The sequence below is a fragment of the Thalia democratica genome, chromosome 6 (genome assembly GCF_965202585.1).
Source record: "Thalia democratica chromosome 6, ktThaDemo2.hap1.1, whole genome shotgun sequence".
Lineage (NCBI taxonomy): Eukaryota > Metazoa > Chordata > Thaliacea > Salpida > Salpidae > Thalia > Thalia democratica.
The window spans coordinates 45518013-45662191 of NC_139170.1; the positions used below are offsets into that span (position 1 = coordinate 45518013).

Here is a 144179-nt window from a genome sequence, read left to right on the forward strand (position 1 = left end):
CTTATCATTTAAAGCTGTTGGAAAGTTGGAAAACCTTGATTTGTAAGTTTTTTCTCATTTAAATTTTCTAGATTAGTATCAATTTAGTACAGTAGACTACCGCTTAAGTACGCACTTTTTTGGTACGCATCTCGCCTTAAGTACGCACTAACCTAGAAGGACAAAAAAAATTCAAAACTTTCTTAGACTTAGATTTTTTCTAAAGACTTGTTCCATAGAGTCGTTTTCTGACGCTTTCCATCCGTTTTTATAAATTTCTTTAAAATTAAAAAAAAAAATATTCAAAAACTTTCAGAAAATCTGCAAAATAAAGGATAATTTTAATGTGACATAATACAAAACTAGTTAACCACAAAAACTAGTTACAATTTTTTAAATTCAAAATAAACATATAAAAAGATGCAACAACAACAAAAAACTAAAGTTAAAAAAAATTTATGAGCATCTTATCATTGTGCACTTATACTCTAAATGTTTCTACTGATATAAACTTTCTTACAAAAACAGTCCTGAAACGCTTTTCTTTCAAATAAAAAAATCAAACACTTTTTAGCTAATGGAAAATTATAATAAATGTATTAACTAAACTAAACTTAGCCTGAATAACATTTTATAGAAACTTTTTATAGAAAAAATAAATTATTTTAAAACCTATTAAACATTTTTGCAGATTAGAATTATATATCAAATGATATTTAAAATAAATAGACTTGTTTATTTGGCTTAATTATTTGGTGGCTAGTTGTAAGAGAAGAAAAAAATCAACTAAATTTCATGTTATACTATGTCGTCAAAAAGTACGCACTACCCGTGCTAAGTACGCACTTTTTGGTCGGGTTCAGTTTGCGTACTTAAGCGGTAGTCTACTGTAATATATAGTGTTTATAAGTACCTGGACAGGACTTTAAATTTAAAAGGTACCCGTGGTGTGCGACTTGATAACTGAAAGGTTCTTCGTGCACCAGGTCCAAGGACCAAATAATCTGAGCGTCGTATTTTGTCGTTCAATAAACTTTATAAATTTGTCCATAAGATTTAAGTTAAATCGTTGCATTTTAAAGTAGTTATATTTAAATTATTCTCATAATTATTAATTCAGTAAAAAATAGTGCTTAGAAAATTGTCCATAAGTTATAAAATAAATACTAAAGTTATAAAGTAGTTGTATTTAAAGCAATCTTATAGTTACTAACTAATTAACAAATAGTATTTATAAAGTTGTCCCTAAGATTTAAATTAAATCGTTAAGTTGTTAAATAGTTGTATTTATATCAATTTCATAGTTATTAACTAAGTTATAAAAAAATATTTAAAATTTACTAATAAGACTTAAATCAAATATCGAAAATTTCTTAAGTGGCGTGTTGTTGTTATTAAGATTTAATTTGATCAAGTAAAAGTTTATATGTGGGTACATTCAAAAGTATACTTGTAAAATTGAGTTGTTGTAATATATATTGAGTCACATTAAGTTAAGTTTAGCAGTTAGTTTAAATAAGTTTCTAAGCGTAACCTTCTGATAAATAAATTAAGTCAACTGAACTCATAATAAACGAAGTAGCAACCAACCTTAACGATACTTGAGGGACTGTAGTAAGGTAAGTACTGTTTTTTAAACTTATCCTATTAACTGTCCCAACCTTGCAGCTTAAAGTGTTAGCTTTAAATAATTTGAATTGTTGTGCTTTTGTTTTATATCTTGTTTAAAAAAAAAGCTATTTATCATATATAAGTACTGTAAAAGACTTAAATTAATGGTAAATTTTTAAACTTTAAACATAGTTTCCACACACTATAGATACCTAAGAAAGCTGAGTTAAGCTAAAAAAGTTCTAGAAGTAGTTTTTTTGAAAGGTGTTTGAAAACGAAATTGTCGTATTAAAAACACCTCCTAGTTGAAGAGTTTAAACGGAGTACCTTAAATTTTATTAAACATAATGCTAGTAGTGTGTTCTTTAAACAAAAAGAACCAAGAGAACCTATTAGATCAAGTTTAAACTTTTTTTTAATTCGAGAACAACACATTTTGAAATATTTATTGTTATCATAATAATAGATCAGTTAATTTGTTTCTCTACAAATTTGTTAATACACTTGTAATTTGTTCGGCAAAGTTACGGTACGTACTAAGTGAAAACAAAATGTTGTACGATAGAACATTCTATGATTTTATAACAGAAAAAACTAAAGAAGTAGCTTTTAGTTTTAAGGTTGCTTCCATCAGTCGTTCTAACGAAAACCAGCGTTTTGTTGTGAGTGCTCTAAAAGTTATCTAAAAAATAAATTATTTTCTCTAGACACTTTTGACAAAACAAGTTTGGAAAAGTTTTTTCGATAAAGAAAGTTGTAAATTATTATCGAAAGTTTATTGTCCATATGATGGACCTAGACATCAAAGTCTGACCACTGAAACAAAAAGACACATAACGAAATAATAATAGAGCAAAAGGTAATTAACAATGCATTAGTACTTCTTATTACAATACAACTAATAATAAATAAAACATACGTAACAAATTAAAAAAAAATTATAAAAACAAAGAAATAGTATAATCAAAGTCTTTATGTCTACACAATTTAGGTTTTTTTATTAAAATACATTTAGTTTTAGCCTCAAGTTTGTTTAAATCAAAAATGTTCAACAATTTTCATAATTTCAAATTTTTTCAAGTTATAAATACTTGCAAAGTCAAGGTTATTAAATAGGTTTTCTGCAATAGCAGATCTTTTTGAAGCATTTACTACTCTGATAGATTTACGTTCCTTATTACTCTACTTAAACTTTTTTAATGAGTTTTTTTTTTAATTCTCAAACTCAATTTATATATAGTGTTTTTCAAGTTAGGTTATTTTTTAAATAAGCTTGTTTAATTTGTAAATTTATTCAAGTTGAGATTTAAGAGACAAGCTACAGAAGCAAATACTTATTTCATGGTAAAGGAATTACATTCTATTTTGTAATCTATTACATTCTGCTTGAATAAGAATCACAGATTGAAAATTATTACGTTTTTCGGTGAAACTAAGTAACTATAAATAATATTTTTTGAGAGAGCACTGGTCTCAATCTCTTCTTCTGCTACAATTGTAGATTCTTGTTGTAGTTTTTCTGCTTTAAAAATTTATTCGGTTTACTGGTTTATTTTAAGACTTACAAGTTCTCATTTAACAGTTCATTGAAAACATACTATGTTGTTTCAACTATTAACAATCTATCATAACATTACTATAATGACTTTCTAAATTTTACTTTTAACAGGGAATTTAGCTAATAGTGTGCTGACAATGTCTTCATAAGCTACCAACATAGTAACATGATTATTAGATTACACTTGTTAATAAGGAATTGTTTAAAGTTGATAAATATTTATGCTAATAAACTTTTTATTAACAATTCAAAAAAAGAATTTTGCTTTTCAATAATTTTTTTTTTAATTGTGAATTTAGTGTTAAGATTAATGCTTTTCTTATTAAGCAGATTGATAGTATAGAATACTAAGGTGTGGTTTTGGATCTTATTTCATACTGTTTTTATTAAGCTACAAGATGCTTTTTACAGATTTAAAAAATTCAAAATAATTTTTGAGATATATTCAGTCAAAGTCGGAGACAACAATAGGTTTCTTATGGGAGGTGCAAACTAAAATTGCAAATATAGACTATTTCACTATAAATATATTATTTTCTACGTTTTTTTGAGATAACTACTTCAAAATTTAAGGAAGTGTTCTTTGATAGATTTAAAAATTGTGTCGGAAAAAATTTTTGGTTTTACACACGAATCGGGGCACACGCTTTTTAGCATTATTTGCAGGAACTTTTTTTTCTATTTTATAAGATATGCAATATACATTTACTAACAGGTCCAAATTTCTGTGATTTCAAAAAGTAAAGACGTCGTAAGGTACGCACTTTGAGAAGTACGCAGTACGCACCCGCGTAAGGTACCCATTATTAAAAAAAAATTTTAACTCTTCATAATTGGTTAGAGATACTTATTAAAACTTAACATTTAAAACTTTTTGCAGGTATTATCATAGACGAAGACAAGCTCTTTAAAGCAAAGATAGAAAACTGTAACTACTACTAGTGACATTTCAACTACGTTTGACATTTTTACTACATCAAAACTTTATCGTCAAATAAATATTTTTTTTTTTACTTTCTTTAAACATGTATTTTATTTAAAGCAAATAAAATAAAAAAAAAACAATAATAAGTTTAAATTAGTTTAATATAAGATTTTTTATTTATTTATTAGTAGACAAAAATGCGAATGCTTAAAGATATGAAACTCAAAAATTTATCAAACTTAAATAAAATATAATAACTTTTTAAGTTTAAACTACAGACCGTTTTTTAAATAAATAAACAACTTGAATTTAATTTTCAAATTTGGTTCATCAGTTTTTGACAGAAAAATCCTTGATTAAAGCGTTACAAGTTTAATTAAACAACTATAATACAACAACTGATCTAATATATAAACATACGTTTATTTAACATAAGTAGTTTAAAAATTAACACAAAATGAGTTTATTTGTTGTTTTTTGTTTTTACACAGTTGAGGTTTTACAATTTTAACCACTGAATCGTAAAACAAGTGAAATTAAACAATAATATATAGCGTAAATTGTTTAGAATTATTTTAATAGGTTTAACATATGTTTTAGACCAGTAAACTTAAACATATTTAACTGTACATATGTATCAAGACTTCAGTCGGGACTCGGGGTACACATACTTAACTGTAATCAAACAATATATGCACCTATTTGGGTACGACTGTTTTTTTAACTCTTATTTTGATTTCAATGTTGTTAGAAAAATTTTCGTATACATTTTGTTTGTAATTTACTTAGTAAATATAGTTTTCAGAATTTTCGTTTGTGTTATCCCTTAAAGATAAAAAAATATATTTTATTATATTGTAATATAGGGGTGGGCAACGTACGGCCAGCGGGCTGGATCCGGCCCGCAGAGTGAAAATGACCGGCCCCCGACCGTTTTTTAAACTTAATTGGAGTCCGGCACCAAATGAAAATGACCGACCCGCGAGCAAAGTGACAGGCCCGAAAAGGGTATAACAAATTTATTAACAATATATTATCTAAATTAATAACAATATAATAACAATATAACAAATTTTTTTTTTAAATATGTGTCATATTTTTACAAAACAAAATTGTAAGAATCTCACTTTAAAAACATGCTAAGAAATTATTTTATAAATTAATGTGTACTAATAATTACACTATTTTGTCCTAACATTTTTTGTTGTTCTAACTTAGTTGGAATATCTTTTTGTTAAATTACCCCAAGCAAAGTTTTTTTTAAGTACAATATTTTACATACGTACCTTTGTCAATTACAATGTCAGTTCTATTTTGTAGACATTATTTTAACATCTGACATGTCTCAATCTACATCAAAAGTTCTTAGACTTGGAAAATTTTGTAAAGTTGAAGGATTAAAAAAAGCAATCAACTGTTTCCATAAAATTAGATTCCGGCCGGTTCCAAAACTTTTATTTAAATTAGAACCCGAGTCATTATTCGGCTGGATACGGATATTGGATCCGGTTAATCGCTAGTTTGAAATGCTCCGGTCCGCAAAAGACTAATTTTTTCCAGATCCGGCCCGTTGATTGAAAAGCGTAAACATGTTGAGTACGACTTGATAACCAAAAGGTTTGATCTTACACCAGGTATTTAGACCAAGTTTTTTGAGCGTTTCATATCGTTAGGTAAACAATATTATAAAGTATAAGCTTCAGCCGAATTTCTAAGCTAAGTAAAAAAACTAACAAACAATTTTAAATATAAATCTTAATTTATTTCAAAATGAACTATTATTTGTATCAGAAACTTAGCCTCAAAAATACTTTAACTTTAACCTTTTTTGTTTAAAAACAGCTTCTATCCATAAATACTTGTTTTGAAATCTTAAGATTACATTTTAAGCGTAACTACTATATTGACTGACTTGACTTTAGCAAAACATAATATTTATTCTAAAATAGTTAAAAAACTAAAAGTAGTATGAAAGTAGCTTGAAAGCTTGAAAGAAAAATTGAAAGTTTTATCGTATTATTAAGCACATACATACTGTGTGCAATAGTTTTTTTAGATATTTAAATTATTTATCGAGTTTTAGTTTAAATAAACAAGAAATTTTACGCGTGCATAAACTTTTAGAGAAAGTAAAACAAGTTAATCTAATTTTATTGTTATATTAAGCAAAAAATAGCAATCTCTGTAGTGGCTTTTTTTAATACACGTTTTTAATATTGTTAACATTAATGTTTTACTTTTGTTTCGTATATAATAAAGAAATAAAAAGAGCGTAGCAGTCGCCTCTTAATTGCCATGAAACGTTTTTTTATAGCTAAGCTTTATTTAAATAATCATATTTAAGAAAATAACTTTGAGATTTCAAGGTTTAACTTTTAAGAAATGTTCAAATATTTTAGAAGTAATTTAACTTGAAACTATTTTAATACTTTTAAAACCTTAATTGTATAAAAACGATCTAATATTTTTTTAAATTTAATTTTCAGCAAACAAAGCAAACAAAAAAAGAAACAAAATTAAACAAAAACTTTTAGTAGTATCTTTACTATAAAAATATAGTATATTTGTTATACTTAATTAGTTATGATCATTAATTTCAAGTTGTTTTTATATTTAAATAAAAAAATGGTCTGTAGTTTAAACTTAAAAAGTTATTTAAACTTAGTTATTTAAAACTTAAAAAGTTTGATAGATTTTAGAGTTTAATTTATTTTGAATAGTTGCATGCTTATTTTTATCTACTGATAATAATAATTAATTTTTTTTAATACAATTCTATTCTAGTACAAGTTCGACTAAACTTTGGTTTCCCTAAATATATTACTAAACTTTTTTTTTTAAATTCATTTGGTTTAAGTCAATTGCATGTTTCATAAAACTAACAAAACAATAAAGGGTTGGTATAGTAAAAATGTCAAACGTAGTTGAAATGTCACCAGTAGTTACAGTTTTCTATCTTTGCTTTAAAGAGCTTGTCTTCGTCTATGTTGTTAAGTTAATGTTAAGTTTTTAATAAGTATCTCAAACCAATTATAAAGATTTAAAAGAAATTTTTTAATAGTGCGTACCTTACGCGGGTGCGTACCTCTCAAAGTGCGTACCTTACGACGTCTTTACTTTTTGAAATCACAGAAATTTGGACCTGTTAGTAAATGTATATTTGATATCTTATAAAATAGAAAAAAAGTTCCTGCAAATAATGCTAAAAAGCGTGTGCCCCGATTCGTGTGTAAAACCAAATTTTTTTTAATTAAAATTTTATATAAAAAATAAACTAAAAAAAAATTATAAAATTAACTATATATTTTTTTTTATAAATTTTGTTTCAACAGAATTTTATAAATATTGCTATAAACATTTCCTGAAATTTAAGGTAGTTATTTCAAAAAAGGTAGGAGGAGATAGATTTTTATTGATTTCTAGATATTTGCTGTTTTAGTTTTAGCCTCCCATGAGGAACGGATTGTTGCCTCTGAATTTGACCAGCTATATCTCAAAAATTATTTCAGATTTTAAAATCTGTAAAAAGCATATTGTAGCTTAGTAAAAACTATATAAAATAAGATCAAATTGTGAAAAAAGTATTTAACCCCCCTATGCCCTTAATTTAAAGTAATCTTACAGTTTAAATATTTTAAGTGGTTTAAAATAATATCTCCAGTATATTAAATCAGTGATGCTGTGAGAAGTTTTACCAGCTTGTTTTTTTGAATAGTATTTTTTTATAACGTAAAAATGGGAACTAAATAATGTTCAGCTATTTTTGAGAATTTAATATTTTTCATAAACTAGCATTTAATGAAGAGTTTAAAGATAGCACACAGTTTTGTTTGAATAGTGTTTTTAAAAAGGTTTGGTTGTGCTCAGGGTTGCCACTCGGTCAGGAAAAGTCAGGAAAAAATGGGGGGTTTTGAAAAAAAGTCAGGAAATTTGATAAAATTTAAAAAAGAAAGTCAGATTTTGTCAGTTTAAATTTACAAAATTCCTTGTTTTCCAAAGCGTTCAAATGGTAAAAGTCCTTTAAAGTCAGAAAAAAAATTCCAAAATTTTCCTAGAAATTTACAAAAATATTTAATTTTATTTCCAATGCCATCATCTGGTATAAATTAGAAAAATATCCTTTAAAAAACTGCAATAATTTTCTATTAACATATTAAACAATTACCCTACTTGAACAAGCAGATTTTGTAAGCTTTTTAGTATTGATGGTCTGTAGCAAGGACACTTCCATAGTGAAACTGTGGTATATACACAAAAGTTTATCTAGCATAATTTTAGAATCAAAGTGTTTTTTGTTTAAGTAAATAATTGAGTTCTTTATAACTAAGCAGTTAGTTTAGTATTTTATGTAACAAGTTAATGTGTATACTTTACATCTTTATATTTTTTTCAAAAATATAAAGATGACAAAGTTCCTTATATGTTGTTAGTTTACCTAGATACATTCATGCTAGTAAATGCTAAAAATTTGTGTATTTTTTCAGACAAGCTGTGTTTTTAAGGTAATAATACAAGTATTTTGCTGATAGAGCTGTTTATTACAAACATCAATCATACACAGATGGTTTAAGTGATGTACTGGAAGTTTGATGATAGAATTCAGCAAAAAACTGTTGTTTTTAACCTGTATTAAAACTAGATTGAAAGCTTTATATAGTTTCAAGTGTTAGATTATGTATTTTAGAATAAGTTTAATTTAAGAGTTTGATTTAGAAAAGTCAGGAAAATTTTGGGAAAAAGTCAGGAAAAGTCAGGAAATTTTTCTCATCTAGATGAGTGGCAACCATGTGTGCTATTAACTAGTTTTTTTATTGAAATGTTTATTAAAAAATTATTTTTTTGGCATTTAAAATTTTTTAAATTAACGATTACAATATAACACAATTTTAATTGTGTATTTTAATATAAAGTGTATTAACTTTATTTAATCTCATAAATATCCAACTAAAGAATTAATGCAAGATAAATGCAACATATTTAAGCTTGTTTGGATTTTTTCAAAAATATTAAACTAGTGTTTTTCACTGAAAAGCTTCTTTTTTTAAATTGTGTGTTTATTTTTAATACTAAGTCGATTTGTTATAACTATGATTTAAAAATTTTAATGCTTGATAAACAGCAAATTTGCCTAGTTTTTGACTTGTAATACTTAAAAAGCTTAATCAAATAACAAATTGAATTAAAAACTCAGGCTAGTTTGATGTAACTCAGACTGGTTTTTTGCAACTCTGGAAATGTGTTGTGATTTTTTAAAGTAAACTAAAGTCTACTTGTAAATTAGACCTAAATTAAACTTTTTAGGTAATGTTTAAAAATTATTTTGTAAAAGGAAATTTATAATGACTTCTCAAAACGGAATATCTCATGATCAATACATAAAAAACGCACAATTAACAGTTCAGGAAGGTCTTAAGGTAACTTTTATTTTTATAAAGTAAGTTATAGCTGAGAATGTTAAAAGGAGAAACTTAGTAACAAAAAAGTTTTTCACACCTTCATATAACTTCATTTAACTTTTTATAAGAGTTTTAGTTTTAAATTTGAATAAATTTTTAACTTATTTCGAAGTATGATTTTTAGTAAGTAATTTTTGCAAGTATCATAAGAACTAACACTAGTTTTTTTTTTTTAATTCAAGTTTATTCAATGAGTTTTATTTTACGTATATTTATTTAGTTAGCAGAAAAACTTGGTTTTAGATGTTTTTATAAAAAAATGAATATAATACAATATTTTTTACATTTAAATGAACTTTTTTGACAAAGTATAGTTTTCTAAAGCTTTTAGTAGAAATACTATCATTTTTTACCATAGTTTTATTTAGTAAAAACCAAGTTTAATAAAAAAAATTCTGCATTTACATGTAATAAAGTTTATAAATTTTATGTGGAAATGCATTGTTATTGTTGTTGTACTTTTTATTTGTTTAAATATATCAAAAAATTTAAACTGAACATTTCATGTGTACAAAATAATGATTCAAAAAAGATTAAAACTTTATTAGTGTTAATTACACTTTAACTTCTAAATATTTTTATTTTTATATTTATGCGTATGTGATCCTAGAAACTACTGATCAACTCTATGGCTTTAAATTTTCTGTATTTCAAACTTTTATTTACAAGTTTTGATCTCATAAAATTTTTATTAAAACTAGCTAAGTAAGAAAGTTTACTACTTATGAGAACTATGTTTTCTTAAGGTTAAAAAAACAAGTTTTGTAAAAAAAAAAGCTCTTTTTATGATACTAGATTGTTTTTAAATACTTATAATAAAGTTTTTGGTTTATATTGTTAAATGTTATTTCCATCAAGTGAAAAACTAAGCCTCTATGTTTCCAGAGCTACGTTTTTAAAGGTTTTTATTTTTTCTCTGTTTTGCATTAAAAAGATTGAACAGCCGATAGAGAACAACCAGCAGCTGAGGAAAACTCTATAAACAGATCTATTAAATATTTAATCAAAGTGTTTTTGTAGTGTTATTTTACATTAACCAACTAACCTAAACCTCTATGTTGCCAAAGCAATATGTAATATTTGTTTTCTACTAAGAAAATGCACACAGGCGATAGAGAACAACTACCAGCTGAGGAACACGGTTTCCAATGTGTTCAGGTTCCTATGCAAGGACAACTCGGAGTTGAAAGATGAAAACAAGAAGGCAGCTGGAAATCAAGCGTTCCTCAAGGATTTCCAGGATGTTTTAAGCGCTGTTAACAAGGACTTCAAGTAAAAAAAGATTGTGATTAAAACAGGGTTGCCATAAAACCTCAAAACCTGGAAAACCTGGAGTTTGAGAAATTTCGAAAAAAATCTGGAATTTTAAACAATTTTTACATTTTAAGTAGTAAAATTTCAATTTGACACCAAAAATGTATCATAATAGATAACATTTTGTTGTCATCATCAAAATTTTTGTATTAAAAAACACATTTAAAATAGCTTAAAAGTATCTTTTTTATTTTTTATACTATTTAACACAGCTTTTAATTTTAAACTTAACTTTAAACTAAAAATAGACCTGTAAATGTGTACTTTTAAAAACCTAGAGGAAAATTTAAATACCTAGAAATTTGCTAAAAACATCTGGCAACCCTGCTAAATAGATCAAACTGTGACAAAAAATATTTTTTTATGATAACATAAGTTACTTATAGACTAGAAAATGGTTAAGTTTTTGTAGTATTTGATTAAAAAGTTGTGTTGTTTACATGTTTGTTTACAGTCTAATAGTAAAAAATTGTTTTAGATATTTTACATTTTATTGAAATTAAATTAATCAAAATTTCATAAAAACTAGTTTTAATTTTGCAATTCACATTAAATTTTTTATTTAAGAAAGTTTCTAAGGTTTTCAAAAAAGTTTACATTAATTTACAAATGTCGATTTTTTTATAGGTTTTTTTTCTCCTTAATCTTTCTTTTTTAAAGAAAAGGAACCAACAAAAAACTGAAGCTATAAACATAATATAATTTATGCAAAGTTAAAAATCAATCTCAAAAATTTAAGATTGGCGTTTTTTCGCCAATTGTTTATTCCTTTAATGTTTAAATAAGTATTAAGAATAAAATCATTTCATATTTCTTAAGAAACACCCTTGACACAAAAATTTCAAATAAAAATAGTATTTATGATTTTTGTAATTTTGATTTTAATAAATAAGATAATTTTTTTAATACTGCAAATATACTTATATTATCACTTAAGTAAAAAGTATGTAATTAATTTTTTGTTTTTGTTTATTTTTCCTACAACAAAATCTAGATCTTTGTTTTCATTATGTTTTTATAGTTTCCACTAAAATCAGTATAGTTGAACATTTAAGTATGTAGAGCAGAGAAAGTTTATAGTTTTTACTCGCACGTTATCTTACTCCCAAAGTTTTATATCTTTGCTCGAACTCTCCTACTAGCTATATACTAATAACAGCTATTGCAGGTTGATAACTTCTTTCTTAAAACTTTTTAACTTATCAAACACAAATGCACATACTAACCTTACTTCAAATTTTAATGCTGAATTCTACATAACCTAACAATTTTACTGTAACTGGATAAAACAAACTATGCAAATCTTACTAAACATGCAAACAATGCAGTGAAGTGGAGAAGATAGGAAGCAAGATCCAGGTGAACCCGGACATCCACCACCACCCCCTCTCGTGGTGCTCCCTCGACGCCACCCTGGACAAGAGCAACAGGTACAGGGAAACCATCACCATACACCAGGTTTCTGTATTCTAAAGTATTTCTTAATGTTTTTTTGGTTTTTTAACCATATAAAAACTTACCTAAAATTTAGAACTTTGTGTAGTTATTAAAGATAAAGTTTAAGAGGAATAGTAACATGCATAGACAATTTAGATATCTTAGGCTAATTTTAAAGTTGTTTTATTTAAATAGTGATTCTTTGATTATATTGGAAATATTTTAGTTAAATATAGATTTACTATTTCTGCTAACAGACAATTGAAAGTTCAATAGCTATTTTCGTTGATCTAAATTTAAGTATATCTAAGTTTTAATTAAAAATATATATATATTAAGATTGTGTAAAAATAGAATACATGTGCACCTTTGAAAAAAAAAGGCTTATAATTTTCTATTATAAACCATACATATATTACTAGTGTGTTACCTTAATAAATAGCAAAAAGCAAATGGATCATTAAAAAAACTCTTAGAAAATCTTTTACTAATTGTATACTTTACTACACTAATGACTTTTTTTAATTATTAATTTTAAGATTAAGTTTACGTTGCTACACTTTTGTACCAAGATCAACTGCAACATTTTTAAAAATGTAGAATTTAATAATGAAATATATAAGGTTTATAACGATTTAAAACCTTCTGATGTTATCTAGATAGATAGAAGTAGAAGTTTAACTGACAAGTTTATCTACTATTTATAACAACACCAAATATAAGCTCATCTGATATTAATACAAACAAATATTTGCTAACAGCTGTTATGTTTTTGTGTATTGCGTAAAGCTAATTTTGGCACAAATTATCAGTTCTTATAACGTTATCTAAATGTAATTATAACACTCGTACAGTGGCTGAAAAGGATGCAGGAGTTCACGCTCGAAATCAACCAATCGCTGAGCAAGTTTCACTCGGACAAGCTGCAAGTTACGTACAAGGGAAAGTCCCTTTCGCCCGTGAAAGTTCTCAAGTACAAGAGCGCTTGCCAGTCAAAGTTGGTTTGATGTTAAGTTATAACAAGATAAATAACTAAATGTACAAAACCCAAAGTTTAAATTTAGTTATAATAGTAATCAACTGTTGCTTAAGTCAGGCAGGTCCTTAGAGAGAGGTATACGAGCTAAATGTAAATAATTTATTTTTTTTAATCTGCAGGAGTTGTTGTGCGGCCGAATTTATATTACCCTACCATTTAATTGCAACTTGATTTTTAATAACATACGTACATATAAAATACAAAAACAATGTAGCACATGATAAAGAACATTTTGAATAGTACAAAAAATATTAAAAAAATCCCATTTTTTAGGGCGGCGGAAACCCATATAACCAACATGATGAAGAACATATTGCGGCAGCAGCAGGTGATCGGCCACATGGTGGAGCAGTTGCACGTCAGGGGAAACCACCGGATTTTGAAGATTTCGGTGGGCAGGGTCTTCGTGGCGTACATAGTCCTGTGGTACCTCAACATCGACAGAGTCATTGTTGGTGTTTGTTTTATTCTTTTTGTTATTGTTGTTTAACTTCTATAAGAAAAGACTAAGTTTTTACGGAATTTTCTATTTATTAAAACATATACGGAAATTTCTAGATATTAATTTTTTAAACATACTTCTACTTAGTTCCTATCAGGGTTACCACAAGATCAGAAAAAACTTTAAAAAATGACAAAAGTCAGCAGTAAATGGGGGTTTTTGAAAAAAAGTCAGAAAATTTGACAAAACGTCAGATTTTGTCAGTTCAAATTTACAACACTTTTTATTTTCTAAAGCCTTCAAATGGTAAACAATTAATTTAAAATCCTTTAACGTCAGCATAAATTTACAAAATTTTTCTTGAAATTTACAAAATTACTTATCCAATGCCTTCATCTGGAAAAATTAATAAAATATCGTTTATAAAACTGTAAATTTTTTCTATTCGCATATTTATAACTACCCTATTTAAAATAGCAGTTTTTTTATGCTTTCTACAAGTATTTATGATCTGTGGCAAGGACACTCCCATAGTGAAACTGTGATATATACACAAAAATTTTCTTGCATTTCTTTAGTTATGTGATTTTTTCATGCAGCCTTTTTTGATATTGTACCAGAGTACCCAGCCTGTTGTTGCCTTTATGCATAAGGAAATTTCGTGCTTGGTAATTAAATTGATGTGCATCATTATGAAATACGTGATAGTTACGAACCTCATCCTTAACCAGTTACTTAAGGTTGAATTGAATGATCAAGCTTCCCTAAAACCTGTCCTTGATCTTGGTTGTGCTGCAACTAATTTGCTTGCAAATTTGAGGAACAAAGACCTAGTTGAGGAACGAAAGGTCTCAAAATTCAACATAGAATGTAGAGTATTTGTTATAAAAACAGTTGAAAATATTCGGAGCAGAATGGCTATTTGAAGTACATTTGTAAAAAATATGTCATGCCTAAATCCGCATAGCCTTGAAAAATTAGGAGTCACAATTGTTGTTAAGCGTTTTGCCAACATTGTGCACTCCTTAACAAAGTAAAAAATGTGCTTTAACTCTAAAGGTGATGCTAGCATTTTACAATTCAGAACTTTGGTAGATTGTCCAATGAATGCATTAAAGTTCAAGAGCTTCAAGCAAAGTGAAGATCGTTTGGACCAATTCTATTTTGAAACATTGAAAGTTTCTGCCAAATCTTCTCTCGAAAAGCTGTTGCAACCATTATTTGTATTGCACAATGACCAGGTTGAGGTCGAACGAGGGTTCAGTGTTAACAAAGCTCTGCTTGAAAACAGTATGAAAGGAGAAACTACTACATCCTGAAGAAGAATTAAAAAATATATGTATGCGTACAAACTAGAGCTGTATCAAGTTAGAAAATACATCAATATCTTGCTGATAGAGCTGTTTATTGCAAATACATCAATCTTACACAAATGGTTCAAGTGGTGTAATGGAAGTTAGATGATTGAATTCAGCAAAAAAACTGTTGTTTTAACCTATATAAAAATAAGATTGAAAGCTTTATATAGTTTCATGTGTTTGATTTTGTATTTAAGAATAAGTTTAAATAAAGAGTTTAGACTTAGAAAACTCAGGAAAATTTTAGTGAAAAGTCAGGAAAAAGTCAAAAAGTTTTTCTCAGCTTGATCGGTGGCAACCATGTCATATATTTGTTTTTACGAATTTTTATACAGGCATTTTTAACTGAATTTTTTCATTAATGTTTGACCTTTAAGTATAAATAATGTTTTCTTTTTGATTATTTTAGCTCTTTTAAAATAAAGTTTTTTATTCAGCTTTTGTTGTGACGTTTTTATTTAAAATTTTTATTTGAAGTTTTTTAATAGTTTTTAAATAAACCAAAGAAACAAAATTAGTTTTTAAAAATTAGTAACCAGATCTTTCGCAACAGAAAAACCAGAAAAAGTACATTCTTGTAAAAGAAGTTTATTATATTGTTTTTGTATATGAATTTTTAGTTTTTACAATTGCTTTCATTTTTGTTCAGATAAAAGGCTTCGACGAGACGATTTTAGACAAAAACGGGGAATTTGACCTGGACTCGATGTCGGTTATTCCCCTATTCAGAAAAATAAACAACGTGATAACCAACACGTTACTGCAGCACGACGTTGCCAAGGCGACCGCCAATCAGGCCCAGCCTTCGGACGTTCTTGGAAACCACTGGATGCTCAATATCGTTGTTAGTTTTTATAAAAACTTTATAGATTTTTTTTTATTTTAACATGAGATTATTAAGTTATGAAGCGTTTTGAAATAAAAAAAAAAATAAAAGAACTTATAACTTGAAATAAAACTAAAAGCTGATTAACATTTTGATATATTTCAGTATTTCTTCTACCTTGCCTTGTCTCAACAATGACCACCTTAAAACAATTAGGTAGTTTACAGAAAAAATGGTTAATTTATGTTTTTAGTAAAATAAAAATCTCCTTCAGAAATTCATCCTGCAGTACCGGACGTTGTGGAACGAAAAGTGCGCCTTTTGCGGTGAGATGTTTGATGACGAGGGGGATCCCCCCTTCTACAGGCAAACTTTCCGGTTGGGCGAAACGTTCCACTTCGACTGCCGACCCAGGGACTAAAATGGTTTTTTTCTACTTTTACGAATATTTTGGAGGGAACTTTTGCAAGTTGAAAATGTTTCTATTTTGCGGGAAATTTGGCGGGAGAAGAATTTATATTGTGTTTTTTTATAATAATTATCTGAAATGTAACTGTTGATTATTATTGTATGATTTGCAAGCTAAAATTTTAGCAACATTTTATTGAATTAAGTAAAAGTTTTCTGAAATATAACTGTATGCTAACACAGGACTAAAACGTTTAATGTTTTCTTTTCCTGAGAGAACTTTTGCGACTTGGGTTGTTTTTTTTGTTTTGCAGCAGAGGGAAATATAGTATTTGTGTAGGTTAAGTTGTTATAAAAAAAAAGTTTTACCAAATTATAGTAATATATTCTTTAAAACAAAGGTTTTAGATAAACAACTGTCTTCTTTGTTTAAAGACAAGTAATTTTATATATATTTTCCAATTATGCCAAATAAATATTTTCATTTAGTTTTTATAGTTTACAAATCAAGTTTAAATTAAATTTTTGTTCAGTTTCACAATAAAACTTTGAACTAAACACTTTTTATATGCTTTGTTTTTTTATAAAAGAGAAGTTTCTAGAATATCTAGGATATATTTACATAACAAAATATTCGAAGACCATATTGTATTTATTTAGTGTTAAAATTTCAACAAAATGTTAAACAAAAGTGTAGTTAAAATAAAAATCATAGTAATTAAAAATAATTTCAAACCCTACCAATTTAACTTTTTCTATTACAAACGATCAGATAGGGTTTTAGTAACTTCGCTATTTTAAGTTGCACATTTTCAGAAAAGAAAACAATCCAAAAAGTGTTGTTTACTTTATATTTTTTGGTGCAAACTAGTATTTTATTTAAAATTATTTTTAAGTATTAAAGTGCATAGAGTTAATTCAAACTCTTAGAGGCTTTTGAAAACTTTAAATTTTTAGAACAAATATTAAAAAACACATCTCCGTTCTAATGCATTTTGTATTAAGTATTGTTGCTCGACTTAATTAACAGATAAATACAATTTAAGACAAGATTATTTGCTTATATTATTCAATTAAAAAATACTCAAGATTAAAAAGTATTTGTTAGATTTTTATAACCACAAAACCTGAGTGTTTATTTCAAGTGTAGATTATAGAAGACATTTACTGTTTTATTAATTCTTTAGTATAAATATTAGATCTGCTCTTAAGAGTTTTATATAGTTTATCTTTTATTCTATAACTACTCCTCGAGTAAGGTAATTAACTAAAATTAAATATGAAATTAATTAACAATTGTAAAAACTATAATATAAGTTTTATTTGTTCTTTAAAAGTAAAAGTATGTTTACAACATTAGCGATTGGCGAATTTAAACTTAGTCCGTAAGCAGTTTTGCATGCTAAGATATAGTTTAATTATTAAGTTTGTTATTAGTACATTGATTGAAGCTCAAAGCTAAATTATAAGTTTTTTAGTGTTAATTTAAGATAAAAAGTAGTTGTGATAAACTTCATTGTTTCAATCTGAAGCTAATTACTTGAAAATCTGTTTTATTACTCCTACAGTGGAACTTGAAATATACAAGCTTTGAGAAGTGTAAGCAAGTTCTTTTAATCTTAAATTTTCTAATACTCGCATCTTTCAAAGACTTTAAAAAATTTTGGAAAGCTCTAAAAGCAAACACTTTTTGTATTAAAATTTATAAAATACTAGATTTTAAAAAGACGCGCTTATTATAAAACTACTCACAAAATCAAAAGTTTAAATTAGGTTGGTGCCATTATTAGACTTTTTATTAAGCTACTGTAAATACCTATTTTTTAATGCTTTATAAAATCTTGTTAAAACACTTCTCTATTTGTGATTATGTTTTGTTTGTTCATCATTTATAATATTTCATATAATACTATATATATGGATGAAATAAGGTTGTGTTACAAATAGATGTATTTTAGCTTTTAATACTTTCATATAAACTTAAAAAAAATATATAAAAACTATACTATTAAGTATCTTTGTCCGGTAACAAAATAAGCAGAATAAGAATATGTACAAAACCTTATAAGATATGCACACATGCTAAAATTTATTTTAAAGAACATAATTAAAGGTTACAATAGTAAACAAGTTGTAGCACTTCAAACCACAAAAAATTAATTTACTTCCAGACCGTTTTAATGTCATAACAAATTGTACCTAGAGTGTTATCTAAATTATTGAAAACTATTTCCCGTTTACATCCGTCATGTATTAATTTAGCTTCACTTTAGTTTTAATATATGGTCAAATTTTTGAATAGCCTTAACAACGTTTAATTTTTTCTATTTATGTAGTTTTTTTCCAATTATAAAAAATTTAAAACTTAAGTCAGATAACATTTATGTCTTAAACGTTTTAATTTACTTCTTTAAAAATTTCAAGTACATATAGTAGTTCAACTGTTTACTACTTTTTTAATAATCTACTAGTAAAGTTGTTGTATCCATATTTTGCCAAACATCAAGGAAGATATATTTTTTCATTTATACTTTAAAGGTTTTTTAAAATACAACATTTTTTTGAAAAAAAAAAAATTCTAGCCGACTCTGTTTTAAAATTAGTAACTTCTTTATGTTAAATACTTAGTGTAACCCTACAAATTTTTTCCTAGGTAAAATAGCTAAAGTGAATCTACAAAACCATATTACAAGTATAAGACCTAAAATCTAAATCCATACTTACTCAAAGAATTAATTCTGAAAAAGTAATAGAATGGTTTAGTAACATTGAAGTTGTTTTATCAATTTTGATTTTAAAAAATTACATATCCATTAAAAAAGAGCATCTCACCAAAGCAGTCTAATTTGCTGAACAGTACACCACATTCACTAACCAATATATAAATACACACATTCCAAACGTAAGTACGTTATGATAATAAAATTTTGACGACAACATCTAACAAAAAGAACTTAAACATAGCAATGTGCTCTTCTATTGGCACAGAGGTATGCGACACAATAGGTTTATATATATTTAATGATTTGTCACCAATTATAGGTTAATCCAACAAAGGTTTATATAGAAACGATGGCCTTCTTACAATAAAGCAATCTTCCGGATCAAACCTCAAAAAAAAAAAACCTCGAACTCATAAAATTTCCCCAATGGCACTTGACATAGTCATTAATACAAGCAACACCAACACAGATTTCCTACATGTCTTACTAGACTTATCCTTAAAAAGTTAAAGTTAGACATACCGCGATCTCAACTTCAATACAAACAGTATCAATTATGGTTCTGATTACCCTAAAAAAATCGTAATAACATTCCAAATTGATTAAAAAAACACTATTCAAACATTCAAAAATGAATTTTTATTAAAACATAAATAAACAGTTTATACCGAATTGCAATAAATAACAGCAATTTCAAATACTTCAAACATTATTAGCTAATTCATTTTTAATGCAAAACAAATAAATAAAACACTCTCTCAAGTTTTTTCTGTGATAGTTTATACGTATTACACTACTTTTCGTCAGAACTTAACAGTAGAACAAATTTAAAATTATGAAAAGTTTTTTAAACAAAAACACAAAAAGTTAAAACTAACAAAGTAATAAGCACAATATATAATCAGTGTAAAGTAATAAACAATTAAACTCAAATACTACTAACAGATAAAAAATAGACAATTTAACTAAATAAAGACACTTTGTAATCAAATTCCTTCTGTTTACACAGTTCTGGTTTCTCCAAAAATATAGAGATAGCCTCCAACTTCACGAGATCAAACACACTATTGCAATGATGGATTATTCTAAATCTGGATATGTCATATTTCCTAGCACAATCTCTATCATTTATTAGATGTTCTGCAACTGAAGATCTTTTTGCTGCGTTTTTTTGTTGCTGTTGATTTAATTTCAGGTTCTTGTTCAATGAATTTCAATACACAAGCAGGTAGATGTTCTTTTATACTGTTTTTTAAGTGCCTAGAGGTCTGACCGATATAGCTCTTTTCGCAAGAGCAATTAAACTTGTACACTATACAACTTTTGTCTTGGTCTGGTATCGGGTCCTTCAACTGCACTTTTAACAAAGATTTTGAAAGAAATATAACTCTTGGAAGCACTTGATTGTAAGATGTTTTTATTAAGTCTTTTACTTTGCTCTCAAATACTCGTGATTTTTCTCCAATATAAGGTAGTTTTAAAATTGCTGGGAATTTCTCCGGTCCAAATAGCCTATGTTGAATTATATTATTGTGGTGTGATTTTATCACCCTCTTAATCAAATCTGGTGGGTAACCGTTTTTTATTAAAATTTCTTTTATTCTCTCACACTCTGAATGAAGTAATTCTTTCGAACAGATTCTGTATGCTCTATGGTATAGTGTTTTGATTAGGTTTACTTTTCGTTTCTTACTACAAAACGATTGGTAGTGTAAGTATTGCCCAGTGAAAGTTGTTTTTCTATAGACATTCGTTAAGAAGCTTGTTTTATCTTTTATTATCAATATATCTAAAAATGGCAGCTGGTTGTTCTCTTCTACTTCTCTAGTAAAAGAATTCTTTTCATGTAAGGAGTTTAATGTTTGAAAAATAGTTTCATTTTACTTTCTGTTTTGGATATAACCAAACAATCGTCAACGTATCTTATGTAGACAACCTGTAAAGACAAATCGTCAGCAATTTTGGATTCTAAATATCCGATAAAAATATTCGCAAGAGTAGGACCCAAAGGTGTCCCCATGGCCACGCCGTCTATCTGACTGTAAATTGTATTATTGAAACTAAACCGTACACCATTCGTTGCTATTTTCATCAGCTTTATGAAATTATTCTTCTCTAAGTTAGGTTTTCTTATTTCATATAATTTGTCAGTACTTATCTTAATTGATTCTTCTAGTGGTACATTGGTGAACAATTGCTATACGTCAAAAGATGTTAAAGCTGTATTAGTTGATTTAGCATATCTGATCTTTTCGATAACTTCAAAAGAGTCTTTTACAACGAACTGTGAGTAATAAACTAAAACTGGTTCTAATAAAAAATTAAGAAATCTGGCTAATTTGTGTTGTGAAGACTTGATCATCGACAGAATAGGTCTAAAAGGAATATTTGGTTTATGTAGTTTTGGAAGGCCATACATCCTTGGCCTAATTGAACCAATAGGTTTAATGGCCATAAAAACAGATTGTTCTATCTCTTTATTATAAACCAACTTTTTTAGGAAATCAATAATTTATTTCTCTATTTTACTTAAATTGTCAAATTTACTGGTCTGTCCCAACTTTACAAACTTTGTTGAATCATCTAAAATTTTATTCATTTTATCTAAATATTCAGTTTTATCCAATAAAACAACACCTGAGCCTTTATCAGGTTTTGCTATGACGATTTTATCGTTCTTTTTGATATAATAATATAGTGATAAAATACTAACAGAAGCTATGTAAAAATATCGTTAATTTTTGCACCACAAATATTATGGCCCTTATAATCAGACACAACAAAAAACTTATAAAAACAAGCAGATAAAACTAAAAACATATGTACTTGCAAGTCCAAAAATACTCCCCGCTCAGCTACAAGTGTTGCTTATTTAACTTGATCTACTGAGCAAAAGTTTATACTTCCAAAACCATAAATTATACGTAGAATCAATCAAAAGAATATTCAAAGCAAGTTACTTTGAGCACAGAGCTTACTTATCTAAGGCTGGTAAAAATATTAAAAAACTGTACACAACTAAGTAACTAATCATGGCAATAAATTCAACAATAAATTCAACTGCTTGGACTATTGTTGAGTCTGTGAAAAATAATGCCAGCCGTATTAATGTGTGCACCCTATGTAACTTGAAAGGACTCCAGGTAAAAGAAAATCCCTATTATTATTGTTTATTGAACGATAAAAAAAACGCTCTAAAGGTTTTTTCTAAGGACCTGGTGCACAAAAAACCTTTCGGTTATCGAGTCGTACACCACATACTTACGGATTTTTTTACGAACTACTGGATTTAATTTTTCATCATTTAAATATTTAGTAATAAAACAATCAGAAAAACAAAATGGAAGAAAAAAAAGCTAAACGAAAATTAGCTGAACTTCGTGTTGAGAAATGTACTTAAAAATTTTTCTAATAACATAAGAACTAACAAAAAATGTATTTAAATATAACTTTAAACTAACTTTCAAAAGGAGATAAGCAATACTAATAGCAACTATAAGTATGCTTGAATGACAGGTTACAACCTCTTTTAAGAAGATAAAAATGTAATACGCTGAAATATTTTTACGGTAAATTTATCAGTGTTTTGTGCTAAAAGTGTAGTTTTTATTTTTTGTTTAATAACTTTACTTGAACAGTAAAAATAATTTTACATTTGAATAGATAAATAAACTATTGTATAGTTTTTAATAGTTTTTAAGAAGTGAATTATGCCATAATTGAACTCGATTTTTATAAATGAAAATATAAAGATAAATACTGTAGCATTTATGCACTTAATAAGAAAAAAATAAATGAAAATAGTAATAACAACAAAGTTTTTCTTCTATTTTAAAATATACTTTTCAATGTTTTGAATACTTATCTAAGTTTAAAATTGTTATAAAAGTGAGCAAACAGTTTTTGCAAACATAAAAAAGAAGATTTTTTTTTCCTTAAAAAGAGAGATTTTTAAACATAAGTTTGCTTAGAAAAGTTTTGTCAGTTTACAATTTTAGTAGTTAATTTTCTGTTAATGTATATACATCTACAACTTTTTTTTTACATTGGCTTACTAAAAAAACAAAGAATGAAAAGTTTGTAATTATTCCTAACTTATTTTAAAATAGTAATCTTAGAAAATAATCTAAAGAGTAACCAGATAGAAAATGCTGAAATCTAGACTAATCCTTTGTTATTGTAACCAAACAAATCAACTTTTGAAAAAAAAATTGAGTATCAAATGACAAATACTACAAACTTCTTAAACAAAATTAAGTAGACGAGTAGCAATGATCACTTACTACCTTGATAAATAATATTTAATCGGTAACTTTTAAGTTCATCCTGGAACTTTCCAAAATGACTTACATTTTTAAAACATACAATTTCTAAAAACTAAAGTGGTATATTAAAGAGAAACATATGACTTTAACACTATTGTTTAACCGAATTCATATGTCTCTTATTAGTATACCTATTTAGTTTTTAGAAAAAAACTTCTTCGAATTAAAGCAATTTTTGTACTAAACTTTAATACAATTCTAAACTTAGCCATAAAAACTTAATTTGTAAACAATGTATAACAAATTTTGATTTATTTACATTTTTTTATAAGTTCCAATTTCAGTTTCTGGATAACAACCAGCTAAAGTATTTATACAATATGTTTTTCTATGTAACTTATTTTCAATTCATTAAACTGTATTAATTTCAGCTCAACTGAAAAGGAGCAAAAAAACATTAATTAGACAATTTCAAATTGAGAGTTTTTATTATACGCAGTGTTTCATGCGTAAAACAAGGACCACGATTTAAAAACTCACAATGAGTCTAATTTTTTGTCATTTTAATTTTTGTTGTAGAATCACAGTTTGAAAATCCCTTTAGCGGTGAAACTCAGTAACTGTCTAAATTAGAATGATAAATACTTTTTCAAATACTTAAACTTAAAGAAAATTTGAATCAAAACAACTCACTTGCCAACAAATGAGTTGTAATGTTATTGAAATATAACAACTTACTTTTCTTGTAAAGCTTACAATACTAACAAATATTCAAAGCTTACCTAGAGTTTAACAATATCTTGTGCATTAATAAATAAACATACGAAACCTTTACACAATAAAATAATTAAAACCTAGTATGTTTATTTTATTGTTCATAATCTTCAATAAGCATAAGCTAGATTTAGTTTATTTTAAACATGAACCTAGATATTGTCAAATGTAACATTTTTTTTTACTTTTAAAACTAACGAGCGCAGTATTTTTGCTTATAATGTTAATCTAACCTGTATTACTGTTTGTTAAAACATTTAAGCTTCCTTAGAACTTTAAATAAGTACATTAAAACTAATAATAACGAGACATCTGAAACTTAATATAAATCTTATTATTCATAATCTGTTAATAGGAACTGTTAATAATTATCAGGAACAAATAATAACTTGTGAATTTATAAAAACGATAAAGAAAGAACTGAACAATAAGTTATAAAACCCTCTAAAATTTTATTGTAATTTTAAAAAACTTCATAATAAAACGACATGAAAGTCACAGTAAAATTATAAATATAGTTATAATAAAATAGCAACACGAAGTTTTAATAATTTCAATTTTATTTATAAAAAAACAAAACGTAATATTACTTTACTTTCAGAGGTTATATATGATTATAAAAAACAACAAGACACTAAAAACTTCACTTTTTAAACGAATGTAATTTTGAAGATTATAGTCTATTATGAGGTTTATTTAGCAATGTACATAAGTTCCTTGTTAAGAATCATATATGCAAAAATAATAAGCAGAACATTTAATAATTAATTCAAGTAGTTGAAAAACAAACCAACTGATGATTTAACAAACTGCTTAACAAAATTTATTATATAATTAAATTTATTAAAAAAAGGATGGAAAATGCAAGCAAAGGCAAAAACTAAGAAACTTTGTTCGTCTTTCTTAAATTTAAATAAATAAAAGAATTAAAAACTATAAATATGAAAAGACAAAATCATTGCAACACAATTTTATATGAAGTTTAAATATGGTGCAAGTATTTGTATCAAAAAATAAAACTAAAGATACATGATGGCTTGTATAAAAGAAGAAAAAAAACTGTTGTAAGTAAAATTTTGAATAACTTTATTTTAAATACATTTGAATAATGTGCAACTTTTACTAACAAGCTTTGAAAGTGATTATAAATATTATTTTAAAACATTAATAAAACATTCTTCTGAAAAACAAAATGCTTTTATAACTTTACATAAATAAACAATGTATGACAGTCAAAAAGTATTCGAAACACTATAAACTATACAAAAATGAGAACACTTAAAACCTTTAAAAAACTTCAGAAATCAACCGATATTTTCACTGCTAAACCCTTACTGAGTGTCAAACTCAGCAACCTTGTACTTCCGCAGCATTCCAACACACTGAGATTGTCGGTTTTCCAGCCAACCAAGCTCGCTGTCCTCATTGCAACTGTTGCTGTTCATCAGGTACTCGTCGGGCAAATCACGTCTGAACACCAGGTGGGGTTGCGGAGCTCTGAACACGTCGAAGTCTGCGGATGTCACTTTGTCGTGCAACATCTTACCGCTGTATGTAAATTGTTTGTATTATTTTAAGTTTTTTATCATTTTTTAATCATAACTATAGCTGTATAACATCTTTACACTGTAATCAGATTATAGTTTAATTATATTTTCAAGTTATTTTAAATAATTAATTTCAAACTATAGATAGTAAACTTGTTCGTAATTTTACTACAAAATAAAATACAAAACAAGATGCATAATTGCCTTTTTACGTGTACAAAAAATATATGCAAATAACAAGTTCAAACAACTTTATAAATAGAACAAAACATGAATCTTAGTTTCAATACAAATGTAAAAAAAAGTTAGAAACATTAAAATTAAAACAAACTTCGTTAAAGGAGAATTTTGGCCAACTTCGCTGGCTATGTTCAAATCGCTTTGAAATCCGCAAAATATTTCAAAATCCGACTGTTTCCATAGTTGAAAGTCTTTGTTTGATTTCTATAAAGTTAAATTCAGTTTGAAACTGTTTTGTTTGTGGGCTACAGTTTATTAAGTCACAAATTCTTAACAAAAACTAGTTAAGGACAAAACTTAATACATATGAAGATTAAATTTGCTGCAAATGTTTATTAGTCTAACAATGTTTTTATATTTACAAAATTTAAGAGTTTAACTAAAAATATTCATTATCTAATCATTTAAGCTTTTATTATATCAACTGAAGCTTTTTAAACGAACTTTATTATTTTGAATAAAACTTATATTTTAAAATACTATAATACGAAATGCGATTTCGGCTAAATAGAACATCATAAAATTTAAAAAACCGAATTTATGAATCAAATAAAATAAACAAACAAACAACCTCGTTATGGTAAACAAGCTGGCTGATGGGAAAATAAATCTGCCTTCCCCTAATCACGTTCGCCCTCGCGTGGTGAAAAAATTCGGGAGAAAATTCCGCGCGGCTGCTCATCGAGCACACTATATTATCCTTCGGCAATCCGGGAAGCGCGGCGATTATCCCCTGGACGCGGGAAAATTCTTCCGGGGTGCTTTCCCCGACATGAGACTGCCTGTAGTCGAGCCAGCGCAGGGACAGTTTCTTGTGCTTCTGCTTGTAAGACTTCAGCAGTTGCAAGATCTTGAAGTTCTTGTCTTGGGAGTTTCCCGTTTTGTTGTTGGAAGGGTAGACGACCAAGAGAAGGGAGATTTTGTCGATTTCGCTGAGCGAAGACAGAGTCGACTGTTGAAAAATAAAAAATAACCAAAAATTATAAAATTGTAAAACAATAACTTTTTTTTTAATAATTATTTAGCTTACAAACACTAACAGGAATCAAACTTATGAGATATTGTAACAACTTTAACTGATAACATCGGATAAATATTTATATAGAGTAACAAAACATTTATTAAGTGTGAGTGTAAACTTAAAATTTCCGTTAAAATCAGTTTTATCAAACATAATTCAAATAAACTTGTATATCAGTTATTTCCAACTTTATCGAATACGTCATAGATAATACATCCTACAGCTTTAAATGAGGTTTTGCAAAATAAATTATCCAAATAAATGTACTTAAACCCGCCAATTCTTTTAAAGATATAATTCATTTATTTAAAATTAATTTAACTTTTTATTTTTTTACATATCAAAAAGTCGTCAAAGTATAACTTCAAACCTGTTCAAACATTTGCATGAATTTGAGGAATTGGTCGTGTTGGTTTTCATGTATGGGCAGCACAACAGTAATGGGAGAATCTTCAATAATTTTCGTGTTTATTTCAACAAGATCGTCGAAATACTTCTTTATTGTCACGCTTCCAAACTATGAAAACATATTTTCAATTATAACATGTATTAGCGTTTTAGTTTCAGAGTAATTTTTAGTATAAATTGGTTATAACATTCATCTAAACTAAATATAAATTCCACAAAACATGTTTCAGTAGTTTATTTACAAATCAAAAGTTGTTAAGATCTTAGTAAAGGAAAAATAGCAAGCAGTTCTCTTATTTAGTACAAAAAAAACGTTTTTATAACTTAGTTTAAAGTATTAAGATTACATTTTTAATTTTTAAATTTATTTATTTACAAAGGCAACAATGTTTCTCCCCTAAGGGATCTTCAGGCCTTATTCAATATTTTTGAATAAAATATTAAGATTACATAAAATTTTATAACTTTTGAAGTAGTCATTTTCCGAACATAAAATGCCAACTTCAGTTTAAATAATGAACAATTTAAACTGTATAATAACTAATTTAAACTTAATATTAAAATCGTTGTTAATCAACAAACTTTATCATTTGAAATTTTCACTTGCACTTTGAACTCCATACAAACGCCTGGTACTGTTCTCTGAAGAATGTCGCCGAATACAAGCTTGTCTACTACATCAAGTTCACTCTAACAAAATATATTCATACAGTTTTTAGTGGTTGTGTAATATACGATATGTTACTTGTTTAAAAAATCAAGGTCAAACTTAAAATTTCCATTTGAAACGTGTAACTAAAGTTATTATAAAATGAGTAGTATCAAACACATTTGTAAATTTTAAAAACTTTGAATTTTTTAAACTTAATAGATTTAATACTCAGAAAAGTGTTTGATGTTTGTAAGCACAACACATCAATTATTATTTTTCTTTGAGTCTAATACATTATTGTTCGATCGTTACAAAAATTTGTACAAGAAAACAAAATACTTTGATATGTTTTTCAGCGATTTCTTTTATTTCCTGAATCATTATGACGTCACTACGTATCAAAGGTCTGACGTAATTGGAATCTTCGACCGTGTATATGACGTCATAGTTACCTTCCATGTTAACTTTGAACCTAAATAAATTTAGAAAGTAGAGTATTGTCTTATAAGCTAAGTATCGCTAAACTTTACCTACGTTATTCAAAAGCAATACATTTTTTAACAATTAAGGTATGCAAAGAGATTTTTAAATATTATATCTATAACTAAAAATTGAAATTATTTAAATTTTAAATTCGTTTTGTAAGCTAAGCATCGGTAGACGTTAGCTAAATTATTCAAAACAAACTATTTTTAGACAGTTAAAGTTTGCAAATAGATTTAAAAATTTTTAACCCACACCTAAAAGTAGTCGGACAAATACAAGAATAAGAGTTTAGTATATCTTTAACTTTATTACAAAAGTGCATATTTTTTTATTTAGTTTATTGAACTTATTCCTTTTCAGAATACTTATACCGTTTTAGTTTTCAACTCGAATAAAAACTTTTTTTTTTATACTTTACTTGTTCATAAAAAATACAATAACGAAACTTGTACAAATATGTTTTTTCAAGCTCAATTAGTTTTATACAAAACTTGAATACTTGTTTCAAAATCAGTATGAAAAGTAAACTACACCATTATAAAAAGTATTGCAAAAAGATTAGATTTTTTCAACTAAAGTAGGAGCAAAAGTATCATAACAGCTTTTTACTACTAAAATACATTGAATAAAATAAAATAACCTGTTCCAGGGTGTGACTTCGGGATGTTCGAACTTGTTTTTAATTCCCTTCTTTCCCAGTATCAGCCGGTCGTCCAGAGTGCCCTCCACCATGGCGATGTTTCTGTCGGTTTCATCGATAACCGACAACACTTGCTTGTTCTTACTGAAAAAAAATCAAGTCTGGTTTCAATCAAACATTTATAATTTAATGCAGCACCAGTATGTTGTTTTTAAATATGTTTTAGAAATTTTTGTGCATTCAAAAAAATTTTAAAACGTAACTTTGTTTTTATTATTATTTCATTTTTATTATTATAAGTATTTTTCAGTTGCTTAATAAACGGCTTAAGTAACAATATAGTTGAAAGATTTATATAGAGATAAGCTTGTTTTGTAAGCATACTACAGACTAAACAGAGCAAGATTTTAGAGTATTTTTAATTATACGTACTAAAAATTTGCATTTAACTGCTTTTTGTGATGTTATTGGTAGTCTTTATAGCTAAATAATGTAACAGAGTCTATTTTCTAATAAATGATCAAATGCATACAAGATCTTTAAAAAGAACCATTTAACGTTAAATTAACAACAAAATTCTAACAAAACATTAAAACGCTCCCATACAACTTACACTTAGAAGAGTATACAAAAACAATAAACACTAAAACGTAAATATTAGAAACCTATATGTAATAATGAAACTAAATTCTTAAATAATATAATGTTCAATAATATCAAGAAAGTCATAAACTAAAAAATTATATTATTATAACTATTATTAAAAACAAACATTGTTTTTATATATAATTATAAAAGTATTTTATTTATAAACAATGAGCACTATAATACTAATTCAAAATCAATTTGTATTTTTAAAACCAAACAAACGCAGATAAGTTAAATGTTTTTTCAATACTATTAAGTATGAAAATCAAGTCATAATAGAAAAAAAAACGAATCAATGATAAATCAACTTATACAACCAAAATACAATGTTAAAATTTAATACATTGAAAACTAAGTCGAATAAATTACATTTCCAATGCAATAACAAGCGTGTTAATTTAAATATATCAATAGTAAAAAATAAAAGTTTATTCTGAAAAAAATCAATATAATAATAGGGGTAGGGAGTACTTGGGTGATGTTTGCTAGACACATGAAGAGTCTTGATTTGGATGTGTTTGGTCTAATTAAGTAGAATTGAAAAACAAAATTTAAAAAATTCCTAAAAAAAAAAAATTGCACCCCAAAAAACTGATCGGAACCCCAAAAATCACATAATTTTTGATTTTTCGACTTAAATAGTAATAAAGTCACTCATACATGTCCTAGACTTATATATTATATCTTAAATGAAAGCTAATAATTATAGGCATACCTTTAATGACATTTCAACTGCTTATGATATATTATGACGTCATAATTGCACAAAATATGCAAATTTTGTCTGGTTTAACTGTTTCTTCCCAAGAATCAGTTAAACCTGTTCAGCTTTGACAAAATACAACTTCGATCATGACAGATTCTGTTAGCAAAAACTTAACCATTGGGGAGGAAGTTTCTAAAGTTTCAAATCAACTGTTCCACCACCAACTCATTTGTTGTGCAAATCCCATCCAGTGGAGGCCTTTGATCGTTCTAACTTGACAGTATTGGCTGAAATAGAATCAAAGTTAGATTTTCAAAAAAAGCTTCAAGCTTTAAATCCATCGGTTAAACCATTTTTGCGAGTAAAAAAAAGTATAACTGAGTGTGCCATTTCATCAACATTAAGTTTGGTCAGTCATGAAAAGTCAGCGCACAGTACAAATCAAGCAGATCTCTTTGACTACATTTTAAACAGAGAAAACCAAGTTAATCGCCTTGCAATCTATCACGAACGCAGGTTTACCAAACTTGGGTATTCTGCCTCATCTATTTTGCAAAGCCTTCCGTTTATTCGCATGCTTATAAATGAAACGCACCTAAGCAACCAGCATGTGGAAGTCGTCAAACGACTGCTTGACTCTGAATTTCTAATGACTGAACTTGAGGCACTTTCTTACTTTACTCACAAGGTAACACTACCATTTTTACACTTTGTTGAGGTTAGCTCTTAACAAGACCTTCTCAAAGTATTTCCTAAACTATACGAAGATCTCAGCAATGGAATAATGAATACTTTGGATGCCTATGTTGTACATTATCCACATATTAAAGTGTTAAACCCAACTTCTGAGATATGTTGTAAAATTTATAAGAAGATGTATCTCCATGCCGCTCAAGTTTTTGATCGCCAAACAGGTAGAGAATATGGTTTTGGAAAGTTTTGTTTGTCAAATCCACCACGAGCTACTGAGCTCAACATATTAAGTAATGAAGAACTGGTTGGACTCCCAACAAACAACTTGGAATCTGAAAGACACCTTGCTGGTTTTGGAAGGCGAGCAGCAGTGGCAAAGTTTAGAAACCAACAATTCACAGCAAAAGGGATAAGAAATGACTGTACATTACTTATATCTGATTCTTTTCAAACTTTAAATGAAAAAAAAAATAATAAAGTTGTTAGATTTCTGAATGAGATGGAGCAAAGGTGGGTAGCAGATCAAAAAAAATTAAAGCTCAAACAGATAAATGAAAAAATTGAAAAAGGGAAAAAAAGGGATCAATATGTGCAGAAACGTCTCAAACTGTGTAAAAGTTGGGGTGGGCCTGTAGTGAGCGTGGAAGAGCTGAGTTCTATTTTAAAATCTCATCCTGATCGAAATGAAGTTATTGTTCGTAATGAGTTAATTTACTTTAGAGAGTCTCACAAATCTGAAGTGTTATACAATCCTGAACTTTTTAAAGTTAATGGTAATACTCACGAAGAAAGACTTCTAAACTTATGTGCTCTTGTTGCAGAAATGATGAGTGCTCTCTATGTTCTTTACCAACAAACACTGATGCATTATTAATTGTAGGGGGTTCTTCCCCCAATATACAGAAAGAAAAAAATGAATATATTATGGAAGGGAATTTTTATGTCACATTAATTAGTGAAGGGTCATCAGACACATGGTATATTGCTATGTGTGAAGGTAAAAATGATGATGGGACTTATAAGATGGACCACCTCATGAGAGTTCAAGACAGAAGAAATTCGAAGTGGAAAGACCCACCTAAACGTGATTTGCTAAACTTGCATTTAGATTCTATTCTTGATTATAAAGTTGATGGGGAATGGGATGTTTCTAATGAAAGATCTATTACTTTTTCACTGAGAAACCATGTCCAAATAGATTTAATAGTAGAACAGATGTCTTTTACATAAAGTTAAAAAGTAGATTTTATGTATTTTTATGAGTATTATGTACATATAGTCAGTTAGATTTTTATCAATCATTTGACAGTTATTTTATACTAGTATTTTTAAAAGTATCAGTCATTTTGCAGTAATCTTAAGTGTTAATACTAAATGATACAGTGCAATGTTCGTTTTATTATGCAATGTTCTTTATTTCTTTATTATACTAGTCTCTATTTGTTTTGCAATCATTAACTTAATGTTTAATGCCATACAACATTATGTTGCCTATAATAAATTATAACTTTTTTGTAATTCGTTATGTTGTTGTAATGCAAATTGAATAACATTCTTAGGTTATTTTTAAATACTTATAGCTAAATGAATTATGACATCAAATATCCCATTAATATACATACAACATCACCTAAATTTTAAACGTAAGTAAGTATATCTACAAAGTTTTATTTTAAAATATTTTGTTTTAATTAGATTAGACAACCAGCTATGCTTCTTAATTTTTCAAAACGCACCATTTTACAGATAAAATTTACATATTTTGTGTGATTATGACGTCATAATATTCCAAAAGCAGTTGAAATGTCATTAAGTGTATGCCTATAATTATTAGCTTTCATTTAAGATATAAAATTTAAGTCTAGGACGTGTATGAGTGACTTTATTACTATTTAAGTCAAAAAATCACAAATTATGTGATTTTTGGGGTCCAGATCAGTTTTTTGAGGTGCAATTTTTGTTTTTAGAAATTTTTTCAATTTTTTTTTTAAATTCTTCTTAATGATACCAAAACACATCCAAATCAAGACTCCTCATATGGATTTTACAACATGACCAAAAAAATGTGCTGTACTCCCTACCCCTAATAATAAACAAACATGTTTGTGTTGTTCAGATTCCTTTGCACGTGGTGCATGTGAACTAGATTGGTGAGAACAGAAGTGGCCCTCTTCCAAGATGAAGATACTACTTCTCTGTTGGGGTAATCCCCTTCGAGCTTTGATTGGCTGGTTACCTGCTGCACTTCCTTGTCGGTGAACTTGTAGAACTGAATTGATAATTAGGTAGAAAATGTTATTTTATTAGATTAAACAGAAGAATTGATAGTAAATATCAAATTAACAAAATAGATTTTAATTGGACAGAGTTTTAGACATGCAACGTTTAATTACTTTATAAAAAAGTTGATAGCGTCAAAACTTTAATAAACGATTAAAAAACAAAACTTTAGAAGATTGTTATATAAATATTTATGAAAAAATAATAAGTTTTATCAGTAATGCTCCATTGGTAACGTTATGTTTGCTTAAAGTTAAAACAAAAATTACTTTGTCGTTCGAATTATAGTGCCAAAACTTAAATATATACTAAAAAAACTAAGTTATTTAGACTGTAGAACTGTTAACTTAGGTTAGTTAACACGTTTAGTTTTAAAGTGTTTAGATGTTTACTAATAAAACTAACAAAAAAAGTTTTACAATAACCTTCTTTTTTTTAAGTAAATATAAAATAAATAAAAATTAATAGATATATTCGCTTTGTCAAAACAAATATTACTTTGTCGTTCGACGCGCACGAAGCGTTGAGGAAACTTTTCATGCATCTGGCGAGGTTGAGCGCCGGAACTTCGTGCACAGTCTGTCCCTGGTGGCTGATATCATTTGCGCAAGTTTCAATGTGGGGGCAAACCCTCTGCAGAGACTTGCGCGTCAACAATATTCCCGGGTTTAATTCGCAGTATCCATCTACGTCGTTCGAGTACACGCGGTCCTCTTCATACATTTTCTCAACATTACCTGCGAGTTTTGTTGGTTGTCATTTTTTTGTTTGTTTTGACAATTTGTTTTTTATCCATAGTTTACCCTTTTAAGAAAAAGAGAAACAATTGCTGATATTGGCTGTTTTTACTTATACACATAACTGTAATTTTTCTCAAGTTTTTACCTTGCCTGAATTAAGTTACTTTTTTTACCAAAAACATAATAAGGTTGATTTAAAGTTTGCGAAATTCTAAAGCAAATGCATTTTTAAATTATAATGAAAGTTTAGGATATCAGTTTAAACTTTTATTCGTTGAGAATGATGTTGGTTGTGGGTTTGATAAAAAAGATTAGAGCCACAAAACAGAAGCAATTAGATTCATATGGAAAACAACTATAAAAATTAAGATATATAAAATCTATTCAATTAATTATTTCTAATGCAAGTATATTTCTCAAGCAAATTAACAATTTTACAACATAAACGTGTTAACTATTAAAAAACATGACAACAGCAAATAGTTTGTTTAAATTAATAAGCGTAATCTATCTCAAACAATTAAGTTTATAAGCTATATCTTAATTCGTAATACAGTGACTACACATATATTAGCACCCGCATGATCACTACTTCTTATAGTCAACCATAAAAACAAATACAAAGTAACAGGGTGACCACTGCATGATTGCCACTGATCAAGCGGAGAAAAATTTCCAGACTTTTTCTGACTTTTTACAAAAATTTTCCTGACCTTTCTAAATCAAACTCCTAAATTAAACTTATTCTGAAATACATAATCTAACACTTGAAACTATATAAAGCTTTCAATCTAATTTTAATACAGGTTAAAAACAACAGTTTTTTGCTGAATTCTATCATCAAACTTCCAGTACATCACTTTTACCAATTGTGTATGATTGATGTTTGTAATAAACAGCACTATCAGCAAAATACTTGTATTTCTACCTTATAAACACAGCTTGTCTGAAAAAAGACACAATTTTTTAGCATTTCCTAGCATAAATGTATCTAGATAAACAAACGACATGTAAGTAACTGCTTAGTTATAAAGAACTCAATTATTTACTTAAACTAAAAATACTTTGGTTCTAAAATTATGCTAGATAAACTTTTGTGTATATATCACAGTTTAACTATGGAAGTGTCCTTGCTACAGATCATCAATATTAAAAAGCTTACAAAATCTGCTTGTTCAAATAGGGTACTTGTTCAATATGTTGATAGAAAATTTATGCAGTTTTATTAAGGATATTTTACTAATTTATACCAGATGAAGTCATTGGAAAATGAATTAAATATTTTTGTAAATTTCTAGGAAAATTTTGGAATTTTTTCTGACATTAATAGCCTTTTAATTAAATTTTACCATTTTTTAGGCTTTGAAAAACAAGAAATTTTGTAAATTTAAACTGACAAAATCTGACTTTTTTTTAAATTTAATCAAATTTCCTGACTTTTCCTGACTTTTTTTCAAAACGCCCCATTTTTTCTGACTTTTCCTGACTTTTGTCATTTTTTAAAATTTTTCCTGATTTCCTGACTTTTCCTGACCGAGTGGCAACCCTGCCACTGGTTTCTTAAAAATTTATTCCAGGTTTTTGGAAAGTACACGTTTTTTGGTCTTTTTTTTTTTTTAAATTTAACTTAAAGTAAAAAGTTGTCTTATATAGTACAACAACATTGAAAAGGTACTGTAAAGCTACTTTAAATGTGTTTTTAAATATAAAACAAATTGAAGATGACAATTGTTTTTTATCTATATGATAGATATTTTGTGTCAAATCGAAACTTCACTACTAAACACGTAAAAATTGTTTAAAATTCTAGGTTTTTTAGTGATTTTTGTTCAAAATTTCAGGCTTTTTTCAAAAATTTTTCAAATTTCAGGTTTTTTAGCCAACCTGAAAGTAACTAAATTTGTAGTCATGATACTAAAACTAAATCTTACAACCAACTGCTTGGACATACGCAAAGTAAACACCAAAAATAAATAAAACAAAAACACAAAACAACAACCGATGAGGGAAACCCGGCTCTCGTCGACGGTTCTGGCGAGCTGCAGCAGCGCCGAGGAGTTGAGGTAGGAGTTGGCGCCCACGATCAGGAAAGTTCTGTGGGTGTCCAGTCTGGTGTGGCACAAGTCGGTCAGCGCTCCGTACGTCATCGAACTCGTCACGTGATCAGATGCGCGCGTTTCTGCGCAAGTGATGAAACACTTTTGTTTTAAATCTTTTTTGTTTTTGAATCTTTGCTCAGTAGCGTATATAAGGCGTACTTTTAATTGATATGTATAATTTCAATGGGTGGTTGAAAATGACAAACGCGTGTTTCTATGCAACATTTATCTATACTGATTTATAATCTTTATAACATTTGATTTATAATTGCAGAAAACTTATTTCAATGTGTGGTTTAAAAAAGTTATTTTTCAAATGTACTATACAAATGTAAAAATAATTTTTTGTTTTTTTTTTGAATTACTTTTTTATCTGTAAAAGTAACTTTTTTTCTAATCACATTAAAACGTTGCTGTGCTAGCTTAAAATGTTATTTAAGAATTAATAAAAAACTTATTTTTTAAACTTACATGTAAAATATTAGAAAACTAAAATTTAAACCAACCTTGAAGCCTGACAATGTTTTTTGTTATATCTCTGTCCCCCTCCATGGGCGAGTATATTGAATACTCAATTCCTTTTTTGACAAATTCTAAAACAAATTTGTTAAATCAACACTTACTGTTTGTTCTTGAATTTATCACTGGTAAATTCGTTAAACTAATGTACCTCAGTAAATTTTATAACAGTAACTTTTTCTGTATGTTATAAGGTTTGTATATAAACTATAATAGTAGACATTGTGCAAAATAAAAGTACATACTTAATTATTTTATAACTTTAAAAGGTTATTTTTAAGTTTTTTTTCTAAACCCAATTTACATTATAGATTTATAAGCTAAAAAAACACTAAATTGCATTAAAATAAATACAAAACTTATTCTATGTAAAATGTTATTAATTCTATTTAATTTTAAATAAGGTTAAACTCTAACAACATATAATATATCGACTGAAAAAATAAATTGTTCTGCTACCAATAAAGAGCTATCAAATAAAACTAATAACGTTTATTAGCATCTTTAATGTTATATTTTAGTAATCAAGTAAAAAAATTAATTTTATGTTGGTTAACATAAATTGATAGCAGAGCAAATAACGTGACCCATTCAAAACGTTTTTACAACTTTAACTTTTATTTTTAGTTAAACCAACTAAGTTTTTATATTCTAAAATAGAAGTAACATATTTTTTTCCAATATTAACAACCTAGGTTTAACAAGTAATAAAGGAAATAATGCAAGACTATTAATAGTTTCATCAACTACAATCTTAAGTTTTATATTAATTTAATTTTACTTTTTAAGCGTATAAAACTGCATTATACTTATTGCTTCAACATTTTCATAAGCATTTTTATTTAAAAAAACTTTAAAATTAATTTAAGATATAAAAGACTTTTCTATCTTATGAAATAGTTTACAATCTGTCCATAATACTGAAAAGTATAATGAACAGTTTAATGTAATTAAGTTAAAAAGACAATTAAAGATTTTTCACAAAAAGCAATAACAGACTACATTATTTCAGATACTTTAAATATTTTCTAGTTTTAGCTTATCATAAAAAAATGTTAAAGTTTCAACTAAACTAAACAAATAACCAAAATGTAATGAGGCAGCATTGCATGCTATTAAATAGTTAACATACTTTAATAAATGATCAAGGTTGGTTTACATATAAAGTATTAAATTTAGTAATATAACAAAAACCGTCTGACATTTTCAATGATAAGTTTTCAGAATATAAACCATTTTATTGTTTCTAAGAGTAAATAATCAAAATATTTTGATATAAAAAAACTTCTGCTCTTTCAATTATTTTTCTCTATCACAAACCTTTACCCCAAGTTTCCAGGCCGAGTGCGATCAGGTCCAAGTTGGAATTGCTGGAGCCAAGAAGGGCGACGAAAATGTCTCTTTTCAAGTTCAGCTCCTTCTGCATGGTGGCGGGAATGTGCTGCGGGTTCAGCTTGGATTTCCAATCGGGATCCTGAAAGTTAAATATGCTATTATAAAACAGTTAATGGGTCAAATTGAATATAATTATACAAAAATATACTTAAATTACAAACAAACAGTAAACAATAGCACATTGCTATACCGAAACACTAGAAAGATATTGATTAACAGCATATTAAAAGAAACAGTAATAAATTGACATCGATAATTTAAAAATTTTGATTAAAACACTTGATACATTTAAAATATTAAACAACTTTAAATCAAAAAAAGAGTAGCCTGAACTTAAGAGTAGAAAAACAGCTTCCACATCTTGCATACACTTAAATGCAAGCTTTCCTAAACTTAGTGTAAAAATTCATTAGGTTTTGTAATAAAAAATTAAAATGCTCTTAAAAAAATTAAATGAACTTACAAATAGTAAAGTTAAATTTTTGCAAATATATGTATTAACATTATATTAAAATACTTAGTTTTAATACTTAAAATGTACAACAGTTATAATTACTTGAAACAAATTTATTATTTCACAATTAACTATAAAAACTACTTTGTTGAATTTTAATTGTTTAGATTTCAAATGTGCTATTGAAAGGTGTGAATGAGTAATAAGTACATAAACTTATTATGCCGTAAAAAACAATACTTCCAGATATTTCATTTAAAATTTCTTGAATCTCGTAAAACAGTATCTAAAATCTTAATTTTTTTAATAAACTAAACCTGATGAAAACTTTACACTATAATTAAGATTTTTGAATAAAATACAAGCTTTGTGACTGTGCTTTATAAAGTACTAATGCTTTAAAGTTTCTTTTCTTTTATAGTTTTATATTAATGAAGCAAAAAAACAAAACTGATTTCAGCTTATCATAAATCTAGCGAGAGTTTCTTAAGAAACTAAAATCAGATTGAGTAAGTAGATAACTGATTTAAACTAAGATTAAGTGAAAAAAATTAAATTTTACAAATTTATGGAAACCACATGCGTATAGAACGATAAATAAAACTTTAAAAAAAAACTTTTTAAAAAGTTATATTTAAAATATTTTTTTCAAATACATTCGTTTAGTTGCTAAATTTAATCTTTGTTTCATGCAAACTTATATTTTATACTAGCATTCATTCTCTAAAAACTTTATTTTACAGTAAACAAAATATTCATCAGATATCAACTTACTGGTAGAGGTGGAGCTTCAGGAATAAAATTATTTTTGAGAGTAAGAAAATCTGAACTCTTTATTCTATTTTGCACTAGACTTTTCCTGGTTATACCTAAATTTTTGGAAAGTTATCAGTATATTCAAAGTAAACTTCCTTAAATTTCACATGCAACTACAATACTATTTAAATTATATATACTAAATCTAAAATTGGTTATAAAGTGTATAAAAATCAAATAATGTAGATTTAATTTATTTTCAATGAATGAGTTTTAAAAAACAACTTGAGCAAAACTTGTAATTTGAAAAGAGTTATGTTCTTATATATTAGTTTTATTCACTAATTCAAATTTGACTTTATCAATAGTATTGCTAAAATACTGTTTTACTACGATGAAACTTTTAATCTACAAATATTAATTTTTCTATTGTTAATGTTAAATTCGTTTACTTCCAATTCAATACTATCTTAATTTTAATGTTTAAAGTATATATTTGAGTACCACATAAAACTTTAAATTAATACAAAATCTATTCTTAAACACATTGTTTATGTTATACTTACAATGAAGATTACATTATTCATTACTTATACTTATAATAACCTATACATGAAAATTTTGTCTTAAAAAGAACTATTGTGCTGCTTGATTTGAAAAAATACAAAATTTACAAAAATTAAAATTTTAATATCTTGCTAAGTATAACAAACACTTTATTTTAATTCTGTATGTTTAAGACTTTAAAATATTTGATTATCATATTTTTAGAACTAAGGATTTCATTTTAAAGAACTAATAATTTTCAAATAGTAAATAAAAAACTAAAATGTGTCTGTGATGAAATAGACTTAATTAACTTATTAGAACATTAATAATCACAGTAATGATATTTTTATTAAGCTAATGAAATACTTCATACAAACCTTGAAGTTCACCAAAAAACAATGCTATTCCCAAGCAAAAAACAATTGAGATTGTAATTCCACATCCTACACCAGCCACGAACGGAATGAACTTCTTGTTGGTTGCTTTTTTGTTTACCATTTTTTATTAAATATCGAACATTAGTAAAGATTCTAAAAACATTTTTTTACTGTTCACTAAACAAAATTTAACTATAGAATGGTAATTTAAACATTAAAAATATTTGAAATAATTATATATTGTACAAACACATTACAAATAAATCCAAAATGTTATATTATTATTTTACAAATAATTATTTCTAATGTTTTAGGCACATTTACTGTACAATTAAATCTTTTAATTAAAAAAAAGAATATTAGTACTTTACTGTACAAAAGAATGATACTTTTAGAAATTTATTATCTCAAATTTTTTAAATTATATTGGATCAATGGTTACAGTTTAACAATCACTGTAAAAAATATAATTATAAATAAAACAGTATAAGCTGTCACTCATTATCAATCATTTAAGTCTTTATGTTTCCATTTTCTCGGCACTCTTCTTGTTCAGCGCCCATATCTGTATGTAAGCCTCTGACAGGGTGATCATCTGTGGCAGGATGCTGGCCACGTGCAGGTCCTGCATCTCGTACCACTGCTTGGTGCCCTGGTGCAGGATATGCACCCTGTAGCTGCCCTTGCCCGCGTTCGGGTCACCGTCGTGCACCACGTTGGCCACCAAATTATATGTGGCGTCCATTCCTTCTTCATAGCCCTCCAGACAGTCTGATAAATCCACGTTCTTGATGGGAAAGTTGACAATGGTCGGGTTCTTTTCCACATAGAACCAGTTCTTGTTGAACCGCTTGATGTAGAAGATCAAGTAGGGAGGGAGCTTGGTCAGCTTGAATCTTTTCATGGTCGAGTCCCTCTTGCCCTTGTACTCTTTCTCTGTGAAGCCGTTGAACTTGGCAAGCAATGTGTTCAAAGGAACCTGAGGGATGATGTTGTGCTCCCCCTCGTCTTTGTACAGTGGAGCGGCTGGCAGGTCCAACGTCAGGTACTTGAAAGAGGATTGCTGCTCGATTTCCTTGTACTCTTCGGTTTGCAGCAGGGCCTGCTTTTGCTCCTCAGACAGTTCCGGGTTGGGCAGTTTCCTGGAGTATATTTTCATTTTGCCCTCAAAGGTCTTAGAAACAATGCTGCTTTTTGATCTTTTGGTGCCGTTCAAGGCCAAATGAAGGGAGTTGAGAAACCATGCAAGTGTTTCAATCGGGTCAGACTGCTTGGTGATTTGGAATCTCTTTTTTGAGCACAACACAATTGACTGCAACATTTCATGTGGACTGACGTGCGCCTTGAAATTTTTTGGGTTCCAGAGTTTGCGCACCAGTTCTCCAAACCTCTGGGACAGCTGCTTCATTATATCCCCTGGTGCCCTCTTGATGTTTATGTAGTTTTCTTCTCTCAAAAAGTAGTTTCTCAATGGGGGTACGTTGGAAAGCGCTTGCAACAGGACATTGCAGTAGTCATTGGCTTTGATGTTGTTGAGCCCAACTATCCCTGGCAAGTAGGTGGTGCCGTCGTAAGCCCTAACTGCCTTGCTGCTGTCCTTCATTTGTTTGATATCCTTTTTTGAAAAGGTGGGGTTGAGCAAGTAGGTTATGTCGTCCAGGGAAGGATCAATGATCTCGTAGTTGTCAGGGAGGCAGTAAAATTTAAGAGTGAACAAGTTGAGAAACACATGGTGGCCTGTTTCCACGCTGTGAGTGTACGCATGGGACTTTCTGCCTCTGCCCTGAAAGTACTTGCCGCAGACAAGGCATGCGTACACATTCAAGTGGGAAAGGGAAATTGAACAGAGCTTCTCAAAGTCAAAGTCCAGCAGTCTTCTGTTAATGGTGTCCAAGTACGGGCAGCTTCTGCTCCTGTCCTCTGTTTTGACGTCATTTTCAACTTCCTTTGTGTGACTGTTATTTTCAACTGTTTGAGCTTCCTGCTGTGCCTCTTCTCTGCTTGTGTCATCTAAACTATGAGGCTGGCTGTTGTTTGTGTTTTTGGATGAAGCAGTGATTTGAGGTTCCAACGGACTGCTGTCATCTGGCTTCATGATTTTTGAAGCAATCTCTTCATTTTCAGTAGGTGAGTCTGCAAGCTTTCTTTTTTCTACTTTTTCAATGTTGCTGTCACCACCGTTCATTTTTATAAATATGTTCTGTGAAAAAATAAACGGGTTAATTGGATAATGAAACCATAAACAAATTAATTTCACATAATAGCTTATGTCCTAAATATTTAATAATTTGTAAAATTAAACTTTTAGTTTTAAAAAAATAGTAAAAACAATCAGTTACCTTCTAAAGTAACTAAGTGTATATTACAACACAAAATGTTAGATCAAACTACAATAAAATACCATTATTTATTACTACATTGTTTTACTTTTTAGACTTGGAAACTAAAGTCTGAATTAGTAAAAAAAAGAACTTATTGCTCAATAATATGTGTACATTAGGTCCCTATAAAAAATGCTACCTGTGAGTTTTCTGCTAAAAATTGTTTTACATGTGGCACATATCACAAAAAGACATTGTGCAGAAATTAAAAAGTTTTTTTTAATAGAGACTTTTGTAGATTTCATGGTTGCCACTGATCAAGCTGAGAAAAATTTCCTGACTTTTTCCTGACTTTATAACAAAATTTTCCTGACTTTTCCAAAACAAACTCTTAAAATAAACTTATTTTAAAATACATATTCTAACACTTAAAACTATATAAAGCTTTCACTCTAATTTTAATACAGGTTAAAAACAACATTTTTTGCTGAATTCTATCATCAAACTTCCAGTACATCACTTAAACCATCTGTGTATGATTGATGTTTGTAATAAACAGCTCTATCAGCAAAATACTTGTATTATTACCTTATAAACAATGCTTGTCTGAAAAAGGACACAACTTTTTAGCATTTCCTAGCATAAATGTATCTAGATCAGGGTTTCCCAAAGTGGGCCAAGTGGCCCCCTAGGGGGCCATGACAGATACTCAGGGGGCCATGAGCAGCAAAAGAGGAAGAGGGGGGGCCATGAGGCCATAACTTGAAACTTACACTAGATATTCTTGAGTTGCAGATGAAGAGCAAAAAAAAAAAAAAAGGTCTTATGTGTATTTTATGGCAGTTTAGAAACTTACACTAGATATTCTTGAGTTTCAGATGAAGAGCAAAAAAAAAAAAAAGGTCTTATATCGTAGTTTATGAGTAATCTATATGTTGAAGGGGGCCATTACTTTTTCAAACTCTTTAAAGGGGGCCATTAGTAAAAAAGTTTGGGAAACCCTGATCTAGATAAACAAAGGACATATAAGGAACTTTTACAATTAAACCTTGAATTAATAACAAATTTTCACAACTAAAATCTTAAAACAATAACAAATTTTTACATTTGAAACCTTAAAACAATAATAAAGAACACAGTTTTTTAGAATTTCCTAGCATAAATTTATCTAAATAACAAAACGACATATAAGGAACTTTTACATTTAAAACCTTAAATCAATAATGAACTTTCACAACTAAAACCTTAAAACAATAACGGTTTTTTACAATTATAACCTTAAAACAATAAAGAACTTAATCAAATACTGTTTTTTCTAAATGTATGTACTTTGATAAAACACTTTGATTCTAAAATTATGCTAGATAAACTTTTGTGTATATACCACAGTTTCACTATGGAAGTGTCCTTGCTACAGATCATCAATACTAAAAAGCTTACAAAATCTGCTTGTTCAAGTAGGGTACTTGTTCAATATGTTAATAGAAAATTTATGCAGTTTTATAAAGAATATTTTACTAATCTATACCAGATAAAGGCATTGGAAATAAAATTAAAAACTTTTGTAATTTATAGGAAAATTTTGGAATTTTTTTCTGACTTTAAATGACTTTTAACTAATTTTTACCATTTGAAGGCTTTGGAAAACAAGGAACTTTGTAAATTTTAACTGACAAAATCTGACTTTTTTTTTAATTTTATCAAATTTCCTGACTTTTCCTGACTTTTTTTTAAAACCCCCCATTTTTTCCTGACTTTTCCTGACTTTTGTCATTTTTTTTAATTTTTCCTGACTTTTCCTGATTTCCTGACTTTTCCTGACCGAGTGGCAACCCTGAGATTTCTGGTATTTTTTATATTTTTTCTAGGGTTGCCAAAGGTGTTTGAATTTTTTTTTAGGTTTTCTAAACTGCATCCAAATTTTTTAAACAAAGAGTTTTTTGGTACATTTTTAGTATGATATAAAATTTAATACAAAAAACTCTTAAATAGTATTACAACATTGAAAAGATACTGTAAAGCTCCTTTTTTTGTGTTTTTTAATATTTTTAGGATTTTTTTTTTTTTATGATATATTTTTTGTATCTAATCAAAAATTCATAACTTTACATGTAAAAATTCTTAAAGTACTAAGTTATTAACAATGTTTACTAATTTTTGTTCAAAATTACAGGTTTTTCAAGGTTTTTTTACCAAAGTTATTAATTTTAATATTTTTAGTAACCCTGTTTTTTTAAATTAGTGATAAATGCCACATGTAAAACAATTTTCAGCTAAAAACTCAAAAGTAGAAACTTATACAAGCACTCTAGTATACACTGTACAGTACATGGAACAACTTATACACATATACTTATACTATAAGTAAGATTTACTTACATTTAATTTAATTCTACATCTGATAGTCAAAAACTTTAATTAAACAAGGTAAAAAAAAAATGCATGCTATTTTTCAAAATAACTCACTGAAACTAGATTTAAAGTATTATCTGATGTAAATATTGCTTGTTTTATGAACTTTTATCTTCCCAAATTTTGATTATTTTAAGGTTGCCACTCTTTGGGTCAAAAAAACTTGCAGTCAAAAAAACTGCGTGACCTTGATTAAAAATATAAAATTGTCAACAAAAACTGCAAACTTAATAAAAGCATATACTAAATTCAAAATAGCTCTAAGAATAGGCAAGTGTTTTAAAATGAAAATTAAATTAACCAATAATTTTTGCAGCTGAAAAACTTTATTAAATTTGCTGTTATTGCAGACAACTTTATATTTTTATGTTTTTACTCCAAACTTTGTTTTTAAACCATAAAGTTCGTTTATAGTTACTACTCACATAAATACTATTCATAATTATACATGCTTTTTTTAAATGTATGTTAATATTTTATAGACTCCGTAGATCTGTTCTTAAATTTATTTGAGAGCAGTGAAACGCCGTTAGTCAGAATAAAGTTTTGAATCTGTGGTATATATTCCAATAAGCTTAGCTTATAAGGATCTTCAAGATTTAACGCCTATTAATGTTACATCTTATAAAGAATATTTCATTAATTTGTATCAGATGAAGGCATTGGAAATTAAATAATTTTGTAAGTTTCTAGGAAAATTTTGCAACTTTAGTATGACTTTTAAGGATTTTAAATCAATTTTTTACCATTTGAAGGCTTTAAAATTTAAGGAATTTTGTAAATTTAAACTGAGAAAATCTGACTTTATTTTAAACTTAGACAAATTTCTTGACTTTTTTTCAAAAACCCCCATTTTCTCCTGACTTTTCCTGACTTTTGTCTTTTTTTTAGTTTTTCCTGACTTTTCCTGATTCCCTGACTTTTCCTGACCTTGTGGCAACCCTGCACAACTATGGTCAATGGATTGGTGTGGAGTAAGACCTTTCAGTCATCAAGCCTTACATTATACATTTTATATCACTTTTTGAGTAATTTTAATAAAAACAAAAAAAAAACTTAAGATTAATAAAAATCAATATTACTATTTATTAATTGTTTTTCTTTGAAAGTATTATAATTTAAATAAACTCAAAAAAAAATATTTTAACAAGGTTAAAAGGTAAACAATCTTCAGTTTTAATTTTAAACATCCGACAGAAGCTTTGGAGTTTTATAGTATATTTTTTACCATAAAAAAGCTAAAATAAAATTAAATGTGTTCTAAAAAAGATGTTTTATTTAGTTTTAAAATTTATTTTACCTAAGGATATTGCTAAAAACACCTTTCTTGATCAAAAATCTTAATATTATTTTATTAAAATAAAACAACCAATATGAAAAAATATTTTGTTTACAAAACAATTTACAAATAGACTATATCTCAAAGGTTGAATAAAACTGTTAAGTTGTATAAAAGGTCTCACAATTCATTTTAGCATTTATATAAAAGTTAATGTTAGTTTGTTTAACAAAAAATAATTGAACTCTTAATATTTTTTTACTAAACATAAAAATTCAATGACCAATTGATAAAAAAGTTAAATTTTTTTCTATACACTTAACAACAAAAAAAATAGCTGGACTTTTACACTTCATCTGTAGCAGAATCTACACTTCATTTCTCTGAGCTATAATTATATAGCAGCTTTTATAAAATTGTTTTTGAAAAACTACAAGTACTTATACTTGTTTCAAGTTTTTTTTACTACTTTATTAGCATATATTAAATATCCTAAACTATATATTATTAAGTATATTATATACTCCATGTTATATATATGTACTTTATATATAAAGTATATAAGTATACTATAAACTCTATGTTTAAAAAACAATTACAAGCATAGTGGGGGAGGGTAAAAAACTTTTTTTTTTTGATCTTATTTTATATAGTTTTTACCAAGGTACAAGATGCTTTTTACAAACTTTGAAAATTTAAAATAATTTTTGAGATACAGCTTGTCAAAGTCAGAGGCAACAAAAGGTTCCTTATGGGATGTGCAAACGACAAAAATAGACTATTTCACTAAAAATCTATCTTCTCCTTTGTTTTTTGAGATAATTAACTCAAACTTTCAGGAAGTGTTCCTTGATACATTTAGAAAATTCTGTCAGAAATAATTTTCTATATATATATCAAGGAACACTTTCTGAAAATTTGAGGTAGTTATCTAAAAAAATGCAGGAGATAGATTTTAGTGATTTTTAGTTATTTGCTGTTTTAGTTTGCGCCTCCCATAAGGATCCTATTGTTGCCTCCAACTTTGACCAGCTATATTTTAAATGCTATTTTGAATTTTTGAAATCTGTAAAAAGCATCTTGTAGCTTAGTAAAATCTATATAAATTAAGATCAAATTTCAAAAAATAAAAAGTCAGGGTTGCCACTTTTTGAGTCAAAAAAACTTCCTTGAGTAATCTTAAACTTCCCTGAGTTTTCCTGAGTCTTTTTCAAATCTTTAAAAAAAAAATTATTTATTAAAAAATTACCATTTTAATTCTAAGAATAATGAATAACTTGCCACAGGGCTAAAAAATTTCTAAATAAGCACCTAAAAATGAATAAAATTAACTTTTTTGAACAAAATATTGAAACTTGATTAACTAAATCTCATTTTAGATCTAGAAAAAGATTTCCCTGAGATTTTTTTTTAAATCTTAAAACTTCCCTGAAATTTTAGAAAAAACCAAAACTGGGTTTTACCCCCCCTTATGCCCTTAAAATGTGTTCACGGCAGGTTATGGTAAGAGTGATCACAGGATTAGATGATTAATAAATTTTATTGTCAAAAAGTCTAAACACCAGCTTTGGAAAATTTATATGGATTTTCAACTAATAAAGTTTTTCAATGTTATGATTTAACTTTGTGAAAGTCTTCCAACTGAAATTCCACTTTAAATTTTTTTTTGAATAAAATAATTTCAAATTTTTGTTTATATTAATTAGTTATTTTAAGAAACAACCTAACTTATACTTGATTTTTATCCTTTTACAAGATTTCGATCTAAAGTTAGATCTAATATTCTTTTAAGTTTTACTTTTGACTATGGCACACAACTTGCAAGATATACAAATGTAAATACAACTGCTGTAAATATGGAATTTAAAATGTTCAAAATTCAAACTTATGCTTATTAACCAATATAAAAACAGAAAACTTAAAAGATGGTCAACTTAATAGTTTCTCGGAACTATAGAAACGAAAAAATAAATTAAAAAAACTCTAACAACCTCAGTTTTTTTTCTTGTTTTTTTAATTTTAAAGTTTTATAGAGTTTTAAACGTTTTTAAAAAGCATAACTTCTCCAGAAAGAAGCAATGATAGCAGATATAAAGTAGTGCATTTACTAACTTATATAAAGTTCGTATTTCTATTAATGAAGTAATTACTATTTTTATTTTGAAATTTATCTATAATTTTTTTTTTTTTTGTAAATGTAACGTCTGTGATTTAAAGCTTTACAAACATCATACTCACAATATTCTGCCCTTGAGAAACATCTAACTGAATCCCTGGTGTATTACCAGTTGTATTCAAGCAAATCAAAATATGCGCACCCAAAACTGCAAAATGAATATATTTTGTACCCTTATGTGCGAATACCTAGTACAAGTTTAAAATTTTCTGTAATATCTAGTGCCGGGTTTCCTAAACTTTTTTCAACCTCTAACTAAATTTCTCAAAAAACAGTCTAAAGCCTCTTTTGCTCTTTATTATCATATCAACTCAATAACGTTCTAGTGTAAGTTTTAAATTATGGCCTTGTGGCTTCCCCTTTTACAGCTTGTGGCTACCTAAATTTCCTTTTTTTCTTGAATAACTAGAATAAGTTTTAAATTTACCATATTAAACGTCTTAAATTTATTTTGCTCTTCATCATCATCTCAGAACTAGTGTAAGTTCTAAAATTTAGGATAAATTTTCAATGTACGATTCGCTGGTGCACACTTTAAAGGTGTAAAGGTGTGATTTACTGGTGCACACTGCATTAATGTATAACTCAAACGTTTTTCGTACTCCAGATACTTGGACCAAACTTTTTGAGCGCTACGAACATATTTAAGGTTGTACTTACTGACCACTGAGATCAGTGACTGTGCTAGCTTAGAGCTAAAATGGTGCTAATTACTAAAATATTTTTAAAACATAGCTTTATTGCTCAACATACAAACAACGACAAAAATCCGTTTTAAAATTTCAATTATTTGTTTTATTTCGTTTCACCGTAAATTTTAGTTTTAAAACTAAATAATACACGTTTATTTGCACACAGATGTACAAGACTATGTTTTTTGAGTTTAGCTAAAGAATTGTAGTGTTTATTTTACATAAAAGTTTATAAATGTATGCTTCGGATAAAAAAAATTAGAAACACAAATGTAAAAAAAGTTTATTACAGGTTCTGAATTAAAAAAAAATAATAGTATGATGAGTTACACCAGCTAAATTATTAACTTAAATTACAATAGTTTAGCTTAAGTAGTTAAATTAAAAGTACTTAACTCATTTCAATGCAAAAAAGTATGCTTATGATATAAATACTAAAAAAGTGCTTATCTGATGATTATACAATTAATTTCTAAAAGCTATCAAAATTAAAAAAATATATTTTTATTAAGAGTCACTATGTTTAAATAACAAACGTTCTTTCCGACTATTTGAGACATTAAAAAGACTTGATCAGTGTATGTTTTTAACCATAAAAACAAACATCTAGTTTTTATTATTGAATATAATTTCAATAAAACTTTGTCTAAAAAAAATAAATATTTTTGAAAAAATATTTCCTACCATTGTAGAACGATATTAGTGTTAGTAACTATTTAACTACATCAATACAAAAATATATAACTTTTGAATATTTTGTTTTAAGTAAAGCTTTTATATTTTCACAAAATTAAATTCAAAATCTGGTTTTAAAAACCTTTTTAAATCTTTGTTCTAAGAAGTTTGAAACAAACATATTTCTAGTTGTATATTTAAAAAAGTTTAGTTTTAATTTGTAATTGCTTTATAAAACTATTTTTCTACTTACTTTTAAGTATACTAGCCGTTATAATAAGCTGTGTATATATAATAAAAAAACAAAAGATTATTAATATTTAAATTATTAGAGTCGAGTTCTACAAATAGACACAAAATATAAAGCATTGTTAACAAGTAAGTTTTTTTTATTTAAAATGAAACTGTAGTTGATTAGTTTTTCATACTAATACATATATAGTAGAAGTTCATAAAATTAAAACCCTAGAAATAAATTAAACTAATTATAAAAAGTTTGTTTTGCCTCTTTTATTATCCTTTTTAACGTACTTGAAAGCTGTTGTTTATGAAGTTTTAGCACATTTTTAAATTTCTGTTGAATAAATTTAAATTATATTTGTTGATAAAATAAATTTACTTTAAAAAAATAAGTGTAAAGTAAGCTACACGCAAGACTTGTAAAAACTTAAAGACTAAGTCTTGTTTATACTAAAATCTTTTTTCTTGTTTGACTTAAAGTTTAAAAACAAGTTATAGAATGTTTAATAAAAAAAAAGTATTATTCTTTGTATTGTTTTGCAATTAGAAATTAGAACAGAAGTTTTTAAGATACAGCAAAAATTTATTGTAGAAAAATCATAGAAAAGCTAAATAACAGGTAAATGAACATCTTTTAAAAAAACGTCCAGTACATTAAGCGACCTACTAATAGAAGAAAATAGTTTTGAAAAGAAGCAGAAACAAACAGTTTTAGAATTAAATAAAAAATTTAATTCCGATTCTACTAAACCTCCAAGCCGAATTTAAGCTAGCAAAACTCTTTATAAAATTAAGCAGTCCTAAAATAATCACAAAATTTGTTTTACTCTTATAACAGTAATAAAATTGAATTATAACACTATTTGTTTTAGATATGATGCTCTTGACTTAATTGTACAGATTTTTTCTTTTGCATTCTTTTTAGTTAAGAACTTTTCTTAGTGTTTCATGACATTATCTTTTTAAGTTCGACAGAGTTTATTAGTTTTAATATTTCTCGTCAATTTTACATTTAATAATTATTTAGAAATACGTCGTATCAAAAAATATAAAACTGTTTTAATCAAAAGCAATAAATAATAGATTCATAAAATGTGTATAGCACTTTAAAATTGAAACAAATAAGTCGTAAACTAGTCTTAAATAATATGATTTTGCAAACTTCAAAAGACTTTAGTAAGCTTGGTAAAACTAAATGTAGAAGAAAAAAAAAAATTATTAAACTTTTTTTAAAACCGTTATTTTTCAACATCTGTAAATAACAACCTGCGTAGTAATAAACATATTTTTAATCTTCGGGCCGGGTCCTCGGGCAATATGTGTCCCATCCTCATTATAAGTATTTTAAAATTACTGTTTTTAGTTTGTTTAACCACGGCTATAAAATCTTGTAGCTGAAGTATCATAGCGCATTTTATTAAAACGACTCAGATACTTTGTTAATGTATTTATTTTATTTTTAAAGTACTTCTTACAAGTTTTTCATTTAAGCTTTGTGTTTAATAGTCGAGTCATAATGCAAAAACAAACAAAAAAAATTAAAAAAAAAAGTATGTTTAATATACCTATTATATATCTAACTAATGTATACATATATAATGATTAAAACTTCAAGTTACTTAAAAAAAAAACTTATACGAGGAAAGAAAGTTTAGTAATTAACTAAAACTTGCGCTAAAAACAGTTTTTCTTGCAAACTTCTGTATTTATTAATACGTAACAACAAGGTTTTGAAGTACAAAATAGGCATAATAATTGACAATAAACTAAAGTAATCAACGAACTATGTTTAGTATAAACTCAAGTGTAAAAAAACTAATATCTTAATCTAGTCTAGTTAGTTTTTTCAGATATTGAATAGTTTGAAACAAAAAAGTATTTATTATATGTGAATAATACAGAAGATATATATCACGTTTTTAACATTAGTTTACTAATCTAAAATGTATAAAATTAAATATATTTTTTTCTACATTACTTTTATAACATTTTTAAGATTAAAAGAGATACCAAATTAATTAAACATTATATTTAGGATAGGTAAAAGTCAATTGAACTACTGCTTAAAACTTTTAGTGCTCATCTATAAAACTTTTATGGGTTAAAGGTTCATTTCATCGTATACACTAGTATATTAAGTTATAAGCTACAGCAAAACAAATAGGTATATGTTGACTTACTCATAAGTTTAATTTTGCACACTTAATCAGCTTGCCTGCTTTAAAGTTACACGTATAATATATTTTTATTTACAAAGCATTCTAATTTTTCTAACCTTTACAGTGTTATTTAATAAAAAGTACTAACTACCTTAATTGAAAGTGAACCATGCAAACCGCCAGAAACGAATTTAAATATCTCCAGTACACAGGTGACAACAAATCAAAGTATTGCTTAGAAATACTATCTGAAGGTGAGGGCAATTACGATCTGATCAGAAGATCATTTGAGAATACTAGTGGAAAGAAAACGGGCAAACTTGAATGTCAGTTTGAAGTCCAAAGACTCTACAAGGTCCTCTCAAAGAACCCTACCCCGAAGGTAGGAAAAGAAAAGGCTATTTTAGTTTTTCATGGTACTCCCCGCGACAATGTCCGCGGTATCCTAAATGAAGGTTTCAAAGCCTCTAAGAAAAATGATGTCTGTTTCGGTGCGGGATTATATCATTCCAACTTTTTCAACAGGACTCTGTTATACGGTCGCTCGCCTTCCGACAATTCCGCTTTCATTTAAGTGAACAAACTGCCGGAAAAAAGCATCACTAAACTGTTACATTCGGATCACGGTGAAAGTATTGAAGATGTTGCAGATTCTTGCTGCTACAAGTGTTATTTCACCCCAGCTGACAAAGTGTCCCAGTGTGAAAGGTACGAACCTGACAGCTATGGCAGGTCTGTCAACGTTGCGGAGCTTCCTGATGATGATCAGGACTGGGATTGGCCGGAAAACGTTGCAAACAGCAACATAGTAGAACCTGTGTATCTCGTTCATCTAGATTCTAGATCAGGGGTCGGCAGGCAGTTGGTGCTCGCGGGCCAAATTTCAAGTTTCAAAAAACTTCGCGGGCCGCAGTTTTAGTTTTAGTTACATTTAAATAATCTTCTGGTTTTACTTTTAGTCACACTTTTAGTTAACTTTTATTAAGTTTATTATTTGGATTTGCTTTTATTTTTACATCGACTATTTATTAAAAAAAAAATTTACATTTACATTGACTAATATATTTAATTCTTAATAAACTAGGTACTACTTTTTCTAGTTAATAGTTTAATTTAATATTTACTTAACTTTTTATAAAACCCAAGCTTGAATTACTTTATGAGTGACTTTTATACATTTTTTTATGGTATCAACTAATTTTTCATATAAAAAATTGTTAATTATTGAAAATAAATTTTAAGTTTTCAAAAATTTGCACTCTTTTAAAAATTCAGTAATTAGTTTACATAAAAATAAAACCTATTTGTATTGAAGAAACCAGAAACATTTTTTTTACATAATTATTGCTCGAATACTTTATTACTAATTAATTAGTCTTTTAAATATTTGTCACTTTAACAGCAAAAATGTTTGAGTTATATAAAACCAGTCTAAGTTTACTAAAAGCTAAAAAAGGTTAAAAATTGCTGTTAATCAAGCTTAAATAACTAACTAAAATATTATCTTTATTAAAAAGTACAAAATATGTACGTAGCCTAGAATAAATTATAATAAATAAACTACACTACAATAATAAAACTATTATGAGTATTGATAGATTTACTTAAAGTACTTGAAAAATAAATTTCACACAGACCTGAGTTTTCAACAATGTCTTAAACAGGTTTAGTCTGAGTACACAAATTTCTAAACTAGGCATTTTTTTGCAACCCTCTTTATAACAAAGTTTACAAAAAAAAAAACGAAGTTTATTAACATTGAATTAAATATAACTAAAAAAAAACTAAATGTTATAAGTCAGCTTGAACGTTATTTAAGTTTTTTAAATATTTATAACGAAAAATGAAAATTTATTAACCCATTAATAAAAAGAAGTTTTTTTTTTCAGAATTATAACAAATCTTTATCGCAATAAGAATTTTACATTTAAAAATAGTAAATTTGAAATATAAGACGAACTATAAAAATATAAAAACGTTGGTTAGGAGTTATTGCAAGAAACGTCAAAATGCTTACGTCAGTTTTAACAAAGCGCATGATTATCTTCAGTAAATACAGACTGATCAGAAAAAATTTTCTAGGCATTTATAAAGTAGCAAAAGTAATTAATAAAAAGGAGTACCGTTTGAATTGAAAACATTTTAAAACATTTGTCTTAGCAACTTAACTTGGTACTACAAAAAAAACACAAGTTATCTATGAAATGTGGTGCCATATAATGACACGACACTTGAAACAAAGTCAAAACTTTTGGAGTTTCAGGTAAACAAAAACAACTATAAAAATTTACACAACCTTTGAAACATTAAACTAATAACAGATTTTGACTTTTTAGATGCAATTAAAACTTATCTGACTTTTTTTTTCTACAATTCAATTAATTCAATAGTTATAAATTAAATTTAGATCCTAAAAAACTTATACAAAAAAATTAGGTTAAAGTCTAACGCACATTTACAATCAAATTTTTCTGCGTGCAATAGCTTGATTAAAGTTGTTTTTTTTTTTTGTAAATTAAGTTGTATCATAAGTTATCAAACAACGCAAAAAATGGCAAAAGAATTAATAATGAAATTAATGAAGGGAAGGATCATTTGAATCACATACAAAAAAAATTTATTGTTCATATCTGCATCTGTATCTTTAAAAAAAAAACATTTAAAACTATATTTTTTTAATCTCAATTTCCAGGTTTTTGTAGCCAAATTGTCAAATTCAAGGTATTACGTCAACACTGATTCACTTATAATTTAATATAAATAATATTTCAAAGTATAGCAGCTGCAAGAATTAAAATATAAAATATATTATAATCATAACCATAACTGTGAGTATAACAAAACATAAATCTAAAGTTTTTTTGCCACTCTTCAAAGCAAAAAAGTTTTGAATGAGTGCAAAAAACTAGCCTGATAACTTAGATTTAAATTTTAGAACAAAAAAAGCAATTCAAGCTAAATACTAAAAAAATGTCTAAATTAGCCTGAAATTTGAAAAGTACTCAATGACTGACTTAGTCCAATATTGTGGCAAAATTAAGTTGCTTAATTGCTTGAATTTGAACTATTTTGATTAATAACTTTTAAATTTATTAAATTTACCATCACTAAATATAATATACCTTAAATACGTAGTTACAAAAAATGGCATATATGTATATTAGGGTTCGAAAGCAAAGAAATAAATTCGACCTACCAAAAACTTTTGTTTGAGAATGAAACTGTATACCTATCAATTTACATAACAAATAAATTTTTATTTCTGCATATATACTGTTTTAAAAGTGTTTGTAAACACTAAGATTTTCAAGTAGAAAAAAAATTTATATATATGTTTAAACTTCACTTAATCTATTTTAAGTATTTAAAATAAATGGTTTAAAAAATGGTTCTAAACATCTGTGTACATTGGTGTGTATAGTAATTAATTTAAATTGCACATAATCCTTCTAAAATATAATATGTTTTAAGTGGAAAATAAAATAAACCTATTTATTATTATGCTATTATAAATGTTTTTTGCACACTTAGATATAAATTACTGTGATAAAACATTTATAAAAGAATTTAGGTACTAATAACATGTTTAAAAAAATACCTAAACTTTAATAAATTCAAATGCTAATCTGTCTTTTTAACAATTTCAAGTCAAAGCAATATAGTCTTTTAGTTGTTTTAAAATGTTATTCAGGGACTTAAAACGATATTTATTAATCAATCTAAACCAAATTCCCGAAAAAATATTCACCAAAATTTATTTTTGCTCAGCGGGCCACATTTAGTAGCTCGCGGGCCGCAGAAATTTCTCTCGCGGGCCGCATTCCATTCAAAAAACTAACGTGCTCGCGGGCCGCAGATTTACCCTTCGCGGGCCGCATTTGGCCCGCGGGCCGCAGTTTGCCGACCCCTGTTCTAGATGAACGAGATACACAGGTTCTAGATTCTAGAAGATAAGAAAAAAAGACCAGTTTGAGTGTAGTAAAGTTGCTTAGTATTTTTTTGATTTATAGGAAAACTCAGACTTAAATTTAAGGGACAAAAGCGCTAATACAAGTTATACTATATAAGTAAGTGCATAAATTTTAAAGGTATTTGAAAGTTTTAACAAAAACACTAAAAAAATTTTTACTTTAATTTCTGAAATTAATTAAAATTCAACATTTGTTTTAACTTTGTAAAAAACGTGAATACTTATTATAATATATTGTTATGACCTTAGTTTTAAACTTGAATATGCTCTCATAACAAATAAACACTGTTTAACTAATCTTAAATTGTTTATTTTATAAATAAGTTTCTCCTAATTGCTTGAACGTTTTGCTATTTTGATGATTAACTATGAATTAATTTGTTAATAAAGTTAATAATAAAATATAATGTATTTGCCTTATGTATTCTCAACAGTAGGAGTTTTTAATTCTCTTGGTTTTGGCGGGTAATGCGAGTATTTGAATCTATCCTGGTAGTTACTGTTTGGAATTATTGTATACTCTGCTACAATTGGTTTATATTACATACAAAATTATTACCAACACTATCTTGTACAATAACACTTGCGCATTTTTACTTTGAATTATTTCATAAAGTTTAAACAATACAAATGACTATCTTCACTGAAGTACAAGATGACGTCCAAAAACAAAGAGTTCCGAATACTGAATAGAACTTTGTTTGTTTTAATCTTAAATGCCATGTTTGAGTAATTGTTTGGCGACAAACTACCTTACTTAGTACTTTTAGAACTTAGATAGCATGAGTTCTTAACAATTTCACTAAAGATTAACAGTTCCAAATAACCTATATACGCTGGTTTTTTATCACAATTTACACTGTTTATAAAACAATGTATACTTTTTTTGATTGCTAAAGTGTCTAAAGCGAATTTAGTAAAAATGAAAGGTTGTTTGCTAAGACTAAAAAGCTTTAATTATGGTTAGTCAAAAGGAGTGACTTACCAAAATATTTATATGTATGTTAACTTTATTGGTAACAGTTTTTGAATTAATAATTATCTTGGAATGGAATTCATCTTTCATATGCTATTAGATTGTTTAATTTTGAATGTTGAGTTTAACAAAATGAGCTAAACCAGTAAAGCGTGAAAATACTAAAGTATTGTACTGTAAACAGGAGTGTGATTTGTAGTGATATAGAATTTTTATTGAGATATTGTTAAAAATTGTGATTAGACCTTATTCAAAAATGCATGTGATTTTTTGTATGTTTATTATTTATTTATCAAGAGTTTTTGCTTAACAAAACTTATTTGCTTTAGTATTCTTCAAATATTTTATAGTTAACATTGTTTAAAGCTTTTAAGTATTTAAAGTTTAAACTTAAATTGTTATTAAGTTTTATTTATTTCAAGTTATTTGTAAAGTAACTTATATTTCTAAATAGTTTTGTTATAATAGTGTTCTGTGGTTATTTTATACAATAGATTCATTGTTCAAACTGTTCTGTCTCATTTATGTAAAATAGTCTTACATAGAATCTAGTATTTATAAGATAGTAGTTAAATAAAGTAGGATATAAAAATTATGAGTAGTACCAACAAATTAAAGTATCTACATCCATACCTTATAATCTGCTAAAAGGTTTCTAAATATTATTTAAAAAACTAACGTTATTTTCCATAATTATTAACAGCCAATGATTTCAACAAAGAAAACCGTGAGTTAATCAAAACTTTTTAACTAATAAAACTACTTGGCCATATAAAATAACTTAGCCTATGATATCATTATAGATTTACTTTAATTTTTAAATGTTTAAATCTATTAACTATTTTTTAAGTTTACGACATTTATGAAAACCCAGAAAATAACTGAATTTATTGTTAAAGCTGCCCCAAATTTCTGCTTAATTAATGTTTGTTTATTCATACTTAAAATTTTAAGTAAAAATATTTTATAGTTAGGTTTTAGTTAAATCATTCTTTTATAACATTATTAATTAACAGAGACTATTTATTTGTTTTTGACAACTATAAAAACACTTTATGCATTTATTTGAACTTTGTTAAAAAAATGTTAACTACAGGGTTGCCAAAAACCTTGAATCCTGAATAATTTAAAAAACCCTGGAATTTGAGAAATTTTGAAAAAAACTGAAATTTTGAACAAAAACTACTAAAAAATCTGGAAAATCTAAATTTTTAAATAATTTTTACATGTTAAGTAGTAAAACTTTAATTTGACACGAAAATTCTGGCATATATATAGATGAAAAATATTGATTAGAAATCACGTTTAAATAGCTATACAGTATATTTTTAGTTTTATCATACTATTTAGCACAATTTTTTAACTTAAAGATAGCTTTAAACTAAAAGTAGACCCAAAAACGTGTATCTCTTAAAATCCAGATAGAAATTCAAAAAAACCTAAAAGAAATTTCTCAAAAAAAAGTTGGCAATCCTTACTAATTTAAATATTTTTTATAATATAATGAGTGTCATTTTTTTTTAAATACAGAGCCTTTTCAGAAGACAAGTTTTTTGTTTAACCTAGTTATAAGACGTTATATTAAATTATCAAAAAAAAGTTTTTTTTTTGTTAAAAAATAAATTAAGGTTTTAAGCATCTAGAATTAAGACTAAAATGAACTTCTCAAGTTTCAATTGATTTTTTTAGTAACAGCCTATTAGGTTTTAGTATTAGCCTATAACTCATTAAAGTAGACAAATGTATATATCAACTTAAATGTTTAACTTACCTTAAAAGTTAAACTATTTAATAAAAAGAAAACTTTTGCGTTTGCTCAAAACCAGGAAAATGGTATTATTTATGCATTTAAAATTTAGACTATTATTAACCTTTCAAAAATTATTTGAATTTATTTAGTAACAACCTATAAAGTTTTCAATTTAATATGAAAACCATTTAAGTAAGTAGTCAAGTTTACTTGTTTAACCTAATTAATAAGATTATCTCAGTTTACTGAACTCTTTTGCTATTAGAAAAGTTTTGAATCAGCTAGAAATTAAAAATAATAAATAATATTTTTTGTTTAGATCAGGGTTTCTCAATGTGGGTCTATACATAAATTTAGGGGGCTAATTATTTTACAGAAAAAACAGTTAAGGGGTCAAAGGGGTGGGGGGCATTAGTAGTAAAGGGGCAACACGGGGGCTATGAAGCCATAGTTTGAAATTTACACTAGATATTCTGGATTTGATGGTGAAGAGCAAAATATAAAAAAAAGGTCTCAGGTGTTATTTAAGGGTAGTTTTGAAAGTTATACTTAAATCTGAATGTATGGTTAAGAGCAAAAAGAAAAGGTTTTAAATTTATTTAAGGATAGTATTTTTTAATTCTTGTCTGAGGGAACCACAGCTTTTCAATTTCTTTTAAGGGGGCCTAATGAAAAAAAAATTGAAACCCTGATCGAGATATTAAATTTTTATTAACCTCTTAAGTTTAAATTGTTTGATTTTTTCTTTGTACACAAGGTCGTTGTACCAAACATTTAAGCGCTTTATTCTCGTTAGGTAAACAATAATAGAAATCTAGAATATTTTAATTTATCTCAACTTTATGCATTTGTTATTGTTACTAAGTTGAGAACAGCATTTCTTAAAATAGTAGTTATAAAAAGTTTGACAGTTTTAAATTAATATTTCTTGTGAATTATAACAACATGCACTCTCATTTTACAATACACTTATATGTTTTCAGTTTTATAAATTGTAAAAAAAGAAAAGAGAAGTCATGTCAGCAAAAGACATTCAGAAAAATAAAAAGGGAAATTTTAAAGATATTCACCAAATGAAACTGAAAAGAAAAGATGTTTGTGAGGTTTCCAAGAATTATAGCTATGTGACTAGATGTGCCGAGAATGCTGCAAAAAGCTATGATGAGAACAAATTTATGAAGTTAATTAACTATGCTCACGCAGGTATGTGGCCTTTATTAATCATTAACAGAATTAATTGTAGTAACTTAAGTACTATAACGACAAACTTAATTTTTTTTCTTTTTTATTCTGGTACAGCAATATTTTATTGACGAAAGTCAACTCAGTTTACTCAATAAAACTATTTACTACTTCTACACAAGGGCGTGTCTAGACTAACTTAAAGAGAGGGAAAAGATGTTTTACTTGTTAAATAATAAAAAAAAATTGTAGGAGCTTTTTATTGAGTCTTAAGAAAACTCAGTAAGTGCTTACTATCATATTTTACCATTTGTTTATTATAGTATTAATAAAAGGGGTGCACGACTAACAAAAATCGAACAATTCAAATTCCAAAACTCATGTATATAATAAACTAAGACGCCATAACTCAATAGTTATGTATGTTTGAAAAAGATGCATGTTTTATTTAAGGTCTTCTTAATATCTTAGAGCAATTTTTTTTTTCTGCAAAATTTTAAATATTTTTTGAGATATTGTTAAAATAAGTTTTGAAATCAAGTAAATTTTAAATATTTCTAAGATTATTTGAAGTTTGCAAAAATAAAAAAATATGAGTTTTTTTTATATTACTAAATCAAAATGAAAATTATTTTATAAATACTTTAGTTTTAGTATTTTTTGCTAATTTTAACATTTGAATTAGTTTTTCGTCTTGGTTTAATTTGTTCTATTTAAATGTAAGGCTAGAAAAAGTGTTTTTTAATTTTCTTCAACTAACACAGACACAATAATATTTTACTTATTCTGTTAAAAGTTAGTATTTGATGAAAAATAAATTAAAAGTGTAATAAATTATTATTAATAAACTTATATTTGCAAAAATAAAAAGTTATTTCTATAGTGTCTGTTCAATTTTTATATAAATTAGATTTTTAACTTCTCTTACACTTAAAAAGTTTATATTAATGATTATTTTTGGTTATTAATAACAAAGTTCAACTAAAACTATAAAAAAAAAGATAGTTAAAGCATTTACTTTAGTAATAAAATAGAAGTCACTATTATTCAAAGTAGACATAAAGAACAAAAAACAGTTTTAAATCGAATAAAATTTCAAGCAAAATTTTTAAATGAACTTTAATGTCATGATCTAGTAGATTTACTTAAAAAATAGTGAAGTGAATTATAATTGGTATTACTTCGAACTATGTATTTTTGTTATTAACTTTTACTTATACTCTAAATTATATGAAATGTACTAAAATATTTACGTCTATTTGTTATGAACTTGTTATGATATTTTTTCAGATTTGAAAATTTGATTTTTTATTGATTATAATAACAAATTAATACATCTAAAAACAACAGAATAGCTTTTAAAGTCTTCTTAAGCTAGATATATGTTGAATGATTTAAAAATCACAAAAAAATGAAAGATTTTCAGTCAGAAATTTATTTTAAAATTTTAATAATTTTTTATTAAATGAAATTTCAAAAATAAAGTAAGATTAAAGAAATTATACTTATAGCAAATGAAAAATATTATTAATAACAAAGTTAGTTTTTAGTTAGAAATTTAAAAATAATACAACTTAATACATCTATACTACCAATAGATTTTTGCTGTTTTGAAATCTTGTTGTTAAATTCTTTTTAGAAACTAAATACTTTTATCATTTTTACAAGTCTAAACTTAAAGAAAATTATTATAACCTGATATTATATTTTATTTTAAAACTAATTTTATTTTATTTTCAGCAAACATTGAGCTAGATGGCCATGAGTTATGTTCTGTCTTAAAACTTAACAAAACTTTTCTACATAAAAACGTGGAGAACAAATTATGTCAGTTTGTTGAAAAAAGACTAAAGCTAGAAAACGTTGTAACTTATCACCAGTTAACGAAAGCTTTCAATTTGTTGGGCGTCCACGAAGCAACACTGAGATACATCGAACGCTGTTTCACAATGGTCGTAGAAGATGGCAGTTTTTTAGAATTAGACATCGGTCCTGTTTCAAAAATACTCCAAAGTTCCGAGTTGCTGATCACATCTGAAGTTGAAGTTTGTCGTGCTGCTTTCAGATGGTTGAGCCACGATATTGACGAACGGGGCGAGTTTGCGAAAAGCTTGCTGCTAAAAGTGCGGCTCGCCTTGCTGTCAGATGACGCTTTAACTTATCTCACAACTGAAACGTCATCACTCTCTAAGCTGCATGAGTGCACTGAAATACTAAATAATGTCCTGGAAGGCAAAAATGTAGAAAGTAAATCGGCCCAAGTGAGTAGATATTGTAGCCAGAACGAATTTGTAATACTTAACTTTGGGGGTGTACGTTCTCTGCCTGTAGAAGATATTAAGTATCTAGATGCTAGTAGTTTAAAAATTGTGAGAAATGTTCGTAGCACACTCAAAGATCGAAGGTCATTTTCGACAGCTTGTTTAAGAGGTGAAATTTACATTTTTGGTGGTTTTAATTCTGATAACGATTATATAATGTCAGTAGACAAATATTCACCTCGCACTAATGCGTGGAGTAAAATAACTGATATGTTTGACAGCCGTTATGGATTTTGTGCGTGTTCATTTATGCATGAGCTGTTTGTTATCGGGGGCGCAACACACGTGAAACATGCATTTAATTCATGTTTTCAACTCAACGAAAGAGATCGCAGATGGAAAGAAGTTGCCGTAATGAACCAGGAAAGATCATATTTCCCTTGTGCCAATTTCAAAGGAAGAGTCGTAGTTTCTGGTGGAAGGGATGCTGATTTAGAAGACTTAAACACCACTGAGTCTTATGATGTGTTTGGAAACACTTGGACACAAATGCCAGACATGTTGTCGCGTAAATCAGGCCACAGTTTAGTTGTCGTACATAACAAGCTGTTTGCAGTTGGGGGGAACGGTGGAAACTGTTGTGAAGTTTTGGACGATGTTTGCAATAAGTTTGTTGCCGTCAAATCACCGATGTATCCCGGATCGGTTAAAGCTGTTGCAGTTGGCGATAAATTTTTTGTGTTTAAAACTTATTGGTCATCTTTAGTATACGAATATGATGTTCAAAAAGAAAAATGGTTTGATAAGTCGTGTGAAGCGGTGAAAAATGCGAACTATTATTGCTGCGTTACACTACCAAAGTTTTAGATAATTTAAACTTGAAAGAAATAAAACTTAACATTATTAAAAGTATACAAAGCATTGAAACTGAAAAATCTAAACAGTAGATATCTTTAACGTAAATAAAGTAAAAAATATATTTGTAAGATTTATAAAAACTATATTATCCTGGAAAAGACGTCAAAAGGTATCCGTGGTGTGCGACTCAATAACTGAACAATTTTTTCGTGCACCAGGTCCTAAGAATAAACATTTCATTTTGAGCATTTTTATAATGTCGCTTCATAATCATTTGTAAAGAAAATCTTATAATTAGAAATGTTTATACTTTTTTATACTTCTAGTCTTCAAAAAAACAAAGAAAGGAAAATTTGTTAATATTAACTTTAAAGCGAAATGATTAGTTTTATTTGCCTGAATATAAATATCAGGCTGATTTATCATCTCATCACTTTAAAATAATTGTTTACTCAAGCTTCTCTGCAACAACTTATTTTTATTATCATAGTCACGCTCGTTTCTTATTAAAAACAAAATCAATGAGTTAAACCATTTCAAGCTATTTATAACTTATAATAAAACTAAAAGCACTTAATTTTATAAAATGTCAAAGAACGGTTCAAGTTACATACCTAGTAATTACTTTTATTTTACTTGATTGAAAATGTAACTAATTCTTAAATTTTTAGATTCAAACCAACAAAGAACAAAAAAAAAAGACACTCCGAGGCGTTTTGTATTTCTAACTTGGATGTATCTTTTTTTTATAATTTGTTTAAATTTTAACTAGTTTGTTATAAAAGTAGGCCTGCTACATAAGTCAGCTATTTGTGTTGTGGTCGAAAAAATTTTCATCCACAAAATACACATAACTAAAAAGGTTGACTAACACATTGAAACGACAAGTTTAAAATAATAAGTACGAAGATAAACAAAAAATATATATGCAGTAAATTTTATATACTTCTAATCTATTTGTCTTCACAGAGTTATTTGCTCTTTTTTTTTTACTATCTCTCTTTTTAAATCAATCGTTTATAGAATGACTAGTTTAATGAAACAAAGAAAAGTATACTATATTGCTATTTTAATTTATTAAGTTACCAAAGTTAAAACTATCGTTATTCGCAATCACCTCTGACAAAATATTTGGTTAGTTTTAAGTAAGTTTTAAAGATGCATAAAACAGTAACAAGATGAGCTTAATAAAAAAGTTAAAGTTTAAGTTAAAAATAAGTTGTAAAACTGCAAAAGTTTTAACGAAATTAAGGCTTCTTACAAACTTTAAAATACTATCCAATATAAAAAAAATAATAAAAAGCTTTCACAAATTACATTTTGTTAACTGTAATGTATTTTGTTTCAAACTTCCACTTTGAAATTTCTTAAAAAACTTTTGAGTTATTATTATTTTAAATTTTTTTTAAATAAGTAATTTAATTTTTTCGGTTTAAAGGGTAAGTTTAAAAACCTTTAATAAACACACAAAATTTGAAAATATGAAGTGTTGTACTTACTAGAATGTACAATTTTTTTGCTAAAGTATATGTTTCAAAGACTGATTTACTTTTAATTTTCTTTTAGTAGCCTTTAACTGCAGTTAAAATTTCGAAAATCAAATTACATTTTGTAAAAATTCCCCAAAAAATAAATAAATAAAGATCTCTAACATGGGGATTATTATGTCGGCCATTTACAATGAACAGTCTAGTTAATATTAATCTACTTGTAAACTTACCTAAATAACAATTCTTACAATAAACCAAGTTACTAAATGCTGATTTTAAAGAATACTTAGAGCTACTCCTTATGAAACTAGGCATGACATGAATGAACATGTTGTATTAAAGAACAATTGCAAACACCAACAAATATATAAAGAATATCATATTTTATAAATACTTTAAATGCAGTCAAAACTCTTACAAAAGATTTAATCTAAGCTAACAGGAATATAATTTAAGAATGTTTAAAGAAAATCAAGATTTAACTACTTAAAAATGTTAACAAAAAGTACTTATAAAAGTATCATTACTGAAAAAATACTTTGTACAACACACAAAAAGAAAATGTCTATTCTAGAATATCATGTTTACTGCAGCAGGCTGTGGCTAGAATGCCCCCACCACTTTTTAGGGCTGTTTTAATAGCAGTGTTCTTAAATTTACAATAATACATCAGGAATTTATTATGTGCTCCTTTTCTTAACTTACCTAAAATTTCATCAGTATTTTCATACGTTTCTTTCTGGAATTTCCCCTTGAACACAAAAAAGCTTCAAATACAAGTTGATGTACCATTACAATATCAAGGTTCTAGATATTGATGAGTATTTTGAAAAAAATATCCAAATTTATAAATATTATGAATATTTTTTTATTGCAAATTTAAAAAGAGACTTAAAAATTTGTAATTATCACATGAATATAAACATTTGTGAGTATAAACTATTATGATTTTTAATATATCTTTCTTACAGTTTAAACTCAAATATAAATTTAACACTTAAAAGGTGAACTTGTTCCAAACAGAAAGTATCTCATGTTATTTTTAAATATCTCTTAAAAAACAACTCTTTCTTATTAATTTTAAACTTTGATTATATTTTTTGAAAGTTGACATACAAAGTGCTACTTTAAAATTATTTCAAACAGTTTTCGACCTACCACAGAAATATAAAGAGATAGCTGGAAAAATTTAATTTATAAAGAGCCACAGAAAGGAATAGTATAAAGTTTTTAAAACACATGAAACTATAGATTTTCACTTTCTCTCTTAGTGGTTAGGGTCTTTTAATATTAAAACTTTTATATATAAATTCTTAGTCAATAGTATAATTAAGGGGTCAGTAGGGCAAAGGAAAACTTTTATTGTGCTTAAAAAATGTAAATTTTACTATTTTTTGAAAAAAAAATTAAGCAATATTTAATCTTTTAAGAATAATAAACAGTTTTTTTGAAGCCTGAGCACATTGTTGTCTGTCAAAACAGCTGTTGTTTGCATTTCCATCTTATGTAAGGATAACACTAAAGTTTTAATGATTTTTTTGAAAAAAAAAGTAAATTAATGAGATAAAATTTTGAATGCTTGCCATGGGTCCAAGCTTGCTTAACCCTGATATATATGGGTTACATGACTATTCAAATTTGGACAACTCAAATTCCGACAATTCAAATTCTTAAAAAAATATTAAAAGGACTATATCTCAATAAGTAATATAAATTTGAAAAAAATAAAAAATACATATGTAGATCTTAATAGTATCTGAAGCCACTATTTTTCTGTTTTTCAAAATCTAAAATACTTTTCAAGATATTTAAAATTACTAAAAATAACTATGTTTTTTACTTTATATAAACCATATCTCAAAAAATATTTAATGTTTTGCAAAAATAAAAAAATGGCCTGTAGATATTAATATGATTTACATATGCATTTTTTATTTAAGTCAAACACACATTACTTTTTTATTTTTAGTTGTTTTAATCTTTTTTTAAGAATTTGAATTGTCGGAATTTGAATTGTCCGAATTTGAATAGTCGTGCACCCATATATATGTTATTTATCTTAAATGATTTTTGACTCTCATACAATTTAAAAACCTTGACAAGTTTTTTAGTCCAAGAGCTTAATTTTTATGTAATAAGTTTTAAAAACACTTGTGAGACTATTAAAGTCCTAAAAGAGTCAAGGCAAATTGTTTTAACAAACATTGATTAAACATAAAATTATTAAAAAGTATATTTCTTAATAGTATTTGTTGAAAATTTTCAACATTCTCTACTATATCTATAGACCTGAAATATCTTGAATTTGTATTTTTGGGAAAAATACCACCTGGTTTTAGAACAAAATTTGTTGAAAAACTTTAAGAATTAGAAGATTTTTGTTATCTTAATTTATAAAAGTAAGAAACCCTATATCAAACTATTTGGCCATAGGGGGGTCCAACACTTTTTTTTACAAAATTTAACTTTTGCTTTACATGAAAGCTTTAAAAATAAACTACAAACCAGTTTTTATAGTAGTCAAAAATATCAGTTAACTTTTGAGATATTTTATTTTTTGTAAAAAGTTTCTGATACAAACGTATTGACTGCAAAATTTTGTGGTCAATTTTCTCGGAAATTTTAAAGTTTACTAAAAATCTATCTCCTCCCTATTTTTCAAGCAATGTTCTTCAAATTTTCAGGAAGTGTTCCTTATATTAATAAAAAAAATGTTACTTATAAATTTTTTTAATTAAAAAAAATAAAAAAAATATCAAATAAATTAAAAAATAAAGTTTTTTTTTTCAAAACAAAAACTTTTTACAAAATTTTTTTTTAAGTCCAAAGTAACATTTGTTGTTATTGTATAAAGATTAGACTGAAAGTTTGAAGAAGATTGCTTGAAAAATGTAGGAGGAGATAGATTTTAAATAAAATAGTATTTTTTCGTTGTTTTAGTTTTCCATCCCCATAAAGAACCTCTTATGCGGCCCAACTTTGACTAGACATATCTCAAAAAATAATTTGAATTTTTTAAAACGATAAAAAACATCTTAAAGCTTAAAAAAAAACTCTATAAAATAAGATCAACTTGTAAAAAACATGGCTTACACCCCTATGGCCTTAAATATAATTTTTCAGCATTTTCACTGATACTAAAAGTGGTTATATTTTTAATTTCAGAAAATTAAAAGTTTTTTTTTACCTCAAATGTAATTTTGATTGTACTTAAAAGAGACCAGAAGACTTGTAACTTTAAAATCTAGAAAGAATCCTAAAAACAAACAGTTGCCACCCTGTTGTTTTTAAGTTATTTTTATTTTTGGTTAAAATTGATAAACAAAGTTGAATTATTCTAGTTTTATTGCTACAGCTAATGATAATTAAAGTTGTGTAATCCTAATCATTAAGTTAGCCAGTAACTAGTAAGTAAGATTTATTTGTAAGTAGGTATGATATTTTTGAAGCATTTTTTTAGAATCTAAAGAGAGGCTTATAAATTAGCTATCAGCATTAAAACAATTACCAGTCTATCGATGCCGCAGTATAACTCAAGATATTATGATTTTTTTTTATTTCTGACAGGCTTATGATACCTTTGTGAATTTATAAAAGACTTAAGAGAATTTCAATATTTTTAGAAACATCAGGACAAATTATTTTTTGTAGATCTTGACTGAGATTTAGTTGATCTAGTTCTAATGTTTTGTTATTTTATAAAACCAAGTATGTTCAAGAACTTGGATTTTATTGGTTTTAGAATATTTATTTAAAAGTTTTTTAGCCTGCAGCTTTTTTCACCAGACTTTGTTCTCCTTGCTTTCTTGAAGGCGAGTTGAAAACACTTCAAAACACTCTCCTTTCCCTTGGTTATCCAGGTAACTTAGTTTCAAAAGTTATAACAAGAGCTAGAAGTTCAACAGCTTTAAAAATGATTGGCCCTCAGAAGTGTCCAGTATACTTAAAACTTCATTACCTTGGAAATATTTCTGAGAGGTTTTCAAAGAAAATTTCAGAGGAAATAAACCAAGTTTTCATCTCTGTTCATTTAAGAACAGTTTTGTATACTGATCGACCTCTAAGTGGAATTTACAAAGATGTTTCTCCCACCCATGAAAAAAGTAACATCATCTATAAATTTAGTTGTCACTGTGGTAGTGACTACGTGGGAAAAACATCTCAAAGGTTTCATGTAAGAATCGATCAACATGTTCCAAAAGTCTTGAAAAAGTGGTTTGATGGCCCTTCTGAGAAACCAACAAAAAAATACTTCTAGGCGATTGGGCAACATTTGTTGGACAGTCCTGAGTGTTTTAAAAATTAAAAATTTACAATTTTTCAGTCTTAGTGAGAGCAGAGAACTCTTTTCAATTGCATATTTTGGAAGCCTTATGTATTCAATCTTTAAGGCCCAATTCATGTAAGCAGAAAAAGTTTGTTTACCAAACTAGACTTTTTAAATCCTTATATTAGTAATTTTTAAGTAATTAGTTTCTTGTTAAATTTTATTTTTAACTATAGTTTTAATTTTTATCACTTGTTTATTTAGACTGTTTTAATTCTAACGAGTTTATTAGTATACCAATTTTTTTTTAGCATAAGCACTTATTTAATTTTTAACATTTGATTATTACATCATTTTATGTTTTAAAACTTTAAATTTCAGTATGATTTTATTTCAATTTGTATTCATTCCAATTCAGTAAGAAACTATTTCTGATGAGCCTTACTACGAAAGTACCAAAATAGATTTAAAGAAAATGCAATGTATTCTGTTATATAACTTAATTTTTACAGGTAAGTAAGTTTACCTAAAAAGTTTTGTTTTACAACAATTTTTTTAATTAAAATAACTAACAAGTTACACTTTTTAATTTTGCAAAGAGCACCATTTTACAGACAAAATTTGCATACTTAGAGTAATTATGATGTCATAACACATCAAAAGCAGTTAATATGTCTTTAAATCTATGTGAATAAATATAGGCTTTTGTTTAAGATATAAATTATAAGTCTAGGACATGTATAAGTGATTTTATTACTGTTTTAGTCAAAAAATATGTAAATTTTGGGGTTAAAATTAGTTTTTTAGGCGGCATACTTTTTTTTAGCAATTTTGTTTTTTGTTTTTAGATTCTTAATGAAGCAAAAACACCAAATCATATGGACTCATATGAAGTTTACAATATGACCAAAAAATGTGCTGTACTCCCTACTTATTATATATAAACTTAACCATCATGGTTACATTAAATTATCCACCAACTTGAAAAAAATCACAATTGATTTTAACTTTAAATGTTAAATCTTTAAAAGCGGTATTTCTCGTTATTTTAGTAAACATCAAATTTAGAGGCATATATATATGGCTTTTCTTTTTTTTTATCTAAAAGAAAATAGTTTTGAGCAAATTTTTTTTAAAGAATTTAAAAAACCCAGGATGACTCATGACAGTTTAAGATTCATCAGAATAGGTTTTTGACTCAAAGATTGACAACCCTGTTAAGATGTTGGTTAATAGTTTAAAGTAAGGTTAATAAAAACTTGAAGGGTTGCCACACTTTCTGGATATTTTGAAATTTGTTGTTTAAACTCAGGTTGACTAGAACAGTTTTGTTTAAAAAAAACTCAGAAAGTATTTAAAATTTCTGACAATCTCAGGCCAGTTTTTATCTAGATGCTATTTATTTGGTTAGTTTCAGTATCTTGCTATTTTTAACCAATTTCAACAAAATGGTTGATCATACACTATCTCACAGCATACAAAAGTCCAGGCTTCTGCTCTGCAGACGCCGATGTGTTTGTTAACCAATGTTGTTGATGGTTTTGATTTTTCATGATTTAAAAGTTTTTTAAACCTCCTGAAGGATTTGAAAAAACTCTGGATGACTAAGGATAGTTTAAGGTCACTCAAGATAGTTTTGTTGACTTGAAGAGTGGAAACCCTGAACTCGGCTAAGGAAAATATCCTCTTTATGATTAACTTTAAAATTGAACTAGTAAAGATCACCTGGTTTTAGAACAAAATTTATAAAATAAGTATATCTCATTTTGAATTCATATTGTTTAATTTAAGGCCATAGAATTCCTAGTTGTTTTTTACTAAAATTAAATATGACTTTTATTTGAAGGCTAAATGTATGCTATATAAGATACATTTTAAAGAATAACAAAGTCAATTAACTTTTGAGATATAACTAGTCTTGTAAAAAGTTTCTGATATGGAATAAAAACTTCTCATTGCCAATATTCTCAGAATTTTGAAAACTTAATAAAAGTATATCATTGTTTTAATTTTAAAGCTGATGACTTGTCAAATTATTAAAATTAGATTTTTAATATCCTAAGCAACTTATAAATTGAAAAAAAATTAATCAAATTAGTTTTTTGTAATTTTTTGACTAAAAAAACTTGTTTGTTTATTATAAATGGCTAAAATTGATGAAAACAAGCGTAGATTATAATCTTACAATAAGCTATCAATATATTGAACATTGAGCTGTGAACAATTTGGCTGCGTTAATTTTCCAGACTTTACCCATAAACTGTTGCTTTAGTGCTTATGTACTTAAATCACTGCAGTGATTTCCACAACTCTGCCTACCTGATGAGTCCTGATAAGGACAAAAGCTAGTTATAGATTTTCTTGGACGCTGTTGCTGTTGGTCGTCTGGTGAAGTTCATTACTTATAATAGATATAATTTACACAATAATCCCTTTTAGTTCTTTGATAACTGACTTTAACTATGATATAATGTAAACTTTTAAATCAAATTCTTGTAAAAGTATTAAAAAGTCAAAATAACTTAAAATGAAAAGTTGTTGACAGCTAAGTAAAAATATAATGTAATTTTTAGATGATTAATAGTATAAGAAGCATTAAAGTTATATTTTGCCTTCTTCTTGTAAGTATTTTGATTAGTGGAAGTCTTCAATATAAGGTTAGTGTTCATAATTAGTTCTTTACCATTGTAATTTTTTGCATTTTTTTAATCATTATTACTAAGTTTTTAAACAACTAAAAACAGTTTGATTTATAAATATCAAATTAAGTTCAAATTGGTTGTAATTTACTGGTACTTGGTTGGTACCAGGGTTGCCACACACTCAGGATAACTCAAAACGTTTTGAATTTTATTTTAAAATTCAGGATAGTTTTTTTTTCATGAAAAACTCCTGAAAGTTATCGGTTTTTTAAATAATCTCAAGACATATTTTTTATATATTTTGAATGAGATTTAGTTATAATATTTCTTTATTTTCTAACCAATTTTGCTGAAAAACTTGATTTTTAATTATTTTAAATAGTTAAAACATCATTTTTAATGACTTGAAAAAAATCAGAATGACTCAGGACTGGTTAAGGTCACATAGATTAGTTTTTTGACTTAAAGGTTGGTTATCCTAATCTCAGTCTCTTTTTTTCTATAGATCTTATATGAAATATAGTTGTTGTAGTTTAAAAATTTTAGTATTTTAAAACATTTTTTTTTTCAAAAGCTTACTTTTTTACTAACTTTAATATGTTTTGTAAACCGTTTTTTAATTACTACAGTTTATTTTTATAGAATTTAAAAATCAGGATATATTTTAGTCACTTGGATAGTTTTTCAACTAAAAGAGTGGCAACCCTGTTATAATGTTTATAGCTCAATTTACTTAATTAGTTTTTTACCAAAGAAAAATTAAAACACAGCTATATTTTATCAGGAGTTTGAAGACAATAAAAGTATTGAAGTCAAAAAAGGTGAGTAAATATTCTTTTTTTGTTTAAATTTTATTATTGCACCAAATTATGGACAATGATCGTAAACTGTATCTAAATATGACTTGATAACAGAAAGGTTCTTTTGTACACCTGGTCTTTGAACAAAATATTTTGAGCATTTTTTTCTTGTTCAATAAACAATAATAATACAATGTAATTAATAAGATTTTTTTAAGAAATGAATTTAGTTTTGTATGGCATGACTGATTGTAAGTTATAGTAGTTAGTTTATACTTAAAAAACTATTTAGTTTTATAAACTACATAAAAAGTATTCATACTGTCATGAAATATTTATAAAAGAAGATTTTTTTTCAGTAAATTATGTTTTAACTGTGTGTCTGTGCACTTTTAATAAAAAAGTTAACAACATTTTTTTGTTTTTCATTATAAATTTTTTTTTTCTCATACTTTTTAATGCAATTTTTTATGTTTTTTTTTCAGTTTCATATAGAAAGCAATTATATTTCAGGTCTTTAGTTGTCTAAATTTTGATTATTAAATGCATTAATAACTTTAAGCTAAGCAAAAATTTAAATACTTTTATTTAAACCTTTAGTATATAGTAAACCAAAAAAAAAATGGTAAAAGCTAAAATAAAGAAAGTATTTGTTGTATATTACAGGGTAGCCACTTTACCTTGAAAAACCTGGAATTTTAACAATTTTCACATGTTCAGTTGTAAAATTTTGATTTGACTCAAAAAATCTATAATATACATAAATAAAAATTTTCATAATCAAATTTATTTTTATCAAAAACATATTTAAAGTAGCTTTACAGTATCTTTTCAATGTTTTTATACTATTTAACATAGGTTTCTTACCTTAAACTTAACTTTAAACTAAAAATAAACCCAAAAATGTGTACTTTTAAAACCTTGGAAGAAATTTGGAAAACCTTGAAAAATTTTTGTAAAAACGAGTGGTAACCCTGATATTAGTCTGGAGGCAGTAAAAGCAACTGATAATATAAGTATTTTATTTAGTATTTTAACTTTTAACAATTTAAACATAAAATTAAAGTTAGTTAATTTAGTTCCGTCTTAAGATGTACAACACACAATATTTTCTGCTCTTTTGTTTTTAGAAACGTTGATTTAATACGTTTTTATAATGAAACTTCTTGTTTTTTGATGCTGTTTTTAAGATGGGAGTACTTTTAAAAAATGAGTTTGAAATTTTATTTGTTTTTCTAAGAACAATAATTGTACACTTATGCTTATTATTTTTTATAAAAAATCTTAATAGTTTGAATTCCTTTGATGTAAAGATTGTTTTGCTATAAAAGTTGTGATTTACTTGAAATGTTTATAAAATTTTTATCTGGTATTTCTATGAACTTAAAAATAATTTTGCAACTTGAAGAGTTAAAAACAAATGTTTCTTGTTATAGCAACCACTTAATCATTCATGTATTGTATAACTGTTGTTAAAACAGATATGAAAAATAGTTTTTTTTAATATTAGAAAAACTAATCCAGGATGATAAAGTTTAGCGGGACAAATATTTTCACTGTATTTTCTTTAAAGAATATTAACTATTTTTTAAAATAAATACTTTTTTTTTAAATTTTAGAAGATGACGATTGTTATCTTTACAAATGTATTTTGTTACAAACTGTTTTTCTACAACCAAGTTTGAAATAAACGAGCACAAAGTGCATTTCAGAGCTAAAAGATGAATCGAAACTTTACTTGAAAGTTGCGGACGACCCAGGAGATCCAAGTTCGCCAAACAGGTTGTACAACTTCAGACTGATTGAATCAGGTGTAAGTTGGCTTCTCTATCAAATTAAAATTAATTTTTTAGTAAACTCAAGCCTATTATGCTATTGTACTTTGTAGTTTTGAAATGTTGTGAAGTATTCTGTATTTTCCAATTAATTTTTTTTAAAGTTAGTTACTTCTTTGGCCTAAGACTTGTTAATGCCTCATACTTTTTATATTTTGTTTGTGTATAAAAAAAGTTTACTAAGTAACAAACAAGTAGCGTTACAAACATTATTCATATTTTATGTGTAAATAATGTGAAGCACTATGAACAGTTAACGTTGCTATTGTTCTGTATACATACAAAAAAGATATTCACACATAATTAAAATACTTTAAAACTATAACCAAAAAAAACTCAAACTATACTGACAAAAAAACTGTATTTGATAAAAACATTGAAAAATATAATTTATGCTTAACATTTATTTATATTCAATTGTTTGTCTTTTAAAAATATAAATTGATTAAGTTTTTTTGAAAAAGTTGTCTTTATAAAAAACTTACAGATAGATTTTTTTAATTACATAACTATCTATGATATAACAATTAGTTGAAGCATTTAAAAAACATATGTATTAATTTAAGTGTAAACTAATACAAAAAAATATTAAGGCGGAAGATAATGGCAATGTCAAGTTTAAGACCTTTCCAAATCCTTTTCAAGTTCAAAAACTTCAAAATGATGAAGGATTTGTATTTGAAGTACTCAGTTAGTAATTTTGGTATGTAAATAAAGTTATATACAACAGTAATTTAGAAATAAATTACATATTTGTATATTGTGGTGATTTAAAAAGAATACTCTTCTGTTAATCTTAAAAGGCATAAATAAAACTTTAAAGTTATAAAAAAATATAAAAAGGAGTATTAGCTCTGTTTTAAACTATACTTAACTTAACACCAATATTTTTGTTTTGATTCAAATTTGTAAGTGGTAGCACTTCTTCTTTAGCATTTTTTATCTATTGATAAAGTTATTTATACAAATATACATAACATTTCATCTAACTGAAAATTTTTAACACAAGTTATTATCCTTATCATAATAGCTTTTTGTTTAAATTGTATGAGATTTAAACAGTTGTTACTTTAATATTATTATTGGTAATTATTGCATTAAGTTATATTTGACACAAAAAATTTTTTCAGCAAATTTTGTGTTTCCTTTTAAAAGCTACATTGAAAATATGAAGGAACACGTTAACACTGTTAGTTTAAATTAATTTACTTTTTAAATTTTTATCTGTTATGTTAATTATTATTTTTTTCTTTCAAAAGCTTTTTTTTTGTAAAAACAAATAATACCACAAAAACGCTTATAAAGTAAGACTGTTAGTTGTTTTGTTTTTGCTAAAATTCTTCAATAGTTCTTCAAATCAACTTAGATAAATAAAACAAATTTATGTACAAAACCATCTTAATATGGCTTGATGAACAAGATCAAAAAAATCAGAAGTAAAATATTATAAAGGAAATTATATTTACACCATGTACTCAAACAAAATTAGATTAACTGGAATATTTATTTTTAAAACTTTTATTTTATCTAAAACAAATTTATATATATTTTTAATTAGCTGAAACAGGAAGATGTTGAAAGTTTGGAAGATGATAAGTTTTATAATTTGAATGTTGTTCACAAACTAACAGGAAAAGAAATAAAAAACATATTTTCATATACTGAAAATCGTTACGATTCAGGTGTTAGTAAGTTTATTATTTGATTGTTTTTTTTTTAACCTAAAATTTATATTTTCATAAGTTCATTTTTGATATTTATTAGTTATTGTTTATATAATGAATTTACCATCTAAAGTGTATAAAGATTAATGTTGTTTTTTAATCTATAAACACAAATCGTTTAGTTTAGATTTTTTTTTAATAAATTTCAAATCTCTTTCGAATATTTTCATTGTAACTCTATAAAACAGTATAAAAAGAGGTAAAAGTATTAAAAAACTACAGTCAAATATTTTTTTTGTCCAATATAAAGTCAAACTAAAATAATGTTTCTTTTTTTGAACTGTTATTTATATTAGTTTAAATTACCACAGTCTTGATATCTTGTCAACTACAATTAAACATATACTGTGATTAATATAATTTTTTTAAATATCAGATAGTTTTTATCATCTACCAAGGTTGCCACAAGGTCAGGAAAAGTCAGAAAAAACTAAAAAAATAACAAAAGTCAGGAAAAAATGAGGAATTTTGAAAAAAGTCAAGAAAAGTCAGAAATTTTGATAAAGTTTGAAAAAAAAGTCTGGTTTTGTTCGTTCAAATTTACAAAATTCCTTATTTTCCAAAGCCTTCAAATGGTAAAAAATTGATTAAAAAATCTTCAAGGTCAGACTAAAATTGCAAATTTTTACTAGAAATTTACATAACTTCATTCCCAATGCCTTCATCTGGTAAAAATAATGAGTGAAAAAAGAAAAGAAATGAAGCTCACAAACTGTAGCTAGATTTAGAGAAATGGGAGGGGCAGCAGATGATAACGAGTTGAATAAAATGAGGCGAATGGTTTTAACTGGCAAGAAAATTAAACAGTATGCAGACCAGTCTTCATTAGATGAAGAGGTTGAAGTGTTAATAAAGAAACGGAGAAAATAAATTTTAGTACATATAGTAAAAAAAACTGTGTTTGATTAAGTTCTTTATTGTTTAAAGGTTTTAATTGTAAAAGTTCATAATTATTTTAAGGTTTTAGTTGTATAAGTTCGTTGTTGTTTTAAGGTTTTAATTGTAAAAGTTCCTTATGTGTCTTTTCGTTTACTTAGATAAATTATGTTAGGAAATGCTAAAAATTTGTTTCTTTTTTCAGACAAGTTGTGTTTATAAGTTAGAAAATACAAGTACTTTGTTAATAGAGCTGTTTATTGCAAATACATAAGTCATACACAGATGGTTCAAGTGATGTAATGGAAGTTAGATGATTGAATTCATCAAAAAAACTGTTGTTTTAACCTGTATAAAAATAAGATTGAAAGCTTAATATAGTTTTAAGTGTTTGATTATGTATTTTAAAATAAGTTTAAATTAAGAGTGTGATTTCGAAAAGTCAGGAAAATTTTAGTAAAAGGTCAGGAAATTTTTCTAAGCTTGATCTGTGGCAACCTTGCTACCTAGCCTTGTTTTATTTTAAATTTTTTAATTATTATTATTTTAATTATTAATATTGTTTAAAATAAACAAATATATGAACAGCGTGTTAAAGTAAAAGAATGTTCAACAACTTAAAACTAAAATTTATTTTTGTTATTATTTCAATGAGTAAACCTTCTACTTTAATCTTAAATTTTTAAAACACATTTTAATTATAACAACAGACTATCATTGATGTGCTAATTAAATCGCTCAGTTCAGTATCAATTAAAAATTTTGAAGTGCAAACTGTCAGTTTTGCAGGGAAACTGCAGGTTAGTTTGCAAAACATAAAGTATTAAAAAAAAAATTCCGTTTTAATAAGTAACATTTTTGAAACTGTTATTACAGATAGAAAACTTTAGAGAGTTCAATTATATTTTAAAATAAATTTATATTTAAGTTTTTACTCGATGCTTGTAATTTGTAGAATTTTTTTTTTAATACATGTGCTTTTTGCTTGTTATCAAATTAATAGTGTGATTGTTAGCTATTACGAAAGTTTTTAAGTTTTTTGTGCACTTTTTAAATTGAATGTTACATTGCGTACAAAAACAAAAAAATTATACTTCATGGAATTAATAAAATGAAGTAGTTTTAAACAGCATTTTTTTTAACTTGATTATATCAAAGAATTAACTAAATTTTTTCAATAGATTCAACAACTTATTATTTTCAGAAAGTTTTTCGGATGTTTGATATTAATGAGTGGAAAATAGTGAAAACTTTTTATTCTTTTCTGGTAAGTTGAAAACTATTTCTACAACTCAAACATTAAATTAGATAAATAAATACATTATTAAATGAGTCTAATTATACACCAGACCCAGCTGGATCCGGATCTTTTATTCAACTTTAGATCTGGTTTTGCATTAACCATTTTTATAAATGGCACCGGTTTTCGTAGAGTTATTTATCGTTTTGATGTGAAAATTTTATTGGACTTTTAATGTTTCAATTGCAAAATAGAAACTATTCGTTTTGTAGATTTTTTATTTCAACAACTAATTTAATTAGTTAATTGTAGTTTCTTATTTTCTTAATTATATATAACTCCTGAAACGCAACTTTAGCTTTTCATAGCATATATACTTTCAGAATTTAACCGAGAACTAAAAAATGAAACTGCTTTTAAATTTGTGTATGAAAATCACAACAGTTGAAACTTCAACTATAAACTCTTTTTCCAAACACAGGGTTTTCTTATAATGTTTCAGCTAGCGTTGATGCTTTATTACGTCATAATGAATAAATGGAAGAAATGTTTCAAGGTAATGGCAGTTTGCGCGTTTGTATCATTTCTACTTTACTACTTGTCCTACATAGAAAAAGTAAGTTAATTTTTTAGATTTTAGTTGTTTAAAATATGTGTGCTGTTGTATGATTACATAATCATGTTTAAAAACGATAGCATTTTTATATTTAGTCACATTATTTTTTTTTGTAATATAAATATATCGTGATTATTTTTAAGACAAGTTCATTTTAAATATATTTTATAATTTTATTGCAATTTTAAGTGATTGACTTGTTATTGACAACATTCAAATATTGAAGTCTTACATGAACATAAAGAAAGAGTACATAACAATGTTTAAAATTAGGGCAATATGTATTTCATAATTTTTTTGTAATTTAGATATATCTTGCTGATTTTTAACAAAGCTCATTTGAAATATGCCACAACAAATAATATATTTTAAGTTTTTATTGTACGATTAAATTGTCAAGTAGTTATTTATAACATTCAAATATTGAAGTCTTACATGAAACGCTTGAACGAGAGTCCACCAGACTTCTGCAGTAAAGATTACGTTCAAAGCTACACAGAATACATTATTGACAAAAGCAAGTTCTTATATGGTGGGTCAACACAAAAGTTAGTTTATTTTATGAAGTATGTTTTGTTATTCTTTATAATATAAATTTATTTTTCTTGTAGGTTCTTTGTGTTAGTCTACCCCGCTTGCTAATATAAAAATTGGGTAGGTGTCGAATATATACGAAGGGACACTTTATTTTTACTCTCGTGCAAAACGACCCTTCGTGCATATTTGACCCTTCATGCAAAAGTGTCTTCGTGCATGTTTGACCCGTCCCCATTAAAATAATTGTTAGCTTGACACAAAAAAAAATATCATTATAGTTTTTTGTCAGTTATAATAATTATGTTAATTGAAAATTTATTCTTAAAAAAGTTTTTCTTTCAGTCCTCATGTTTTTTTTTTCAGAAAATCGAAAGTATTTTTATAAATAATTTTATAATGATAACATTCTCTATCACTTGACACTGATCAAGTACTTAGTAGTCAACGGATAATAAATCTTGAAATACAGCTTATGTTTAACAAAAGCATATAATTATAATAAGCTTTATTTGTTTTGTTCTTACTTTTGTATTACATTTTCTTAACAACATATCGCAGAGACTTGTGTGAGCAATTCTCATTGAGATCGAGTCAAGATCCGAAAGGCGATTTCGTGAAAATCTTGATCAGTTACATAATGGATCATTTGTTTCACCCGTTCTTCACAAAATCTGCAATTATTACGTCGGAATCAACTCAAATGTTCTTCAGCAAATTAAGTTTTGTTCATCAAATACTTGCCCCTTTGTTTCTTATTGGTGAGTTTGTATAGAAATTTTTATGATCATTTAACCTAATGTTTTTTTTTACTTCTATGCAACAATAAAAACTGTACTTTTAGCAAGTAATTATCTGGTTGATTTTTACAGGCAAAAGTTTGATTGTGTTTTTATAAAATTTAGTGTTGTTTTTTTACAGATGACTAAGTTTAAAGTCTAAATTTGAATTTAAAACTTTATCATAATAATCTTAAATGGTAAAAACTTTAAGTACATGGTTTGTAACCTCTTTTAAAGTTTATAAGAAATAATAAAATAAGAAATAATAAAGAACATTCAAGTTTATTTTACACATTGATAGAAAATCATTAGCATGTATTTTAAAAATAGTTCCTCTTTTTTATAAAAAAACTCATTATAATTATCAATAAAAAGTTTTAAAATGCACAAATGTATTTTTTGCGGGAATAATTATTTTAATTCAAAATCAAAAATAAATATAACAAAAAAACTTGTACTATTATCTACATTATTAAAATTTGAACTTTTACAAAACAACAGGTTTGATAGTCGCGTTGGGTATCGCCTCTCCCTTTTACAAAGTGATTGAAGTCTTCAAAAGTCTAAAAAACCAAAATCCGCAACAACCAAAAGCAATAGAAAACAGTGAAAATGAACCACTGAGAATAGAGGAAATCCCAAAAATTACGCATAGACCAATAAAACCTAAAAAAAGTTCAAAAAAAGTTCCGAAAATCATGCCGGCTAAAAAATCTAAGGAGGACTCTTTTGAAGATTTGAATGCGGGAGGTGACTTTGAAGCTTCTGATTCAAATTCCGCAACAAGTGGCGATGATGAAGGCACTGCATCAAGTGATAGTTGTGAATCGAATAAACTGAATATTTTACCATCGACAATTAACATAGATGGAAAGCAGTACGTTAAAATTAACAACAAACTTTACTTGTTACAACCTGCAACCGATTTAAAACCCGAAAAAGATAAAAGTTGACGATAACTTGGTTTTTTTTTTACTTGCCAATTAAAAATGTAATTGTATTATAAAAAATCTAAGTTGTTTTAAAGACTTATGTGCGACTTTTTTTGTCTGACTGTTTTTTTTTTGTGCGACTTTGCAATGTGTAGTGCAGTTTTCTCAAGTTTATTTTAGGTTTATTACACTGAAGTTTCTCAATTGTTTTTTATCATATTTAGATGAACTATATTAAAATTTGGTAGTATTTGTTTTAAAGGTTTAAAACTTGATATAATTTTATTTAGAAAATTTTTCTATTTAACTTTAATATTTAAATTTTGACAAACACAAAATTTTGACAAAATAGTATTGAAAAATTTCAACCTAAAAAATATTTTGAAAACAGTTAATGTAAACTAATAACTATTAGTTCAATAATTGAATTAAAAAAAGTTTATTAATTCCGCCTCATTTTTTATATAAGTTCGATTTTTTTTAAATTAAATTAAAAACAAAAACGTTGTACATAATTAAACATTTAGTGATAAATATTTTACCACAGATGTTTTTGTGTCAAAACTTTATTCCGACTAACGGCGTTTCACTGCTCTCAAATAAATTTAAGAACAGATCTACGGAGTCTATAAAATATTAACACACATTAGAAAAAATGCATGTATAATATTTAGGTGAGTAAGAACTATAAACGAACTTTATGGTTTAATTAGATTTTAAATTTTCTACAAAAACTACAAATTTAATAAAATTGTATACTAACCTCAAAAAAGCTTTAAGAATAGGCAAGTTTTTTTTTAAATGAAACATAAATTAAGTTGTGTGGAAATGTTACGTCATAATAAATTTAACAAATTAATCAATAATTTTTTCAGCTTAAAATTATATGTATTAAACTTAGTGTTTGTGATTGTATATGAAAATGTTGTGAATTAAATAAGTGCATAAGTAGACAGAGTCATTTATTGTCGGTTGTAAGGACAATATTCGATAAATCTTGCCGCTTGTTCAGAAGTAGGTCTTTATCTTCTACTGCTCTTTCTGTATTGCAAGTTGGGCAAATTCTACTTACTCCGTTAGATGTATGCTTGATCTCTGAAACAATACTCCACTCCATGTTTTGCCTTTTACCGTACCTGTGAAAAAAGCTCCAGACATATTCCGATAAACGCGTGCTTTGTTTTTTATTTATAATTTTAAAAGTTTGTTTATGGTTAGCATATCTATTTTTGAAACTACCTGCTGTACTACCGATATAAATTTTATCAGGGCCCTTACTTTCAACTTTAACTTTATAAATTACATTTTTAATTAAACAATTATCTTTTAATGGGCAGTTATCTTTATTTATTTTACGACAATTACAAGTTTTAGGCATATTACTTAACTTATCACTGTTAGGCTTAGTTTGTTTTGAATATTTATAGTATTATTGTTATGCATTTTACTTATACTATACTTTTGGCACGATTATTTATTACTTGTTCTAAGTTTTCTTTTATCATTTTAGCAATACTTGTATAATACGTTGGTTATTATAATCTACACTATTATTAGTATTATTGTTATCAATATTTTCATTATCAGCACTATTCGAATTATTATTACAGCTTATATCTTTTATGTTTAAAGTTTTGATGATTTTTATAATTAAAATTACTACTATTAGGATTATCATCAGCACTACTGTTATTATCGCTACTATTAAAATTATTATTACTGTTATTTATTATATGATTTTTATAACTCGTTATTAGTATCTTAATTACTAGAATTATTATTTGTATTAGCTTTGATATGTATATTATTAAAGTTCAAAATTACTGTTTTGTTGGGCGATTGTAAGTTTTAACATTACTTATGCAACTATAAGAAATTTTAGCTGTCTTTCTATTATAAATTTTATTATAAAACTGGCTATTGGGGAAGTGTATATCAACTAGCTTTAAAAATTCTTTACTAAGTTTATATTAACTGAAGAGCAATGTGGAGGATTATACCACATTATATGTCTGTTGCGCGGTTTTTTGCGTTGTTTACCTAAATCTAACTTTTCATATTTTAATTTACATTTAAAACCTCGATTTTTAATTCAGTTTCGTACGGTGCTTATATATTGTTAAATATCCTTCCATTCGAAGAGAAGGTACTTAAACATTTTTGTGTCATTACTGGGAGGCATTTTTTTACATGATAAGGGTGGTCAGAATTAATACTATTTAGTTTAATAAAGAATTTGGTTTACGGTACGGACGGTAAGTATTATTAGATAAATTTAAGAAAGCATCTAAAAATTCGTTATTTGCTATCCTATTTCTAAAGTTATTTTAAAACCGATATCAGATATTAGTTTAAACGTTGAGTTTTTAATCTTTCCATAAACAATAGGTTTTGAAAGATCAATGACACCGAGCCCAACTTCTCTATACAATCCACAACTATCAAAAGTACTTTTGAGTTTATCTAGAATGTATAACCCAACAAGGTCGCATACCTCCATGAAAACTACCCTTTGGTATATCAAAACAACTATCAGTGTCATTTTTCTTCCATACATCATCACCCGAAAAAAGTAAAGAGTCACACGAATGAAACATAATGTATGTATCTGATTTATTGAAATTAGAAAATTGGGATGCATAATCTATTGCATTAACTAAGTGTGCTTTTGTAATAGACGGATAAAATTCGACAATATCAAAGCTAATTTAACGCTAACTACTTTTGTTTTTGATATTGTTAAACCATTGTAAAAGTTCACCAGTATTTTTCCATTGGATTAGACTAGTAGCTGTTCTTACGTCTTTAATTATACTAGTTAAAATTTGTTTAGATATTTTTCTAATATGCGTTTAACTTATTAGTCTTCACCAGGGGCGTGTTTTGACTGGTTTCCTGTTTCCTGTGAACCCTATGAAAAAAAAAGAAAAAGAAAAAAAGATTAGATTATTCAATTAAAACATTATCTAATTCAGTGGTTCCCAACCTTTTTGATACCCCGCAACCCTAAAGTCTCTTAATTTGATCTCACACCCCTAACACTATATGCTATAACTATTTATTAATAATTTGATCAAAAAATTATGGATTTCATTAATTAATAATTTGTATTTTAATTTTTATGACAGTGTACTGTATTACAAAAAAATAGTACTTAAAAATTTAATAACATAACAAACTATATTCGATTAAGTTTTATCTATTTTTCATAAGGTAGAAAACATCAGAACTCACTCTTCCCTCTGCAACGATAAACGTTTTTGAAGGTCAAGCAAGTGAGTATGGAGCTCAATACTTGTAATTCTACTTCTTCATTTTTAAGCTAACTAAAAAAGTTAATTAATTTTCAATTAAACAAAAAAAAAAACAAATCTATCTTTATAAAAAACTTTTTTTTTCAATTAACATTAACAAAAAACTAAACTAATCTTATATATTTAATAAAAAAATCCTAAATGACACTTCGTTATACTCATGAGTAATTAAACAAATTATTAAAATTCTATTCATTCAATATTATTTTGAAAAGATTAAGAACTTAATTTTAAATCTACTCTAAAAGTTAATGACTTTTTTGTTTCTGTTTATTGCACAAAACTTTCTGAAAATATGGCATTTTGTTGCTGATAGCAATTTGCATGTCTGGCTGTGCATTCAAGCAGTTTCTTGACTTAATTTTTGTTGACAAAAGAGTACTAAATACAGACTCACACAAGTAAGTCGTCGCGAATGGAATGAGAGTACTCAGTGCTTTTTCACCAAGTTTTGGAAACATATTCATTGAACAACACCAATATTGTTCAAGAGTTTTGCTTTCAAACTGCATTTTGAGAAAACGATTCATGCATAATTTAATAAGTTCATCTTTTAACGATTCGTCATCGGACATGTGATTCAAATTAAAAGAATATGGATTTATTATCCATTTTTCATAAATTTCCAGTTCTCCTTAATTAAAATATCCGTCAAATGACTTGGATAGTATTTCCAAATGGCTCATAATTTCTTCACGCACACTTGGAACTAAACACTCATCTTCATCAGTCACTTCTTCGAGTTATGGAAAGTTTGATAAATTGCCTCTTTCAACTCGTCGACACCAGAAATTTAACTTTTTTTAAAAGTATTTATGATTTCACGACATTTTACAATATTTACATTTATCCCTTGCATAGAAACACTCATGTCATTTTAGAGGCTGAAAATGTCACTTAAGTAAGCTAGTATTTGACTAAAATCTTTTGACTCCATTTCTTTGACATGATCATAGTCACGTTCCTTAAGAAAAGCTTTTACTTCTTTCCTTGATTCCATTTAGCGCGTTAAAGCTCTTCCAAGTGATAGCCAGCGGACCTCCGTATGGAAAAGTAAAACTGAATGTTTACTAACATAATCTTGACACAACGACTTAAAATGACGGTATTAAGAGCAAGACCTCTTCTAATCCAGTTGATTGTCCTCACACAAATATTAAGGACATTTTTAGATTTCGAGGGCAATGTTTTTGATGCCAAGGCATGTCGATGAAGAAAACAGTGAGTACCCTGCAGGTGCAGAATATACTGTCTAACAGCTATTAAATTAAATAAGTAAAATGAATTTACTTCTAGAAATGTGTTTTTGCTCTACGACGTATTATTAAAATTAATTTATTCAGAAAATTAGCGCCAACTTCTTTTTATAACAAAATGTACTTTTTAACTTTATAAACTTTATCAGAGAGTGAAAATCTCCTTATTTATAAAACAAAAATGAAAAGCCATCTCGCACCCCCTGAAATGCTACCTCGCAATCCCAAGGGGTGCGAGCACCCCTGGTTGGGAACCCCTGATCTAATCGGATGTTTTACATATTTAAGTAGATTTAACTGTGCTTTTTTACTAAACTTTTGAATAATTTTAATCTAATATGACGTAGTTGTAAAAGATTTAATGTTAAAAAAAGTAAAAAATGTATAAAAGTTCTATAATTCAACATTAAAGTATAATGCACATACAAAAAAAGAAACTTTTGATACAAAATAAGCCAATCAAAACTGTTTAAAAAACTAATTTTGAATTAATCCAACTCAATTGGTTTCATTTTTAACTTTGGTAACTTTGTTTTCAAAATTATAACTAACTTTTGATCTAAATCTGATATTTAGCTAATTATTTTAACTAGAATCTATGTTAAATTTATCAATTTATTTATATATCATTAAATATTTTTTACTAATTTTAGGACACTTTAGTTACTAATTTTGATTAGTTCACGTGTTCAGTGTCATGTTAATAAATATTTACGTTATTTATGTTAGCTTCACTTTTTCCTGCAAATTTCCGTATTGTCATTAATAAATGACCCAATGTGTATCTTTTAATTGTTTTACGAAAATTAAAAGAATTTTATTAATTATCAAATTTTTGCTTTATGTTTAACTAGTATTTTTTAATTTTTGAAAGTAAAAAATAATTATGTAGATAAGAAAACTTTAGTCAACTATATGATAGTCAACTATATCATGAAAATTTCTAAAGTTTTTATTAAAATCTACCACACATAATACTTTGTTTTTGTACAAAAAAAGTATTATACTCACTAAAAAAAGTCTTGACACGTCTCTGCTACTTATATGTTTTTTATTTCTAAGCAGAAAAAAGCATTCTAAACACAGATTTTTTTGGCTAAATATTGCGTACTTAACTGACAGTGCATACCTAAGAAATGCGTACTTAAGCGGAAAATTAAGAACAAAAAACTGTGAACCCCCTTTGAAAAAGTCTAGACACGCCCCTGGTCTGCACTTGACTGTTGCAGGAAAATTATTTTATGATCCTTTACTGTTATATACGCTTGCGATCTTTCCAACTTAGATATACGTTTACCAATAATATTATTTTAATTTAAAAGTGGTTGTGCACGGAAATCTATCGTATTAGCCGGATTATTGACATATTTTTTATAGTTTTTTGTGATACTGTCTAAAAGTAACGTATTATAAATTTTTGGACTAATTTTATATAAATTATTAGTTTTATCTGCAAAAATAACAATTTTATTAGACTCTTATAAAGAATTAATTTTGCTACGTAAATTATATTGTAAGTTATTAGTTTTACCAGGTTTAAGTTCAATTTAATTAATAAAATCGATTAATTCAGATTCAAATGGTATTAATTTTACACAGATCGGTGCCGAATTTTTAGTCGGGAAAGGCAAACATTTAGTTATTGTATTTAGTTTACTTGTGTTTAAATGAGCATCAGAATTATACTCAGACTTAGTTTAGATTCAGGTATGCCAATAATAAAAATCTTTTAAAGGCGGCATATATGAAAATGACACTGAGCTTTCAAAGTATGTTTGTGGCTTAAAGCGCTGTGGCATTGACTTTGGAATATCCTGGGAAGTTATAAAAAGAGCACAGCCTATAGCTGACGGCAATAGCCCAACATTTAGGCTGTGTCTCAAAGAAGCAACATCCGTTGTATATGCACTGAACGATAAGAGATGCCTAAATAAAAGAAGCGAATTAAAGAAGATTGAAAAGATGAGTACTTTTCTTTTAACTGCATATTCTGGAAACCTTATGTATTCAATCTTTAAGGCTCAGTTTATGTAAGCAGAAAAAGTTCGTATACCAAACTAGACTTTTTAAATCCTTATGTTATGTAATTTTAAAGAAATTAGTTTCTTGTAAAATTTTATTTTAGAGTATAGTTTTAATTTTAATATTTATAGCTTCTTTATTTTAGATTGTTTAATTCTAACGAGTTTTATTAGTATACCAAATCTATTTAGCATAAGCACTCATTTAATTTTTAACATTCGATTATTACGTCATTTTATATTTTAAAACTTTAAACTACAGTATGATTTTTTTTAAACTTGTATTCATTCTAGCTTGTAAGAAACATTTTCTGATGAGCCTAGTACGAAACTACTAAAATAAAATTAAGAAAAATGAAATGTATTCTGTTATATTTTTTAAACTTATGAAAGAAGTTCACTTAACAAAATTTTCAACTTAACTAGTTTTTTGAAACAAAGATTACGAGAGTTTAATGTTAAACTACCTTAAACCAATTTTTGCAGACCTGGTACCTTTAAACTAGCTCTGTGTTTTAAAAACTCAACGTGTAACAAAATTTTAATTGTTTTGTCGCTTTTGAATTTTCATAGAAACAAAGATCATTCTAGAATATAATTCATAGTAAGTAGAGCTACTACAATCATTTAATTAAACACAGCCATGGATTAGCATGAAATAGCTAATGGTGAGTTAGTATATTTATTTTGTGGAAAATTTTAAAAAAATTAAGAGTTAAATTGAGTTGATAAGCTATAGAAAATATATATAAGATAGTTTGGTTACAAATAAATATATAGTTAAAGCTTAATATATAATTTTAGACTCTTATTTATCTTGAACTCCACATTACTTCAAAAATATCATAATATTTGAACTTAAATGATCAAACCAAATATTAATTAAAGTTAATTCTATAGTACTTGATAACCAATTGGTTTTTTTTATAAATATGTTTATCTTAAGCAAGACTTGAAACTAATTCAATAAAATTATAATATTGTTTTAGCTGCCTGAAACAAATATTGTTTAAAATCAGTTTTATAGTATAGTTGGTACAATATATACATATAGTTCATATTCTTTTTACAAATAAGCTCAAGTGCATTAAACTTAGACAGTGAAAATTTTATCATAATAAGCAGGGTTGTCACAAAGTCAGCAAAAGTCAGGAAAATCTATAAAAAAAAAGTCAGAAAAAGTCATGAATTTTGACAAAATTTGAAAAAGTCAGATTTTGTCAATATAAATTTACTACATTCCTTATTTTCCAAAGCCTTCTAATAGTAAAAAGTTAATTGAAAATCCTAAGTCAGACTAAAACTGCAAAATTTTCCTTTAAATTTACAAAATTATTTAATTTGCAATGCCTTCATCTGGTATTATTTAATAAATAATCCTTTATAAAACTGCAAATTATCTATTAGAATATTGAACAACTACCCTATTTGAACAAGCAGTTTATGTAAGCTTTTTAGTATTGATGATCTGTTTATGTCATTTTGTTTATTCAGATCCATTTATGTAAGAAATGCTAAAACAATGTATCTTTTTTCAGACAAGCTGTGTTTATAAGGTAATAGTACAAGCATTTTGCTGATATAGCTGTATATTGCAAATACATCAATCATACACTGATGGTTTAAGTGATGTAATGGAAGTTGATTATTGAATTCAGAAAAAAAAACTGTTGTTTTAACCTTTAATTAGATTGAAAGCTTTATATAGTTTCAAGTTTTAGATTATGTAAATTAGAATAAGTTTAAAAAAAGAGTTTGATTAGAAAAAGTCAAGAAAATTTAAGTAAAAAGTCAGGAAATTTTTCTAAGCACGATCTGTGGCAACCCTGAATAAGTAACAGAGGGTCTAATGACAACATTTAGTTATACAAAGAGATACATTATAAAATAGTAAGTAAATTGTTTGTACCCCTTTTGCAAAGTTTGTTTTTACCACAGTTTATTTATACCTTATTAATCAAAACCTTATGAAATAAAATAATGAAAGTAAATAAAAAGTAAAATGTGTTTTTACATTACCAAAACATACTACAAACTAAAAAACAACTTAAACATATAATTTAAGGTATTTGATCTTAGTTGAGGTATTTCTTAAACAAAATATGTTTTTGCTACTGTTTAGAAATTTAGAAAAAAAAGTTTCATAATTTCAACAAAATCGGAGTTCTGATGTTTTCTACTAAAATTTTTATTAGTTTTAATACTTTTTGTTTTCATTAGTTTATTGAACCACAAAAAAAAAACACTTAAATTATTTGGTCCTTAGGACCTGGTGCACAAAAAACCTTTTGGTTATCAAGTCTACACCACGGATACCTTTAATGACTTGTCCAGGACATTTTAAGTTAAATGCAACCTTGATTCAAGTTAATAGATTTGAAAATTGTATAAATTTCTAGATTATTTTAGGAAATTTAAACCCCTAACTGCGGTGTCATAACATATTAAAGAATTGCAATTTAAAAAATATATAAGTATCTAGATTTTACAAAATGTAATAGCTTTGACAAAAAAATATAATGAATTAACTATTTTTCATAGGCCCTGTTTCAATGATAGCAAAAAACATTCATTTGTACACTTGTGATATCTCAACTTGAATCAGCTTAAGTTTTTATAATTCTTATTTAATACTAGTTTCAGTTTATATTTTTAGGTTTTAGCTAAGCCTAAAAAAATAATAGCTAAAATTTTTTTTTATCTTGGAATAAATAAACGAAAAATATTTATAACAGATGCCGCTTCGAAATGCTCAATAAGATGATAGCCACAAACTCAAGACAACACAAACAACAATTTCTGCAGCGTTGGAGTTACACCAGAGGAGCTTAATGGAGAGGATATGAGTTGTTCCTAGATGTCTGACAGAATGGCGGTCACGTACAGATGAAAGTGGAGTGTACAGAAGGAGAGATAGTAAAGTAGATAATAGATTTAAAGTTTGATCTTTTGTTTTTACAGCGAGAAGCTTTAATTGAATTAGCATGGTAATTCATGGTATAAGCTTTTAATGGTAGATTATAAGGGTGTAAATGATGAACTCAACAGTTTTTAGTTTTGCTGCTTTCAGTTTTGTCAAATAGTATACTTACTATGAATTCTTTTAAGTGCATAATGTTTTACAAACGAATTTTAGACTCCAATTTATTTAATACTTATATTTTTTTATTATACACTTTTTAAACTCAATTTGTCTAATAGTTTGAAAACATTTATAGTTTTTTGACTTAATTAGTATGATTTATAGTATATATTGGGTTACTTATATCTACTTAACTAGTCAGGCTTGCTTAAATTTTCAGAAGTTCTTTGACCATCTAAACCTAGTTTTTTTCTACATATTAGAATTTAACATTAAAACAGTCTTTTCTAACACTTTTAAATTTTTTACTAACTTTATGCTGAACTCCAACAAACTTTTTTATGAATTAATAACTTTCAAAGGTACAAAAGTAAAATGCGAACTACTTCATTACTAATGACAAAGTTAATTTATTAATTTAAGTAATCTTCATTTGTATAAAAAAAATTCTATTTTCTTGGAAAAACTACCATTCTTTTAACAGGGCTCCATTAAACCTGGACTTTGACAATTTAGGCAAAAAAAAAAGGAATTTGAGAAAATTTTGAATAAAAAACTGGATATACTAGGAATTTTAAACTAAGTTTTAAGCTAGTTTTAGATGTCAAGTAACAAAGCTTGGATTTGCTATGAAAATTGTATGATAATTTTTTTCCATTAAGAACACAATTAAAGTAGCTTTACAGTGTCTTTTCAATGCTTTTATACTATTAAAGACAGTATTTTAATTTCAGCTTAGTTTTAAACTGTAAATTGACTAAAAAAATTTGTTTTTAAAAATCTGAAAGAAACTCAAAAAACCTGGCAAAAATTTACAAAACACCTTTAGCAACCCTGTAAAAAATACACACGGTTTAATTAAAGTGTTCTTTAGCCTATTGAAGTTTATGACTGGAAATTATTATAACAATTATTGCTTCTTGCTGTAAATAACTTTTTGTTGATTCATTTTTTTATCTCGTACTTTTTTGTCGTTTTTATTTTGCTTGAGTGTTTATTTATTTAAGCTTAAGTATATTAGTCATTATGCTACGTAAATTAGGAGAAACCTTATATATTAGCTGGTCAAAATTCTGTTTAAATATTTTCAAGTAAATATATTTTTAGGTTTACAAAATTAATTGCTAAACTGAAAAAAATACATATGATTGATAAAGTTATATATTAATAGACTAGGAATTCTTACAAAAAACTCCATTATCCCTAGTTTTTATAAATAAGAGGTTTCAGTTACATCTCTCAAGTCTACGCACATTGTGTCCACAGCAAAAGTGCGTAATTATGCGAGAAAACATAACTAAACGAGGGATCGCAAATACATATATTGTATTAGCTGTTTTTTGTAATCAGGGCTGCCAAAAACCTGGAATTTTACAATTCAGGCTTAAAAATCCTGGAAATTTGAAAAAAAATACTAAAAAGCCTGGAATTTCACACAAAATATACATGTTAAATTTTATTTGACATAAGAATTTATTCAGGGTTGCCACTTTACCTGGAATTTGAGAAATTTTGAAAAAAGAACGTAGAATTTTAATAATTTTCGCATGTTCAGAAGTAAAATTTTAATTTGACTCAAAAAATCTATCATATAAATAAAAATTTTTTGTCATCATCAAAAAAAAAAAAAAAAAAAACATACTTACAGTATCCTTACAATGTTTTATACTAATTAACACAGTTTCTTACCTTAAGTAAAAATAAACCCAAAAACGTGTACTTTCAAAAAATTTCGAAAAAACAAGTGGCAACCTTGTCTATTGTATAGATGTTTTTTGTGATCATCAATAATTTTTTAATAAGAGAACTTGGGTGCACGACCATTTAAATTCTTATTAAAAGAAAATTGAAACGTCCACAACTAAAAAAGTGATGCTTATTTGTCCAAAATAAATAATACAGATGTAAGTTTTTTAATATCTACAAGCCATGTTATGCCAAACATAGTTATTTCTAGTAGTTTTAAAAGATCTAAAAGTGTATTTAAGAGTTTGAAAATGAAAAATTATGGATTGTAGATAATAAATGAACTGACATATGTATTTTTTACACCAGACAAATATGCACTACTTTTTTAGTTGTGGCCGTTTAAATTTTTTTAAGCATTTGAATTGTCATGTAACCAGAAAACTTAGTTTAGAGAAGATTTGAAACATCTTTTTTATGTCCTATGTTATTTAACATCGTTCTTACCTTAAGCTTAGTTTAAAACTTTAGATAGATCCAAAAAAATTTGTTAGTGAAAATTTGGCAATCCTGTACTAAGCAATTGATTTCATACAGTTAAGGGGAACGGGTCTAATATGCACGGAGGGCCACTTTTGAACGAGAGTAAAAAAAAAAGTAAAATGATAATTTAACAAAAAAATTACCTGCTAGGGGTATCAGTGATAGGAAAAAATATTTACCTACTACGGGGACAATGATAAAATGTTTTTCAGCCCGTGCAATTGCTCTTCGTGAATGCATTATATTTTCAAAAATATTTTTGCCAAACTAGAATAGTATTGATACAAGAATTGTCATTTTGTATGCATATTATATTTTCTACTTCCTTCGTTTCCCATTTATTAGTAACAGTTCACAAAACTCTAAAGTTTATCTTAACTAAGAACAAACTAGAGGTAGTATTATAATAGTGGTGGGCAACGTAAATAATTGACGGGTCTGATACAAAAAAAAATTAGTTCCAGCGAGTCGGAGCATATTGTACAAGTGATCTACCGGATTCTGTTGGATCCGGATCTTTATTTAAAAATGTTATCCGGTTCCGGCTGAATACTAATTCTAGACAAGGTTTCGTATGCGAATTGAACTTATTACAAAAAACTTGGATCCTGCTGGATGCTAGTTGATCTGGTATTTTAAAATTTTGAATCAACTTATAATTACAAAGGTTCTCGAGCATAAATTTTTATTAAGTACTCGTAATTCTATATTCATTACAACTCTGGACCGATTTAATACTAGTTAATATATTTATTCTTTCAAAAATTTATTTTGCAAACTAAGTTTCGGTCAAAGACCTCGTCAGTGCTTATAAATATTATTCAAATAGAATTCATTTAAGCACTGACGAGGTCTTTGACCGACACTTAGTTTGCAAAATAAATTTTTGAAAGAATAAATATATTACTTTTCCTACAGCAGTTGAGATCTCTCTATTTGTTTTCTTAAAACCAAAACATATAATTAATACTAGTTAATTTAAAAACAATAACTTATTTACTAAAAGTTACTCGAGCCTAAGATTTCAAATAAAAACAGTTAAAATTTTCAACTATTTGAAATTATCTAACTTTGGTAAACCTTGGCTCAAGGCTAAATTACAATATTAAACTACTCTCTTTTAATTTAAAAATAAACTTAACCATATAATTTATCAAAAATTCCTTAATTAAAATATCAATACCAGAAAAGAGTGCAAACTATTGTCTCAACATGGAATATTCTATTAAAATGTAAACTTGAGCAGTATTACTCGAAGTGGGTGTCAATATTATTAACTATTCTAAACATTTATAAGAACAACTCACTACGCATCTGGGAAAGACATCAATTTTTTATGAAAATCATTATGATAGATAAGATCATCAAAGTTAGTTTAGCAAACTATTGTTTTGGATGAATTGAAAAATAATTAATTCACCTGACTTAAAATAGAACAAGGTACTAAAACAAAAAATAGTTTTTATTACCAAAAAAACTAAAAGCTATTTCAAAAACGTTTTCAGGATAAAGTGTTGTAGTTTATTTTGGAAAATAATTTAAAAATGTACAAATTTGTAGGATTTCATATAAATTTTGAAAATGCCTAGCGGGCCGAATCATCCACTCGCGGGCCGGAAAAATTTTGTCCGTGGGCCGGATTACATTTGAATTTAAAAAAGATTTGGGCCGGTTATTTTGACTCCGCGGGCCGTACGTTGCCCACCCCTATACTATAACCATCAACGGATGTATTTCAAGTAAACTATTTTTTAACTAAAAAAATAATCACTTATCAGAACATGGTTTTAGTTAAAGTCTATAAACGCTAAAAATCTATCTGTCACAAACGTCGTTGCTTCAGTGGTAGATTACTCGCTTGCCTTGCTAGAGGCCTAAGTTTGATTGAGGACAATGCATTTGTTATGTAATAACAATAACTAAGCTAAAAGAATCAATCTTATATTTAACCATAACTACTAATTTAAAATATTCAATCAAACTTAGCTGTTTTCAAACTCCAACAACAAATTTTATTGTTTTGAGCAAAGTTATGTAAAAACTGTTTAGTAGAACAGCACATGATGTAACTTACTTCCCTGACCTTTAAAAATGTTTATTTTTGTAAAGCAGGGTTTCCTATTTTTTCACTTAAGTCCCCTTTGAATAAATAAAAAAAAAAACAATGCCCGCCTAACATTTCTTAAAAAACTAGCTTTAGACCTTTTTCGCACTTCTTTACGAGCTCTAGAACATCTAGTGTAAATTTTAATGTTTTCTTCAAAATTACTTTTAAATGCGTTAAGATCTTTTTTGCTCATCATTTCAAACTCCAGAGTGTGTAAATTTTAAATTACGGTCAACCCTATGCATTCGCTGAATGTTATAAGTTAACACAAGTATTAGATGATATCAACCTAATGTAAAGATTCTTATAGTAACAGACTGATACACTTATAAAGTACTAGTATTTTGAGCTGTTATAAACATAAATTATCAACAAACTGTTTGCAAAATCTAGGGTAAATTTAATTGTTTAAGATTATTTCGTTTTTATAGTTTTAACTGTCCCCTTTACAGTATACTATACCCAATAAGTATTTAATTTTTCTATTCATTAATTTTAAAGCTTAAATAATGTGGATTTAATGATATATTTGAGGCCATAATTAAACCTTTATACAATTTTCTGCGTAACATAACAAACTTTCCATAAGTTTATTTTCTTTTTTACATTCAGTTTGCTCCTCTTAAATGTTAAAAAAATAGTTGTTTGTATTTTAAAAAACAACTTCTATTTTATTTTAACTCGCGGCTCCTGAAGTTATTTATTAAAACTTTCTATTACAAAACTACATAATTTTTAAGAAAAAAAATATTTAAAGTTTGATTCAAAGAAAAACAAAGTTATTAATTTCAAAAATATTTCTAGCAGTTTTCATGTTTAAACATTATAAAAATTAATAATCAAGTAAAAGAATTCTTACTGTGTTATGCTAAACTACTTAGAATATTCAGAAGTTTAATTCAGTGACGTAAATTTATTGAAACAAAAATCAAATTTACTTTAAAAAACTACAAAGTTTTGACAGGCTAAATAAAAGGAAACGGGTCACTTTTGCACGAGGAGAAATTTTTGCACTAGAGTAAAAAAAATTAAAACAGAAACAAGAAAAAATAAATAAAAAGATTAATTAATAAAAAAAAAAGTTACCGACCGAAGGTAAAAGTTAGTGGTAACAGTGAAAGTAAAAAAAAAAAATCTAGAAAAAACAAAATAAACTAATAGAAAAACAAAAAGGGAAAAAAATGTTACCGACCGAGGGTAAGGGTTAGAGGTAACAGTGATACAAAAAATTACCTAATAAAAATATTTAATCAAAAAAAAAACAACAGAAAAATAAACAAAAAATTATAAAAATAAACTATAAATACCAAACAAATAAAATGAAAAACTCACCAACTGAGGGTATGGGTTAGAGGTGGTTGTGAAAGTAAAAAGAATTAAAAAACAAAATTAGGCTAATAAAAAAAAAAAACTTTTTTGAACCTGTGAAAAAGTGAAGCCGTGTAAAAATGACCCTTCGTGCAAAAGTGTCCCCTCGTGCTAAAGTAAAACTCGTGCAAAAATGACCCTTCGTGCAAAATTGACGCTCGTGCAAAAGATTCGCCGTGCGAAAGTGTCCCCTAGTGAAAAAGTGACCCCTAGTGCAAAAGTGACCCTTTGTGCAAATGTAACGCTCGTGTAAAAGTGATCCGTTCCCATTAAAAGCAGCATTTTGACTAGGTACTAAAACAGTTTAAACTGTGAAAAAGAGTTTAAACAAAGTTCCTGACTTATTTGTAGCTTCTGTGTTATACGTGCTGAGCCTGAAAAAAGTGACGTTTTACCAAGGAATTTCATGTTATACGACCCTCAATTTTTCCTTGAATTGACCTGAAAAAACCCCATAGTTTTCGAAAAAAGTTGAATTTTAAATACTTGAAATATAATCAAAATTTTTAAGTTTTCAAAATAAAAAAATTTCAATGTTTTTGTGTAGTTATAGCAATTTTTTTGATGGAAAAATAAGAAACACACTGGGTGAGTTTTAAAAAAGATTTAAGCAAAGTTGGCCACATTTAGATTTTCTTCTCAAATAATTAACGCAGATAAGAAACAAAACCAGTTTTGAAAAGAAGAAACCAAGTTCTAGTTAACAATGCAATGTATAACTCTTGATTATTTTGAACTCACTAAAAAATCAGTTACCGCTTGCTAGCCTACTTTGCAGTTCTTGAAAAAGCTGAGTAACTAGTAATGATTATAATACAATTAAAATTTATTTTCAAAACTTAAAGTTAATCATTTGCTACTAACAATTGTGTAATAATTTAATAAAATACACATAAACTTTTTGCTAAAATAAGAAACATACCGTATTATTCAAATTTTGAATACAAATAGACTACGGCTTAACATTGGTGTTCTTACAGTTTTATTTTTCTTAAATTATCTGAACTAGAATCTTTGACCATTTTATTGGATAATTTTTTTGAAGTTTTACAAAGTTGGCTGTTCTATAAAAGCTAAATGTAAACTAACTTAAGCAACCGAATGTTTCAATTAGTAATAAATCGTTATTCGTGGTTGCAATCAACGAGCTAAGCTGTGAAATATTAAAGTTTAAGGGCTGTTTTTTTTTAGATACTGTTTTAGAAATGATTTTTCTTAATATCAATTATAAATTTGTATATTTTAAAATGCTTTCATACTTTAATGCTTAATGATTCATTCCTATTTACGGTATGCTCAGAATTCCTACCTGCGCACAATTTCCATCCGCTTTTCTTAAATTATCTTTCTCTATTTTATTTTTAGTTTTTTTACAACCACTGTTACCACTAACCCTTGATCGGTAAGCGATTCTCAGATTTGATCGGGTGGGAATTTTTCGCCGGTTAAAACTGAGCGTGTCCTCTTAATTACAATATGAGTGATTAATATATACTTCGTCTAATACTATACTAACCATATAATCATTATGGCTTATACTTTAGTAAATACGCATATTCATGTTTTTTGTCTTTAAAACTTTTTTGCAATACTTATTTTTTACAGAACTTCGTGGAACTGTGTTAATTGCTTAACACAGAGAAACTTATGTCAGTTATATATATAGAAAAATAATGTAAATTTATTTTTATTATTAGTTTAAAAAATAATTATGTAACTAAGTTTTCATTTGCATATTTATGTATACTTACTTTACAAAAAATACGAAAAGTGTATGTTCGAATTTATGTACCACTTGCAACTAAGTAATAAAGATTACTCATTTTATTTCTTTTATATAACGTTTACGAAACTATACTAGTTTCATTTTCATGTGATCAATGTTAAATGAATTTAAAAAAAAATTGTTTTAGTAAAACACTTAAAAAAAAAAGTTTAAATTATGATGTATGAATAAACTCAAATAAATAGAAGTTCTTGAATTTAGCAAGTAAAATTTAAGTAAAGATATATTACTTAATAAGTTGTCAATATTTTAGTTTTTCCTTTTAACGCTATTTGGTCATATTTAATTGGTATTTAATTTAGGTCGTTCTTCCTCAATCATTATTGACGCCAGGCTTCAGAGTTCGCTTTGTTTGCATCGTTTCAAAACTTTAAAGTTTTGAACTATGTCAGAGTTTTGACAGCGTGTGCAATTAAAAATACGGTTGGTTATTGCGCTGTTTTTATCTGTTTCACAAAGGTCTGTAACTCATCGGAATACTTGTCGTGATGTCTCACCAATACAGGAGATGCTCTGACATGCAGGGCAGGTGTATTTTTAAGTGAGATTTGCATCAAATATTTCTGAATATTAACTTTTGTTGCTGAAGTAGTCAGAAACTTTTTTGCTGGTGTAGGCCGGTTTAATAACAATGTTGAATCTTTGAAAACGTAGATGCTATTCGTTTTTAGAATCGTAATAAACAATTACCAACATAAATTGTTGTGAAATAAGATCAATTTTCGATGTCTGTCTTCTTTTCCTTTTTCGTGTTAATCTTTTGGTTTTATTTAAATAACAATTTTTTTGTTTTAGAAATTTCAAAGTAGTTGTTGTTGGACTCTATAAGGTTTTTTGGATACTGACTATTACAGGGTTCGTGCTCGAACTTTTTCATTTAGCCTGACTGAGAACAATTTAACCTGACATTTTTTCAAAATATGGAAAATCCCCTTTAGAAGTCATTTTAGGTATTGGGGGGGGGGGGGTCTTGATTAGTACTATTGTAGTCTCCGACTTTAACCAGCTTTATCTCAAAAATATTTTGAGCTTTACAAATCCGCAAAAAGCAACTCATAGCTTAGTTACAACTCAATAAAATAAGACTAAATTGTGAAAAAGGTGATTGACCCCCCATGCCCTTAACATAACAAGTTCAATGATAAGTTTCAAAATAAGTGTTATATCTAATCTATTACTAGTGTAAAAATTTAGTATATACTACTAAACACAATTGTTCAATTTAATTAAGCACTAAGTAAAACATTATAACCAGAAGATTTTTAATAAAACGACGTACATTGTCGTGGTTTATAAAATTCTAAAATGAAACGCTTACACGAGTATTAAAATAAGTAAAACATGTTTTTATAGTATTTTGACTAAAACAAAAAAATTATACATAACTATAAATCCTAAACTCTAAATAAATACAGTTATTTTTGACGTCTTATCAGATTTAAAAAGCTTACACTTAAATTATAAAAAAACCTTAAATGTTTTGTTCTTGTAACGAATAATGAATTGTACCTAAAATTGGTGCTTACACAAAACTTGGTACTTATATCTTAAAGCAAGTTTAAGTGTTATGAATTTCTCTGATAACTTTAAACAAACAGTAATATATACGAATAAACTGCTAAGAGTTTTAATTAAAAAAATATTTGGTATAAAGCCTTTAAATTAGAAATTAAAACAGTTTAATCAACTAAGCTCTAAAAAACATAGCTGATGTAAACAAATTCAAACAAACAGCTAAGTTGTTGAACTAAACTATAATGTTTAAACTGAATTTTTTTTATAAATTTTCATAATTATTACGTATATATAACAGTGGGCTGGTAAGTGGCAATTGACTATTTTCGCGACTAAACAGTTAAAGCAAGATTTTTATTTAATTGTTTAGAGCGGGGTTTCGTCTTTTAATAATTGGGTTTGTTTCTGTTCTGCTTAAAGTATACTAAAAGTTATGTAAGCTTAAATGTAGCCAAAGTTTGCTTTTTTTAAGTTTAAAAAAGCCTCGAAAAAATCTTAAATTTTTGTCAAAATTAAGGTCTATATCTACTGTTTAAAAACACCTTAAAAGCTTTTATACAAATACTTTTTTTTAAGTTTTTTCATTTCTTTGGTTTAGTGTTAATTAAAAAAGGAAAAATTCTTTGAATATTTAAATTTAAAACAATATAATTTCTCATTTAAAAAATCTTCTATTCTCGCCGAAAATTAATTGATGATTTTCTGGCAATTTAGGGTATTCTTCAGGGTTAAATTTCTCTATTTGCCACCTTAGAACCAACATAATTAAAAAAAAAATAATTTAGTAAAAATGACAAGGAATCTATATACAAATTTACAGACAAATCTATCATGTGGAATATAACTATTTTTTAGGTTTTTACAAGCGATATTTCTGTGAAAAAATTGATATAACAACCAATCCCTGGTTGTTCACTGTGACAAAAAAGACCATTTTGTATGTTCTAGAAGGTTCTTAATGTGTATAGATTCACTTATCCACCATCCAACAGGCCATGGTGGAACTTCTACAACAGGTAACGTAGTCAAAACTTTACTAAACACCAATAATAGGACTCTGCTGACGAAGCATATTTCTGATGTTAGTTTAAAAGAAAACATTGACAAAATTATTTTGTATGTTTCCATTATTTTATGCCTCATAAATTCTAACAGAAAGATTAATGTAGAGAAATACTCAGTTTTATGTCAAAAATCAATGATGCTGGTCATGTCGGTTAAATGGATTCGCTTTACACCAACTGCGCATACTGTTCTTGCACATAGTGCTGAACTAATTGAGCAAAAATACGGTAGAGGTTTGCTAAATTACACCGAAAGTGGATTGGAAGCTAACAACAAGTTTCTAAGACAGTACAGAATGAAATTTTCAAGGAAAACTTCTCAGTATGAAAATTTAAAAGACTGTTTAAATCAATTATGGGACAAGAGTGACTACGATGTTAACAACACTTTAGACAGACTGAATTGCACTTATTGTAAAGAAGTTGGACATACTGCGCGAAGTTGTTTGCAGCTAAATGAAAAAAAATCATCATGTAGTTCAGAATGGGAAACGTTGTTACATATGCTTTGTGCTATTAAATAGAGTGTTTTATTTATTTTAGAAACTTAATTTCAAATAAGTTTTAAGAACTTACTGTTTGACTTATATTTTCTTGTAAACTTAAAGTACTTTTTTTTAATCACAGGCTAAATTCTTATGTTTTTTGCACTGTTTTGCAACGAATAAATGTTTTTATTGTTCAATATTTTTACGGTTTTTTTCTTTTGATAAACTAGTACAAATGTAAAGTTATTATGATACAAACTTTAATATACAAAGATCAGCCTTAAATTAAAAATAAACTGTATTTAGAGTATAGTTTCACCCGGCTTGATATTGAAAATTCATTCATATTTAAACTAAAATGGGAGTAAATGTAACTCTCTTGAGGTAGCCAATCATTATTTTCTTTTTTTTTAAGTTTCTTTCTTTAAAGTTTCATTAGAAGTTAAAATTTTAACTATTTTATAAATAAAAACAAACATTATTCTAATTGCAACACTAAGTGTAACTTAAAATTGTATTAAAGTGCTTTTTATGACAGTTTTATGTCAATGGCCGCTTGATCCCCGTTTTCAGCCCACTGTGATATAATCTACTCAAAACAAGATGCTGAAGATTCTTAAAACTTTTTTAGAGATTCAAGAAAAGGTCTTAAGCATTTATTTAAACAAATACTAACTGATTTTGTCTTTAATAACTAAATCTTTATTTAGAAATAAATTCACATTTCAATTTGATCTTAAAAGATTTCTCAATTTTTTTAATCAAACATTTTCAAGAATTTTGACTGAGAAAAACTTAGATAACTTTTTAAATAAAAAATCTGGTTTAGCCTGACATTTTTCAACTTTTTTCAAAAAAACTGATTTAACCTGGCTTGGCTCGATTTAGCCTGACCCGCACGAACCATGCTATTAAGTAGTAGGTTTTTAAATATTGTAAGGTTTTCTTTAGAAGGGGTTAAAATGGAGCACATATTTAGTCCTCGGTTTATACAATTTTTTTTTTAATTAAGTTTCCAAGATTTAGGACAAATACTAGTATATTGCAATATTATGCCTGTGTCTGTTGGTTTTCTGTACACATCTGTGTGTAGTTGGTTTGATACCTGCTCTACTTCAGTGTCGAGAAACGATAGTTTTCTGTCAACGGATCTTTCTAGATTGAATTCTAAGTTTAGGTGTAGAGTATTAATTTCATGATGCAAGTTGGTTAAATCAGTGTTGTTTTGTGTGACTACGAATATATCATCTTCATACATTAGGTATAATCGAAACATGTTTTTTAGTTTGTTTGTAATTGGTAGTTTTCTTTTGATGCTACAAACAAGGATTAGGGCTAATGGGCTACCCATTGCAACACCGTCTACTTGTTAGTATACTTTTTCACCATAAAGGAAGTTTTAGGGAGCACAACTGTAAAATTTTTCGTAGTATATTTTTAGTAATTTTTTTTTCAAACTCATTTAACATTCATCACTTAAAAATGAAACTATTTTATTTTCTAAAACGTTAGTGTAGTAAATTTAAAAAGAATAACCTCTCCTCATTAAGCTGCAAATGGTACTACGTTTGAAAACCTCCTTATTAAAGTGTATATTTAAAATACTTAAACTTATAGTTGGTACTTTAATAAAATTAAATTTTTATTTAAATCTTTTACCAAAAAATGATCAAAATGTAAATATTAATGTATTGCCTTTTTTTTTCTGTTGTACGAAATTAAATTATTCTATTGTTTACCCAAAAACATGTTTCACTTTCGTAAAATATTTAAGAGTTTTCTTTAAAACTTTCATTTTATAATTTTTTTAAACAAAATTATCAGTTTAATAGTTTATTTAATTTAAAACTTCAGTTTTCATTTTATAAAATTAATATTTTTATACAAAGTATAGTTAAGATTTAAACAAAGCTCTTCAAGTAAAGTGTAAACAAACATTTTTAACTCTAAAAAAAACCCATCTATTTAGAATAGAAAATGATAGAGAAATAAATGCCTTAAATTTAGATTGATCACTAATATCCGAATTTACTTATATACTTTAATAAAAACGGTAAAATACCAACTAAGTCTTTATAAATAGCCTCACATCAAACACAAGTAAAAATGCAAAAATTTGACCTAAATTAACTTGAGTGGTGGGTGTATGGGGGGTGTGTCCACAAGAATATTATTTCAATTACGTAAATAACACACGAGCGAAATGGCAAGTCAGCTTATCTTGAGCTTGATTGGTTGAAAATTTTCCAATAAAGCTTGTTTTGATAATAGTACTATACGTAAAAGTATAGTAGCTCGTACAAGTTTGTTGTTGTTAAAATAAGTTGGTACAAAGTTAGTGTTTTTATAGTGGTGTTTACAAAACGTTCTTTGGCTGAGAGCTTCTAATAACATTTGTTTGATAAGTAGTATACTTTAAAAACAACAGTCTGTATTGATTTTTATTTTAAGAAGCTTTGAATTAAAATCCTTTAAAAGTGATAATAACAAATGTTTACATATAAAACTATATTTAAAAACAACAAGTCTGTATGTACTCTATTTATATTTTATTTTCGCTACGATAAATATCATAGTAAGCACAAAATATAAAAGTTTGACCACGTTCGACATTTCTATGATCACTGTAAATATGTAAAAGTAACTGAAACAAAATACTAAAAGTAAATAAAATTGTAATAAAAAAATTAAACCAACTTTTAAAAAGGCGAAAAAATTTATTCATGTTAGCACCTCCAATATCTAAAGTTAAAATAGAACCAGACACTAGAAAACTTTATCTGTTATAAACTTAAGCAGCGAAAACTTGTGTAATTAGTTCAGAAAATATGCAATTTTAAAGTGCAATTTGTTTAACTTTACATTTGAAACGTTGAAAATAAAGTATGCAAAACTTGTGTGTATCTCTAGAGGTTATTTGAATATCGTAAAGTTCATTGTGTTGACGAAAACTTAGGTAAACATAGACAAGTACCTTTCTGTAGATTTTAATTGTCTCAATTGAATGTTAAAATAGTACATAGTTGTTAATAGCAAGACAGTTGTGAAAATATTTGACTAATTCTTATTGTTATACTAATGATGTAAACATATTAATGTAATATACTATTTCAGTGATTAATTGTTTAGCATGTTTACAGTGTTTTAAACGTCTTTAAGTTACTTTGAAGTTAAATAAAATTAAAATTAGGAATTGAGTGTAAAATTTAGTTAATTAAAACATTATTGTTTCACTCTTAGGCAATACAACTAAAACATTACAAATAAAGCTTCAAATAACTATATTAGTTTGTACCATAATTATAAAAACTATTATAAATATAATACGAAATAGTGGCTATAACTAAACTTTACATTATTTAAAAATTCCAAAAACTATCTGCCAATGATAAACATTTGAAGCTTAAAAAAAAGAAATAACTTAATATAAAAATTCGTTCACGTTTTAAATATAGCTTATTTGATCTTTCCAAACATAATCCTTATATACTATCTTCAATATAACTCCAGAATACACAAACTGATTACTATCATAAAACTTATCAAGCATGGTTGCAAATAGTGCTGTTCATGAAGTCTGGGCAGGGGTCGCTGGTCCCGAAGGTCATCGGTCCGAACAAGTGGACTGAAAACAGGCAGGTCAGAACTCCGCCCACGTTCAGAACGGAACCCGCCTTGACCTTGAAAGAAAAAAAAAGTATTTTGATTAAATCAGTGTTTTAATTGGTAAAAACAGTCAAAGGAAGAAACTTAAACTGTCAACATCGGTACAGTTTGTAAAAACGCTTCTAATTTAAAGCTAGCTGTATTTTTTAAACTTATTGAAAAAGCAACAGCACTAACTTGTTTCAAATTTATAATAGAATTTTAATAGACAAAGATATATAGTGTGTTAGTTTACATCAAAAGAATTATGGTAGAAAAACAAATAATTTAAGTTAAAATATTTGCAGTTGCTTCCTTTGAAAGATCGGTTATAATTTCTAGTTAACTTATTTCATTTTCATCACACGAAATTCTACAATTTGCATATTTAAAGTAAACTACAATTTTTTCGCAAACTGCTTTGAAAATTCCTGTGATGTCTTAACCACCTAATTTATTTTTATAATATTTAAATAATTCAACAAACTCTCACCATGTCCATCATGTTGAGGTAGCCGTACGAGTAAGCGATGGCGTTGGGCGGCGTGGAAACCGGAAGCATGAACGCGTATGACGTCATAAGGGTACAGGGAAGCATCAGGTACAGCGGGTGCACTCCTATCGTCGAGCTCTGTAGGTAGAATTTTTAATTATTAGTTTATTTATTACAATAATTATTTACTATCTCAGTTGAATACAACGGGTGCACTCCTATTGTCTGTTTACAACTCTATTTATTTATCGTCGAGCTCTGTTTGGAATTAATGTGACGTCATAATACTGAAATATGTTTATGAGGAACAAGTTGAATAGAATATGAAATAATTTTCAAGTTGAGTTTGTGTTTTTTGTTACAAATAAGACTGATGTTAGAACTGCAGTTACCACTCGCAAATCTACGCACTCTCGTTTAGTTACGCGCTTTAGAGTTCTCAAAAAAAAACTAGAAAAATTTTTAACATTATAAATGTTTTGTATGTCTTGAGTTAGCAATTTATTGATTTTATATGATAATTTTAAATTAAATATTTTTAAATAGATATTTTAAAATACATAGGAGGAGATAGATTTTTAATGAAACTGAGAATTTTGAATTTTAAGTTTGTGCCTTCCATAAGGAACCTATTGTACTCCATAGCTTCGCTTTTTATAATTCAGGTGTCTTAGTCCCCCTTTATACCTTTAAATTAAACAAAGTACAATGCTCGACACCTCACAATTTTTACGAAATAAAGATTTATTTCAACTCAATAAATCTCTTTTATAAGCTAATTTGATTCATGCCTAACTAAGATTAAAAATATCTTTCTCGAATACCACGCAAGACAAGTTTAATTTTAGGTGGGCAAGGAACAAAGTAGGAAAAAGGACTTTGTACAACTATAAATAAACTTTCCACATGTATGCACAACTTGAATGAAAGCATTTTCGTTAGCAAAAAAAAAAAATCTCCAAGCTGTAACAAATCGAATGGATTATAAGAAAACAGCCAATATAGTAGGTATATTTGCGACCTCTCGTTTAGTTACGTTCTCTCTTTTCGCTGTAGACACAATGTGCGTAGATTCGCGAAAGGTGACTGTAATCAATTAACTTGGTTATTTGTACGTCACAATAAAGCTTTAAATGCAACATGTGAGTTTTTTGTGTTTTGAATAAAAATGTGGGCAAATAGCAAAACAATATTGATTATTCTACCGTATTGACTCACTATATCATATGATTATTATTTTAAATCTACATTAGCACTTAACCATAAATTTTTTTTTATAAACAAAGCTTGGTTAGAAAAAAAAACAATAATTTTGAAACACGCATTTGTAAGAATCAACTTATAAAACGGGTGATATATTGTTTCATACACTTGCTGAATTCAGTACATTACTTGAATATTTTTTTTAAATTAAAACAATAAATATAGTTCTTCGAGCACAAAACTTGAAAGATCTTTTCAGCGAAGATAAAAAATTCGAATTTAAATTAAAACAAAGCTAGAATATACTAGTTGGCAGAAGTGTGTGTTTTTTTCTTTTTGCCACGCTTGAATTAGATACAGATATTTAATAATGACAGTTTTTATACGTGACAACATTTAATATATTTTTTTGTATATTAACACTTTATACATTTCTACTGTAATATTTGGTTACTAGGGTCAAAACTGAAAAAGCACAAAAACTAAGTCACTATTCATATTACACAATACAAAAGAAAATAGCAATACACAAAAAAATAAAGCGCTACTTTTAATGTTAGTTTACAAACACAAACTTTCTGGAAGCAAGTTTCATTAGAATAAACAAATTATAATACATCAAAGAACAAAACTTGCATGAAAATAAAACATCCCAGAGGGCAAATAACAAAAGTGAACTGACTTGCCTTCACAAAATGTCTCGTATTTCAAGGAAGCATACTAACCACGAATTACCATGTACAACATAAGCGGAAATGTAATTTAATACTTGAATAAATGTTATTGTGCATCACTGCTTTATTTTTAATTAAATAACTTTAATTTTATTTAACTAGATTCAATTTGTTTTATTATAGTCTACTTATTAACTACACAAAAAAATTTGAAATTAATAAAATTTACTTTTAAAAAATTGATAAAAACTAACAGTTATTTGATTTATTTTTGACCTTTAGACTATGTCAGCTTTTTCTCTACTAAAATGTCAATTGAGCAAAATAAAGATATTTTTTCATAAACTATTTGTAATTAAAAACACAAACTAAAATATTCTCTCACTAAAATGTGAATAAAATAAACTTAATGTAATACATAAAACAAACACGAACCAGGGTGGCCAGTATGGGTAGGAACACGGTAGCGGTGGCAGTGTTGCTGGTGCATTGCGTCAGAATGCAGATGATCACTATGCACAGCACGCACACCACGAACGGAGGGATCGTACCGAATCCCGCCAGTTGCTCGCCTATGTACTTCGACAATCCCGATGCCTACGGAAAATCGAATTGTTTTTTAAGTCTTAAATCAAGACATGACGATGTTGTTTTTGTTTAAAACTTTAAAATTTCTATAATGCTTTTTAAACAAAAAATACGAGTATAGCAAAAATTTATATAAATAAACGTTTTATACATCAGTACTACACAAAGTTTTTTTTTTAAGTTTTAAAAAAGTTACATTACATTTCACAATAATTAGTTTCTATTAGTATTTCATGCAGTATACCTTTAGAATAATTAAACTATAGTTCATTTTACTATCATAAATGTTTATACTAGATTTGGTGTTTATATTTAAACTTATAATCGTTTTATACTTCTAATTATTAATAAAGAATACAAACAAGAGAAGTTTTTCTTCAAAAAATCTTTAAATTTCAACAAGAATCGTCGTAGTTTTTTTTTCAATAAACAAACAGCCACAACATTTTCTTTTTTTTTAGTATAAATAGAAACTATTTTAACTTTTTTTCATTTTTAGCCTTCATTAATAACCTTACTGCTCCAGTGTTAAAAACACTCATTGTAACAATCAGAAACTTTTTATTATTTATAAATATTAAACAAACAGTGGCTCCGTGCGCCATGGCGAAACTGCCACCTAGCAGCAGGATGACTCCCCACGGCATCTTCTTCTCCACCGTTTTCCACTCCAGCAGGGCCGGCACCGGTTTCGGTGGGGAAATGTCTGAATGAATAATAATACAATTTACATAATAAAAATAATAACATTTTTGTTAAATATAAAGTTGAAATTTTTCGAACATAAAATGTTTAAAAGGTATTTCGGCAATAAGTGTAAAAAAATATATTATTATTGATGGGAACTAGATGAGAGGTATTTAAAGTACATACAAAACTTGTAAAAAATAATTAATTTTGTACTTTTTTAAGTAGGAAAAAATAAAACTAAAACTATCTTAGTTTACAATTAATTATAATGACTATTCATAAAATTAGAAACAAATGTAATTGATTCGTTGCCAAAATATAATGCTTGCTAAAGTAACTAGACGTGTACTTGAAACACTTTAAACTTAAACTATAATCATCACCTTAACTACTGGTTATAATTGATAGAAAACAAACTTGCTAAATAAAAGCAAATTCTTAATGTATTTAATATCAGGCGTAAAAATATATTTAATTGAACTAAAACCATCGTATTAACTAAAAAAGTAATTTAATTACAAAATTAACCTTGTGCAGATCTGAAACACATGAAGTTGGGTCTCTGGGAAGGAAAAATGAACAAACAGATCACTATGATGATCGCAGTTGTAGCGTCTGTAACCGTCCTAAAATATTTAGTTTGTTTAATACTGATTTAAGTTTAATTAGAAGTAAAAGTCTAGTAAATACAAAAGTTAAAATTTATTTTCTACAGTCTAGTTAATCTTCATTGCTCATTGTAAAAAACTTACTGTACAGATTAATTTAAAATTTTTAGCTATATGAAACGATTTTTACAAAAAAGAAGCTTAGAGCAAATATAATTTCAATTTAATTTAAAAGTAAAGTACTGTTGATTTTATAATCCAAATATTGTGATAGTTTCAAAAAGATAACAAACAAAAAAGTCTAACATATATTTAAAACTAAACCACCTATTTTCATAGTAACAATTTTTAATAGAAACAAATTTAACCTTTCAAATTAAACGAACAACTAAAAGGAGAAGCTTTTAAAGTTAATTGAAAAAAATAACTATTTTAACTGCATTTTAGCAATTTCACCATTTAAAAAAATTTAAAAACTAAAAAATCGTTTGAACCTAATTATCAAACCAGCTAATTCAGCACTTTTTACCTAACAGTTAACTTTCAGTATATTACTTGAAATAAATTTCGAACAAACTTGTCATTAGCGTAGGATGTACCCCATCCAGGAACGAAACCAGGATTCCTTGTCAGCCACAAAAGCGCCAGTAAGGAGAAGAAGAACAAAACTGACTTCTCGGCGTAACTATAATAATAAATAATAATCGTCAATTAAATTTTAATTATCAAATAAATATAATATTTAAGTTACATAAAAAATAATGAAACTAAATTGTGTTAAGTACTAATAATTGCGCTTTACTTAACAATTTGTATACAGATATTACAAAAAAAAAGTATATATATAATGATTTTTTTTTCTAAGGAAAAAAACATCATTAAAGTAGTTTATCTAAATTTCGGTTTTATAATATTTTGTTAAAAAAGCGTTTTCAGATATATTTTTGAAAGGTGTAAATTTTCTTTAATCATTTTTTAAAATCTAAAAAGCAAGAATTATCATGTACAAAATTTAATTGTGTCTTTCAGTATTGAATACTTCTAATAAACATATGAATTCAAGAAAGCGTATGAATTCAAATTTAAATTTAAACCTAACCAATTATGTTTTCATAAACATATGTAATCTTTATCACGTTCTTTATTCAAATTTTAAACGAAAGGAGGTTTAAAGTATTTTCTAAATAAGTTTACTTATATCGCTTAAAATTTTCTAAATTAAATCACTTGTAAAAATTAAAATGTTCCAATAAAAAATTAATAAATGCACTTGAATCAATATTGCTGATAAAGTATAAACGTTGAACAACTTTAAACTCAAACTTTAGCTAGCCGCAATAAGCACTAGAATAGTTTTATATGGGTAAAAGTTCAACAAGTATGAAATTGTTTGGTTTGTTAAGCGTTTGATCAACAAAGTGCACTAATATAATTTGAACTATGCACTTTAATGGTACAAATTAAAAATCGGTAATATTTCATTTGAAAAAAATATTCAATGTTATTTACTAGTCATAAACACAAAAAGTGTCTTGTAAAAAAAAGAGTTTTTGTATTACATACAAAAAAACATTTTAAATAAATTTGGTAAAATTTCAAGATGTTTAACGTAAAAAGTGTTGTGTGTGGTCGCTTAACTAATAGAAGCCAATCAATCAAATTAATTATGTTTGAAACAAGCGGTGAAATATTAAAACTGGTCACGTAGCTATAATATCAAAGTTTATATTTTGAGAGTTACACTTTGTTTTTATCTAAGTTTAAACTAGATTCACTTTAAAAAATACTTTTCTACTTGACTATTTATAAATGAGAAAACAAATAAATACAAAAAAAAATTGTTTTAAGATATGTCAAGATACTTTAAAAAAGTTTTTGTATAAAATTAAGTTATTATCTTTTAATCAAGTATGTTTCTTACTGACTTTTGTAGCTTAAATTAAGTTATTTAGAGACAACTTACTATAATTAGCACAAATTATTATACTCTAATTTTGTTACAAAATGGAGAAAATTACAAAAAACTTAATTATGGTCATGAGTGTTATTTTTATAGTCAAATTAAATAAATATATTAAAAATTAGAGATAAAAATTAGATTTAATATTTTTTTTTATTTAATGCTGGACTATTTATTACCCAGAAAATATTTATAAGAGCCGTTTTAAACAGCTAAATAAAATATTTCAACTTTGTTTTAAAATAAATAAACATTTACAAAAGTTTGAACAATAAAAGAGAATTATCAAGATACTTTTTTATTAAAATTCATACTATATCAAACTTTAACATAGAATGTCATGCGTTATTACCACTAAATATTTTTGATCAGGGTAATATAATAACAGAAAACAAGCTCAAATTAGTAATCCAATACTTTTTTGTATTAAATTAAAAAAAAAAAGAATAATTACAAACCTTACAGGTCCTAGGTTATCATATTGCCTCTGAATCAGCCTCTCAGCTTCAATCTCCTTCCTTGACTTTTCTTTCTTCGAGTAAAATGTGAACAATTCTTTCAAACTGTTAAATATTTTAATTCTGAGAAAACATTTAGCCTTTTATTTTTATTTTACTGAACTTTTAAACTCGTTTCAATAAAATAAAACGTCGATTTTTTTTGGCTTGAAGGTGCAAGTAAAAACTATAGTTTTCAAATTACATTTTATTCTCTCAGTTTGATAAATATATTTTTTTAACACTAAAAATTTTATTTATTCTTTAATTACACCCCAGGCTGATATGAAAGCCTCTCTTCTAACGCGTAAAATATTTAATTTTAAGGCCATAGGGGGGGTAGAAGCCATTTTTTAACCAAAAATAACATATAGGCTTATATTATAGTAAATTTCATAACCTTTCAGATGCTTTTTTTAGATTTTAAAAATATTAAGTAACTTTTTTTTTATGACCGGTTATATAAAAATATTTATATAAAAAAATATAATTTACCAAAGCTTTAAAGCCGTTTTTCTCGAGATTTTAAAAACGGGCTTTAAAATCTATCTTCTCCTTCATTTTTCAAGCAATCTTCTTCAAATTTTCAGGAAATGTTCCTTACATTATGAGAAAAACACGTTATTTGTGAATTTTAATAATTTTAAAAAATAAAAATTTTATGACAAAAAAAAAAAAAAGTGATTTTTTATCAAAAAAAAAATTTTTTTTTCAAAAAAAAGGTATTTTTACTTGAATTTTTTTTAAGTCACAAATAACATTTTTTTGTTATTGTATAAAGAATAGACTGTAAACGTTTGAAGAAGATTGCTTAAAAAATGAAGGAGGAGATAGATTTTGAATGCATTAGTCTTTTTTCGCCGTTTTAGTTTTTCCTTCCCCATAAGGAACCTGTTATGCGGCCCGACTTTGGCCGGTCATATCTCAAAAACTAATTCGAATTTTTAAAAACGGTAAAAAGCAACTTGAAGCTTGGTAAAAACTCTATAAAATAAGATCAACTTGTAAAAAACATGGCCTACCCCCCCCTATGGCCTTAACATCCTATAACACACAGTGGGCTGGCAAGTGGCCATTGACTATTTTCGCGACTAAACAGTTAAAGCAAGATTTTTATTTAATTGTTTAGAGCGGGGTTTCGTCTTTTAAAAACTGGGTTTGTTTCTGTTCTGCTTAAAGTATACTAAAAGTTATGTAAGCTTAAATGTAGCCAAAGTTTGCTTTTTTTAAGTTTAAAAAAGCCTCAAAAAATGCTTAAATTTTTGTCAAAATTAAGGTCTACATCTACTGTTAAAAAACACCTTATAAGCTGTTATACATATACTTTTTTTTTAAGTTTTTTCATTTATTTGGTTTAATGTTAATTGAAAAAAGTCAAAATTCTTTGAATATTTAAACGTAAAAGTATATTATTTCTCACTTAAAAAATCTTCTATTCACGCCGAAAATTCATTGATGATTTTCTGGCAGTTTAGGGTATTCTTCAGGGTTAATTTTCTCAATTTGCCACCGTAGAACCAACATAATTTTTTTATATAATAATTTAGTAAAAATGACAAGGAATCTATATACAAATTTATAGACAAATCTATCATGTGGAATATATCTATTTTTTTAGGTTTTGACAAGCAATATTTCTGTTAAAAAAATTGATATAATATCCTATCCCTGGTTTTTCACTGTGACAAAAAAGACCATTTTGTATCTTCTAGAAGGTTCTTAATGTGTATAGATTCACTTACTTTTGTTTACAGATCATTTAAGCTCCAAGAATGATGAGAACAGTTAGTATTGGTCAAAACATGGTAGCTTAGTATATGTTTTAGTTATTGAAATATTTTTTTTTTTACTATTTTAGAAAATTAAAGGTTTTCTTGAAAAACCGGATCCCACAGGCCATGGTGGAACTTCTACAACAGGTAACGTAGTCAAAACTTTGCTAAACACCAATAATAGGACTCTGCTGACGAAGCATATTTCTGATGTTAGTTTAAAAGAAAACATTAACAAAATTATTTTGTATGTTTCCATTATTTTATGGCCTATAAATTCTAACAGAAAGTTTAATGTAGAGAAATAATCAGTTTTATGTCAAAAAACAATGATGCTGGTCATGTCGGTTAAATGGATTCGCTTTACACCAACTGCGCATACTGTTCTTGCACATAGTGCTGAACTAATTGAGCAAAAATACGGTAGAGGTTTGCTAAATTACACCGAAAGTGAATTGGAAGCTAACAACAAGTTTCTAAGACAGTACAGAATGAACTTTTCAAAGAAAACTTCTCAGTATGAAAATTTAACAGAATCTTAAATCGTTTATGGGACAAGAGTGACTACGATGTTAACAACACTTTAGACAGACTGAATTGCACTTATTGTAAAGAAGTTGGACATACTGCGCGAAGTTGTTTGCAGCTAAATGAAAATATTTCATCTTGTAGTTCAGAATGGGAAACGTTGTTACATATGCTTTGTGCTACTGAATACAGTGTTTTATTAATTTAAAAAACTTAATTTCAAAGAAGTTTTAAGAACTAACTGTTTGACTTATATTTTCTAGTAAATTTAAAATGTTTTTTAGTAATCACAGGCTAAATTATTTTGTTTTTTGCACTGTTTTGCAACGAATAAATGTTTTTATTGTTCAAAATGTTTACGGTTTTTTTCTTTTGATAAACTGGTACAAATGTAACGTTATTAATAATACAAACTTTGATATACAAAGATCAGCCTTAAATTAAAAATAAACTGTTTTAGAGTATAGTTTCACCCGGCTTGATATTAAAAATTCATTCATATTTAAACTAAAATGGAAGTAAATGTGACTATTTTGAGGTAGCCAATTATAATTTTCTTTTTTTTTTAAGTTTCTTTCTTTAAAATTTCATTAAAAATTTTCAAAAAAAAAAAAATTAAAAAAAAAAAAAAATTAAATAAAAACAAACATTATTCTTATTGTAACACTAAGTGTAACTTTAAATTGTATTATAGTGCTTCTTATGACAGTTTTATGTCAATGGCCGCTTAATCCCCGTTTTCAGCCCACTGTGTAACAGTTTCAATCAGCCAACTTGCAGCCAAGGAAGAGATATGTAAATATTCAAAATTACTTGCTAGTAGTTCGTTACTAAAGATCCTAACTGAACAAACTTGTTTGAATATATTTAATAATAATTTGCACATTACTTTTCTTTGTTAAATGTATTTCTGTGTGTTAAACAATTAACACACAGAAACGTACGTCAGATTAATTAAGAAATGTACTTCGCAAATTATTTTCATTGCTGAAGAGACGTATACACGTTTTTTTATTTCTAAACTTGCTTCTCTTTAATATTTCATCATATTTAATTTATAACAATCAACTCAACAAACTTGTATCCGAGGAACAGGTACTGGATCCACATCCAGGCAAACATGAGAAAGAGGACCATCCCTGGGAAGGCGAAGACCATCCACGATCCGAAATCAATTCCCTTGGCGGCGGGGAAAGCGCTGTGTTAGAAATTTGTAAAAAAGTTTTTTTGGAATGTTAGTTTTTACAAAAAATTTAAAAAGAATTTTTTTTCTGACGGATACAAATTAAAAGGGATAAAAGTGATAATAAAATGCCTCAGTTAAAACATAACCGTACAATGTGTTTTTATAAAATCTTTTTTAACAAAATAACTTAGAGACAAACTTTTCATAGTTGAAGTACCCGGCTGATTATAGTAACACTTTAATCGCTATAAAATCAAGTCACGCAAAAATATAAAAATCATCTTTAGTAAAACAGCCACTAACTCCTTGTTTTGTCCGGGCAATATTTTGTAAATATTTTTTAGTTGTGACTAATAAAATTAAGAATTTAACTGTAATCAATATTATAACTATAACAATTTAAAAAAAATTAAAAGTTTATCAAATATAATCAATACAACCACTCACTCTTTGTACTGCCCAAAAAGTATAAAAATTATTAGTCAATATCACTCACTGCTTTATTGTCTGACCATTATTTTGTAAATGTTAATATTATACTAACTTAATAAAACTTGAAATTTATCAAGTACAAATAAAACTACAAAACATAAAATAACATACACATCAAAACTCACTCTTTGTACTGCCCGACCAGTATGAGGTTGGGTCCGGTCCCGGTCAGGGTGGCGGTTCCCCCGATGTTGGCGGCGTAACACACGCAGATTGTCAGGGCTTTTCCCAGCCCCTCGTTCAATTTGTCCTCACTCTTGCTGAAGCCCACCTCGACCGGCTCTTTCTGCGTTGTTTTGTTTTTATATCAAAACAAATTTTTGGTTGTAAGTTTGGCAAAAATGTTTGTGATCATAATTTTGATTGCTGATGAAAAAATTATTTAAAAAAGTAAAAAAATCAGTTCTTTTTTTTAGTTTCTTATTGGAGCCTCTTTAAGGCCTGTAAGTAGTTATTTGTTCATGGTAGGATTTTTAGGTGTGTATAACATAACAAAAAATCAACGTATGATTTTTCTGATTTGAATGAATAATTTTATGAATATTTTTTTAGGATTTTTTTTCATACTAAAAATTCATTTCATGAAAACTAGTTAAAATATATTTCATAAAAACAATATACCTAAACAACCATTATTATGATGAAATTAATATTGTGAAAATATGTATTAGTATAAACATGACTCTTTGATCAAAAACATAACTTTTGAAAAATGAATAATAGATAAAACTAAGCATGGTGAAAATAATTAATTTAATCCCTTCTAAATACTTTTTTTTACTATAAAAGCAAAGTTTTTTATCATTTAATATTAAAATAAAAACTAACTTTCAACAGAGCTTGGTTTGAGTTGTCAGGTGCGGCAACATCCCCGCTTGCAAGATAGTTCTAAATAAGTTTTTAATTTTTAAATTAAATTTTAATCAAAATTTGTATGTGCAAATAAAAGTAGTTCTCTTGTAAATTTTTCAGTAAAAAAATAAATAAATATCAAAAGCAACTCACGCTATCTTGGACAGGTCTGCAAAAAATAAATAATTGTTAGTAATTGGAATTTATTCAGCACAAAATTAACTAAATATTAGTAATTGGAATTTCTTCAGCACAAAACAAATGTTAGTATTGGAATTTCTTCAGCACAAAATTAACTAAATGTTAATTATTGGAATTTATTCAGCACAAAACTAACTAAATTTTAGTAATTGGAATTTCTTCAGCACAAAATTATCTAAATGTTAGTTATTGAAATATTTAAAAACAAAATTAACTAAATATAAATTCTTACATTTTAACGTACGATTCGTTTTTGTTAGTGAACTTGACCGAACCGTTTTTCAATTCCTCCCCGAGAGCTTGAGCTTGCCCAATGTTGCCTATTTCCTGGGCTAATTAGTTTAATTATTGTTAGTTTAAATTAGTTGTGTCACTATTAAACTTATATTAAATAAAAATTTATAGATATTTATTTCACAAACATCAGTGATTGTGTTTTATTTTGTTAAATGTTAGAAATTATTAACTTTAATTTTGAAAGCTATCATGAATTTATTTTTTATATTATTATATGCTGTACAACGTTTTTGTAAATTTTAAATAGACATACGCCTCATAAAAACAGTTTATGTATATAAAACTTTAAATATTGAATAAATCTTTTATGGTAAAAATTATATTAGAAAAGATATAAATAGTTAAATATTATAAATTGAACTTGAAATAAAACTCATATATCGGCACGTGATTTGCCAGAAATGTGATAAATTTGTGAATGATGTCAACACATAACACACTAATTTTCTGTTAGCTACATGTTACAATTACTAATAATTATTTATTTTACTTAAAAAACTACATATTCTTGTATTACGTATTATAATCTGGTAACTTTAAAATGGCTGTAAAATATTTCAAACCTAGCTTGTTGTTGCCTACGAGGCAGTAAACAGCATTTTAATATACTATTATCTGGCGTGAGTTTGTAAGAAAATATGTGAACAATTTATCAACTTGCTTACCACGCAATAATGATAATTAATTTGTAAATAGCTACGTTTCCCAATTGGGTTTATTATTAATTACTTTGTAATTTATTAAACTGCTTTTGATGCGGCTAATATTGATATTACATACATAAACTACAAACACCTCTTTATATTTTAAAACAACAAGACGTTTATAAATAGTTTTTTGTAATTATTTAACATAATTAGTGTGAGGAAACTATAATTAAAAGTTTAAAACTTATAGTCGCTTACAAGTTACAAAGCAGTTAATAATGACTAATAATTATGTTCAACGTTGTATTAACTTGCCTACCAGGCATTATTTAATACATTAACTTAAATTGGTTACATTTTTGTGGCTTTGTTATCAATTAATTTGCTGTTGCTTTTACTAGAGGATTATTAACGATGACCGTAAACTATTTATCAACTTAACCACGTTTTATTGTTTAGAATTTTATTTAAAATAATCTGTATAACTGTATAAAATTAACATTTGATTAGTTTATTGTTGTTTACCAAGCAATTTACAAAGCAATAATAGTTTTCAAAAACAACAAAACTACAATACAATAACCCATTAGTAGTTAAGTAATCAAAACAATTCGTTGACAAATATTTTTCTATTAAATCTTTTTGTTAACAGTTTAAAATAATTTTTTTGATGAATATCTTGAAAATTTGTACAAAGTTGTAAAATATATTTAAAAGTAAATTAATTCAAACAGCTTCTTATATCAAATTAAAACAATACAGACCGGTTTTATAAAACGTGTAAGCCTAATGATATTTAAAATTGCAAATAAATTGTTGAGGTTTTTTAAGTACACTTATTTCTCGCAACACAAAATTTGTTTGAAGCTATTATGTTCGTGTATATTTGCTGTTAAACTAATTCTATGTAACACAAAACTTTATAAAAATACTGAAAAAATACATTATGAGAAGTCGTTTTAGTGAAAACTTCGTTTAATTTATTCTTTATTACTTGCAATTAAAAAATGGAAACTTCATATAGTTTAATACGATTTTTTTATTACTTAACTTTAGCTACTATGTCAATAAATAGATATGATTAAAAATTAAGTTAATGTTGTTTGCTTTTTTTATTTAGTTAAAACAAACTTATTTAAAACCAAAAAATGCAACATAGTTTAAACCAAATAAATAAAAAATCAATTTTGACAAAAAAATTTTAATATTGTATTAAAACAAAATGAACATTAAAAAAAATAAAAAGTTTTCTTTATTTTTTTAAAATTCATGTGCATAGTAGCCACTAAATTTGGCCTTTTCTCTTGTGCTTATGTTTTTTGCTAATATTTGGGACATTTTGGTGTTTTCGAGTATTTTTTGCAACTATGGTCATGCGGTGCACTATAAATCAAGGCTTGCCAAAGAAATGTTAAGTTTAGGAAATCCGGGAAACAAGCAATAAAAATATTTGTGAAAATTAGTTTTAGTTAAAAAAACTTTACAATGAAACAGCAGTACTGAATTTTATCGCTTAAATTATCTCCATTTTAGGTTGTAATAAAAAAATTCTTAAGCTAGTATTCATAACCAGCAAAAATAAATATACTCTATACCTATCAATATATTTCAATCATTAAAATAGTGCCTTAAAGATCCAAAATCTTAATACAACCGTTTTTTTTTCAATAATAGTAAACTTTTTTTTTCTAAGTTCCTCAGATTTATGTTGGGTATTTTTTGTTAGCGTTTTATATTTAAAACCTTAAATCTCCACTTACACAATTTTAAAAACTATTTTCAAACAATTTTAATACTGAATACTAAAATAACCAAATAGTACACAAGAAATAAATAGTTATTAACAACTAACCCAGATGACTCGTTGAATTTTTCTTCTCCTCAATGTTTTCATCGCTTCTGTACGGTGTGCTTCTTCCCGAATCCTTGCTCGTGTCATCTTCAAACTATCAAAATATTTAATTACATTTAATTTTAAAATATTGATTAAAATAAAAAAAAACATTCAGGCGACTTGTGTTCGAACAGTATACAATTGAAAGTGCATTTTTATTTAGAAATGATTAGTACAACTTGTGCTTTAAAAAATTGCATTAATGTGTATGTATCAATGTGCTTAGAAAAAATCCTCGCTACCATTGAAAAAAACACGACTAGCATCTCTAACTCAGTTTGATTTCAAACCCCACTAAAATTTTAAACAAAAAAAACGTAATTTTTATTTTAAAATTCACACCAACTTTGTTATTGTCTTCGGTGAGAGACTGCAGTACAGCTTGCGCGATGGGGATCATCATGGCCGTGGTGGCAACGTTGCTGATCCACATCGACAAGAACGCCGTCGTCGTCATGAACCCGAACAACAACCTGATTACGAGTTATCAAATTTTATATACATAATATTATCAGGAACAATACCTGGTTTTATTACAACTTTATAATAAACAATATTGTTAGGATATTTAAGTAAGTCTAGGCATGAGACTTGTCAAAAAGTCATTTTTCAAACATAATTGTTGTAGTGGTTTCTACGACAAGGGTATATACTACCTCAAAAACAAAATTATTTTGAACTATAGTTTTTACTTTAGTTGTATGTTTAAATTCTCGTGCGCATAAAGTTATAGTGTTATGAAGTAAAGTCAATAGAAAATTAAACTTATGAGATTAATATAGTTTAAAATAATAAAAATCATTTATCAATTCAGAAGTTAATAGTATTTATTCTCTCATAGTAATCTTTGTGTACATTAAAAGCTACTGAATTACGTAAAAATAATCTAAAATAAATAAACAAATAATAGTCTAAAAGTGTTAAAAATCATTAAAAAAATTAAAACTTTAGAAAATAAAAAGATACTGAAAGTAGTAGTGAGTTTTGTTCTATCATGTTAACCTAACTTATTGATTTTTGAAAAAGTATCGTTTTTCAAATATAATAATTTACCTACTGTTTATTTTTAATTCCAAAGACAAACCTTAAAAAACTAATCAAACAAAGGTATTACAAAAGTAAAGACTAAGGAAATAAGTTTATTGCTATTTTTTTTTTAACTATTTTTAATCTAATCTCCTTTTAATACTCTAAAATAAGATTTATTTTAATTCTATTCAAAGTTAATTTGTCTCTGAAGTAATTAAAATGCGCTTATAAAAGTTGTATTTCAATTTTTTCTAATGAAAATAGTTTTTTGACTATGGTAAAAAATATATGTGCGAAAACCACCATTTTTTTCCAATAAGTATCTTATCATATAAAAAATACGTTGTTAGTCTAACTTTTTCACAAAGTAATGTAAGATAAAAGTGACTATGATGTAAATAAATTTTATTGATTTACTTACTTATCAAAGTTTATATGGATAGCAAAAACACTATAATATATACTACTTTAAGCATGAGTATTTTTGAATTTTTATAATAGACCACAACTTGTTTCTAATAAGAATGTCAACATAAAAATTTTTAAACATTACAAAAATTTTTTTTTCCACAAAAAAGTCTTATTTAAAATTTTAAAAGGTCATTTAATTTTCTTAAAATATTTTCAACTTTTTTTATTTATTTTATTAGAAATGAAATCTTAAGATTAAATAAATTTTATAATTGATAAAACATATTTAACAATGTATATAAAAAAAACTATAATAAATCAAAAAAATAGACTTGATAATCATATGATGGCTAACAATTCATAGGTATAGTATTAGTATTATGCGTTTTATAAAATAAGTTTGTACTAAACTGTAGCAAATAAGTTAAATTAAAACTTTTTATTTTTTTTTAATTAAAAGTAATTAGCTGTCTAGTGGTATAACTAGTCAGTATTAATTGTTATATTTTAAATATTAAAATATTTTTAAATACTGCATAAGTCCATTCAATGAGTACAAAGGTTCTTCAAACTATTTTTTAAGCTAACAAAAACAGCAACTTTTGAATATATTTGGATTTTTTAAATACTTTGTTAAACTTAAAACATTACAATTTCAATACATATATTTTATCTTTTATACAATATCTTTTAAAATATCAATTATCTTTGCAACAGGAATGTAAGATTACACCAATTACAGTATCAGATAAGCTTTTAAATGCCAAAATTAGATAAAATACAAAATATGGTTATAAATAGGTTGCCGCAATATAAACACGTAAAAGTTGTGAAAAGGTAATTAAAAAAATGCTAAGGTTAATTTATAAAAAAGTAAAATTAGGTTATCACATGTCGGTCACTGCTGCTTTTAGTAAGAATCAATAAAATTTTATTCTATTTATAAACAGAAATAAATAAGTGAATGTAAAACTTAAAAACCAAAATAAAATAGATTTGTTGGGACTAGAGTTAACTAAGTTAAAAATTATTTGAAAATATAAGTACACTTTAGTCTTACAACAATAATATATCTATTGTAATTTATTATTCTAAAGATAATATTAAGAGTATTATCAATGATAAAAAAAAAGTTTTAAAAACTTCAAAATTTTCATTATAATCATAACTTAATTTTACATTTAAAATTTCTATTTAATTAAAATATATAAAATATATACAATAATGTTTTTCATCAAAAGTAGTTTAATGAAGTACACAAAAATTATGTGTAAAATTTTATACTTTTAAAACTTTAACTGCAATGCGTTGTGTAAACATTACAATTTCAATACATATATTTTATCTTTTAGAATTAAAATATCTTTTAAAATATCAATTATCTTTGCAACAGGAATGTAAGATTACACCAATTACAGTATCAGATAAGCTTTCAAATGCTAAAATTAGATAAAATACAAAATATGATTATAAATAGGTTGCCGCAATATAAACACGTAAAAGTTGTGAAAAGGTAATTAAAAAAAATGCTAAGGTTATTTTATAAAAAAGTAAAATTAGGTTATCACATGTCGGTTACTGCTACTTTTAGTAAGAATCAATAAAATTACATTCTAATTATAAACTGAAATTTCTGTAAAAATCTATAAAAAAAAACAATCTATCTTGAGCATAAATTTATACTTTAAATTTTTATTTATTACAATTAAACAAAATATTATTTTACGCTATTTTTGTTATTAAATAAGTTATTTTTTACTGTAAACATTATTATTAAGTGATGTTTAACCAGCTTGGAAATTTTGTATCAAGTATGTATTGTTAATAAAAAAAAAGGCAAAATCTACTGTTTTTAGTATGTTACAAGCTAACTATGTTATGATTATTTTAAATACATATTCATTTCTAATGTTGTTTAGAAATGTCAAAAATATTACTATGCTGAAATGATTGTAAGTTGACAAACTTTGTAAAACAAAGTTAAATATGAAAGAAAATATGTGAATATAAAAACTTAATAACCAGAATAAAATTGGTTTGTTGGGACTAGAGTACAACTAAATTGAAAATTATTTGAAAATATAAGTACACTTTAGTACTTTTACAACAATAATATATTTATTATAATTTACTATTTTAAAGATAATAATAAGAGTGGTATAAATTATTAAAAAAAAGTTTTAAAATGAACTTTAATTATTACTTAATTTTACAATTAAAATTTATATTTAATTATAATATATAAAAAATATACATAATGTTTAATGAAGTACACTAAAAATATGTGTAAAATGTTATACTTTTAAAACTTTAACTGCAATGCGTTGTGTAAACTTTACAAGATATTATTCTTTAAAAACTAAAACTTAAAGATAAGTTATATATATATTTTTTTAGATTGACAAACCTTATTAAAGAATGCAAGTAAAAGTAGGTTAAAAGGAAAACACTTTTGTCTTAAAAATGTTTTAAGTGCTTAAAAACTTTAAGTGCAAAAAAAAATTATAACACTTATTATGCTAATATAAAAAAATATATATCACTGTTCGTAGATAAAACATATTTTCAGTGCTGATTTTAATCAAAACAAAAAATATTTGCAATTATCAAAACACGTATTTGCATTTCCTTTGGGAGTCTTTTCTGCAGACAAATTTGATTAACTAATTACTTCAATATCCTCATATTACCTGAGACCTTTGTACACCGTTTTAAAGCTATTTTATTTTATCTATTCATTTGTACTGGTTTAACATATTTCAAGACTTTAAACGTAATGTAATCACAATAAAATAAATATTTTGTTGTTTAAACTTTTTTAATTTGTTTGAGTAGAGTATTTATTTAGTTTTTTTTTGTTTCACTTAAATATTTATTAGGACAAGTTATGGACTAATATAACAAAAATAATGTTTATAGGTTCGACACAGAACATTTTGACTATTTAAACTTTATCCTACTTTACAACAAAACACCTTGTGTGGTTTTTTACATGGTGTTAAGTTTTATTTTTTATGAGAAACTATATAATTACCAAATTTTTAAGCAATTCTTATAGATTTAATACACCTTACAAACTTGATAAAAAATTCCTCTGTAGTAACATATTCTCTTAATGTAGTTTTCACATAAACATTGAAATTATACACAGAAGTAATAAAAAGATAAGTTTGAAATTCAATTTAACATGTTACTAGATATTTTTCATTTTATAAGAGTTCAATTACTAGCTCTATATTAGAAACTTTAAAAAGTAATAAAATCTTAAATATAATGATCTAGGTAGAAAGTTTTATTTTCTCCAAACGTGTTAAATAAAGTTGAAGTAATTGTAAAAACTTTAAAGGTTTTTATTTGTTAAAAATCTCTTGATAAACAAATAATTGATATTTTTAGACACTTTTTAGAATAAAAAAAAAACAAAAACGTTGAATACTTTTAATCATAAAAAGTATTCAGTCGCTAAAACTTTAAAGGCATAGAAGGGGTAGGGATTTTTTCATATGTTGATTTTGTTTTAAATATTATTAATTTAGCTAACAGTTGCTTTTAACAATTTCTTAAAATGAAAATAAGTTTTTAAGATGTGAGGGGACATACCCGATAATAAAATTGGATCCTTATGGAATGGCAAAGTTAAAAAAGCAAAAAAAAAAAAGACTAATTCAGTAAAAACCTATATTTTTCTAATAAATGTAAGCAGTCTTTTTCAAACTTTTTAGGTATAATCTAACTAAACTTAACAGTATTGTAGAAATTTTCAAAATTTTGACTAGTTTTTGCTTTTTTCTTTTTGTCAAATATTTCTATTTAATTGTTTGTGTACAGTTTTTTGTATAATGCAAGGAACACTTCATCAAATTTTAGGTCAATAGCTTGAAGAATGAAAGATAAGACATATTTTAGTGAAATTATAATTTCCAGCAAAAAAAATTCAGCAAATACAATTGCATTGATTTATTTTCCAAAAATAACTGTATTTCAAATGTTAATTTTTTTTATATAAAAAAACTTACTTATAGTTTATACACTAAGCTTTTATCTAAAAACCAGTGTTTATTAAAAAAAATCTTTAACTAGACTAATAATCAAAATAAAATAGTTTTCTATCAAACATGTAGAACTTGGATGACTCATTAAACAGCAGTTTCGTACTTACCATTTAGGCTTGGCGCCAACTTTGGTAAGCACTTTCAACGCAATTCTCTTGTGCAAGTTCCAATGCTCCACGGCAACTGCGACAGTCAGACCGCCCAGAAACAGAACGTTTGTGTCTTTCAAATACATTTTTGATATCTGTTTTGTATGAGTTGTTTAGGTTAAAAGTTTTGTTATTAAAACTTATGCAAAAGTCTATTTCTGTATTGCAAACACTGTGTGGTAGAAATTTTTAGAAATGATAATTACTTAATCAACAAAAGCAAGAAAAAAAAATTTTTTTAAGTAATCAACTTTATTTTTTCTATTAATATTATACATATTTTAAAGTAAAATATAATTGTTTAGCATTTAATTCAAATATATTCATTAGTGTTTACTTTTATTTTATTTATAACTGTTCACTTTTATTCATTTTCATTAGTGTATATTAATTTTTTAAATAGTGTTTACTTTTATTGTATTTATAACTGTTCACTTTTATTCATTTTCATTAGTGTATATTAATTTTTTTGAAAATTAGAACTATTTTTACATAATTAATTAAGTTATCAGTCACTGTTTAAGCTTGTTCAAACTGGAGGTAACTTTTGAAAATTAAGAAATCAAACTTAGAGAGTTTAATAGGTTCTTAATGGGAGGTGCGTGCAAACTGAAAAGGCAGAAACATACTATTTCATTTAAAATCATTTTTGTACTTCATTTTTGAGCAACGTTTTTAAGCTTTTTCAGAGTAACCTTTATTAAGTTTTTAACAGCTTGTAGGAAACAGATTTTTTAATCTTTTTTATTATTTATATTTAAAAAAAATATTTTTTTTTTTGGTTTTATGCTATTTATCAAATCCTCTTCCAACACGTTGTTTGTAATATTAAAAAGAACATTTTCAAAAAACTTAAGTAAATTGCTTCTAAAATGACAAAAAAGATAGGTTTTTATTATTTTTTTCAAAATTCCAATAACATTAGCCTTGAAATTTTTGATTCCACAAGGTTGTATTATACTTTTTTTACAAAATTGGTTATATCCAAAAAAGTTGTTAAAATTGTTTTCTCTATAAAAAGCATCTAATGGTATCACTCTAAGCATTCATATAAGAACCAATTTTTATTTTTGTAAATAAAATATTGGACTGTCTATGCCCTTAATTTAGTAATTAATAATAAGTTTAGCAACTAATTATTAAACTAAAAGTACCTTTTTTAGTTTAGGAGTTACTAAAATATTTAGGGTTATAGAAAACAACTTAAAAATAAATCACGATTTATAATACATAAGAGACAATTGTGTATACAAAATTTTGATGCACATCATTATATTTGTTAAGGATTGGATATGAATTTTTACATAAAAAACTTCTAACTTCTCCAGCTTTGCTTATTCTGAAAAATGGATAGAAAATGAGGGGAAGCAGAGATGTGACGGCCAGAGGAAGAACCTCAAAAATCCAGTAGACAGCCATAAGCAGGATAGTGTAGGCACACTTCATTTGCTAAAAAGTAGACAAAAATCTTTATTATTTGTGAAAGAATTCAAATTTTATTAAGATATATAAAGTACTTTAAGTAGTATTTTTACTAATTAGCTTTACAGCAATAAAAACTAAAATAACATTGAGTATATAAGAAAATATTTCATAAAGTTAATTATCATGTCTTTTACAAAAATATAGTGAATGAATAATCTATGATAATTACATTTCTGGGGCTTTACTATTGCCTAACTTTTAAATTAAGTACAATAAGTTTAAAGAAAAAAAAGCAAAAAACAATTACTTGTTCCTTTTCATCGGGAGCAAATGTTATCACAGGAATCAACAACAGAGGTGTCAGTATAATTATGACTGTTTTCCGAAAGATGTACAACTCAGAGAAGATACCCATGTTTGTATATTGTCTTGACTTCAAACTTATACAAAACTTATTTCATCTACAAAAATACTCTTATGTTATATTGAAATTAAAAATCCATGGTCAAGTTCAATATATAACAAATATAAAAAGTAATAGTTTTCAATACTTGTTAACTACATAATAATTTTTTGCAAGTAAATTTTATAAAATTTGATACTAAAATATTAATGTTTATGTAAAAATTTATATTGAAAATCTAATTTGTGAAATTTGAATAAGTAAAACAGTTTAAAGCTAACTAACTAAAAATTTCACCAACTCTTTTAGATTTTGCAGAAAACAATGTTTTAAAAAATGTTGTTTTCTTTTCAACAACATTTTTTCTATTTTAAAAATGTTTTGTTTTTTGTAAAATGTTTTTACCTTGTGGGACTACTTAAAATTAAATATATGTGCAAGATTTAAAGAAATATATTAAACTTTGAATGCACCAACTTTAATAACTAACAAACTTCGAACTCTTTTATTGTTGTAGAAGAAACATTTGTCTAGTTCTTTAATGATATTAGCCTAATACTAATTTATTTAAATAATCAACAAATCTAAAAAACTTTTGCTAAAAAGCTTATCCACAATTAAAAACATCTCAATAGTTAAAAATACATGTTTAATATTAATTTTTAACAAACTGAATATTTATTTTACTTATATGGTTTGAAAGTTGTGTAATTTAAAATATTTATAGCTAATTTATACACTGAGCTGAAAGAACTTTATTCTATTAGGTACTTTTAAGCAACTGTTTTATACATTTGCATTAAGTTGCTTAAACTACTGAAACATCTTTTTGTGCCACATACTATTCATTAATGTGTGTAATATAGTACTTTAAACTTACATGCTCTATTGAAATGTAACATTCATTAAATAAATTAACTAAATTTACATTGTTTTTTAAATTTTATTGTTGATGTGCTGTTTACAAAATAGATAACAATAATAGAATTAAATCATTGTTTAATAATGAACCCAAAATGTTAAACAAATGTTAACTTTTTTTTAGCTGCTAACACAGCTATTATATAACTAAAACTTCAATACTAGTTATAATTCAACTACAAACACTTTTTTTTTTGTAATTAAGCAAAACAAGGTACCAAAAGTTTTTTACTACTGTTTTACCATTACTTTTTTTTATCTTTAGTAGTTTTAAATTCAAAAAAAAAGACATATATAAAGTTGCCACTCTTTGAGTCAAAATATCTTCCTTGATTGACCTTAAACTTCCCTAAGTTTCCCTGAGTTTTTTTTTTAATTCTAAATTTTTTGGTTTTGCTTTTGGCGCAAATTACTAATACCTCATATTCATTTCTCTTCTTTAATGATAAAAGGAAGGTTGTATAGGTATGCTTACTAAGTATATGAAAAAAAATGTTTTCAAAAATTCAATGTTAAAAGGTTAATTCAGTTGAGATTAAAAAACAAAATTTGTGCACAATTTTGTGTAAACATGTTTGTAAACTTTATACATAATAGAAAACAGTTATTTTTTGACATTTTAATCACTTTTTTTTATTAAAAAAAAGTAGTTGTAAACAAATAATTTTGATTAAGAAATAAGGACTTATAGTACAATATAGTTTTATTAAACTACATAAGTAACTAAAAATAAAAAGTTTATTAGAACTTTTCGATCCATAGTTAACCACAACTCTTATACCTCTAAACTGTTTGTTTTTGTGTAACTTTAGTCCAGATAAAAATAAATTTAAAACATAAAAAAAACTGCACTGTTAATTCTAAGAATATTGAACAACTAGATGCAAGGCTAAAGAATTTCTAAATAAGCATTAAAAAATAAATAAATCAATATTTTTGAACAAAACATTGAAACTGGAGCAACTGAATCTCATTCAAGATCTAGAAGTAAATTTCCATAAGGATTTTTTGTTTATGGTTAACTTTAGGTGAGCACCAATACAAAATTGAAAATATAATACATTCAATGTCTGATTAAACCATAATTTTAGGCTAAAAAAATTATACTTTGTTTCAAAAAGTTATATATTACATAGAAAGAAAACTAAAACAAAATATTATCGACTTAAACATTTAACCAATTTTATTTTAAAATATCATAATCAATATAAATTGTGTATTGATATAATCACTTTATATTGTAAAAAAAAGCAATTAAATATTTAAATTTATTAGTTTATGATATATAAGTTTAATTTTATTCATGTATTTATAAAAGATTAACTTTTAGCCTAAAATTGTGATTAAATAAGACATCAAATGTATTATAACTTCAGCTTGATATTGGTGCTCACCTAAAGTTAACCATAACCGATTTTTTTTAATCTTAAAGCTGCCCTGAAATTAATAAAAAATAATCAAAATTCCCTGAGTTTTTCTTTAATTTGAAAATTCCCTGAGTGTGTGGCAACCCTGCATATATCTTAAGTAATTAAGTTTTTTATTTTTTATTTTTGAAACTTAAGTAAATAAAGAAGAATTTGACTTATATATTAATAATTTTAATTGATTAACATATCTTTTACTTTTCTAACTATTTAATTTATTTCACTTGTGCATTCTTTATATAAAACTAAATTATAATTTATTAAATTCAAAAAAGACTTCAAACAACGATTTTTTTAAATTACTATTTTAAAAACTTTCACTTAATATAATATAGAATAATATTTATTTGTATATAAATTCTGTTCATGGTTGATAATTCCAATTTATTTACAGAAGGCTTTTCAATCTTAGAGATATTACTAAGTTGTAGCTTACATAGTAGGGTATTTTCTGTACTATAATGGACTGTTGTACAGATCAGATTTTTTTTGTCAATGTCTCAAATATTAATTTTTTTTTACGTTTGAACTAAATTACAAACATTTTTTTTGTAGTATTAACTTATATAATTTGTTTCCCTTAATTGTTTAATCTTAAAACTTTCTTTACAATGTTTATTTTAATTTAGTTTATGTTTATTGTCCTGGATATGACATTAAACTGTATTCTGGTGTGTGACTCGATAACTGAAAGGTTTTTTCGTATATCAGCCTGATGTCACCAGGTCCTTAGACCTAATTTTTTAACCTTTTTTTTATCGTTCAATAAACAATATATATAAAAAAATATCAAGTTTCTTAAGTTTTAAAAAATAATGTATAATCAGCTTTTAAAAAATCAATTATTTTAGCTTCTTATTAAGTGCTTCATATCATACTTATATTTGATTGTATTAATGTATTTCTAGTAAAACTTCAAACAGTTTTAACTTTATTTTGATTTGATTTTTTACATAGTTAGCTAAATTGTAATAAATTATCATGACCTTACATTTAAAATTACCTACTTGAGTATTGAACAAAAAATATTTCGATAAAAATAACTTTACAAACTAACAGTGTAATAAACCGGGTACAATATAAGTTATGTATAGTTAGTATTTTACTTGTAAAAAATACTTAGTTCAAACTAATCTGAAATATTCTAATTTAGCATTTTATCACACAAACAGCTACAAAAAAACTTTGTAAAAGATATTTATGTCAATTGTAATAACAAATTTAAGTTTACCTTAGCTTAATAAAACACTATTTTTTAATAATCTTAGTAAATAATTTACACCTTTTCTCTTTAACCTTTACAAGAAAATTTTCAACTGAAAAACTTACTTAAACATATTTAGCTTAAAATTATGTTGTAGCAACTAAGTATGTTGCCTATCTTAAGATAATAAAATTTTTGAAAGAAGCCGCTTCTTGAGTTATAAAGTCTTTTTTTTTACTAGGTAAAGAAACATGCTTAGGTAAACACTATCTAAATAAATAACAAAGCAAGTAATTTTCTTATAGGCTTTCGATTAAGTTTACAGACATAAAAATTATTTTAATTTATAATATAAACAGTATTTAAATTTAATTTACAACAAATAAATCCATATAACAAAAAATTATGGTCGTTACCGTGACCATAAAGTTGAAGCTTTGTGTTCAACAGTTTATAAAAATAACAACTATTTCGTCTCTGCATTGGTTTTAAAACTTTTTCCGTCACTTTGTGGCACTAAGGAGTCAAACTGTCATTATTTTGGAGTGCAATTACTACATGAGTAATACTTATATAAAGATTTGAAAATTATGATTATACACTAGTGATAAAATTTAAATATTTATTTAGAAGTTTAAAGCACAATATGCTCTTTATGCTTAGTTCAATTTGCTAAATAAACTTTTGATAAAAAAAAAAACATTGTATTTAGTTTTTTATGAATAAGTTTTATTAACAACTTTGTGCTATTTTTTTCTATAGTTTAGTTTAATCTAACATATAAAGTTTAAAAACTAGTTATAAAATTTAAGAAAAATATTATAAATTGATTGCCTTAACCTGTTAAAAAATATTTATTTGTTTGAGGAACTTTGTTTTTTGCGCTAAACTAAAACAACTAAATAGTTAGTATAGGTAGTTTAGCATTATAAATTGCTATGTATAATTAAAGAGTTGCTAATGGTTTTACAAGATAACAAAAATTAATCTATATGAATTAAATCTGTTACGAATTTCATGGCGTCAAGTTATTCAAAGTAAAAGTTTAGCTAGTAAAATTGTTAAAAGTATAAATGATACAAAGTAAAAATTCCGGAGATATTTTCAGTTGACTCAAGTGTATGCGAGTTAAAAATTATTCGTAAGCACTTGGGTATAACAACAAGTCATCGAGTATCAGACTAGTTAGTTTATTTTATTCCATCAAGTACCGTAAACTCGACTTAACAAACGCATGCATGTATGCTAGTAACCAAATATTAATATTCTTGAAACAACATACTCAACTTATTACAGTCGTTTGTTTGCATTTCTTGAATTCCTTTTTGTTAAGCACTATTGAAATATTTTCTACTCGACTTTGTTATTTTATACAAAAAATGTCTAATTAAAACTAAGAACATTGTTACACCAAATGCTTTTAAAATAGTTTTTTTTTTACTTATGTCTTTCAAAAAACTTCAAAACCATTTGGTCACTATAATGAACTGAAACAAAACATTATGTCATTAGATTTTTATTCTAATTAAGTTTAGTATAGCAGCATTTTTTAGAGTGAGGTTATTAAACGACCTATAATGTAAATGTTCATTTTTATGGCAAAAGTAAAATAAATACTTTGATTTTTGTTTAAACAAAGCATTTAATTAACGTGTACAGAAAATTAAATTTAACTAAGATGTACTGCTCATATTAACTGTTTTAGTTTGTTACATTATAAATCAAAATAATACTTGAGTTTTTTACAAAAAACATGTATTAGATTGAAGTAAACGACTTGGATATATACATACACAGATATAGAAAATAAAGTGATTATTCAGACTAAATCACTTTCTACAGAGCTCACTTGAAGGGCTTTTAAAAACTTTATTAGTAAAATACTATTTTTTAAATTCTAGAACATATATTTCTTAAATCTAAAATGCTTTAATCATTAGCTAGTTCAATTTAAAATAAAAAGCACTTTTGTGAACAGATATGCAAAAGTTATACAAAAAAACAAAAACAATATGACGTAAAAATTGAATATTGTACGTTACAATAATTTTTAAAATACAATAAATTTTAATGTATTTTATGGTTACTTAACTGTGGTTTTTGTGATTTTTAGTAGTTTGATTAGTTAGATGCAAGATCAATTTTGTACCGATTTTTTGTAATGTACACTATTCAATTCTTACGTCATAATGTTTTTGTTTTTTTGTATAACTTTTGCATCTCTGTTCACCAAAGTGCTTTTATTTTAAATTGAACTAGCTGATGATTAAAGCTTTTAGCTTTATGAAACATATGTTCTAGATTTTTTTAAATCGTATGGTACTAATAAGTTATATATTATTTAAAAATCCTTTGATTGTGTGACTTAATTAATCTTTCCAAATTTGCCATACATGAACAACTGATTCGCATATTATGTTTGTTAAAGATCTTTGATAATGGGTTATTTTTGTTGAAATGTTTTTTACTAGATTTATAAATTCTCTGCCAATATTTGTTTTGACTGAAGTACAGCATGGGGTATTATACCAAACTATATTTCGCTTTCTTTTATTTTTATTGGTCGTTTTGGTTTTTTGCTCCGTTGTTTCAAAATTAAGTTTATCTTTGTAACCGCATTTTTTCATTATTAATTCGTAATCTTGCTTTGTCTTTAAAAAGTTTTCTTCGTTGCCTGATCTTTTATTTAAACGTTGATTAATTATTTTTGGTATTTGGTTTATAATATTTTTTTGTGTGGCTAGAACATTTATTTTCATACATAATTTTTGCGTTTTTCTTTTTATAAGGCATGTAGGAGAGATCATACAAGTTGAGCTTCACATCCAGGTAGTCAGTCGTCAACATTGGCGATTCAATAGTGACTCGTGACCCCATAAACTTGAAGAAGGCGTGCGTTTTGCAAAACAAACAAAATCTGCGGCCCGCGTGCTCCTTTTCAGCAAAAATATACATTTAAAAAAAAGTAAAAGTTATATTTAATGTGATAAAAACTTACATTTAGGCTGTTAATTTAGTAAATACTCTTTATTAATGGTTTAATATTACTTAATTTGTTATATTTTTGATCTTAAATAATATTTTTCTACTGATTACTAGACTTTGTTTAGATAAATGCGGCCCTCAAAGGTTTTTGTTAAATAATGCGGCCCGCAAGCAAATTTTTCTAAGAAAATTGGCCCGCGAGTCACATAAGGCTGCCGACCACTGTTCTAATCTAATAATTTAATGGATAAACATCCGTTGATTGTTATAATACTACCTGTTATTTTTTTAAGTTATAATAGACTTTCTACAAAGTTTTATAAAAATTGACCAAACTCTTTTATTCTTGCAGCAGAAAATTTTTATTTTTTGAAATAAACTATTGAGTGAACAAAGATAGTATTTTTGAATTAAACAAAAAACTTAAACATCAAGCTAGTAGTTTAAGTTTTTATAAACTTCCTGTCCAAAAAACCTAAATAAGTGGATCTTTTCTAATAATTAATAACTAACCTTTTTTTATTTTAATTAAATGTGTGTTTTATTACTTAGGGTATATCATTATACAGTTGGTTTGAAAATATTAGAGCTAATTGTAATATTATAAACATTGTGTTAACCTGTAAATAGTCTTAAAATAATAACTGTGTTAAGTTTGTTTAAATCTACTTAAAGTTATTTCAAAATTTCTTAAATAGATGAGTTTAGATTTTTACATTCTTTTAAATGCTGGAGTTAAAATAAAAATTTTCAGACATTACAAAAAATTTAGTACATGTAGTCAACATGTTGCGATAAAAGTTATTTTTGTTGTTCAGAACTTTATAACAAATCGATAACTCATTAAATAACCTAACAAAATATGGCTAAGTTTTTAGGTATAAGATAAAATGCAATTATTTTATTAAGCGTTTTAGAATAAGAAGCTTTATTTAAAAGACTTTTTTATAAGTTTTGAGACTTTTATTTATTTTAAAAACTGTTTATCAATTTCATCTAAGCCTTTATTAACTCAAATATATTTCTGATCATTATAGATGTCTAAAAATATTCATTATTCTTCCTAAAAAATATTTTGTGCCAAAGGTTTTGTATAGTTAAATGTCCAACATTTTGTGAGAAATATTTATCATAGTTTTAGTTAACAACTTGGACAAACAATTTCAAAAATTGACCACTATGGAACTTTAATTCCAAATTTTTCGGTTAGTAGCCTAACGCCTTATCCGTTGGACCACGCTTCTGGTCTGCTATGAGCTCATAATAGAGTTTATAATGATAAAGCTGTGAAATGCATTTTGTTTTACGTGATTTGGCATTAGATTGATCTGCTTAATATTTCGGATGCACACTCAGTAATAAGAACATAACTTATTTATGTTACAAATTTTAAATAGTTCTAAAAGAGAAAAAAAAACTGACTTATTTAGCTATCGAAAGTATTAAGACCAAATGTTTAATTATGTACAACATTTTTAAAATACTTTTATTATAAGAAAAAATGTGGTGGATTTCATAAACTTATTTTATTTAATTATTGTACTAATAGTTATTAGTTACACGTTAATTGTTTTCAAAATGTTTTTTAGGCTGAAATTTGTTTTATAAAAATTTATCAATACTTATTTGTCAAAATAATGTATTTGTAAAATTCTAAATTTCTTTCTAAATATTAACGTTAAATACAAAAGTTTTTCAAATCAATTAAACTAAGTTTTGATTCTAAACAAAAAATACTACCATTTTTAATTAAGTTCATCAAAATATAATAAAAAACAACTGAAAAATTTCAGTGTACTAAACTTGCATTACACTTGACAGAACTGCACTACACATTGCAAAGTCGCATAAAAAAAAACATCATAAAAAAACATCAGAAAAAAGCTGTTTACAAATTCTTAAGACAACTCAAAACTCTTCTTATTACATTCACAGTTTAATTGACAAGTAAAACAAAAACAACTCGATTATTTTTAACTTTTATCTTTTTCGAGTTTTAAATCGTCTGCAGGTTGTAACAAGTAAAGTTTGTTGTTAATTTTAACGTACTTCTTTGCATCTATGTTAATTGTCGATGGTAAAATATTCAGTTTGTTCGATTCACAACTATCACTTGATGCAGTGCCTTCATCATCGCCACTTGTTGCGGAATTTGAATCAGAAGCTTCAAAGTCACCTCCCGCATTCAAATCTTCAAAAGAGTCCTCCTTAGATTTTTTAGCCGGCATGATTTTCGGAACTTTTTTTGAACTTTTTTTAGGTTTTATTGGTTTATGCGTAATTTTTGGGATTTCCTCTATTCTCAGTGGTTCATTTTCACTGTTTTCTATTGCTTTTGGTTGCTCTGGATTTTGGGTTTTTAGACACTTGAAGACTTCAATCACTTTGTAAAAGGGAGAGGCGATACCCAACGCGACTATTAAACCTGTTGTTTTGTAAAAATTCAATTTCTAATAATGTAGATAATAGTTCAAGTATTTTTAGTTATGTCTATTTTTGATTTTTAAATTAAAAATGACAACTTCTGCAAAAGATACACTTGCGCACTTGAAAACTTATTACTGATAATTAAAATGACTTTTAAAAAAATTGAACTATTTTTTGAATACATGCTAATGATTTTCTATCAATGTGTAAAATAAACTTAAATGTTCTTACAAACATAAAAAGAGGTAACAAACCATGTACTTAAAGTTTTTACCACTTAAGAATATTATGATAAAATTTTAAATTCAAAGTTAGACTTAAAATTTGTCATCTTTAAAAACTAGACTAAATTCTATAATAACACAATCAGACTTTTGCCTGTAAAAACTTGTCAACCAGACAAATCTATGCTAAAGGTATATGTTTTACTGTTGCATAGATGTAAATAAATATGTTTGATAAAATAATCATACAAAGGTCTATAAAACCTTACCAATAACAAACAAAGGAGCAAGTATTTGATGAACAAGACTCAATTTGCTGAAAAAGATTTAAATTGATTCAGACGTAAAAATTGCAGATTTTGTGAAGAACGGGTGAAACAAATGATTCATAATGTAACTGATCAAACTTTCACGAAATCGCCTTTCGGATCTTGACTCGATTTAAATGAGAATTGCTCACATAAGTCTCTGTGATATGTTGTTAAGAAATTGTAATAAAAAAGTAAAATAAAACAAATAAAGTTAAACTTATTATGATTATATACTTTTGTTAAACATAAGCTGTACTTCAAGATTTATTATCCGTTGATTATTAAGTATTTTATCAGTGTTCAATGATAGAGAACGTTATATTTATAAAACTATTTATAAAATTACTTTCAATTTTCTGAAAAAAAAACATGAGGACTGAAAGAAAAACTTTTTTGAGAGTAAATTTTTAATTAACAAAAATATTGTAATCGACAACAAAACTGTTATGATAAATTTTTAGTGTCAAGCTAACAGTAACTTTAATGGAAACTGGTAAAATAAGCACGAAGGGTAATAACAAAGTGTTCCTTCGTATATATTTGACACATACCCAATTTTTATATTAGCAAGCGGGGTAGACTAACACAAAGAACCAACAAGAAAAATAAATTTATATTACAAAGAATAACAAAACATACTTCATAAAATAAACTAACTTTTGTGTTGACCCACCATACAAGAACTTGCTTTTGTCAATAATGTATTCTGTGTAGCTTTGAACGTAATCTTTACTGCAGAAGTCTGGTGGACTCTCGTTCAAGCGTTTCATGTACGACTTCAATATTTGAATGTTACAAATAACTACTTGACAATTTAATCGTACAATAAAAACTTAAAATATATTATTTGTTGTTGCATATTTAAAATGAGCTTTTGTTAAAAATCAGCAAGATATATCTATTATAAATAATATACACTATATAAAAAAATGATGAAATACATATTGCCCTAATTTTAAACATTATTATGTACTCTTATAAACAACATTTATGTTCTCAAACAACTTAAAACCAAATACTGTCATAAATTAACGAGGTACACTTACTTTTTTCTATGTAGGTCAAGTAGTAAAGTTGAAATGATACAAAAGCGCAGACTGCCATTAACTGGAAAATCGTTGAGAAATAGTGTACTTGGCTTAAGTTTACAAATAAAACTTTAAATAGAAACTAAAACAACTTACACCTGTTTTGATCATTCTGAAATTGTACAGTCAGTATGGTGAACTCTATTTTTTATTGGTCATCTTTCACTAGTTTTAAGTAAAGTTTTAAGTCATCTTTTAACTCTAAATTTTTTTATATGTTTATTTACAGTTACCTCTTGCGAGTCTATGCATATCGTGTTAACAACAAAAGTAAATAAGCATAAGAGAAAATGTAACTAAGGGTGAGGTAGCAAATATACCTACTATATTAAGGGCATAAGGGGGATTAAATTACTTTTTTCACAATTGATCTGACTTATTTGAGTTTTAACAAAGCTACAAGTTGTTTTTAGCAGATTTTAAAAATTCAAAACAATTTTTGAGACATAGCAGGTCAAAGTCAGAGCCAACAATAGGTTCCTTATGGGAAGCGCTAAGCAAAACAGCAATAATAGACTGTTTCACTAAAAATCTATCATTTTGCCTCCTACATTTTTTGGGAAAAATACCTCAGACTTTCAGGAAATTTTTCTTGGAATGTCTAGAAAATTCTGTCGCAAGGAATTAAAAAAACGTTAAAAAATAAAGATTTAATATAAAATAAAATAATTAAAAAAAAAATTTTAGTTTTTTTGTCATAAAAATTTTTATTTTTTCAAATTTTGTTAAAACATAATTTTCTAAATATTGCAAGAAACATTTCCTGAAAGTTTGAGGTATTTATATTAAATAACAGAGGTGGAGATAAATTTTTAGTGATTTCTAGTTGTTTGCCTGGTGTCAGTTTGCGCCTCTCATGTCATAAGGAACCTATTGTAGTCTCCAACTTAAACCGGCTATATCTCAAAAACAATTTTGGATTTTCAAAATCTGTAAAAAGCATCTTGTAGCTTAGTTAAAACTCAAAAAAATTAATTTAAATTGTGAAAAAGGTGGTTTACCCCCACTAAGCTCTTAACTATTCTCTTATGATTTATGTGATGAAATACAGTTTGGAAATGTTCCCAGTTTTTTTTTTACAAAATAATTCCCAATCTAGTTGTACACATATGTGAAAATTAAAAAAAAAATTTTTTGTATATACCAACTTTATTTTCTTATTTTTTACTAACCTAAGAATAAATTTGTGTTAGACAAAGTTGTTTAATCAAGTTTAATCTTAGGTGGGCAAGGAACAATTTAGTTTAAAAAAAATATATCAACTGAGTTTAAATAAAACTTTATGCCAAAAATATTGTGAGGAATTGAATATTGCACAATGTTTGACTTAAAGGTATAAGGGGGACTAAGACTCTTAAAATTTGAAGAGCTCAGCCATAGAGTTCTATAGATGCCTTAAAGAGGGATAAACTAAAAGTGCAAAAATATTATTTACTAAAGATGTAACTTTCCTTATATCTTTCAATAAAATTACTATAAATAATTATGAAACGCTCTATTCATTATTGTTGACAAAAAAACCTAGAATTCTACAAATACCTAAAATTTGAAACAGTATTAAAGATTTTCCAAATTTTATTTTGAAGATTCTAAAATGTGTAACTAAACGAGAGTGAGTAGATTTGTTGAGAGTTAACACACTTCAATAGAGTTCTGTGAAAAACATTTACTGCAAGGAAACAATAGAATATAAAGTAGGTGAGCATGTGTATTTACTAAAGTTAAGCCTAGTTAATACAGATTAATAGATAGTATCAGGTATAATATATGCTATACAATCCGACTGTTTTAAACTTATATAAAAGAGTAAATCAATAAGTGTTACTTGATGAATATATAAATTCATGTTAAAGTACTTCGAAATTTTATACACTTATCATTTAATTGTGTTATAAGGTGGTTAAAGCTATGCAAGTTAGGAGAAATACAAAAACTGCATAACATTTATAATGATTAAATCTGAATTACATTAAAAGTTAAGTGTTACACAAATTAAAAACCAATAATTTACATCAAGATTCAAATAATAAGTGAAAATAAAACTAAAATTGTTGTCAAGCTATTTTATCTAACTTTTATAGTAATTTAGATTTAATCAATGACAAAATTATATAGTTTATAAAACTCAAAACAGGTAGTAAGAGTTAAAAACCTAAAAAAAGTACTGAGTACCTAAGAAAATGAAAACTATAACATAATGAATTAATATCAATAAAAAAAGAAGTAAATTCATTTTGAGCCATAAAAAATAGCCTGAGTTTGAATAAAATTTGAATAAAATCTGAATCCTGCATAGTAACCCCTGAAACAATTTTAGAAGTGCTATTTACAAAAAAGTTGTTTTAAAATGTTAGAATTATTTTCAAACAAAATTAAATTAGGTTTTGCTACAATTCAAGTTTTTAAGTTTAAAACTCTATGTTATCTTTATATTTGCAGGTGTTGACATATTGAAAAATATATTTTAAGCTTTTAGGTTAAGAAATCAAAGCTCTCTGCTTTGAAAAAAATACTACACATTGTATCCACATGGCACCAATGATGTTCAGTTTGGTCATTTGGAAAATTTTGATTTGTGTTAAAAGTAAGTATTAAAAACAATATTCACAATTTTTTAATCTAATTTATTTTTAGCGCTAGAAGGCATAGAAAAAAAATCATGTGCAATCATCGTTGCACATGTGACAACTGAAAGGCATCCTTGAGCAGACATGTTAAAAAGCTCTGCTTTGTTTACTCGAGCGTGAAATTACTAACTTAAAACAAACCAAAGTTTATACGCTTCATTGCTGAATTACCATAGTAACTATTAGCATTTTACCAACTCTGTCCTTGAGCCATTTTCAGGAATCGCAAACAGTTGCTCGGCACAATTTCTACAGCAGAAATGGTTGCAAGGAAATCCACAAACTTCCTGACCCGTCTCGTATTCTTCCAGGCACACTGCACATGATGTCTCACCCTTCAGAGCTTTAAAAGGTCCTTTGTAAACAAAAGACATTTCGTTGATGCGTTCTGCAGACACTACTGATTTCATATAGTTCACAATTCTTTTTTCAATGTGAGAAGCTAAGTCGTTGTAATTGGAAAACTTTGTATTCAGAAGTTTGCTATAGACTAAAAAGTGAGTTTTGAAAAACATTTTAACATCTTCATTCGTAATTTTATACTTTCTTAAAAAGCTGTACACTCTAGATTCTATTTTACCAACTTCAATTGTCATGTTAAAAGTATTAATGAAAGTTTTACCTTGAACAACTTTTTCATTTGCTTTAAAATGTTTAAAGAAGTTATCGAACTTTAAAAACTGTTCACATGTCCCAGAGTAGTTAAATTTTACTGGACAAATAATTTTATTGGTTTTTCCTTCAAACTGGTAATAACAGTAGTGGACTGCGAAATACTTTTTGTGCCTAACCAAGTAATTATACAACTCTTTCTTCACTGCCTCATACTTTCTCCTATTCTTATTTATATCCCTTTTGTTATTAATTTCACTACAAATTTGATGAAGAAATGCTATATACCTTTGAAGCACTTTAGTAAACGGTTTGCTGTATTCATGGCCTAAGTCCAAAACTTTAAAAACAGGCAGATTTTGTGAAGCCATCACTTTTTAATATTATTAAAAAAAAAATTATAATTATCTAAATAATTTATTACTTCAAAAAAAAATTACTATTTATTGTTTGTATTACTATCATAGCATGTTATTTACTTTATTCTACCAAAATATTTTATAAAATTAAAAATTTTACAGCTATTTCTAAAAAAACATTTGTCAAATATTAAATTACAAAAAATAAATAAATGATGGTTTAAAAATCTACAAGTTTATTGCAACATTTCGTTTAATTTAATTTCGGACAACAGTCCTTCTTCAGTGAACTTTAAACTAGCAGAACTAAAACACATTCATTGCAACAAAGTCAATAAAAGTTAAAAAATTATATATTATGACGTAGTACTTCAAAACTGTTTTGTTTTAAAAAAAGGTTTTGTTTCAAAATAGTTATTTTTATTCATTGATAATACCATTTCTTTCAGATAAGAAGTTTGTAAGATACAGTTTCTTATTATTATTATAGGTTTTTGTAATTACTTTAAGTATTGTTTGGGTAAAGTTTTTATTTTTATTTCGCCAATAGCAGTAAATATTAATTAACAATAACTTACATCAAACAGTTCTTTACTAAGATATTTTTTAATTTAAAGTTTATATTGGTAAAGTTTTACTTTTTATATTCATTTCATTTGGATTTACTTTTCCATACAAAAATATCATTATAATGTAAAAAAGCGTTTAGCTTTTAAAAATTTGGTTTTATACACAGTTTTGAACTACTACGTCATAATATATTTTTTTTAAACTTTTATTTACTTTGTTGCATGAATGTGTTTTAAGTTCTGCTAATTTAAAGTTCACTGAAGAAGGACTGTTGTTCAAAATTAATTTGAACAAAATGTTGCAATAAACTTGCAATTCTGTAGATTTTTAAACCATCGTTTATTTATTTTTTGTAGCTACTGATGCAGGGGAAAAATTACTAGTAAAAAAAATTGACTGTGTCCTAGAAAGATTTGCGAAATATATATTAATCTTGTCAAATAATAAATATAAGACTAAAAAAATTGTTTGTAAATTTACTATCATAGAATGTATTTCACTTTAATATATCAAAACATGTTCTAAAATTTAAAATTTTACAGCTATTTCTGAATAAACATTTGTCGAATATTTAATATAAGATTAAAAAAAAATAGTTTGTATTATTATCATAGAATGTTATTTACTTTAATCTATCAAAATATATTCTAAAATTTAATATTTTATACCTATTTCTAAAAAAACATTTTTCAAATATTTAATAAAAAACTAAAAGAAAAAATAGTTTGTATTACTATCAAAGAAGGAATTCACTTTAGTCTATTAAAATATGTTATGAAAATTTAAATTTTACAGTTATTTACACAAAAAAAAGTTTTTTAAAGTTTACTAAAAGATTACTATGTAGAACAGGGTTTCCCAAACTAATTTTCATAAAAGCCCCTATGAAGATTTAAAGAATTGTTGACCCAGTTTATTAGATATTGCCCCTTCACTGGTTAATAATGCATTTACTTTTTTGCTACCATACTAATTAAAGCCTACTTATGGCCAAAATTGATATTAAAGGGACAGTAATAGTAAATGAAAGAAAACACTATGTCATTTGCAATTTCAGAGTATCAACAAAAAGATAATTAATGCAGCTGGAGGCATGAGATTCGGAGTTAATTACAAACTAAAAATTAGTAGTGTTAACAAAAAACTGAAAAAAATTACAAAGTACTTTAAAAATTTATAGTTCACAATTTCAAAAAAAAAGTTAAAATTAATTTTAATATGACAAAAACTAGTATTAAATAAAACTCAAACAAATCTGAGTTTTTCATTAAAACTGCATTCTATTTTTCACTGATATTTTAAAGCTTCCAAATGATCTACTACTAAATGCTCACATTCAATTTTAATCTCAAATATAAATTTCAATAAAAGTTTACCCTTGAAAGTTTTTTTAAAAACAGTCACTTGTAAAACAAATTGTATACTTTAAAAATTCTCAATAAAACTCTACATGTTTAAGACTCTATTTAATTTTATTTAAAGGGAGAGAGGTATGGAAAAATCTATTAAAAAATATCAGTAGTGTTAACAAATTTACACACTTATTTAATATCTTTAGCTATAGTTAGTTTGGAGAAACAAATCTTAATTTGACACCCTTCAGCTATCTTAACTACAACTCAGTAGTAGAACGTCTTCTGCTAAAATACAGTTTCAATCTCAAAATGTTTCTTGTTTAAGCCTACTAATTAATTATATTAAAAACAATTTGCAGAACTTAGTAAATTTATATTATAATGGTTACAGGGTTGCCACCCTTTGAGTAAAAAAACATGTCATGAGCTTTTAATGTTCTTAAAAATGCTAAAAAAAAAGCTTATTAGTATCAATAAAAATCAAGTTATTTTTAAACTTTGTTCCCACCAAAATTTATTTAATTTTGTTCTTTACTTGTTAATATTCTTTTTTTTTTTGTTAGATTTTAATTTATTCTTTATTAATTTTTTACTATCATTGGTACCCCTAACCCTTGTTTTTGGTCTGTAAGTTCAAGGATTTGAAGAGGTTGGAACTGAGCAGTTCTCCTAAATTATACCAAGATCTATAAAAAACTTGTATGAGATTATCAAAAACATATCTAACTGTCCTGAGATTTTATAAAAACTCAATTAGTCTAGATCTATCCTGATTTTCAATCTGTGCTGAGTTTACTGAGTATGTTACAAAATTTTTGTTCTTATAATCAGGATTGCCACTTGTTTTTTCAAAAAATTTTTCAGGTTTTCCAAATTACTTCCAGGTTTTTAAAAGTACACACTTTCGGGTCTACTTTTAGTCTAAAATTAAGTTTAAGGTAAGAAATTGTTTTAAATAATATAAAAACATTGAAAAGATTCTATAATCTATTCTAAGCATGTTTTTTACTAAAAAAAATTTGATGATGACAAATTTTTTTTATTTATATGATAGATTTTTTAAGTGAAATCAAAATTTTACTACAGAACATTTAAAAATTGTTAAAATCCCAGGTTTTTTAATGACTTT

At 26.3% G+C, this 144179-nt stretch overlaps 6 protein-coding genes across 6 annotated transcripts; 3 read left to right on the forward strand and 3 right to left on the reverse strand.

The window, feature by feature from the left end:
- The first annotated feature begins 9372 nt into the window (after positions 1-9372).
- LOC145838582 (mediator of RNA polymerase II transcription subunit 27-like) lies at positions 9373-16920 on the forward strand. The gene is made up of 7 exons (XM_082946200.1): positions 9373-9487; positions 10638-10801; positions 12172-12301; positions 13135-13277; positions 13593-13770; positions 15769-15963; positions 16220-16920. Exons 1-7 carry the CDS (start codon positions 9413-9415, stop codon positions 16364-16366), a joined length of 1032 nt encoding a protein of 343 aa, XP_082802326.1. The 5' UTR covers positions 9373-9412; the 3' UTR covers positions 16367-16920.
- Positions 16921-25032: 8112 nt separating this feature from the next.
- On the reverse strand, positions 25033-40474 carry LOC145839430 (uncharacterized). Its single transcript, XM_082947002.1, has 14 exons — positions 40326-40474; positions 39418-39512; positions 38115-38268; positions 36782-36868; positions 36176-36355; positions 33935-34173; positions 33256-33425; positions 29110-29253; positions 28323-28455; positions 27914-28021; positions 27294-27440; positions 26474-26854; positions 25994-26106; positions 25033-25663 (listed from the first exon to the last, which is right to left on the reverse strand). The coding sequence occupies exons 1-14, from the start codon at positions 40444-40446 to the stop codon at positions 25447-25449; spliced, it is 2289 nt and encodes a 762-aa protein (XP_082803128.1). The 5' UTR covers positions 40447-40474; the 3' UTR covers positions 25033-25446.
- A 170-nt stretch (positions 40475-40644) lies between these two features.
- LOC145839431 (ubiquitin carboxyl-terminal hydrolase 39-like) lies at positions 40645-42520 on the reverse strand. The gene has a single exon (XM_082947003.1). The coding sequence runs from the start codon at positions 42508-42510 to the stop codon at positions 40846-40848; it is 1665 nt and encodes a 554-aa protein (XP_082803129.1). The 5' UTR covers positions 42511-42520; the 3' UTR covers positions 40645-40845.
- Positions 42521-59991: 17471 nt separating this feature from the next.
- LOC145839152 (kelch-like protein 7) lies at positions 59992-63285 on the forward strand. The gene is made up of 2 exons (XM_082946761.1): positions 59992-60178; positions 61898-63285. Exons 1-2 carry the CDS (start codon positions 59992-59994, stop codon positions 63283-63285), a joined length of 1575 nt encoding a protein of 524 aa, XP_082802887.1.
- An 8325-nt stretch (positions 63286-71610) lies between these two features.
- On the forward strand, positions 71611-81456 carry LOC145838472 (uncharacterized). The gene is made up of 12 exons (XM_082946071.1): positions 71611-71690; positions 72460-72496; positions 74188-74288; positions 74904-75000; positions 75441-75499; positions 75869-75994; positions 77621-77710; positions 78115-78177; positions 78632-78766; positions 79196-79314; positions 79862-80061; positions 80584-81456. The coding sequence occupies exons 5-12, from the start codon at positions 75479-75481 to the stop codon at positions 81033-81035; spliced, it is 1206 nt and encodes a 401-aa protein (XP_082802197.1). The 5' UTR covers positions 71611-71690; positions 72460-72496; positions 74188-74288; positions 74904-75000; positions 75441-75478; the 3' UTR covers positions 81036-81456.
- A 22320-nt stretch (positions 81457-103776) lies between these two features.
- Positions 103777-126994, reverse strand: LOC145838220 (Na(+)/citrate cotransporter-like). Its single transcript, XM_082945781.1, has 17 exons — positions 126845-126994; positions 126433-126561; positions 125071-125207; positions 119818-119944; positions 119430-119523; positions 116866-116965; positions 116586-116601; positions 116409-116468; positions 115706-115866; positions 114981-115100; positions 111564-111668; positions 109723-109830; positions 109066-109163; positions 108435-108553; positions 107695-107856; positions 105383-105520; positions 103777-104924 (listed from the first exon to the last, which is right to left on the reverse strand). The coding sequence occupies exons 1-17, from the start codon at positions 126950-126952 to the stop codon at positions 104787-104789; spliced, it is 1920 nt and encodes a 639-aa protein (XP_082801907.1). The 5' UTR covers positions 126953-126994; the 3' UTR covers positions 103777-104786.
- Between the last annotated feature and the right edge of the window lie 17185 nt (positions 126995-144179).

Bases quoted from the DNA above. Each gene is read 5' to 3' on its own strand.
- LOC145838582 (XM_082946200.1), top strand. From the start codon at position 9,413: ATGACTTCTCAAAACGGAATATCTCATGATCAATACATAAAAAACGCA. The intron at 9,488-10,637 runs GTAACTTTTATT...AAATGCACACAG, and splicing joins CAGTTCAGGAAGGTCTTAAG to GCGATAGAGAACAACTACCA. The intron at 13,278-13,592 runs GTTGGTTTGATG...CCCATTTTTTAG, and splicing joins AAGAGCGCTTGCCAGTCAAA to GGCGGCGGAAACCCATATAA.
- LOC145839430 (XM_082947002.1), bottom strand. From the start codon at position 40,446: ATGGTAAACAAAAAAGCAACCAACAAGAAGTTCATTCCGTTCGTGGCT. The intron at 33,426-33,934 runs GTAATATTTGTT...TTATCAATTCAG, and splicing joins CGTGCGCGTCGAACGACAAA to TTCTACAAGTTCACCGACAA. The intron at 28,456-29,109 runs GTTATTTTATTT...AAATTTATTTAG, and splicing joins GAAGTCACACCCTGGAACAG to GTTCAAAGTTAACATGGAAG.
- LOC145839431 (XM_082947003.1), bottom strand. From the start codon at position 42,510: ATGAACGGTGGTGACAGCAACATTGAAAAAGTAGAAAAAAGAAAGCTT.
- LOC145839152 (XM_082946761.1), top strand. From the start codon at position 59,992: ATGTCAGCAAAAGACATTCAGAAAAATAAAAAGGGAAATTTTAAAGAT. The intron at 60,179-61,897 runs GTATGTGGCCTT...TTTTATTTTCAG, and splicing joins AATTAACTATGCTCACGCAG to CAAACATTGAGCTAGATGGC.
- LOC145838472 (XM_082946071.1), top strand. From the start codon at position 75,479: ATGAAGGAACACGTTAACACT. The intron at 75,500-75,868 runs GTTAGTTTAAAT...ATTTTTAATTAG, and splicing joins TGAAGGAACACGTTAACACT to CTGAAACAGGAAGATGTTGA. The intron at 77,711-78,114 runs GTTAGTTTGCAA...TATTATTTTCAG, and splicing joins GTTTTGCAGGGAAACTGCAG to AAAGTTTTTCGGATGTTTGA.
- LOC145838220 (XM_082945781.1), bottom strand. From the start codon at position 126,952: ATGGGTATCTTCTCTGAGTTGTACATCTTTCGGAAAACAGTCATAATT. The intron at 126,562-126,844 runs GTAATTGTTTTT...TCTACTTTTTAG, and splicing joins CTCCCGATGAAAAGGAACAA to CAAATGAAGTGTGCCTACAC. The intron at 111,669-114,980 runs GTTTGTTGAGTT...AATATTTAACAG, and splicing joins TACCTGTTCCTCGGATACAA to TTTGAAAGAATTGTTCACAT.